The following is a 125,983-nucleotide window of genomic DNA, read 5'->3' on the forward strand; positions in this document are numbered from 1 at the left end:
TTTGCGGACGACACTACAGTGGTAGGCTTGATTACCAACAACGACGAGACGGCCTACAGGGAGGGGGGTGAGGGCCCTCGGAGTGTGGTGTCAGGAAAATAACCTCACACTCAACGTCAACAAAACAATGGAGATGATTGTGGACTTCAGGAAACAGCAGAGGGAGCACCCCCCTATCCACATCGACGGGACAGTAGTGGAGAGGGTAGTAAGTTTTAAGTTCCTCGGTGTACACATCACGGACAAACTGAATTGGTCCACCCACACAGACAGCGTTGTGAAGAAGGCACAGCAGCGCCTCTTCAACCTCAGGAGGCTGAAGAAATTCGGCTTGTCACCAAAAGCACTCACAAACTTCTACAGATGCACAATCGAGAGCATCCTGTCGGGCTGTATCACCGCCTGGTACGGCAACTGCTCCGCCCACAACCGTAAGGCTCTCCAGAGGGTAGTGAGGTCTGCACAAAGCATCACCGGGGGCAAACTACCTGCCCTCCAGGACACCTACACCACCCGATGTCACAGGAAGGCCATAAAGATCATCAAGGACAACAGCCACCCGAGCCACTGCCGGTTCACCCCGCTATCATCCAGAAGGCGAGGTCAGTACAGGTGCATCAAAGCAGGGACCGAGAGACTGAAAAACAGCTTCTATCTCAAGGCCACCAGACTGTTAAACAGCCACAACTAACATTTAGTGGCTGCTGCCAACATACTGACTCAACTCCAGCCACTTTAATAATGGGAATTGATGGAAATTTATGTAAAAATGTATCACTAGCCACTTTAAACAATGCCACTTAATATAATGTTTACATACCCTACATTACTCATCTCATATGTATATGTATATACTGTACTCTATATCATCTACTGCATCTTGCCATCTTTATGTAATACATGTATCACTAGCCACTTTACACTATGCCACTATGTTTATATACCCTACATTACTCATCTCATATGTATATACTGTACTCTATACCATCTACTGCATCTTGCCTATGCCGTTCTGTACCATCACTCATTCATATATCTTTATGTACATATTCTTTATCCCTTTTCACTTGTGTGTATAAGGTAGTAGTTGTGGAATTGTTAGGTTAGATTACTCGTTGGTTATTACTGCATAGTCAGAACTAGAAGCACAAGCATTTCACTACACTCGCATTAACATCTGCTAACCATGTGTATGTGACAAATAACATTTGCTTTGATTTGATTTGGAATATTGGGAAAAATGCACTTTTCAATCTTAGAAAGTGTTAAACAAATCAAAATATATTTTAGATGTTAGATTCTTTAAAGTAGCCACCCTTTGCCTTGATGACAGCTTTGCACACTCTTGGCATTCTCTCAACCAGCTTCACCTGGAATGCTTTTCCAGTCTTTAAGGAGTTCCCAGATATGAATTGGGTTGAAGTTGGGAGACTGTGGAGGTCAGGTCATCTGATGCAGCACTCCATCACTCTCCTTCTTGGTCAAATAGCCCTTCCTCGGCCTGGAGGTGTGTTGGGTCATTGCCCTGTTGAAAAACAAATGGTAGTCCCACTAAGTGCAAACCAGACGGGATGGCGTATTGCTGCAGAATCTAAATAAATCACTGACAGTGTCACCAGCAAAGCACCCCCACACTATCACACCTCCTCCTCCATGCATCACGGTGGGAACCACACATGCAGAGATCATCCGTTCATCTACTCTGCGTCTCACAAAGACACGGCGGTTGGAACCAAAAATCTAAAATTTGGACTCGTCAAACTAAAGGACAGATTTCCACCTGTCTAATGTCCATTGCTTGTGTTTCTTGGCCCAAGCAAGTCTCTTCTTCTTATTGGTGTCCTTTAGTAGTGGTTTCTTTGCAGCAATTCAACCATGAAACCCTGATTCATGCAGTCTCCTCTGAACTGTTGATGTTGAGATGTGTCTTTTACTTGAACTCTGTGAAGCATTTATTTGGGCAGCAATTTCTGAGGCTGGTAACTCTTATGAACTTAGCCTCTGCAGCAGAGGTAACTCTGGGTCTTCCTTTCCTGTGGCGGTCCTCATGAGAGCCAGTTTCATCATAGCGCTTGATGGTTCTTGCGACTGCACTTGAAGAAACGTTCAATGTTCTTGATATGTTCCGTATTGACCGACCTTCATGTCTAAAAGTAATGATGGACTGTCATTTCTCTTTGCTTATTTGAGCTGTTCTTGCCATAATATGGACTATCTTCTGTATACCACCCCTACCTTGTCACAACACAACTGGTTGGCTCAAGCGCATTAAGAAGGAAAGAATTTCCACAAATGAACTTTTAACAAGGCACACCTGTTAATTGAAATGCATTCCAGGTGACTACCTCTTGAAGCTGGTTGAGGAAATGTCAAGAGTCAGCAAAGCAAAGGGTGGCTACTTTGAAGAATATCAAATATAAAATATATGTTGATTTGTTTAACGCTTTTTTGGGTACTACATGATTCCACATGTGTTGTTTCATAGTTTTGACTTCTTCACTATTATTCTACAATGTAGAAAATAGTAAAAATAAAGAAAAACCTTGGAATGAGTAGGTGTATCCAAACTTTTGACTGGTACTGTATATTATATATTTGGAAAGCCGTAGTCAATCAATTAACAAGATAATAATTGTCTTATCAAAAATATTGATATTTAATTTATAATCTGTGGATACTATGAGATTAGAAAAGTTCAGAATTCATGTAAAACATCACAGCACAGTTGAAAAATATATGGCACAAGAAAATCAAGAAAGGGTGGTCCATGGGATGGGCTACGGAGATAGGTGGGATGGGCTACGGAGATAGGTGGGATGGGCTACGGAGATAGGTGGGATGGGCTATGGAGATAGGTGGGATGGGCTACGGAGATAGGTGGGATGGGCTACGGAGATAGGTGGGATGGGCTACGGAGATAGGTGGGATGGGCTACGGAGATAGGTGGGATGGGCTATGGAGATAGGTGGGATGGGCTACGGAGATAGGTGGGATGGGCTACGGAGATAGGTGGGATGGGCTGAGATAGAGTGACTGAGGGCTGGGATTTAAAGATCATGATCTGTAATAGTTAGGACCAAAAACACATACATACATATATCATGTATTCTGGATATGTCTGAGTACCGTTTTATGTGTCATGTAATACTGTATATAGAAGTACCATGTATGTGAAAGGTATTAATAATGTACATGTAGCAAAATACTTGTAAAAAACAAAAATGTAAAACAAAGTTAATTTTGTCCACCAAAGAGAGAGGGTGGGCCAATAATACGAACAATATTAAGAACACCTCTTCTTTCCAGGACATAGACTGACCATGTGAATCCAGCTGAAAGCTTTGATCCCTTATAGATGTCACTTGTTAAATGCACTTCAGTGTAGATTAAAATATATATTTCACCTTTATTTAACCAGGTAGGCCTGTTGAGAACAAGTTCTCATTTACAACTGCGACCTGGCCAAGATAAAGCAAAACAGTGCGACTAAAACAACAACACAGAGTTACACATAAACAAACGTACAGTCAATAACCCAACAGAAAAATGTACAGTGTGTGCAAATGTAGAAGAGTAGGGAGGTAAGGCAATAAATAGGCCATAGAGGCAAAATAATTACAATTGAGCATTAACACTGGAGTGATAGATGTGCAGATGATGATGTGCAAGTAGAGATACTTGGGTGCAAAAGAGCAAGAAGATAAATAACAATATGGGGATGAGGTAGTTGGGTGTGCTATTTACAGATTGGCTGTGTACAGGTACAGTGATCGGTAAGCTGCTCTAACAGTTGATGAAGATGAAGGGGAGCAGGTTAAAGAAGGATTTTTAAGCCTTGAAACAATTGAGACATGGATTGTGTATGTGTGCCATTCAGAGACAAAAGATTTAACTGCCTTTGAATGAGGTGGTTTGTGTCAAGAACTGCAACGCTGCTGGGTTTTTCACGCTCAACAATTTTCTGTGTGTATCAAGAATGGTCCACCACCCAAAAGACATCCAGCCAACTTGACACAACTGAGGGAAGCATTGGAGTCGACATGGGCTAGCATCCCTGTGGAACGCTTTCAACACCTTGTAGTCCAAGCCCTGACGAATTGAGGCTGGTCTGAGGGCAAAACAGGGGGTGCAACTCAATAGTAGGAAGGTGTTTTTAATGTTTAGTACATTTTAAATGCCTTTGGAAATAATTTATTCAAGTATTGGGGTGGCAGGTAGCCTAGTGGTTAGAGTGTTGGGCCAATAACCAAGAGGTTGCTGGATCGAATCCCAGAGCTGAAAAGGTAAAAAAACATTTTTTCTGCCCATGAACAAGGCACTTATCCCACTGTTCCCCGGTAGGCTGTCATTGTAAATAAGAATTTATTCTTAACTGACTTGCCTTGTTAAATAAAATTAATCAGACCCCTTGAATTTTTCCATATTTTGTTACATCACAGCCTTATTCTAAAATTGATTAAATAGTTTTTCCTCATAAATATACACACACAAGACCCCATAATGATAAAGCAAAAATGTTTTTAGAAATTGTTGCTAATTTATTAAAAATAAACTGAAATATCACATTTACGTAAGTATTCAAACCCCTTACTCAGAACTTTGTTGAAGCACATTTGGCAGCAATTTCAGCATCAATTCTTCTTGAGTATGATGCTACAAGCTTGGCACACCTGTATTTGGGGTGTTTCTCCCATTCTTCTCTGCAGATCCTCTCAAGCTCTGTCAGGTTGGATGGGGAGCGTCGCTGCACAGCTATTTTCAGGTCTCTCCAGAGATTTTCGATCGAGTTCAAGTCCAGGCTCTGGCTGGGCACTCAAGGACATTCAGAGACTTGTCCTGAAGCCACTCCTGCATTGTCTTGGCTGTGTGCTTAGGGTCATTGTTCTGTTAGAAGATGAACCTTCGCCCCAGTCTGAGATCCTGAGCACTTTTGGAGCAGGTTTTCATCAAGGATCTCTCTGTACTTTGCTCCGTTCATCTTTGCCTCAATCCTGACAAGTCTCGCACTCCCCGCCACTGAACAAAATCCCTACAGCATGATGCTGCCTCCACCATGCTTCACCGTAGGGATGGTGCCAGGTTTCCTCCAGATGTGACGCTTGGCATTCAGGCCAAAGAGTTCAATCTTGGTTTCATCAGAGCAGAGAATCTTGTTTCTCGTGGTCTGAGAGTCTTTAGGTGCCTTTTGGCAAACTCCAAGCGGGCTGTTATACGCCTTTTACCTGAGGAGTGCCTTCTGTCTGGCCACTCTACCATAAAGGCCTGATTGGTGCTGCAGAGATGGTGGTCCTTCTGGAAGGTTTTCCCATCTCCACAGAGGAACTCTAGAGATCTGTCAGAGTGACCTTCAGGTTCTTGATCACCTCCCTGACCAAGGTCCTTCTCCCCCGATTGCTCAGTTTGGCTGTTCGGCCAGCTCTAGGAAGAGTCTTGGTGGTTCCAAACTTCTTCCACATAAGAATGATGGAGGCCGCTGTGTTCTTGGGGACCTTCACTGCTAAAGACATTTTTTGGTACCATTCCCCAGATCTGTGCATCAACACAATCCTGTCTCGGAGCTCTACGGACAATTCCTTTGTCCTAATGGCTTGGTTTTTGCTCTGACATGCACTGTCAACTGTGGGACATTACATAGAAAAGGTGTGTGCCTTTCCAAATCATGTCCAATCAATTGAATTTACCACAGGTGAACTCCAATCAAGTTGTAGAAACATTTTTAGGATGATCAATGGAAATAGGATGCACCTGAGCTCAATTTATAGTCTCATTGCAAAGGGTCTGAATATTTCTGTAAATAAGGTATTTCTGTTTTTAATTTCCAGTAAGTTTGCAAACATTTCTCCCAAAAATGTTTTGCTTCGTCATTATGGAGTATTGTGTGTAGATTGCTGAGGATTAAAAAAAGATCTATTTTAGAATAAGGCTGTAATGTAACAAAATATGGAAAAAGTCAAGGGGTCTGAATACTTTCCCAAGGCACCGTATATTATCATTGACCTTTTTGTTTGATAGCTGTTACTTTGTATTCTAAATCCTGATGTAATTTATACTGTATAGTTGTTTGTGTGCTGGTTATTGGTTAGGGGTCCTTTTTAAAATAGATTTCCATCTCCATGGGACTACTGTACATGGATGAATAAAGATGAACATGTTGTCAGAGATGTAGTTACATAAGACCTAAGAACTGATAAATAATCGTTGTAAAGTCCTCATGGTTACAGTTAGTAATTGATAGGGTATCATCTAGTACTGAAACTATTAAAAGCGCTCCTTGATTACCTTGATATGGAAAATGTATAGATTCGATTTGTCATCTTTCCATAGGCCATTGTTTTTCTCCATTTCTGAAGACTCAGGGTGTGTTGGTTTCATCAATATCCCTAGTGGCACCCTCTACACAATGGAATTGTTTCAATACACAGAGCGGCTTTGACCTTGTTTATGTCTAATCCCAAGAAGCCCTTTCTGTAAAAATATGTCTCTACATCCCAATAGAATCATAGAATCAAAAATCAGGACACATTGTAGTGTCCCAGTCAAGATATGAACACAGCACGGAATGCGAAAATACATCTCCTTAGCGTTTTTCTTTAGGCCATGATGGTCGCAAAGAGCAGTCAACTAGAATAAGTGCTGTTTTGATGCAGAGAGCATTGTGGCATTAAAAGAACAGCAGACTGCCAGCAACAACAGACGCTTCTACAAGTCTTCGTGTCGCAGTGTGTATCCTGGCCTTCACCTGTATCATCGTCATTTTTACAGCAGCCGTCTGCAGGAGACTCGACCATTAAAGCACCACTCACAGAAGCCTGGGCGACACCATTCCTTTAAATAGAGACTCAACCATTAAAGCACCACTCACAGAAGCCTGGGCGACACCATTCCTTTAAATAGAGACTCGACCATTAAAGCACCACTCACAGAAGCCTGGGCTACACCATTCCTTTAAATAGAGACTCGACCATTAAAGCACCACTCACAGAAGCCTGGGCGACACCATTCCTTTAAATAGAGACTCGACCATTAAAGCACCACTCACAGAAGCCTGGGCGACACCATTCCTTTAAATAGAGACTCAACCATTAAAGCACCACTCACAGAAGCCTGGGCGACACCATTCCTTTAAATAGAGACTCAACCATTAAAACACCACTCACAGAAGCCTGGGCGACACCATTCCTTTAAATAGAGACTCAACCATTAAAGCACCACTCACAGAAGCCTGGGCGACACCATTCCTTTAAATAGAGACTCAACCATTAAAGCACCACTCACAGAAGCCTGGGCGACACCATTCCTTTAAATAGAGACTCAACCATTAAAGCACCACTCACAGAAGCCCGGGCGACACCGTTCCATTAAACAGAGAGTCAGCTCGTTTCATTACTTTGGTGGACTGGTCTTCTTCATTGTTTTTCTTCTTTCATTTTGTTTACCTTTGGCCAGAGAGAGTCATGTTAAGTAGTTTTAGGAATAGGAACAGAAAACAAAAGGAAAATAACAGGAACATTGTTATATGTAGGATTGTAATGTAGGATAACAACAATGCTTCAACAGATCTTGAGAATATGTAGAACATAAAAACATACAATGTTTAAAACATTTTCATCCCATCAAACTAAACTGATAACCCTGAATTGTGTGTTTATTTCACAACATTTGAACAATTGAAATTGAACTCACTGTACCCTTCAATGTATTATTTTTGTAATTTATTGTTCTTTGTCTCACTAATTAATGTTAATAAAACACCAGCAGATCTATATTGAAATGACCTGTATTGTGAATTTGTTTTCATTAGCACGTTCATAAACGTAGGAAAAACGCCCTTTAAATGTCCAATGAAGCTGTTTTTATCTCAACATCATATAATTTCTGGGTCACAATTATGTACCTTACTGTGATTGTTTTCAATTAAAATTGTATCATTATTTTTATGGATATGTACAAAGAAATGTCAATAGAAAAACAGGTCAAACTAAATGAAATGCAGCTACTTTGCTGTTAGTCTAGCTGCATGGTTTGACGTGACTGTGTTAGCCGTGGTTGGCTAGCTAGCAAGGGACAAGAGCGTTGCCAGCCAGCATATGGCAATGGAACGTTTAGAACGAACGACTGGGTCACGTCCACAGATACAGAGCAAAAAGACTTCACGACTGGGTCTCATCTCTGGCAACCTCACCGATTGAATGAAAGGACTCTGAAAGGATCTTTTCTCAACCAATCAAAATCATGAATCAGCATCATTTTTATGGATATATACAAAGAAATGTCAATAGAAGAACAGGTCAAATGGCATGAAATGTAGCTAGTTTGCTGTCTTAGTTTGAAGGGACTGCGTTTGCTGTGTAGTTGGCTAGCTCCTATGAACAGTGTCCTGACGAGAGAGCACGTTTTCTATTCCAGGCAAAATTGCCACCATTAGCTCATTGTTATGGATGTATCCCAAACAGCTTAAACAAACGCAAATGCAGCTGCTTTGCTGTTATTCTAGCTGCACTGTTTTACCTGACTATGTAAGCCAGCAAGGCAACTGAACATTTAGAACGAACAACTGGGTCACGTTCATAGACATAGAACAAAAACACGTAACAACTGGGTCGCGTCTCTGGCAACCTAACCGATAGAATGAACGGCCAGCAGGCTTGGCTAGCAACCATAGATGTGTCAGGACTAGGCCTATATTTTAGTTGAGGGATGAAATAGTAGCCTATGGATCGATTTATAACGTTTTTTATTTAATTAGTAATGTCCTCATACCTATGACCGCAGCACAGCCGTGCTAAAAAAAAGTAGTTTAGCATGCCCTCTCTTGTACAACTACTTCATAAACTCATTTACCATCTGGTGATGTCACCAGGCAGGCCAAAAGTCCATCCCACCAAAACAGGCAGAAACATCAGGTGATCTTTTCAAACAGCTCTTACACCAAAAAGGCATTATGATCATTTTCACAATTTCATAGTATTATTCCCACCTAGTGTGGAAATAAATATAAACATAGGAACATCTCGTTTTTGACTGCACTGGGCCTTTAAATTCAGTAAAACATTTAAAAGTCAGAAAGCTATACTTAGACTTGGGGAAATGTTTGCCTGACATGTAATACTTCACTTATCCAACACATTTAGTTCAATGTGAGCTGAATTAAAATAATGTTGTGTGAACTAATGCTGACCCTTAGCTTTGCAAAAACTTTAAATATTGTGCTGCCAAGAGTTGATAGACATATTTCCATTAATCAATTAATGGATAAGAGCATCTGCAACTGCAACATCTGCAACATCTGTATTATTGTATTATTTATTAAATGTAAGTCTTATGCATTTGACTAGCTTTGGCAGTTAGTTGATTTATCTCTTGGGATTGTTGTGCCAGTTTATGTAGTCTGTAATTAATCACATTGAAGTTGCTCCTACACACTATTAGGTCCAAATCTTGGATCATGAATTACAAAAACCATAAAAATACATATTTTTTTGTATACTTTAAATGTGTAATGTTTTTGTGGATTAGTTATTCATGTCACACATCATAATCATAGTTATATGGTTACACATTCCCACCCCCATATGCACACACACACACCTGAAACAACTTGTAACAAATGTAATGTATTTGTATTTATTAAGCATCACCATTAGCTGCTGCCTCGGCAGCTAAATCTCGCCGCCATTGGATTCTGGAGCAGTGGAAACACATTTTTGGAGTGATCAATCCTGTTTCACCATCTGGCAGTCTGACAGAAAATCTGGGTTAGGTGGATGCCAGGATAACGCTACCTGCCCCAATGCATAGTGCCATCTGTAAAGTTTGGTTTGGTATAATGGTCCGGGGCTCTTTTTTCATGTTTCGGGCTAGGCCCCTTAGTTCCTGTGAAGGTAAATCTTAACGCTACAGCATACAATGACATTCTAGATGATTCAGTGCTTCCAACTTTGTGGCAACAGTTTGGGGAAGGCCCTTTCCTGTTTCAGCATGACAATTCCCCCATGCAAAAAGCGAGGTCCATACAGAAATGGTTTGTCGAGATCGGTGTGGAAGAACTTGACTGGCCTCCATAGAGCCCTGACCTCAACCCCATTGGACACCTTTGGGATGAATTGCAATGCCGACTGCGAGCCAGGCCTAATCGACTAGCATTAGTGCCAGACCTCACTAATGCTCTTGTGGCTGAATGGAAGCAAGTCCCCGCAGCAATGTTCCAACATCTAGTGAAAAGCCTTCCCAGAAGAGTGGAGGCTGTTGTAGCAGCAAAGGGGCCGACCAACTCCATGTTAATGCCCATGATTTTGGAATAAGATGTTCGACAAGCAGGTGTCCACATACTTTTGGGTGTGTCTGTGCCTGTGTGTGTCTCTCTCTTCACAGTCCCTGCTGTTCCATAAGGTGTATTTTATTTTGTACTTTTTTTTTATTCTACTGCTTGCATCAGTTACCTGATGTGGAATGGAGTTCCATGTAGTCATGGCTCTATGTAGCCTCCCATAGTCTGTTCTGTACTTGGGGAATGTGAAGTGAAATCTGGTGACATGTCTTGTGGGGTATGCACGGGTGTCTGAGCTGTGTGCTAGTAGTTTAAACAACAGCTCAGTGCATTCAACATGTCAATACTAAGCATGTCAGTAATAAGTTACATTTAATAACAACATTTCATCAAATTATTAAACAAATTAGCAATGTAGCAATTTAGCGGCAGCTCAATTGGGCATTTGAGCAAATTCTTACAACCAATTTTAAATGAAATTAAACATGGATTTTGTTTGGCATATTTGATCATCTCAACCAATGCAATTTAGCAAAATGTTCATGTGGTTTTCATTATGAGAATCCTGCATTTTTTTAAACAGACATTCAAAGATGGTTGAAAACCAGGAAGTGAACATTAGCAAAACCAAACCTAATTAATCACACATTATCAGTACAAATGTAAAATGTTGTTGACCTTTAAAACATAATTTTGGAATTATTAAATTAATAAAATGTTGTTGCTTTATAATTTTAGACATTCTTGAATAATATGCTTTAGCATGTGGATGAGTTGCCCATGAAAGGAATTCCATTTAATTGAAGTTAGCTATAATGGACAATTAATAAATATTGTTCTGGGATTTTTTTGTCTGTGCAAATAGAAACATATTTTTATATTCATATCAGTATTTACTGTCTGCCTGTTATCTTCAATCTGTTTCACAATATTACTCAGTACATGTCATTTTACAGTTATTATGAGCATATAAACAGTAAACACATGCATTTATATATATTAGAATATTCATAATTTGACACACAAATGTATCATATTTTATTCATATTTGATATCAGTCCTCCATTTTAAGTAACTGAAGCAGACATAATGTTAATTAATGTATTTTTTTTTTTATTATTTAAAAAGTCTATGCAAATTCTAATACAAAATTAGTTAACCCTAATTGGGCAACTCAACTGGCTAGTTGAGATGTTTGTGATGCATTATCTATCAAATTATAGCACCCACCTGGTCTAGTCTACTCTTGTGATCTTTGCCAGTGTGGCTAATACTCACATTTTGCCTACTTCTGTGGTGATTTAAGGACAATGCAGTCACTTATAATATTTTCTGCAGTACAGTACATGTGGGTAAATGACATAAATAAATACATGTAGTTTGTTGCCCTGGATGTATTATGTTGGTGTTAGAAGTGGGCTAGAGGGCCTTAAATTTGGAATGTATTGTCTACTCTAAACAATACAGATGTCTGATGGATATTTACTTTAAACTATGTATATCATTTTAATTAATACATAAAATACCCATTGTGAGCAAGATGACCTCTGTTATGTTATGAGTGTGGACATATTGTGGATTGACATGAAAAATGATGTCTTAATGTTAAAATCATAGGAATGTGGTAGTGAATACAAATTCTGGACTCAGGCCATTTTGATATAGATCGGCAGGTGGCAATATTTTTATTAGGATAAAGAAGTTAGATCAATTGAATAAATAACAAAAACAATACTTTGAAGGGTACTGTTAGTTCACTTTAGAAATACTCCACACAAAGTCTGGTCTCTGAATACATTTTAACATTTTGTGACAAACAGACAATTAATTTCAGGATTATACTTTTCTGAGATGGCATTGTTCTAAAATCCTTAAAACACCTTGTTCTCCAGATCTTATCAAGGGATTTATGCATTCTGTTATCCTATCTACATACTACTAGTTTGTTTCTTTAACCTTTTTTAATTATAAAGCGCATGTATGCATTTGCAAAACTAAAGCACTAATAAACGAGCTAAGCATGTGATAAACTGTCAAAGTCCCTTCACATCAACTTTTCCAAAATAGACATTTTATCCCTAAATGTTTTAAGTACACTGTAAAAAAAATATCCTGATGTTTTTGCTAGTTACCTGTAAGTTACTGTAAAAAAAGGTACAGTATGGTACAGTAAACTCCAAAGAAACTTTGGTTTAAAAGTACATTACTGTAAACTGACTGCCAGTAAGTTACCATAAAAACAACAGGATTTATTTACAGTGTATGTACACAAAATAATTGCTGATGTCTGGCAGATATTATTCTAAAGTACATCTACAAAACAAAGTTTCTGCTCTTGGCCAAAAGTAAACAAATCTGAATAAGTCAGTCCTCCACCGGAGTTGTGAGACAAGCAGACGGAAGCACTACTGTGAGCTGGTGCAAGCAGAGCAGTCTCCCCTTTAATGGTTGAGCCTCTTGTAGAAGACCGCTGCTATCACAATGGCGATGATGCAGGCGAAGGCCAGGAAGCCCACTGTCACCGCAAGACCTGAAGTGGAGTTAGAGTTGTTGCTGCCCATGAGTTGTTCTTTTGAAGCTACAATGCTCTCTGCTTTAGTGGTAATGGGAGGGGAGGTGAGGGTTTTGTACTCTGTCACTCCATCTTCGGTAGCAGGAACAACACCCCTTCTCCTCCTGCTGTTACATTGCATGAAGCTACTGCAGCTGCTCTTCTCACAGAGACGGGTGATGCAGTGGAGGAAGTAGGTGGACACGGTCTCATTCTGCTGCTCGATGAAGCGGAAGGCCGGGAAGGAGAAGCGGGCATTATGACTATTCCCGTTCTCATGCATGGTGGTCATCTGTTCCTTGTTGCAAGGGACAAACAGGTTGAAGAAAGTGGAGTTAGTGGGTAGAGGAGAAATGGAGGCGTAGCATCGGTCCAGGAGCACATTGTACTGGGTGGTCAGGTTGGTGGCCTTGACTTGCGCATAGACTTTGGTTCTCAGCTCAAGACCCAGTCTTGGAATGACCATGGGAGTAGTGTAGTTGACATCACTGAAGAGTTCAAGTCTCAAAGTGCTGATGAAACTACCATTATTGTCCTTCACTGCAATGGAGGATGCTGACACATCAATTAGGGTGTTGTTGATCAGGTACTCTAGGGGATAGGCACAGGAGTAAAAATACTTCAACTCAGTGTTGTAAGTGACTGTCCCTGTGGTGGGATCATATGATCGGACCACACCGCTGATGTTGACTGTCTGGATGTTGGAGAAGTCAGAAAATATCCCTGTGCCTGGAGCGCTGGTTGTCCTGAAGAGGCTGCCACAAGAATTGGTCGTGTTGAGGGGTAATTCAAACCTCAAGACCGGTGGAGTCACATTTCTATCCACGGTTCCCTTGCAGGCTGGGTCATTCATGATGTTGTTGAGGATAAGCAGGGACTCGTTGTAGCCAGTATAAATGGCAGGGCAGATGAGGATAGCCAGGCCAATAGATTTGGTGCCGCAAGTTACTGAGATATCAGTGTATGCTGGGCGTCTTAAATTCAATCCACAGTCACTTAATTGTAGTTGACTGCTCTTTGCGACCATCATCGCCAAAACGAAAAAGCTGAGAAGCTGCATTTTTGCAATCCTTGCTGTGTTCATATCTTGACTGGGACATTAAAATGTGTCCTTTGCTGTTTGTCTCCTGCTTTTTGATTCTATTGAGATGTATGGAGTTGCTTTTATAGCCATGCAGGTCTTCTTGGGATTGGAGAGAAACAAGGTCAAAGCCGCTCTGTGTATTGAAATAATTGCATTGTTTTGATGGTTACACCTTGTGGCAATTCATGAAACACAAGACACCTTAAGTCTTCAGAAATCAAACAGACAATGGCCTAGTTCCTTTGTGGCTTTGCTTTAATAGATAGGTTCCCTTGACATGCTAATATGATATTTCATGAAGTAAGCGACGAAACTCAGACAATACTTTGATGGCCAAATTTTGTTTTTGTCTCAACAATACCCTTCTGACCTTTACGTTCTTATGACGCAAATGTGCTCATACAGTACGAGATCACAATGCACTGACCTACAGGATTATTTCATCAATGTTCATGTACAGTGCCTTCAGAACCAGGTCAGCTGGTCTAATTACACTACCATTTTGGAGGAGAGAAAATTGTAAAGAATGAAACAAACGACTACTCAATTAATACGGCCTCATGAGAGAACACACTGACTCATGTGTATGCACATGGGACTGGCTCTCTTTATCAGCCTTGTTTCTTTTGTTTAAAGTGTGGCCGCCCAGGGGAAGGAGCAGGTGAAAGGGAAGCTGACATTTTGTTTTGAAGCTGCGGCAGAGCCTTTCTGGAAGCCTTGGTTTTGCTATTAGAAGTATTACTTAGATTAAATGATGACTTGCGTTAAGGTTATAATTATTTACCTCCACTTAAAACAGTTTTTGCTTGATGGAATTGTTGTTTGACTTTTGTAATTGTTTTGTGTTATTGCATCCATACATTTTTTTGGTGCTGAGCCAACTCTAACTTAATTTACGGAAACGTTAATTGTGAGTAAAATCAAATGAACTGGGAATTGTGTTGACTACAGATGTAAGATATTCATTTGATCACTATTTTATTGCAGAGACAGTAAAATTAGGTAGTCCTATGTTTTCTGAGGGTAGTTACAGTGCATTCAGAAAGTATTCATACCTCTTGACATTCCGCATTTCTTTGTGTTACAGCCTAAATTCAAATGTATTAAATATATTTTATTTCCACACATCTACACACAATACCCCATAATGACAAAGTGAAAATATGTTTTTAGAAATGTTTGCTAATTTATTGAAAATGAAATACAGAAATATCTCAAAGTATTCACACCCCTGAGCCAATACATATTATAATCACATTTGGCAGTGATTACAGCTGTAAGTCTTTCTGGGTAGGTCTCAAAGAGTTTGCACATCTGGATTGTACAATATTTGCATATTATTCTTGAAAAATATCTTCAAACTCTATCAAGTTGGTTGTTGATAATTTCTAGACAGCCATTTTCAAGTCTTGCCATTTCAAGACGATTTAAGTCCAAATGTAACTAGGCCACTCAGGAACATTCAATGTCGTCTTGGTAAGCCCTGTGTTTAAGGTTATTGTTCTGCCGAAAGGTGAATTTTTCTCCCAGTTTCTGTTGGAGGGCAGACTAAACCAGGTTTTCCTCTAGCATTTTGCCAATGCTTAGCTCTATGCTGTTTCTTTTTATCTTTAAAAAAAACTCCCTAGTCCTTGCCGATGACAAGCATACCCATAAAATGATGCAGCCATCACTATGCTTGAAAATATGAAGAGTGGTACTCAGTGATGTCTTGTGTTGTGTTGGATTTGCCCCAAACATTAAGCTTTGTTTTCAGGACATAAAGTTAATTTCTTCGCCACATTTTTTGCATTTTTACTTTGTGCCTTATTGCAAACATTATGTATTTTGGGGGGAATATTTGTATTCTATACAAGCTTCCTTATTTTCACTCTGCCATTTAGGTTAGTATTGTGGCATAACTACAATGTTGTTCATCCATCCTCAGTTTTCTCCTATCACAGCCATTTAACCCTGTAACTGTTTAAAAGTCACCATTGGCCTCGTGAAATCCCTGAGCGGTTTCCTTTTTCTCAGGTAACTTTTCCGGTAACTGAGTTAAGAAGGACCTCAGTCACTACAAAGATACATGCGTCCTTCTTAACTCAGTCACCGGAGAAGAAGGACGCCTGTATCTTTGTAGTGACTGAGTGTATTGATACACCATCCAAAGTGTAATTAATAACTTCACCATACACAAAGCGATATTCAGTGTCTGCTTTTTTATCCAAGCTGTGCCCTTCTATGCGCACCATTGGAAAACCTCCCTGGTCTTTGTGATTTGATCTGTGTTTGAAATTCACTGCTTGACTAAGGAACCTTACAGATACTTGTATGAGGTAGTCATTCAAAAATCATGTTAAACACTATTATTGCACACGGAGTGAGTCCATGCAACTTATTATGTGACTTGTTAAGCACATTTTTACTCCTGAACTTATCTAGGCTTGCCATAACAAAGGGGTTGAATACATTTCAGCTTTTAATTTTTTATTAATTAGTGAACATTTCTAAAAACGTCATTCGACTATGACAGTATGGGGTATGGTAGGCCAGTGACACAAAATCTCAATTTAAACCATTTTAAATTCAGGCTGTAACACAACAAAATTAGCAAAAAGTGAAGGGGTGTGAATACTCTGAAGGCTCTATATGTTACTTTGACATTAAACAGAAGGAAAAGTATGAACTTCTCTTGGGATTCATTCATGCTTTTTATTCAATGTATGTCCTTAATATTGCCACAACCTGGTCCTAGTAACATGAACACACCATCACCCTTCTCCACTGTCCGAGATGGAAGATGAGGAGGGGTCATTGTTGAAGCCGAAGAACCCCTTTCTGCAGTGAGGTGAGAGAAAAGAAGATACTCAAACCTAGAGCCACTTACTGTACAATATGTGAAAGTCCATTCAGCTAAGACTACCACCTACAATATAACATATTTTTGCAAGTAAATCCTTCATCAAAAGTAGCTGCTATCGGCAAACAATTAAATGTTGGAAGTTTTTGTGTGCACACATCACTTTGGGTCGTTTGTTCTTCTTTGTGTTATATCATATCAAATCAATTCCGACTCTTTGTTGTTGTTACTGTAGCTGTGCCAGCCGCTAGCTAACAGAGGTTCAGACTGACTGGTGAGAGGTAACGCCAAATGACCTCTGGCTTTTACAAATTGATATGCTTTGTCAGGCCTGTGGAATTAAAGGCTTCCTCTCACTTTCTCCCCCAAGCCAGAACAGGTTCCTTATCATCTCTAAACCCCAGACTCTGACTCGGCTCACTAAGATGTATCTTTGTCCGCCCAAAGAGGTTAATCTCTTTGCTGTTAAGATAAATCATTGACTGCTTAATTCTTTTGACAGTTATCTGGCTTGAAAGGCTTTTCAGGAGTGTATCAGTTCAGAAAGCCCAGTGGTGTTCACATTGTGTGGGAATTCAACACGGTTCTTAAATTCAAATGACTTACAGTTGGCTCTAATCTGGTCAGTCTGAATAACTACTTTGGCCAGATGTGTTAATATTTTCGGAATAAAGGGCTACCACAGCTAATGAAAATTAATTTGAATATGTTGCTTTTATTGATAAGGTGGAGTAATTACATTTTTATGGCAAATTAAGAATTTTATTTGGCTTGTTGCTCCATGTATTCTGGTAGGTATTATCCACATAAAAGAGTATAATGTTTTGGTCAACCATTGTTGTTGCGGCTTTATTCTGAGGTTGTATAAAAGGTGATGATACTTTGCATTGTAACATTATCTTCCTGGAGACAGGTAAGACAAAGATTCATACTTACCATAAAAGGGATCATAGAATAGGCTTTACTGATATACACAATATCACATGTCCTAGACAACTGAAACTGGCACAATATGTAATATGATAGCAGTCATCTTGAACTACATGTACAGTGCCTTCAGAAAGTATTCACACCCCTTGACTGAGGATGGATCAACAACATTGTAGTTACTTTACACAATACTATGTACCTACAGTATTATGTGCCTGTGCAGAATACAAATATTTCTAAACATGCATCCTGTTTGCAACAAGGCACTAGTAATACTGCAAAAAATGTGGCAAAGCAATTCACTTTTTGTCCTGAATACAAACTGTTATGTTTGGGGCAAATCCAATATAACACATTATTGAGTACCACTCTCTATAGGTGGCTGCATGTTATGGGTATGCTTGTAATCATTAAGGAAAGGAGAATTTTTCAGGATCAAAAAGAAACGTAAGGGAGCTAAGCACAGGCAAAATCCTAGGGGAAAACCTGGTTCAGTCTGCTTTCCACCTGTCACGTTCCTGACCTGTTTTCTGTTATTTTTGTATGTGTTTAGTTGGTCAGGGCGTGAGTTGGGGTGGGCATTCTATGTTTTGTGTTTCTATGTTTAGGTCATTTGTAATTAGCCTTATATGGTTCTCAATCAGAGACAGGTGTTTGACTTTCCTCTGATTGAGAACCATATGCTGTTCACACTGTTTGTTTGTGGGTGGTTGTCTCCTGTGTCCGTATATGTTACCACACGGGACTGTATCGTTTGTTTGTAGTCTGTACCTGTTCGTGCGTTCTTTGTTATATGTAAGTTCACATGTTTTAGGTCAGTCTACGTTCGTTTGTTATTATGTAGTTTGTTGAAGTGTTTTCGGTTTTTCGTCTTTACTTTAATAAACTTCATTATGTCAAATTATCACGATGCGCTTTGGTCCAATCCCTACTCCTCCTCTTCATCCGAAGAGGAGGAGGACGACCGTTACACCACCAGACACTGGAGATTAATTAACTTTTCAGCAGGACAATAACCTAAAACACAAGGCCAAATCTACACTGGAGTTGCTTACCAAGAAGACAGTGAATGTTCCTGAGTGGCCTAGTTACAGTTTTGACTTAAATCTACTTGAAAATCAATTGCAAGACCTGAAAATGGTTGTCTAGCAATGATCAACAACAAATTTGACAGAACTTAAAGAATTTTGAAAAGAATAATGGGCAAATGTTGCACAATCCAGGTGTGGAAAGCTCTTGGAGTCTTACCCAGAAAAACTCACCACTGTAACCGCTGGCAAAGGTGCTTCTTTGCTTCTAAACTCAGGGGTTTTGAATAATTCTGAAAATTATACATTACTAAAAACATGTTTTTACTTTGTCATTATGGTGTATTGCGTGTAGATGGGTGAGAGAAAAAAATCAATTTAATCAATTTTGAATTCAGGCTGTAACAAAATGTGAAAGTGAAGGGGTATGAATACTTTCTCAAGGCACTGTAACTACCCTCTTAGAAAAAATAGGACTATCTAATTTTACTTTGTAAAATGTTAACACAAATCTATAATTATGTTAATCTATATTTTCAGATTCCAGACTCCAGACTGTAGGCTCTTAAATGTACCTGTATTGTTGCATCAAAATAATCCCAATGCAACAGGATTTGAACATTTAGTCCATAATCAAATAAAATCTAATTTTATTGGTCATATACACATGGTTAGCAGATATTATTGTCACGTTCTGACCTTAGTTCTTTTGTTATTTCTTTGTTTTAGTATGGTCAGGGCATGAGTTGGGTGGGTTATCTATGTTCGTTTTTCTATGTTGGTTTTTTCGTTTGGCCTGGTATGATTCTCAATCAGAGGCAGGTGTCGTTAGTTGTCTCTGATCGAGAATTATACTTAGGTAGCCTTTTTTCACCTGGGTTTCGTGGGTGGTTGTCTTCCGTGTCTGTGTGTTCCACACGGAACTGTTTCGGTTTTAGTTCGTTCACTTTATTGTTTTGTATTTCAGTGTTCAGTTTTGTTCCATTAAATATTCATCATGAACACTTACCTCGCTGCGCTTTGGTCCTCCTCTCTTTCTCCCAACGAAGGTTGTTACAGAACCACCCACCACCCAAAGGACCAAGCAGCGTGGTATCGGGCAGCAGCGAGATCTGGACTATATGACAACATGGGACGAAAAAGAAAGGTCGGTCGACCCTGGGAGAGTGCCGGAGCCCGCCTGGGATTCTCTGAAGTAGTGCGAGGAGGGTTACAAGAGAATGGAGTTGGCGACAAGCACATGGCAGCGCAACAGGCACGAGAGGCAGCCCCAAAAATGTCTTGGGGGGGGCACACGGGTAGTGTAGCTAAGTCAGGTAGGAGACCTGAGCCAGCTCCCCGTGCTTACCGCGGAGAGAGAGGTACCGGGCAGGCACCGTTTATGCCATGAGGCGCACGGTGTCCCCGGTGAGCAGGCATAGCCCGGTGCGGTACATAGCAGCGCCTCGTATCGGCCGGGCTAGAGTGGCATCGAGCCAGGTGCCATGAAGCCGGCTCAATGCATCTGTTCTCCAGTGCGTCTCCTCGGGCCGGGGTACATGGCACCAGCCCTACGCATGGTGTCCCCGGTTCGCCAGCACAGCCCAGTGCGGCCTATTCCACCTCGCCACACTGGCTTGGCTACGCGGAGCATTCAGCCAGGTAGGGTTGGGCAGGCTCGGTGCTCGAGACCTGTAGTGCGCCTTCACGGTCCGGTCTATCCGGTGCCACGTCCTCGCACCAGCCCTCCGGTGGCAGCCCCCCGCACCAGGCTGTCTCTCCGTCTCCGTACTACAGGTGCTCCCGCCTGCTCAGCGCTGCCAGAGTCTTCCTCCTGTCCAGCGCCACCAGAGTCTCTCTTCTGTCCAGCGCCGCCTGAGTCTCCCTCCTGTCTAGCGCCGCCTGAGTCTCCCTCCTGTCCAGCGCCGCCTGAGTCTCCCTCCTGTCCAGCGCCGCCTGAGTCTCCCTCCTGTCCAGCGCCGCCTGAGCCGTCCGTCTGTCCAGCGCCGCCAGAGCCGTCCGTCTGTCCTGAGCCGCCAGAGCCGCCCGTCTGTCCTGAGCCGCCAGAGCCGTTCGTCAGTCAGGAGCCGCCAGAGCCGTCCGTCAGTCAGGAGGCGCCAGAGCCGTCCGTCAGTCAGGAGCCGCCAGAGCCGCCCGCCAGTCAGGAGCCACCAGAGCCGCCCGCCAGTCAGGAGCCGCCAGAGCCGCCCGCCAGTCAGGAGCCGCCAGAGCCGCCCGCCAGTCAGGAGCCGCCAGAGCCACCCGCCAGTCAGGAGCTGCCAGAGCCACCGGCCAGTCCGAAACTGCCCTTCAGTCCGGAGCTGCCCTTCAGTCCGGAGCTGCCCTTCAGTCCGGAGCTGCCCCTCAGTCCTGAGCTGCCCCTCAGTCCTGAGCTGCCCCTCAGTCCGGAGCTGCCCCTCAGTCCTGAGCTGCCCCTCAGTCCTGAGCTACCCCTCAGTTCTGAGCTGCCCCTCAGTCATGAGCTGCCCCTCAGTCCGGAGCTGCCCCTCAGTCCAGAGGCGCCCCTCAGTCCAGAGGCGCTCCTCAGTCCAGTGGGGTCCTTTAGTAGGGTTGCCAGGCAAAGGTCGGCGGCGAGGGTCGCCGCTCAAAGGACGCCACTAAAGAGGACTAAGACTATGGTGGACTGGGGTCCACGTCCAGCGCCAGAGCCGCCACCGCGGACAAATGCCCACCCAGACCCTCCCCTATAGGTTCAGGTTTTGCGGTCCAAGTCCGCACCGTGGGGGGGGGGGGGGGGGGGGGGGGGTGTACTGTCACGTTCTGACCTTAGTTCTTTTGTTATTTCTTTGTTTTAGTATGGTCAGGGCGTGAGTTGGGTGGGTTATCTATGTTCGTTTTTCTATGTTGGTTTTTTCGTTTGGCCTGGTATGATTCTCAATCAGAGGCAGGTGTCGTTAGTTGTCTCTGATTGAGAATTATACTTAGGTAGCCTTTTTTCACCTGGGTTTCGTGGGTGGTTGTCTTCCGTGTCTGTGTGTTCCACACGGAACTGTTTTGGTTTTAGTTCGTTCACTTTATTGTTTTGTATTTCAGTGTTCAGTTTTTTCCATTAAATATTCATCATGAACACTTACCACGCTGCGCTTTGGTCCTCCTCTCTTTCTCCCAATGAAGATCGTTACAATTATTGCAAGTGTAGCGAAATGCTTGTGCTTCTAGTTCCGACAGTGAAGCAATATCTAACAAATAATATCTAACATTTCCACAACAAAAACCTAATACACACACATCAAAGTAAAGCAATGGAATAAGAATGTATAAATATATGAATGAGCATTGTCAGAGTGGCATAGGCTAAGATGCAATAGATAGTATAGAATACAGAAAATACGTATGAGATGAGTAATGCAAGATATGTAAACATTGTTAAATTGGCATTATTAAAGTGACTAGTGTTCCATTCATTAAAGTGGCTAATGATTTCAAGTCTGTATATAGGCAGCAGCCCCTCTGTGCTAGTGATGGCTGTTTAACAGTCTGATGGCCTTGAGATAGCAGCTGTTTTCAGTCTCTAGGTCCCAGCTTTGATGCACCTGAACTGACAGCGCCTTCTGGATGATAGTGAGGTGAACAGGCAGTGGCTCGGGTGGTTGTCCTTGATGATCTTTTTGGCCTTCCTGTGACACTGGGTTCCTGGAGGTTCCTGGAGGGCAGATAGTTTGCCCCAGATTATGCGTTGTGCAGAGCGCACCACCCTCTGGAGAGCCCTGCGGTTGTGGGCGGTGCAGTTGCCGTAGCAGGCGGTGATACAGCCCGACAGGATGCTCTCAATTGTGCATCTGTAAAAGTTTGTGAGGGTTTCAGGTGACAAGCCAAATTTCTTCAGCCTCCTTATGTTGTAGAGGCGCTGTTGCGCATTCTTCACCACACTGTCTGTGTGGGTGGACCATTTCAGTTTGTCAGTGATATGTACGCAGAGGAACTTAAAACTTTCCACCTTCTCCACTCCTGTCCCGTCGATGTGGATAAGGGGGTGCTCCCTCTGCTGTTTCCTGAAGTTGACAATCATCTCCTTTGTTTTGTTGGCGTTGAGTGAGAGGTTATTTTCCTGACACTGCACTCCGAGAGCCCTCACCTCTTCCCTGTAGGCTGTCTCGTCGTTGTTGGTAATCAAGCCTACTACTGTTGTGGTGTCTGCAAATTTGATGTTTGAGTTGGAGACCTGCATAGCCACACAGTAATAGGTGATCAGGGAGTACAGGAGGAAGCTGAGCAAGCACCCTTGTGGGGCCCCAGTGTTGAGGATCAGTGAAGTGGAGATGTTGTTTTCTACCTTCACCACCTGGGGGCGGCCCGTCAGGAAGTCCAGGACCCAATTGCACAGGGCGGGGTTGAGACCCTTGGCCTCTAGCTTAATGATGAGTTTGGAGGGTACTATGTTGTTGAATTCTGAGCTATAGTTAATGATCAGCATTCTTACATAGGTATTCCTCTTGTCCAGATGGGATAGCGCAGTGTTCAGTGTGATGGCGATTGCATCGTCTGTGGACCTATTGGGGCGGTAAGCAAATTGGAGTGGGTCTAGGGTGACAGGTAAGGTGGAGGTGATATGATCCTTGACTAGTCTCTCAAAGCACTTCATGATGACAGAAGTGAGTGCTACGGGGCGATAGTCATTTAGTTCAGATACCTTTGTTCCTGTACCCAAGAATGCAATGGTGGCCATATTGAAGCATGCGGGGACAGCAGACTTGGATAGGGAGAGATTGAATATGTTCGTAAACACACCAGCCAGCTGGTCTGCGTATGCTCTGAGGACGCAGCTAGGGATGCCGTCTGGGCCGGCAGCCTTGCGAGGGTTAACACGTACTCAAGATTTTCTGGGCTAACAATGTAATAAATAACACATTAAAAAAACAAAATACTGCAAAGTTTCCTAAGTACTAGAAGCGAGGCAGCCCTCTGGTGGCACCATTTTGTATGTTGCTTGTTTGGTGGTTTGTGTGTGTTTGTGTGTGTGTTTGTGTGTGTGTGTGTGTGTGTGTGTGTGTGTGTGCGTGTGTGTGTGTGTGTGTGTGTGTGTGTGTGTGTGTGTGTGTGTGTGTGTGTGTGTGTGTGTGTGTGTGTGTGTGTGTGTGTTTGCGTCTGCAAAGGTTTGTGTGTGTATTTTAGGTGTGTGTGTCACCATTTTTAGGCACACTGCTGTGTACACTTACATGCCTCCTGTCTGAATTTGTGTGTGTGCGTGTGTGCGTGTGTGTGTGTCTCTGTGTCTGTGCGTGCACGTGCTGTGTGTTTGTATGTGTGTGCTCGGGGGGACCCCTGTGTGAGTGTGTGAGTGCCGGTCTCTCTGGGCCGGGCCATAACTGTGATGGATGGGCCGTGTGTGGAGGCGGTTATTATTTGTTATGTGAGCGGGTGTGTGTGACAGCCAGGCGTAGTAGGCCATACACCTGCTGCGCGCCTAGAGAGCCCGGCCGAACAGCTGTACGCATTTATTTAGCAGCTCACTCCATGGGCTGCAGGAACATATCAACCAACAGCTAATAAAACCTGCCTTTATGATGTCTACTCTGTTTGCCCCAACAACTGGCTAGCGGCATCATGTGTTTTTCTTACACCCGCCACCATACAAAATGTAATCCTGGACTAAGGTGTCACTTCTGGACTGTGTGGCCAGTTTCATACCTGGTCTTAGTGCTGGGGTAATCAACGTTGCATGGTGTGTGAGTGAGTGTTTTGTGTGCATGCGTGCGTGTGTGTTGTCATATGTTTCTCTACATAATGTTATTTTTCAAGTTTTACACATCAGTTTTAGCACCTAGCTGTTAATACTTGAATACATGCGTTTGCTTGCTTTGTGCTAAAAGCTGTGAAACGAACTGCATGTATAAGGGTGAGTGAATCTCACCTAGTGGAGTAGCACAGTTTCGCAGGGCCCCCAGCAAGGTCCGAGCAAGGCAGTTTTAAAACGAATTGCCTGTAATTCTAAAAAAAGTATTCATGGCTTATGACTTGTTCATATGCTATCTGGGGGGCCCGACCTCAGGGGGGGACCCCAACCCCCCAAAACACTTGTGGGCCCCCCTGCCTTGCAGGGGCTGCGTGGGTGTGTGGTACGCCAGTGACCTCACCGTGTGTGTTTCTATGACATAACTGACGGGTGAGTGTCTATCTCAGTCCCGTGTGTCTTAGTGCAGCTGTGTTGTGTCTCTGTGGACAGAGAGAGAACAGTGGCAACATTGTGTTGTAGTTGTGAGGTTTGGCCTGGTAGAGAAAGAGAAGGAAATATAGAGAGAGAGAGAAAGAATGGCAGAGGAAGCGATACGGAGGAAGATGCAGAGCTAAATAACCATTTGGCATCGCACCTGTTGCAGAGGGAAGAGCTTATGTCTTGCACATGACGTCGTTTAGCGGCTCTCTGAATGGATATTTATCCCATTATCTCCGTTCCTGTACATCTGTTCTGCCTTTAGCTCAACAAGACTAGACCCATGAAGCAACTAATAAGAAAACACACACGCACACACAGAACACACACACACACAGTGTAATGTGGTGCCAATTGTTCCCCCTGGTCTATCCATACAATATCTAGGGTCTAGTGACAACTGTTGAAAACTAAGGGGTGTGATGTTGTCGTAGTTGCAGCAGCTAGGAGAGCCATGCTCCCACACCTGCTGAATACACAGGCCAGGCGCTATGTTATCGTAGAAGCTGTAATGTTAAATACACAAGGTGCCATGGTGTCACTTGGGCTGCTGTGTTAAATGGACCAGGGTGTGATGCTGTGACAGTCACTGTAACAATGTTAAACAGTGTTGCACTCTGACACTAGCAGTGTGATGTTGTGATGTTGAGAGGCTGATGAAAGAAGACAGGCTGATTGTGCTGGCCCGCCCAGCTAGCTGGGGTTAGTTAGTTATTGATGGCAGTGTCTTACATTCCTGGGTCCTGCTATAAATATTCCAAGAACTGAGGAAAGATAAGTGTGAATTATGAACAAGTGCATCCATCCATGGTTCCCAAAATATGTATAGTCATGTGTCAGCTTCTTACACGCTCAACAACATTTTAGCCAGTGGTAATAAAATGTGTTTAAAGGATTTGAGTAAAATGGTGAAGCTGAGGGATTGTCTTTGACAGCACAGTCTCACTAACTTTGGTTCTCTGCTATATCGATATCTGTGTGTGTGTGTGCACGTGTGTGCGCGTGTGCGCGCCCATGCTTGTGCGTGTGCATCAGCGTGCGCGCATATCAGTGTGTATGCCATTATCTGTTGCCTATACTACAGAAATCCTTAGCTCAGACAGGAAGAGCTACACAGCTGAAGTGTGAAGCTACAACGTTCCAGCATTGTTATTCCTCCTTCTAATAAAATTACTGGTCCATTTCACAGTGATTGGGGGAAATGGGAGAGGACATGATTAGAGCTTTTTCTCTCTGTGTCCCACCTCCACGTGGATGTGATCTTCCTCATAAAACACTCCTCAGCCTCAGGCTCTGGTAGCTTCCAGGACTGGCCTTGGCCAGAACCAAGCTACCACAGATACACTGAACCAGAGCCATGCCACTGTTCTGGACCGACCCATGGAGTCTGTACTGTATTTATTTAATGGTGTACTTAGCAGTATGGTGGAAGTATGGAGGCCGTGTGTGGGTTCCCGAGTGGGTTCCTGACTGGGTTCCCGAGTGGCGCAGCGGTCTAAGGCACTGCACCTCAGTGCTAGAGGTGTCACTACATGCCCTGGTTTAATCCCAGGCTGTATCACAACTGGCTGTGATTGGGAGTCCCATAGGGCGGCGCGCAATTGGCCCAGTGTTGTCTGGGTTAGGGTTTGGCTGGGGTTGGCTGTCAATGTAAATAAGAATTTGTTCTTAACTGACTTACCTAGTTAAATTAATAAATAAAAAATGTTCAACATTGCAGAGTGTAGAATGTTAAAATTGCTGATTTAGTTATTCTGATACACTTTGATGTATGTTATAACTGTACATACAGTTCACTTTATATAGTATGGATTCCGGAATTCAGACATGGCATGCATGTCTGAGGACACACTGTGCTATGACCTTTGACACTGAGGGGTTAAGGTCAAACAGTCCACGCTGTTCTATAAGAAAAGGCATCTCATAACCTTTTACAAGGTACAGTTGAAGTAGGAAGTTTACATACACTTAGGTTGGAGTCATTAAAACTCGTTTTTCAACCACTCCACAAATTTCTGTTGACAAACTATAGTTTTGGCAAGTCTGTTAGGACATCGACTGTGTGCATGACACAAGTCATTTTTCCAACAATTGTTTACAGACAGATTATTTCACTTAGAATTCACTCTATCACAAGTCCAGTGGGTCAGAAGTTTACATACACTAAGTTGACTGTGCCTTTAAACAGCTTGTAAAATTCCAGAAAATTATGTCATGGCTTTAGAAGCTTCTGATAGGCTAATTGACATGATTTGAGTCAATTGGAGGTGTACCTGTGGATGTATTTCAAGGCCTACCTTCAAACTCAGTGCTTCTTTGATTCACATCATTGGAAAATCAAAAGAAATCAGCCAAGACCTCAGAAAAAAAATTGTAGACCTCCACAAGTCTGGTTCCTCCTTGGGAGCAATTGACCAAACGCCTGAAGGTACCACGTTCATCTGTACAAACAATAGTATGCAAGTATAAACACCATGGGACCACTCAGCCGCCATACCACTCAGGAAGGAGACGTGTTCTGTCTCCTAGAGATGAACGTACTTTGGTAGGAAAAGTGCAAATCAATCCCAGAACAACAGCAAAGGACCCTGAGAAGATGCTGGAGGAAACAGGTACAATATTATCTATATCCACAGTAAAAGGAGTCCTATATCGAAATAACCTGAAAGGCCGCTCAGCAAGGAAGAAGCCACTGCTCCAAAACTGCCATAAAAAGCCAGACTACTGTTTGCAACTGCACATGGGGACAAAGATCGTACTTTTTGGAGAAATGTCCTCTGGTCTGTTTGGCCATAGTGACCATCGTTATGTTTGGAGGAAAAAGTGGGAGGCTTGCAACCTGAAGAACACCATCCCAACCATGAAGCACGGGGGTGGTAGCATCATGTTGTGGGGGTGCTTTGCTGCAGGAGGGACTGGTGCACTTCACAAAATAGATGGCATCATGAGGGAGGAAAATGATGTGGATATATTGAAGCAACATCTCAAGACATCAGTCAGGAAATTAAAGCTTGGTTGCAAATGGGTCTTCCAAATGGACAATGACCCCAAGCATACTTCCTGAGTTATGGCAAAATGGCTTAAGGACAACAAAGTTAAGGTATTGGAGTGGCCATCACAAAGCCCTGACCTCAATCCCGTAGAAAATGTGTGGGCAAAACTGAAAAAGCGTGTGCGAGCAAGGAGGCCTACAAACCTGACTCTACACCAGCTCTGTCAGGAGGAATGTGCCAAAATTCACCCAACCTATTGTGGGAAGCTTGTGGAAGGCTACCCGAAAAGTTTGACCCAAGTTAAACAATTTAAAGGCAATGCTACCAAATATTAATTGAGTGTATGTAAACTTCTGACCTGCTGGGAATGTGATGAAAGAAATAAAAGCTGAAATAAATCATTCTCTGTACTAGACATTTCACATTCTTAAAATAAAGTAATCCTAACTGACACTAGACACTGCATTTTTACTCGGATTAAATGTCAGGAATTGTGAAAAGCTGAGTTTAAATGTATTTGGCTGAGGTGTATGTAAACTTCCGACTTCAACTGTATGTGTGAGGCAGGAGAATGAGAGCGAGAGAGACTCTCTACACACTCACACCACCTCCTCTGTTAACACATGTTCTTCTAAACACTAAATAACACTTAGCCACAGGTCTTTTAGCTCTGTTAATGAACAATACATACATATACAGCTACTGTTGATTTTGTACTTTCCAAATGTATTTCAAATACCATCTATACAGAAGATAAATATAAATGCAACATGCAACAATTTCAATGATTTTACTGAGTTGTAGTTCATATAAGGAAACCAATCAATTAAAATTAATTCATTAGGCCCCAATCTATGGATTTCACATGACTGGGCAGGGGAGCAGCCATGGGGGGGCCTGGGAGGGCATAGGCCCACCTCACACGGGACCAAGACTCACACACTGGGGAGCCAGGCCCAGCCAATCTGAAGGAGTTTTTCCCCACAAAAGGGCTTTATTACAGACAGAAAAAACTATTCAGTTTCATCAGCTGTCCGTGTGGCTGGTCTCAGACGATCCCACAGGTGAAGAAGCCGGATGTGGAGTTCCTGGGCTGGTGTGGTTGCACGTGGTCTGCACATCTCCCTCAAAACTTGAGACATTTTTTTGCATTGTGTTGTGTGACAAAACTGCACATTTTAGAGTGGCCTTTTATTGTCCCAAGCACAAGGTGCTCCTGTGTGATGATCATGCTGTTTAATCAGCTTCTTGATATGCCACACCTGTCAGGTGGATGGATTATCTTGGCAAAGAAGAAATGCTCACTAACAGGGATGTAAACAAATTTGTACACAAAATTTGATAGAAATAAGCTTTTTTTGCATATGGAAAATGTCTGGGAATCTTGTATTTCAGCTCATGAAACATGGGACCAACACTTTACATGTTGCAGTTATATTTCTGTTCAGTAGAGTAGAGTATTTGGTTTTACAAGCAGGCATGTAAACACTTCAAATATAGGTTGTTTTTTGGTATGCTGTATTTTCACATTCATATTATTTAATCATGTATTTCAACCTCGGTCTGGCATGGACCCATATGGAGGGATATATGTAGAGTTAAAAGTCTTTCCATCTGAAACAAGTGGTAATATAGGTGCTGTACGCACAGAGAGAGAGGTCAGTGCTACACATACATGTTAAACACAGAGATAGGTCAGTAGTAGGTGTACATGTTAAACACAGAGAGAGAGTTCAGTGCTACACTTCAGTGCTACACTGGTGGTTCTGTAACGGCTTTCTTCCTGGGATGAAGGAGAGGACCAAAACGCAGCGCGGCTAGTGTTCAACATGTTTAATAAAGAGAATAACGTGAACACTACAAACTACAAAACAATACATGTGAAAACCGAAACAGTCCTATCTGGTGCAGAACACAAAGACAGAAGACAACCACCCACAATCCCCAACACAAAACAAGCCACCTAAATATGGTTCCCAATCAGAGACAATGACAAACACCTGCCTCTGATTGAGAACCATATCAGGCATACATAGAAATGGACAAACTAGACACACAACATAGAATGCCCACCCAGCTCACGTCCTGACCAACACTAAAACAAGTAAAACACACAAGAACTATGGTCAGAACGTGACAGTACCCCCCTCCTGAGGTGCGGACTCCGAACGCACAACCTAAACCTATAGGGGAGGGTCTGGGTGGGCATCTGTTCGCGGTGGCGGCTCTGGCGCTGGACGAGGACCCCACTCCACCATTGTCTTTGTTCCCCTCCTTAGTGTCCTTTGAGTGGCGACCCTCGCCGCCGACCTTGGCCTAGGAACCCTAACCACGGGCCCCACTAGACTGAGGAAACTCCTCTGGACTGAGGGACAGCTCCGGACCGAGAGGCAGCTCATGACCGAGGGGTAGCGCATGACAGAGAGGTAGCTTATGACAGAGAGGTAGCTCAAGACAGAGAGGTAGCTCAAGACAGAGCGGTAGCTCAAGACAGAGAGGTAGCTCAAGACAGAGGGGCAGCTCAAGACAGAGGGGCAGCTCAAGACAGAGGGGCAGCTCCGGACTGAAGGGCAGCTCCGAACTGAAGGGCAGCTTCGGACTGAAGGGAAGCTCCGGACTAATGGCAGCTCCGGACTGAATGGCAGCTCCGGACTAAATGGCAACTCCGGACTAAATGGCAGCTCCGGACTGGAGGGCGGCTCATGACTGGAGGGCGGCTCATGACTGGAGGGCGGCTCATGACTGGAGGGCGGCTCATGACTGGAGAGCGGCTCATGACTGGCGGGCGGCTCATGACTGGCAGACGGCTCATGACTGGCGGGCGGCTCATGACTGGCGGGCGGCTCTGGCGGCTCCGGACAGACGGGCGGCTCAGATGGCGCTGGACAGACGGGCGGCTCAGATGGCGCTGGGCAGACGGGCGGCTCAGATGGCGCTGGGCAGACAGACGGCTCAGACGGCGCTGGGCAGACGGACAGCTCAGACGGCGCTGGGCAGACGGGCAGCGCAGACGGCGCTGGGCAGACGGACAGCACAGACGGCGCTGGGCAGACGGGCAGCGCAGGCAACGCTGGGCAGACGGGCAGCACAGGCGGCGCTGGGCAGACGGCAGACTCTGACCTGCTGAGGCGCACATTAGGCCTGGTGCGTGGTGCCGGAACTGGTGGTACCGGTTTGTAGACACGCACCTCAAAGCTAGTGCGGGGAGCAGGAACAGGGCACACTGGACTCTCGAGGCGCACTATAAGCCTGGTGCGTGGTACCGGCACTGATGGTACCGGGCTGAAGGCACGCACCTCAGGGCGAGTGCGGGGAGAAGGAACAGTGCGTGCAGGGCTCTGGAGACGCACAGTAGGCCTGGTGCGTGGTGCCGGAACTGGTGGTACTGGGCTGGGGCGAGGAGGTGGCACCGGATATACCGGACCGTGAAGGCGTACTGGAGCTCTTGAACACCGAGCCTGCCCAACCATACCTGGTTGAATGCTCCCCGTAGCCAGGCCAGTGCGGGGAGGTGGAAGAACCCGCACTGGGCTGTGCTGGCGAACCGGGGACACCATGCGTAAGGCTGGTGCCATGTACACCGGCCCGAGGAGACGCATTGGAGACCAGATGCGTTGAGCCGGCTTCATGGCACCTGGTTCGATGCCCACTCTAGCCCGGCCGATACGTGGAGCTGGGAGTTACCGCACTGCGCTATACACACGTACAGGAGACACCGTGCGCTCTTCCGCATAACACGGTGTCTGCCAGTACTCCCGCTCTCCACGGTAATCACACACCTCAGGGCGAGTGTATAACATGCCAAACCAACAGCTCTCTCTCTTCGGCCTCCTACAATTTTACCAACAACTCATCGAATGTCTCATAATCTCCCATCTTTTCACTTTCCTCCAATCTGTCCAATAACTCCTCCACATTCTCCGACTTGTACCTCAATTTCGCCAACTGCTCCTTATGGTAAGCACGGGGAACTGGCTCAAGTCTCCTACTTGACCCAGCCACACTCCCCGTGTGCCCCCCCCAATACATTTTTGGGGGAGCCTCTCGGGCTTCCAGCCACTCTGCCTTGCTAGCTCCTGCTGCTGCCGCTGCTGCCGCTGCTTCCCGTTACCACACTGCTTGGTCTGAGTTTGGTGGGTGGTTCTGTAACGGCTTTCTTCCTGGGATGAAGGAGAGGACCAAAACGCAGCGCGGCTAGTGTTCAACATGTTTAATAAAGAGAATAACGTGAACACTACAAACTACAAAACAATACATGTGAAAACCGAAACAGTCCTATCTGGTGCAGAACACAAAGACAGAAGACAACCACCCACAAACCCTAACTCAAAACAAGCCACCTAAATATGGTTCCCAATCAGAGACAATGACAAACACCTGCCTCTGATTGAGAACCATATCAGGCATACATAGAAATGAACAAACTAGACACACAACATAGAATGCCCACCCAGCTCACGTCCTGACCAACACTAAAACAAGTAAAACACACAAGAACTATGGTCAGAACGTGACATACACATACATGTTAAACGTAGAGATAGGTCAGTGGTAGGTGTACATGTTAAACACAGAGAGAGAGTTCAGTGCTTAGACATAGATGTTAAACACAGAGAGAAGTCAGTGGTACATGTAAGTGTACATGTTCAACATGTTCTCCCAGTGTTTGAGCAGGGCTCAGTCAAGGTAATTCATTCACCCGCCCACAGCGCTCCAGGAACAGCCACTAAATTATCCAGAGGGGAAAGGCCTGCCAGACCAGAAATTAAGGAGGAAAAAACTTTTCAACGTGAATTATTCGTTGGACATGACTGCGGTGCCCCAGACATCCCTTTACAGCTCAGACTCCCAGCTCTAGAATGGGTTTCCATCCCATTTTTCCAACGTCAGGGAATTGTTTACACTCCTCCTTCCCAAAACACACATACACATACACGATCGCCTCCACAGTTTCATTATCGCTCAGAGATGTCAACAAAGCCAGTTCTCAGCCCCCGATTCACTGCAGAATTCTCACCGCAGAGTTTTGGGATGCTTGCTGGCCACCGTAAATGACACGCTCACATCGAGGCCTGGGGTTGCAGGAGCTGACATTTGTAAAAGTCATCAGGGCCACTTTACGAGTCTGACCTTCACGTGTCTACATGCTGTAAATATCCCCCTGGCCCCTTAGTGAACGAGCTCAGGGCACAGTAACTTAGAGAGAAGGAGAGAGAGAGAGAATGAGAGAGAGAGAGAGAGAGAGAGAGAGAGAGAGAGAGAGAGAGAGAGAGAGAGAGAGAGAGAGAGAGAGAGAGAGAGAGAGTTTGCTCTCCAACCCAGGCCCTGTTTATCAATCTTCCTCTTTCTTTCACCTTCTTTCCCCCACTCCACCTCTAGTCTAGAATCGTGATTTTACTTTAGAAAAGTTATGCCCCGGAATGTTCCATTTGTGATGACAGGGTTGCTAGGTTCACAAAGTGTTAATGTGGGGTGTTAGCTACCTGCTTCATGGGTCAGTAAGATCTGTGTGTTAGAGGAGAGTTAGCTGACCGATACCCCCACCTCTCCTGTCACACTCCGTCGGAAGGACAGATATTTTCAGTATTTGAAGAAGGACTTTTTGGTGTGAAGAAGTTGACTATCCATGCACACACATACACTTTCCCTTACATACACACCCTCACTTTCATTACTCACATGTCTGCATGTATGCGATGTGTGTGTGTGCGACGTGTGTGTGTGTGTGTGTTTGTGTGTGCGTGCGTGTTTGTGTGTGCGTGTGTATCTTCATAAGTGTGTGTGTGTGTGTGTGTGTGTGTGTGTGTGTGTGTGTGTGTGTGTGTGTGTGTGTGTGTGTGTGTGTGTGTGTGTGTGTGTGTGTGTGTGTGTGTGTGTGTGTGTGTGTGTGTGTGTGTGTGTGTGACAGCCATGTTCCTGTCAGGGCCCATGTTACTCCTCAGATGGCAGAGCGGTGCATTTGTCCAGAGCTCAGGTTGTGAAGCCATCCCTCAACAGAACATCTGGACCACAGCAGTCCTGTGTTCACGGTCAGACCACAACACACATCACAACACACCACACGGCTACAGGTCGGTTAGAGCGTTGGGCCAGTAACTGAAAGGTTGCTAGTTTGAATCCCTGAGCCTACATAGTGAAAAATCTGTCGATGTGCCCTTGAGCAAGGCACTTAACCCTAATGTAGTTGATAATAGTAGTTAATAATGGCAAACCATGGCCATGACCCCACTCTCTGAGGGTGTCTCAAAACATTTTCCAATTCACACATGTGTTAATACAAATTTGTACATGTGTGAAATAGGACAAATATAAGCACCCACACAGCCATTATTATTACTACAACACACTATTCATACATGAGCTCCTACTCATCCAGGATCACTAAGGATACCAAAAGAAGATATTCTAAGATTCAACTAATTTGTTTTCTAAACTAATGGCTTACTACTTATAACTCCTGTAATTACATATTAATACATTTATCCTGTATGCACAATTTACTTGAAAAGTTTTTAGAGCATATCAAAAAACATATTTTTATATTTCAATTGTTATACATTTCTAAATGTATGGTGTTTAACTAAGATAACTATATGTGTTTCCTTAGTTGTTCTACAGATGACAAGCGGATGAATCCAATTTGACAAAATAACGTGTTATTACTTGAACATGCATAAAGCACTTGTTTTTTTCAACTTTAATGGGTTTGAACAGATTTGACCTCTGACTTCAGAGACGTGTCCTCGTGTCATGGAGTATTTATATACGGAGGCTGACAGAAAACAAATGTCTCTTTGCTCTATGAAAATATAAATCATGTAAAGCTGACGAAAGCTATGTGCTTGTGGGTAAAGGAATGTATTCTGGAATGCTGGTCCTAGAGCAGCGCCTCTGTCGGGGTTTTAACCCAAACCAAAAACATGTGGGATAAAACAATGTCTCAATTAAGAAAGAAAAAAATCTTTATATTTCAAAACTTTACTTTTTCTCAACAGGGGACAATAATAGGAAAAAGAAAATGGCTCTCAGTCTATCAGTCTATCAGATGTGGATATATCAAATAAAATAAAAAATCTAATCAAATTTCATTTGTCCCATGCGCGAATACAACAGCTGTAGACCTTCCAGTGAAATGCTTACTTACAAGCCCTTAACCAACAATGCAGTTTTTAAGAAAAATAAGTGTTATTAAGAAAGAAGAAAATGTAAAAATAACAAATCATTAAAGAGCAACTTATAAAATAACAGTAATGAGGCTACATACAGGGTGTACCGGTACAATGTGCTGGGGGAATAGGTTAGTCGAGGTAATGTAGGTAAAGTAACTATGCATAGATAATAAACAGAGAGTAGCAGCAGCGTAAAAATGGGGGTGGGGGGAGGGGGGGGGGGGGTCAATGCAGATAGTCCCGGTAGCCATTAGATTAGCTGTTCAGGAGTCTTGGGGGTAGAAGCTGTTTAAAAGCCTTTTGGACCTAGACCGGTACCGCTTGCCGTGTGGTAGCAGAGAAAACAGTCTATGACTAGGGTGGCTGGAGTCTTTGGCAATTTTTAGAGTCTTCCTCTGACACCGCCTGGTATAGAGGTCCTGGATGGCAGGAAGCTTGGCCCCAGTGATGTACTGGGCCATTCGCACTACCCTCTGTAGTGCCTTGCGGTCGGAGGCCGAACAGTTGCCATACCAGGTGGTGATGCAACCAGTCAGGATGATCTCGATGGTGCAGCTGTAGAATTTTTTGAGGATCTGAGGGGGAATAGGCTTTGTTGTGCCCTCTTTACGACTGTCTTGGTGTGTTTGAACCATGATAGTTTGTTAGTGATGTGGACACCAAGGAAATTGAAGCTCTCAACCTGCTCCACTACAGCCCCATTGATGAGAATGGGGGCGTGCTCGGTCCTCCTTTTTCTGTAGTCCACGATCATCTCCTTTGTCTTGATCACGTTGAGGGAGAGGTTGTTATCCTGGCACCACACTGCCAGGTTTCTGACTTTCTTCCTATAGGCTGTCTCATCGTTGTCGGTGATCAGGCCTCCCACTGTTGTGTCGTCGGCAAACTTAATGATGGTGTTAGAGTTGTGCTTGGCCATGCAGTCATTGGTGAACAGGGAGTACAGGAGGGGACTGAGCACGCATCCCTGAGGGGCCCCCGTGTTGAGGATCAGCGCGGCAGATGTGTTATTACCTACCCTTACCACCTAGGTGTGGCCCGTCAGGAATCCAGGATCCAGTTGCAGAGGGAGGTGTTTAGTCCCAGGGTCCTTAGCTTAGTGATGAGCTTTGAGGTCACCATGGTATTGAACACTCAGCTGTAGTCAAGGAATAGCATTCTCACATATGTGTTTCTTTTGTCCAGGTGGGAAAGGGAAGTGTGGAGTGCAATAGAGATTGCGTCATCTGTGGCTCTGTTGGGGCGGTATGCAAATTGGGGTGGGTCTAGGGTTTCTGGGATAATGGTGTTGATGTGAGCATTGACCAGCCTTTCAAAGCACTTCATGGCTACAGATGGGAGTGCTAAGGGTCAGCAGTCATTTAGGCTGTCACGTCTGCTCCCGCTCTTCCCCTCCCCCTGGCGCTTGAGGGCACCAGAATGCCTTGCATCACTCACTCCTGCCCTCCATCACGTACACCTGCCTTTCCTCGTCACGCGCATCAGCGTTATTGGACTCACCTGGACTCTCTTATCACCTGTTCATTTCCTCCCCTATATGTGTCAGTTCCCCAGCTCTGTTCCCCGCTTCTGCATTGATTGTTTTTCTGTTTGCTAAGCTGTTTATGTCTCGTTCCATGTCCGTTATTTATTAAATGTTACTCCCCGTACCTGCTTCGGCTCTCCAGCGTCATCCTTGTGATAGATCGTGACAGAATGCAGAAGCCAGCCCGTCGAGCTTTCATGCCCTGGCTGGCTCGAGAGGTTTCATTGCCTCGGTTGGCTCGGTGGCTTCCCATCACACGTCACAATCCACCGGATCATCGGGTTTCCTCAGCGGGATCGACAGGCGTCTGGACTCAGCCGGATCGTCAGGCTCCCATGCCTCAGCCGGCTCGCCAGGCTCTCACGCTCCAGCCGGTTCGTCGGGCTTCCACGCCTCAACCGGCTTGCCCAGCGCCCATGTCTCGGCCGGTTTGCCCAGGTGGGACGCCGGGTGGCGCCCCTAGTGGGGGGGTACTGCCACGTCTGCTCCCGCTCTTCCCCTCCCCCTGGCGCTTGAGGGCGCCAGAATGCCTTGCATCACTCACTCCTGCCATCCATCACGTACACCTGCCTTTCCTCGTCACGCGCATCAGCGTTATTGGACTCACCTGGACTCTCTTATCACCTGTTCATTTTCTCCCCTATATGTGTCAGTTCCCCAGCTCTGTTCCCCGCTTCTGCATTGATTGTTTTTCTGTTTGCTAAGCTGTTTATGTCTCGTTCCATGTCCGTTATTTATTAAATGTTACTCCCCGTACCTGCTTCGGCTCTCCAGCGTCATCCTTGTGATAGATCGTGACATAGGCAGGTTCCCTTGGTGTTCTTGGGTACAGGAACTTAGGTGGTCTGCTTGAAACATGTTGGTATTACAGAGAGCGCCTTGTTTTTTGTAAACAGAAGCAGCAGAGGAGGACCAACCCAGCAACCTACCATCTCCACTCCCGGCTGTCACAAACCGTCCAGGCAGTGGCAGGAAGATTGGGTTTAGATGGAGTTGGTTTAAAACGTTAAAGGTTACTGAGGTGGAACCTGTCGAGGAGAGGGGGTATCAGGATAAAAACAACAGAGCTGGGATGTACTGAGCAGGTGGAGGATATTGTTGAAAGTGGGAGGTGGAGGATAGAGGGGGGTCTGGATTTAACGGATAGATTTACACAGTGAATCACTTACCAGGGCGATGGGAGGGAAGCTATAAATTGACTGGCCATGCTGACAGTTGGGCTCTTAAGTTTCCCTTTCTGAGGAGAATGATGCTGCCCAGCGCTGAACCTCCACTTATCTCCTCTAATCTGTTGGTTGGAAACACACTCACCATCACGCGCTGTTAACATTCATCATCCCCAAAAACATTTCAGCCTGCACGCAACAAATAACAGCTCTGTTACAGCAGAGAGAGAGAAAGAGAGAGCGAGAGAGAGAGAGTAGCGATATGTTTTCCTGTCAAAAAACACCTACACCCCCCCCCCCTGTCCTGCACCCGCTAACATTTAGATTCTGTCCGTCTTTGTCAGAGAGGATGATCTGTCAGGCTGGCGGGCCTGTGGACATCCCTGGGTGTGACATGAACTTTCTGATAAGCTGTGAACAATGTTGTTGCACGTTAATGATCCCCCCCCTCAGAAACATGATGTATTACCCCTCTAATCCCTCCTCCGTCCCCTCCACCTCCGTCCGAGCCTCTCCCAACAGAATGGAATCATCTCATTGGCTATTAACAGATCCCTCTCTTGCCTGTTGTCTCTGTCTGTAACGTTGGGCTGTAGTTTGAAAAAAAAATGTTTACCCGGAGAAATGTATTGTACACTCTCCTTCCTCAATGATAAAGTGTGTCTGTTTGTCTGAACACACTCAACATTGAAATACAGTACCAGTCAAAAGTTTGGGCACACCTACTCATTCAAGGGTTGTTCTTTATTTTTTACTATTTTCTACATTGTAGGATAATAGTGTAACGATCGTCCTGGAAATAAGGTGACCAAAACGCAGCATTGTAAGTGTTCATTGTAATTTAATAAATAACCTGAACACTGAAACAACAAAAACAACAAAGAGAGTGAACGAAATGAAACAGTTCTGTCTGGTGCAACAATACAAAACAAAACAACAACCCACAACACACAGGTGGAAAAAGGTTACCTAAGTATGGTTCTCAATCAGAGACTCTGGAGCGGGGACCCTTGCCGCCGACCCCGGACTGGGGACCCTTGAAGTGGACCCCGGACAGGAGGGAGATTCTGGCAGCTCCGGGCAGGAGGGCTCTTGCTGGCAAGGGAATGCCTGACAGCTTAAAATACGTTTTGGACACTACAGTGACAATGGTTAGCTTTGTTAAAGCAAGGCCCCTGAACTCTCGTGTATATTCTGCACTATGCAATGATATGGGCAGCGACCATGTAATGCTTTTACACCATACAGAAGTGCGCTGGTTATCAAGGGGCAAAGTATTGACACGTTTTTTTTAATTGAGAGAGAAGCTTAAAGTTTTCTTTACTGACCATAATTTTCACTTGTCTGACCACTTGCATGATGACGAGTTTCTCACACGACTGGCCTATCTAGGTGATGTTTTTTCTCACCTGAATGATCTGAATCTAGGATTACAGGGACTCTCCGCAAATATACTCAATGTGCGTGACAAAATTGAGGCTATGATTAAGTAGTTGGACGCCTAGCCCTAAGAAGTTAAGAAGTTGCAGCTCTTCTCTGTCTGCATTAACAAGGACAACACACAGGTATTTCCATTTTTCGTGTGCAAATAAACTCAAGCTTACGGACAATGTCAAATGTGATATAGCGAAGCACCTGAGTGAGTTGGGTGCACAATTACGCAGGTACTTTCCCAAAATGGATGACACAAACAACTGGATTCGTTATCCTTTCATGCCCTGCCTCCAGTCCACTTACCGATATCTGAACAGGAGAGCCTCAACGAAATTGCAACAAGCGGTTCTGTCAAAATTGAATTTAGTCAGAAGCCACTGCCAGATTTCTGGATTGGGCTGCGCTCAGAGTATCCTGTCTTGGCAAATCGCGCTGTTAAGACACTGATGCCCTTTGCAACCACGTACCTATGTGAGAGTGGATTCTCAGCCCTCACTAGCATGTAAACTAAATACAGGCACAGACTGTGTGTGGAAAATGATTTAAGACTGAGACTCTCCAATACAACCCAACATTACAGAGTTATGTGCATCCTTTCAAGCACACACGTCTCATTAACCTGTGGTGAGTTATTTACAATTTTCGATGAACAAATCATGTTTAAAATGTAAGATGGTTAAATAAAGAGCAAAATTATTGATTATTATTATATTATTATTTCTGCCCTGGTCCTATAAGAGCTCTTTGTCACTACCCACGAGCCGGAATGTGACAAAAACTCACACTCATTCTTATGTTTAATAAATGTATTGTATAGTGTGTGTGGCAGGCTTACAGTGATGGCAAAAAACAACATTTGAAAGTACGCTGACCTTGGTGCTACGCAGCTGGAGGTTGAATGTCTGAAGGGGTACGGGACTATAAAAAGTTTGGGAACCTCTGCTTTAGACGTGTGTGTGTGTGTGTGTGTGTGTGTGTGTGTGTGTGTGTGTGTGTGTGTGTGTGTGTGTGTGTGTGTGTGTGTGTGTGTGTGTGTGTGTGTGTGTGTGTGTGTGTGTGTGTGTGAAAGAGAGAGAAATAACTCCTCCAAAAGATTTGATTGATTGATTACATGTGTATATACAGTACCAGTCAAAAGTTTGGACACATGTACTCATTCCAGGGTTTTTCTTTATTTTTTACTATTTTCTACATTGTAGTCAGAGCTGCCCTGTGTGTGTGTGTGTGTGTGAACGAGAGAGAAATAACTCCTCCAGTAAGATATAATTGAGTTAAGCACGTGCGTAAATAGAACGTAATTCACTTTTTATGCATTTTTCTCTCTATGAGTATTCTGACCTTGAACTTAAGCATGAGAATAGCATGCTATTCACCTACTTTTTGATTTATACTGACGTCAAAAATACATCTTTCTTTTCTTCTTTTTTTTTAAGGGTGGATCAGATTAATATTGCGGAAAGATTGTTGCTTCCATCAATGTAATTGTCTGCATCATTGCCAATCCCCCACATCTTTTTTTGGTAAATATATATGTCCATATACATAAACATAAGCATACATATACACATATATACATACACATACCTATTGTATATAGATATACATTAAAAATATATATTTTTTTCCATTTCTTTTCAAAAATACATCTTAAATGGATTACAAAAATACGCATTTTTTGGACATCGAAGAGACATCTTGTATGGACATTGAAAATCTATGGAATTTCACAAGTTTGGACAGCACAGTACAGTAGAGCACAGCAGAGTACAGTACACTGTACAGCAAAGAAAGTAGAGTATAGTACAGTACAGTACAGTTTAGTTCAGAACAGTAGAGTACAGTAGAGTAAAGTAGGTTACAATACAGTACACTATACTTTTCTTTACTTTAATGTACTCTACTATGCTGTATTGTATTTTACTGTACTGTACTACACTGTATTTAAAGTGATGGGTTTAGATAAATGTACTGAAAACCCGATTGAATGAAAACTCTACATGTGCAAGGGAGCCACGCCTGCAAAACACGTTATGCACCTGCTTAAGGTAATGTCAGAAATCCCTCTAGCAAAGAAACAACGGAGCACCATACATTTTCAATGAAGGGATGCAAAGTCGGCGGGGGACTGCTGGGCAAAGGAGCATGAACAGGGTGGGACCAAAGTTGGGGAAAACAACAGAGGAAGATGCGAAGCGAGAGGCTTAACTCTCGCCAACATCTGTCCAAAATAAGTCCAATGTGTTTCTATGCTAAGCTTATCGCCTGCCTTCCCACCTTTGGGACAACGACTCTCATTGTTAGGGTGGAAACATGAGCATTTGTTCATTATATATAGATCTCTGAGAAAGCTGAACTTTTGTTGCGTACTCTGTGACATTGCGTTGCTATTGACCAATCGAAGCTCACTATAGTTTCCAGCCCCTACTGGATTGGCTGTTGATACCTAGCCTGCTTGCTAGCACCGACATGAGGGCGAAGCTAGCGTGGCTTTCCATATAGTGGATTACTGCTTTAAGTCTGAATACCAGCTACTGAGAAGTGCGTATCGTAAGAAAGGTGTGCATAAGAAAGGCGTACATTCCCTAAGTCTGAATCGGCCCCTATGTGAGGACTCCCTCAACCATGTCACTAAACACTATGTGGTCTGGAAAAACTCCTGACTTGAATCCGAAATTCAGATGTACAGATAAATCATGCGTATGTCAAAAACATATTTGCATGTAAATTTGGTTTGGATTAATCTCTACGTGAACTGAACGTTTGATTAACACCTAATTGATAATAACTGCTTTACCCTCTACAGATCATGTAGCATCTATGGTGCATAGTTTGGAGGCTGTGTGTCTTGCCTTGCCTGGGTGGTTGTGTGTATTGCTTTGCCTGGGTGGCTATGTGTATTGCCTTGCCTGGGTGGTTGTGTGTATTGCCTTGCCTGGGTGGCTGTGTGTATTGCCTTGCCTGGGTGGCTGTGTGTATTGCCTTGCCTGGGTGGCTGTGTGTATTGCTTTGCCTGGGTGGCTATGTGTATTGCCTTGCCTGGGTGGCTGTGTGTATTGCTTTGCCTGGGTGGCTATGTGTATTGCCTTGCCTGGGTGGCTGTGTGTATTGCCTTGCCTGGGTGGCTGTGTGTATTGCCTTGCCTGGGTGGCTGTGTGTATTGCCTTGCCTGAGTGGCTATGTGTATTGCCTTGCCTGGGTGGCTGTGTGTATTGCCTTGCCTGGGTGGTTGTGTTTATTGCCTTGCCTGGGTTGTTGTGTGTATTGCCTTGCCTGGGTGGCTGTGTGTATTGCTTTGCCTGGGTGGCTGTGTGTATTGCCTTGCCTGGGTGGTTGTGTGTATTGCCTGGGTGGCTGCTGGGTTGAGAGGGTTTGTTATCCCAGCTGTTTGGAGGGAAAGCCCGCTCCCATGTGACACGTGTTTCTCCAGCTGTTCCTGGATCAGCACCCCTAGCGCCCTCTGCTCCGCTATGCCAGGACGGCCCGCTGGGCCTTAAGGCGTCATGATGCTCAGTTCGGCTGGCAACTAGCAGAAATCATCTAGCCGAACTGAATGTGTGCATATTCCCTTAAAAGACTTTCGCTTGAAAAACGAGAAAAAACGGCAATAGTACTGTTTATCCATTTTGAGACGCCATAGTCAGTATACACCAGTGGTGGTCAGTGCCGTTTAAGAGGAGGGAGGACGTTTATTTTTTTCTTCATGAGCATGTCCTTATTTCTATTACAGCATATTGTATGACTGTCATTCATATTCCATTCACCCTGTTCAATGTAACAGTGATAGGTTTAAGCTACTACATGATACAAAAATGTTCCCTATATCCATCATGAGTTTGTTACAACCTAGCATATGAATGAACGTTTACAACGTAGATGCACACATTCCACACCGCCTTGCACACTCTTACCTGCATCTAGCTAATATAGGGTGTAATCATTAGTCCAACAGCTGCAAAAGAGAGTTTCTAGTTGGACATTCAGGTATGTTATCCCCGTTTTGGTCCGTTTGATTCCGTTTAAGACATATTTTTCAACAGAAACGAGGAAATACACCCCGAATCACGCGTAAACTCAGTTCACTTTCATAGCAGCCACATTGTATTCCTTCTCCCATCTATGCACTCTCCTACTATCACCTCTTCCCTTCGCTTGTGGACTTCAATGCACAACACATCAGCTGTATGTGACCAGGCAAAAAAACTTTCCTAGCCAAATCGCTACACACAGCCTGCATCATTGTCACCATATTAGCTAAAGTAAAGTCATAGTCAGCATAGCTAATAGAACTAACGCTTTAGTAAACCCGCTACAATCATACAGTAAAGTTACAGTGTACAGTCAGTAAGCAGTTACACGAGCAGGCCCCGGTTGCAATAATTTAGTAAAACTCAAAGCTTACCTTGACTTCGAAGAGTGTTCTGTTGGAAAGTCATCGCCAGCTAGCTAACATAGCATCCCTCTGTTTGAGCAGGGTGTTTCAGTAGGTAAACTAGCTACAGTAGCTGCATTTGCTAGCTAAGTAAGTGAAACTGAAAGTGAAAAGAAATTGAACACTCTATTTCTCTCTTGCTTCTTCCTCATTTTGGAGCAAATTAATTTGTTTTAAACTGTTCAACTATTGTCTTTCTCTCTCTTTGAGTCAACTACTCACTACATTTTATGCACTGTAGTGCTAGCTAGCTGTAGCTTATGCTTTCAGTACTAGATTCATTCTCTGATACTTTGATTGGGTGGACAGCATGTCAGTTCATGCTACAAGAGCTCTGATAGGTTGGAGGATGTCCTCTGGAAGTTGTCATAATTACTGTGTAAGTCTATGGAAGGGGGTGAGAACCATGAGCCTCCTAGGTTTGTATTGAAGTCAATGTACCCAGAGGAGGACGGAAGCTAGCTGTCCTCCGGCTACTCCATGGTGCTACTCTACAGAGTGCTGTTGAGGCTACTGTAGACCTTCTTTGCAAAATAATGTGTTTAATTAAATTATTTGGTGACGTGATTATATTTAGTATAGTTTTATCTAAAAAGGATAACTTTTTAAATGTTTTACAATTTAAAAAAAATGAAATTCACTGAGGAGGATGGTCCTCCCATTCCTCCTCTGAGGAGCCTCTACTGGTATACACTTCCTCAAAATAGATAACTTAAGAAATCTGTCATTAACTTTGATGTTTTTGCCGAAGAGATCTAAGATGTTCAGGGCAGTATTTTTCAATGACATATGTGCATGAAAACATGTCGTCTCTCGTTGAATGACAACAAAGATTTTATTGAAGAATCCCCACTGTTGACTAATCACCGATGAAGTGGCATAGACTTGAAGCGGCTTGCCTCCAGAAAAAAATGTGTGTGCCCGAACAACCGAAAAAGCCCTCACCATCACAACATGTCTTCATAATATATGCACAAACTCTGCCAAATCGTTTCGACTCGGAAGCATCTGGACGCCTTCAGACTACACTACACAACACTACTACAGCCTGTTATTGTCACGTTCCTGACCTATTTTTATGTTATTTTGATTATGTTTAGTTGGTCAGGGCGTGAGTTGGGGTGGGCATTGTATGTTGTGTGTGTTTGGTTAGTCCATGGGTGTTGTATGTGTATGGGATAGTGTTTGTTAGGTTGTCTAGTTATGTCTATGGCTGCCTAGATTGGGTCTCAATCAGAGACAGCTGTCATTCATTTGTCTCTGATTGGGAGCCAGATTTAAGGTAGCCATAGGCAGTAGGCTTTTGTGGGTGTTTGTTCCTGTGTCCTCACAGGACAGTTGAAGGTTAGTCTCATTTTGTTGTTTTGTAGTTTTGTAGTGTCTTGTTTGCTGTTTTTATTAAAAGATGGCTTATTTCCCTCAATCCGCATCTTGGTCCTATCCATGCTCCTCCTCGTTTGAGGAGGAGAACAGCATTGACTGCCGTCACAGAAACACCCACCATAACAGGACCAAGCGGATTGAGGAGAGAGAAAAGGAATTAAAGCACTGGACACAGGAGGAATGGACTTGGGAGGAGATCCTGGACGGCAAAGGACCCTGGACTCAGCCAGGGGAATATCGCCGTCCCAAAGCGGAGCTGGAGGCAGCGAAAGCGGAGAGGCGGTTTTATGAGGCAAGGGCAAGGCAGAGTGGCTGGAAGCCCGAGAGGCTCACCCAAAAATTTCTTGGGGGGGGGGGGCTAAAGGGGAGTGTGGCGAAGCCGGGTTGGATACCTGAGCCAACTCCCCGGGCTTGCCGTGGAGTAAGAGGGCGTCGTACTGGTCAGACACCGTGTTATGCGGTAAAGCGCACGGTGTCCCCAGTACGCGTGCTTAGCCCAGTGCGGGCTATTCCACCTTGCCGCACTGGGAGGGCTAGGTTGGGCATCGAGCCGAGTGCCATGAAGCCGGCCCAACGTATCTGGTCTCCAGTACGTCTCCTCGGGCCGGCGTACATGGCACCAGCCTTACAGGTGGTGTCCCCGGTTCGCCTGCATAGGCCAGTGCGGGCTATTCCACCTCGCCGCACTGGCAGGGCTACGGGGACCATTCAACCTGGTAGGGTTGGGGAGGCTCGGTGCTCAAGAGCACGTGTCCTCCTTCACGGTCCGGTATATCCGGCGCCACCTTCCCACCCCAGCTCAGTACCACCAGTGCCTACACCACGCACCAGGCTTCCAGTGCATCTCCAGAGCCCTGTTCCTCTTCCACGCACTCTCCCTATGGTGCGGGTCTCCAGCCCGGTGCCTCCAGTTCCGGTACCACGCACCAGGCCTGGAGTGCGCCACGAGAGTCCAGTGTGCCCAGTTCCTGTTCCCCGCACTCGCTCTGAGGTGCGTGCCCACGGCCCGGTGCCTCCAGTTCCGGTACCACGCACCAGGCCTATAGTGCGTCTCAGCCGGCCAGAGTCTGCCGTCTGCCTAGCGCCAGAGCCGTCCTGCCATGACCAGCCAGAGCCGTCCTGCCATGACCAGCCAGAGCCGTCCTGCCATGACCAGCCAGAGCCGTCCTGCCATGACCAGCCAGAGCCGTCCTGCCATGACCAGCCAGAGCCGTCCTGCCATGACCAGCCAGAGCCGTCCTGCCATGACCTGCCAGAGCCGTCCTGCCATGACCTGCCAGAGCCGTCCAGCCAGGACCCGCCAGAGCCGTCCAGCCAGGACCCGCCAGAGCCGTCCAGCCAGGACCCGCCAGAGCCGTCCAGCCAGGACCCGCCAGAGCCGTCCAGCCAGGACCTGCCGGAGTCCGTCAGCCAGGACCTGCCGGAGTCCCTCAGCCAGGACCTGCCGGAGTCCCTCAGCCAGGACCGGTCGGAGTCCCTCAGCCCGGACCTGCCGGAGTCCCTCAGCCCGGACCTGCCGGAGTCCCTCAACCCGGACCTGCCGGAGTCCCTCAACCCGGACCTGCCGGAGTCCCTCAGCCAGGACCTGCCGGAGTCCCTCAGCCAGGACCTGCCGGAGTCCCTCAGCCAGGACCTGCCGGAGTCCCTCAGCCAGGACCTGCCGGAGTCCCTCAGCCAGGACCTGCCGGAGTCCCTCAGCCAGGACCTGCCGGAGTCCCTCAGCCAGGACCTGCCGGAGTCCCTCAGCCAGGACCTGCCGGAGTCCCTCAGCCAGGACCTGCCGGAGTCCCTCAGCCAGGACCTGCCGGAGTCCCTCAGCCAGGACCTGCCGGAGTCCCTCAGCCAGGACCTGCCGGAGTCCCTCAGCCAGGACCTGCCGGAGTCCCTCAGCCAGGACCTGCCGGAGTCCCTCAGCCAGGACCTGCCGCCCCTTGTCCCGGTGCCGCCCCTTGTCCCGGTGCCGCCCCTTGTCCCGGTGCCGCCCCTTGTCCCGGTGCCGCCCCTTGTCCCGGTGCCGCCCCTTGTCCCGGTGCCGCCCCTTGTCCCGGTGCCGCCCCTTGTCCCGGTGCCGCCCCTTGTCCCGGTGCCGCCCCTTGTCCCGGTGCCGCCCCTTGTCCCGGTGCCGCCCCTTGTCCCGGTGCCGCCCCTTGTCCCGGTGCTGCCCCTTATCCCGGTGCTGCCCCTTATCCCGGTGCTGCCCCTTATCCCGGTGCTGCCCCTTATCCCGATGCTGCCCATTCAGTTAGGTGGGTTTAGTTGGAGGGTGGTCATTGGGTGGGGGATACGGAAGCGGGGAGTGACTATGGTGGTGTGGGGACAGCGTCCAGAGCCGGAGCCACCACCGTGGACAGATGCCCACCCAGACCCTCCCCTAGACTTTTGGTGGTGCGTTCGGAGTACGCACCTTGAGGGGGGGGTTATGTCACGTTCCTGACCTATTTTTATGTTATTTTGATTATGTTTAGTTGGTCAGGGCGTGAGTTGGGGTGGGCATTGTATGTTGTGTGTGTTTGGTTAGTCCATGGGTGTTGTATGTGTATGGGATAGTGTTTGTTAGGTTGTCTAGTTATGTCTATGGCTGCCTAGATTGGGTCTCAATCAGAGACAGCTGTCATTCATTTGTCTCTGATTGGGAGCCAGATTTAAGGTAGCCATAGGCAGTAGGCTTTTGTGGGTGTTTGTTCCTGTGTCCTCACAGGACAGTTGAAGGTTAGTCTCATTTTGTTGTTTTGTAGTTTTGTAGTGTCTTGTTTGCTGTTTTTATTAAAAGATGGCTTATTTCCCTCAATCCGCATCTTGGTCCTATCCATGCTCCTCCTCGTTTGAGGAGGAGAACAACATTGACTGCCGTCACAGTTATACTGAGCCTGGAGCACCAGGCCTGACTACACTACTACAGCCTGTTATACTGAGCCTGGAGCACCAGGCCTGACTACACTACTACAGCCTGTTATACTGAGCCTGGAGCACCAGGCCTGACTACACTACTACAGCCTGTTAAACTGAGCCTGGAGCACCAGGCCTGACTACACTACTACAGCCTGTTAAACTGAGCCTGGAACACCAGGCCTGACTACACTACTACAGCCTGTTATACTGAGCCTGGAGCACCAGGCCTGACTACACTACTGCAGCCTGTTATACTGAGCCTGGAACACCAGGCCTGACTACACTACTACAGCCTGTTATACTGAGCCTGGAGCACCAGGCCTGACTACACTACTACAGCCTGTTATACTGAGCCTGGAGCACCAGGCCTGACTACACTACTACAGCCTGTTATACTGAGCCTGGAGCACCAGGCCTGACTACACTACTACAGCCTGTTAAACTGAGCCTGGAACACCAGGCCTGACTACACTACTACAGCCTGTTAAACTGAGCCTGGAACACCAGGCCTGACTACACTACTACAGCCTGTTAAACTGAGCCTGGAGCACCAGTCCTGACTACACTACTACAGCCTGTTATACTGAGCCTGGAGCACCAGGCCTGACTACACTACTACAGCCTGTTATACTGAGCCTGGAGCACCAGGCCTGACAACACTACTGCAGCCTGTTATACTGAGCCTGGAGCACCAGGCCTGACAACACTACTGCAGCCTGTTATACTGAGCCTGGAGCACCAAGCCTGACTATACTACTGCAGCCTGTTATACTGAGCCTGGAGCACCAGTCCTGACTACACTACTGCAGCCTGTTATACTGAGCCTGGAGCTCACAGTTCACACAGCCAGGTTACCCCTGAGGAGAGCCACACCATGCCCAGGAAAGGGAAGAGGAACAGGAAGAGGAGACAGACTCCAGATTTCAACAGGGAGCAAAATGTGTTTTGACTCCGACCACCAGATGTGGCGATGACACAGGTCTTCTCCACACACATCACACATACTGCGGGACACCAAGCCCATTACCCCCCATGTCCTCTCACATTAGTAATGAGGACATCAGGTTACAGCACATTGTTTCGCTAGATTAATTGGTATATGTGCATCATGTGGGAGGGGTTCACTTTGATTTGCCAGAGACGTGTCCAATGGCAAGAGCTCTGACTGTCAACAGCCAGGTGTCATGAGTTAAGTGGAATTTAGCGCATGGGCGCGACCGAATTAGACACTGGTCTTACAAGGTATGAGACACCAGTCAGACATTCAGCTATATTCTGGACAAACTGTTTTGTCCGAGTAAATACCCTCCCATGAGCCCATGTGTGTCCAAATGCCAGAGTGTAATTAAAACGTTATTGGACCAGACACCCTTATCATATTCAACAATACCAATCCTTATTTTCTTGCCTTTATTTACTGGGGCACGAGGGTCTCTATTTACTTTGAGTGTGTGTGTATATAAGGGTGTCTGTGTATGTATGTGTGAGGGTCCTGTTGTACTCAGGGGTTAAACTCTGTCCCAGCTGGTCCAACGTGTCTGTCAGCAGAGGTATTACAATCCCCCCCTGAAGGGGGAAGGAGGGGGCGAGACATGGGCCTGTGACTTTGAAACCAGCGCTGAACATTATCCTCACCCCCCCCCACCTATTTTGTGTGTGTCTATATAAATTGATTGTCTTATCCAAGATAGCCAGGAGAACATATTTTTCATACAGGTCGCCATTTCAGCCAAAGTAGCATTAGCACCTTGGCCTACAGTACATTAAGAAAATCAGTGTGTTGCCGTGGCGATCCGTATTGGAGGACAACGTGCTAATGCTACAAAGGGACTCTAACGAGCGAGAGTCAGTGTTAATTTCTCTGTTTGACAAAGAGTCTCTGTGATCAGCCAGTGTGTCAGCGGTTAGCAGCTAGGGCCTGTGTGCTGTAGCAGCTGTGTCCTCCACACTTCCTCAATGCTGAGACATACGGCATGTGTCAGCTCAAAGACAGCATGGGGGTCCGTGGCTGTGGAGGGGGCCGGGGGAGGACGGGAGGTCAGGGGGTGGGAGGGGTCCTGCTGGGGTTATTTGTATCGGGAACAGAGTTGACAGCCTGAATGACAGATCATTTACATCTCCCTGCGTAACTCTGTGGTCCTGACATCAGAAGCTCCTTATTTTTCCTCTGTGCCCCTCTCTGGGCTGAGGCCTGAGGATGATGGTCACCTGTCAAGGATTTGGCTGAGTAACCCAGTGGAAAGAAGAAGAGAGAAGAGAGAGGGATAGTGAGAAAATAAGTTAGAAAGGGAGAAAAGAGAAACAGTGTGAAGGCTCGAAGAAGAGTGAGGGGAACAGGCTTAGAAAGGAGTGAAGAAGAAGAGACAGTTGAGAAAAGAACAGGAGAAGAAAGAGCAGAGGTGCTTGTGACAGGTCTGATGGCCTCAGGTACTCACACTCCTTCAGTCCCAGGGTTACCTTTAAACCCAGGGACTGGGTGTGCACTTCGAGATATGTCACTGGGAGCTCAGCCTGGGCTTGAAAAAGTGATGAGGTCCCAGGACTGCTCTACCAGGCTACCGGTTGGTCTGAAACAGAGAAAACAGAGCACTACTGTCCATCAGAGAGATTTGGTATCTCACCCCCACCAGGCCCACTGATCAAGACACCATGACAGCAGACTCCTAGTGGACCTCAGACCATCCCATAAGAGGATTAAGCCCTCCATACATCCCCCTACTGAACCATCTCAAGTGGCACATACGTAAATCACATAGTGTACACACTGACTGGCTGGCAAGCGGTACCGGACAAAAAGGACAAAAAGGCTTCTCAACAGTTTTTACCCCCAAGCCGTAAGACTCCTGAACAGGTAATCAAATGGCTACCCAGACTATTTGCATTGTGTGTCCCCCCCCCAACCCCTCCTTTACACTGCTGCTACTCTCTGTCTATCATATATGCATAGTCACTTTATCTATACATTCCTGTTTTTTCTGCCTTTACCTCCCTTATCTCCCCTCATTTGCTCACATTGTATATAGACTTATTTTTCTACTGTATTATTGACTGTATGCTTGTTTTACTCCATGTGTAACTCTGTGTTGCTGTATGTGTCGAACTGCTTTGCTTTATCTTGACCAGGTTGCAATTGTAAATGAGAACTTGTTCTCAACTTGCCTACCTGGTTAAATAAAGGTGAAATAAATAAAATAAAATAAATGTACATACTACCTCAATTGGCCCGACCAACCAGTGCCCCCGCACATTGGCTAACTGGGCTATCTGCACTGTGTCCCGCCACCCACCACCCGCCAACCCCTCTTTTACGCTACTGCTACTCTGTATATCATATATGCATAGTCGCTTTAACCATATCTACATATACATACTACCTCACTCAGCCTGACTAACTGGTGCCTGTATATAGCCTCGCTACTGTTATTGCCTCACTACTGTATATAGCCTCGCATGATGTTATTTTTCACTGTCTTTTTTACTGTTGTTTTTATTTCTTTACCTATTGTTCACCTAATACATTTTTTGCACTGTTGGTTAGAGCCTGTAAGTAAGCATTTCACTGTAAGGTCTACACCTGTTGCACATGACAAATAAACTTTGATTTGATTTTGGCTGGGTGACTGGGTGGCTGGGTGACTGGGTGACTGGGTGGGTGACTGGGGGGCAGGGTGACTGGGTGACTGGGTGACTGGGTGACTGGGTAACTGGGAGGCTGGATGGATTGGTGGATGGGTGGCTGGGTCCCTCTATCGCCATTTAGTGGGTGTTCAGGAGAATGTTGGAGAGTATTGGGCTTCTCAAAGTGCGACTGTAAGGCTAATGACTCAGCAGTCACCGTCTCATTAGAATTTATAAAGATTGGTACAGCTTCTACCCCCAGACCATCCGGCTGCAAATTCTATCCCCATATCCCCCCCCCCTCCCCCCAACCAACATTTACCCTGCCCCCACCCCAATGGACATTTATTATTGCACAATTATTAATATGTATACATTATTACTTATATTGTATTAATATAAATAAATATATAGCATTGTTGGAGCTAGGAGCTCAATAATTTCACTGTAAGAGATTTAAATGTTAATAACCATTTGTTGCATATTATTAGCCATTTGTTACATGTCATTTCAATTATTAATTCCAAGTAAGCCCAGCCCATGCAGAGATACTTATAGCCGGAGTGGAGGGTAAACCTTTCCAAAGTAGAGAACAGTACGAGCTGATGCAGCAGGGCACTCAAGGTCTCTGGAGGGAATATACTTTGCCAAGGTCAAGTTCTGTTACCTCTGTTTCTCCAATTAGAGCCTCCAGTTGGATAGAAAGCCCCCTAAAGTATCTAACTCAATCGACTTCCTGTAAAGTACAGGAACAATTTGTTACTTACAGTGCCTTCTGAAAGTATTCATACCCCTTGACCAATTCCACATTTTGTTGTGTTACAGCCTGAATTCAACATTTATTAAATAGATATTTTAGTAACATTTTGCTTGACACCCAACGTCATAACGCGTTATGACACGGTCGTAACCATGTCCTAATGTCATAACAGATGACATAACTTGTTATATCCTGTCATAATATGGTCATAACACTGTCATGACCCATTTATTTACACCTGTTGTGACATATATTCCGTTATTTTATGGCTGGTTGGTTATGACACCTACATAAGAGTGTCAAAACCCACATTTATTCAAATGTATTTTTTCCCTGCCAAGAAGTTTCCTTTCATTTTATAGTGTGTTTCTTAAGTCCCTTGTTGTTGTTGTAACAAATTCTTTACAGTCATGTTTTTTTCATCATTATTTTAAATAACTTGTCATAAAGCATTAAGACCATCCTGTATGACTTTTCTTGGACTAAGAAAATGCTCTTTATGACACTGTCAAGAAGCATTATGACCATCCTGTGTCACTTTACTTGGACAAAGAAAATACACTTTATGACACTGTTAAGAAGCATTATGACCATCATAATCATTTAAGCCAGATAGGACTATCACGTACATGCCCTCATGTCAGTCATCAGTCAAAAAGAGGGTTTCTTGTCCTGCTCCTGAAATCCACTCCTGCAGTCATCCCAGTCATCAGAAACAGAGCATTGGAGTAGGTGGATATCTGACATCAATGTGTGTGCAATTACAATGATCATTTAATATGGTACATTTCAAAAAAGTTATATAACATAAACATACTGTTGACGTTTATTTACCTAGGCAAGTCGAACAAATTCTTATTTTCAATGACGGCCTAGGAACAGTGCCTTGTTCAGGGGCAGAGCAACATTTTTTTTTTTACCTTGTCAGCTTGGGGATTCGAACTTGCAACCTTCCGGTAACTAGTCAAACACGCTAACCACTATGCTACCTGCCGCCCCATATGTCTAAATATATGTGTCATTCCAGGGTGTCGTTTTCTCTCACCCATCTACACACAATACCCCATAATGACAATGAGAAAACATGTTTTAATTCTGCTAAATTAGCATTTCTGCTAATTTATTGAAAATTAAATACAGGAATATCTCATTTACATAAGTATTCACACCTTTGAGTCAATACTATGTAGATGCACCTTTGGCGGTGAGCTTTGCACACCTGGATTGTACAATATCTGCACATTATTATTTTTAAAAAATCTTCAAGCTCAGTCAAGTTGATCATCAGTCTTGTCATAGATTTTCATGTCGTTTTAAGTCAAAACTCGAACTAGGCCACTAAGGAACATTCAATGTCACCTTGGTAGGCAACTAAGTTATTGTCCTGGTGAAAGGGGAATTCGTCTCCCAGTGACTGTTGGAACGCAGACTGAACCAGGTTTTCCTCTAGGATTTTGTGCTTATAGCTGTATCCGTTTCTTTTTATCCTAAAAAACTCCCTAGTCCTTGCCGATGACAAGCATACCCATAACATGATGCAGCCACCACCATGCCTGAAAATATGAAGAGTGGTACTCAGTTATATGTTTTGTGTTGTTTTACCACATTTTTTGCAGTATTACTTAAGTGCCTTGTTGCAAACAGAATGCATGTTTTGGAATATTTTGTATTCTGTACAGGCTTCCTTCTTTTCACTGTGTCATTTAAATTACTATTGTGGAGTAACTACAATGTTGTTGATCCATCCTCATATCACAACCATTAAACTCTGTAACTGTTTTAATATCACCATTAGCCTCATGGTGAAATCCCTGAGCAGTTTCCTTCATCTCTGAGTTAGGAAGGATGCCTGGGTGTATTGAGTGACTGGGTGTATTGATATACTATCCAAAGCCAAATATACACATCTACCAATCGGTGTCTTTCTTTGCGAGGTATTGAAAAACCTCCCTGGTCTTTGTGGTTGAATCTGTGCTTGAAATTCACTACTTGATTGAGGGACCTTGCAGATAATTGTATCTAAAAGGGGTACAGAGTTGGGTAATCATAAATAAATTATGTTAACCACTATTATTCAACACGAAATGAGTCCATGCAACATATTATGCGATTTGTTAAGCACATTTTTACTCCGTAACTTATTTAGGTTTGCCATAACATAGGGGTTGAATACTTATTGACTTATGACATTTCAGCTTTTCATTTTGTATTCATATCTAAAATGTTCTACAAACAAAATTCTACTTTGACATTATGAAGTACTGTGTGTAGATCAGTGACACAACATCTTGATTGAATCCATTTTAAATTCAGGCTGTAAAACAACAAAATATGGAAAAACTTAAGGGGTGTGAATACTTGAAGGATGTATTTGTTCTCACCAACAGCACTATAGGGCCACTTTGGAGAATCAGGGTGTCACATTGTGATGTCATCGTTCCTTCCTGCCAAAGGATGGTTGATTTCACAGTGTGATCTGGGGTTAGTTCAGTTGGCCTCCTGGCTTTGGGGCCCTGGCTGGTTGAGCTCTGGACGGTGGCTACCAGGTCGTAAAAGTGGCTCAGTTGGGGATCCAGAGAGGAACATGTCACACCCAGTCTGGTGGCTTCTGGGTAGTAAAAAACAGCTCAGGAATGATCCCATTTGTGAGTTCAGCGGGCCCCAGTTAGTCAGCCTCTTGATCAAGTCAAAATAAAATAAAATTGTATTGGTCTTCATCACATATTCTGCAGATGTTATCGCAGGTGCAGCAAAATGCTTATGTTTCTAGCTCCAACAGAGGAGTAATACTTAACAATACATACAAATCCCACAAATGCACACAAAATTAAAATGAAGACATTAAGAAGCCCAGCGATGACTACCTCATCATTAAAGTGACATTGTGATTTGTGCACATCCAAAACACCAACTGGAACAGGAAGAGAAACACAGCGTGAACCACCTCACTTCTACACATGCCACTTCACCCTCCTTTTATACCTGCCATAGCACCATCCTTTTCACATCAAATAAAGGTTTACAGAAATGCACTTGCATCTATTCCAGGGTATTGGTTCTGGGTGTGAAAACGTTCTGTTGTTGTAACACGCAAGTTGTGGGAAGCAAATTAATTGAAACATATCTAAAATGAGTTGGCTAATTTTCACACTGCTATCGGATAGCCAAGTGTGATCTGTACCATGTTACGTCTGGTGTGGATTAGAGATTAGTCCGCAGCTGTCCAGTGAACCTTATCGTGCCTAGATCTCCCAGTTTCTCAGAGAACGGGGTAACCTTTCAGTCCCTTGAGGGCGAGGGTGAGCGGCTGGGACCACCTGACACCGGATCGCCTCCCTGGAATTTGGGGAGCGGCGATGTCCGTTCACAGAACCCACCCCATGAGGAATGTGGCATCCCTGAATTGTGTTTATTTGTTGGTTGCCTGTCATAAAAACCTTACCATCAACTGCATATTAATCTTGTCAGTGAATTTCCAAGGCTTTTTTTCTCTCTTGTCTTCAAAACCAGTCCACCACATCATAACCTCTGTGAATTTATGACCCTCGCCTCATTTCTCCAGTCCTCCCTGTCCTCCTCCCTCTCTCACCAACTGTCTCTCCTGTCTCTCTTCTCTCCTCCATGCTCCTCTCTCCTTGCCCACATACTCCTCAGCGTTCCTTTGCCCTCGGTACACACACACACACACCTTACATACCCACACATAAACGCGTAGCCCTGTTCTTTGGTGACACGTCGGCCTGGCAGGCAGCGCAGGACACTAAAAAGCTCCAGTGATGAGAAACCTCCCAGTCCTGCTGAGAACCCATCTTCTATTTCACACCATTGTAAATTTATGCACTCAGCGCTGGGCACTTAGAAGGCTGCCCATTCTCCCTCAGAGGGATGAAGGGATGAAATGAGGGAGAGAGAGTAATGGCAGAATGAGGTCTCCTTTACTCTTTTTCCCTCTGTGTACCTCTGTCTTGCCCTGCCAACTCAACAGTGGCGGTGGGCCTCGATTCACATTCCTACACTTCTTTGTTGCTTCCCTCTGAATTATAAGGTGCTAAATATGTGTGTTTTACAGGTTTGGGCTGAACACGTGTGCTGGGAATCGGGTTGCTGGAGTCTTGGAGTCAGAGAAACAAGCTCTAACAGTATCACATCAGAATTTGACGTTCGTCCATGTTTCTCAAACGTCAAATTCCGAAGTGTTTAAGGTTACGTTTCGAAATTAACTACGAAATCTTAAGGTTAGGCATTAACTCAGAGTGGTTAGGGGCCGAGGTTAACATTCGGAATTTCTGTTGCCAGATTCAAACATGCAACCTTTGGCACCAGAGGCAGATGCTTACACCCATTTTCCATCCCAGTCCACAACACCCGATCAAAACTGAAACCTACTTGAAGATAGGGGCAGCAGGCAGCCTAGTAGTTAGAGTGTTGAGCCAGTAACCAAAAGGTTGCTAGATCGAATCCCTGAGCTGACAAGGTAAAAATCTGCCCCTGAACAAGGCAGTTAACCCACTGTTCCTTGGCTGTCATTGTAAATAAGAATTTGTTCTTAACTGACTTGCCTAGTCAAATGAAGGTAACTGTGACCACTTCCCTTTTAATCTCTGGCCATCCTCAGAAATGGATGGACGTCAAATACTGACTTATATTACGGGGACTTGGCTGCTCAGGGATATATGCACACAGTGAGACCACAGCACAGCCAGCACTGTGGGTTCCACAGCCGCACACACACAGTATTGTACAGCAAACCTTGTGTAGACACACAATTCAGTCCCATTCAAAATCGTATTTTCCCTAACCCCTAACACTAATGCTAACCTTAACCTGTACTCTTACCCTAACCCTAACCTTAACCTTAACCCTAACCCTAACCCTCAAACTAACCCTAGCTCCTAACCCTAACCCTAAACCCAATTGTAACCCAAACACTAATTATAACCTTAACCCTAACCCCCTAGAAATATCATTTGACCTTGTAGGGACCAACAAAAAGTCCCCAGGTGGTCAAATTTTTGTTTGTTTACGTCTGGGGACTTCTGGTCCCCACAAGAATAGTTAAACATGTCCACACACACACGCACTCACGCGCACACACACACACACACACACACACACACACACACATATTTTGCACCACATAGCAACTGCAAAACATTACACAGTAAGTACACTGAGAGATTAGACTCACATTGAGGATCTGAACAGCCGAGAATAATACCGACAGTAGTCAACAGTAGTCATGGCATTACTGAGCTTATCTACTTGGGTGATGAGATCAATATTTCTGGGGAAATTTAGAAGGCTGTCTTGTTCCGAGCCACGTTGACATGTTGACAACTCATGGAAAAAGTCTCTGAAACAAAATATCCAACACTTATCGGAGGCTTGTGAATGTGGGTGGCAAAACAAAGTTCAAAAAGACACACAGGCAACTTATCAGTCAAAGCTGAAATGACTGACTGACTATTCAACTCCTCGCGTCAACTGAAATGCAGAATCACACCTTGTGATGAGAGCAAGACTCAGAGGGGTCCTCTGCCACTGAAAACCCATATGCCAGCCAAGGGCCAGCCGGGGTCATCCGGTCTCCTCTCTCCCCCTGTCCTCCCTCACCCCATCTCTTCTCTCCCCCTGTCCTCCCTCACCCCATCTCCTCTCTCCCCCTGTCCTCCCTCACCCCATCTCTTCTCTCCCCCTGTCCTCCCTCACCCCATCTCCTCTCTCCCCCTGTCCTCCCTCACCCCATCTCCTCTCTCCCCCTGTCCTCCCTCACCCCATCTCTTCTCTCCCCCTGTCCTCCCTCACCCCATCTCCTCTCTCCCCCTGTCCTCCCTCACGCCATCTCCTCTCTCCCCCTGTCCTCCCTCACCCCATCTCCTCTCTCCCCCTGTCCTCCCTCACCCCATCTCCTCTCTCCCCCTGTCCTCCCTCACCCCATCTCTTCTCTCCCCCTGTCCTCCCTCACCCCATCTCCTCTCTCCCCCTGTCCTCCCTCACCCCATCTCCTCTCCCCCTGTCCTCCCTCACCCCATCTCCTCTCTCCCCCTGTCCTCCCTCACCCCATCTCCTCTCCCCCTGTCCTCCCTCACCCCATCTCCTCTCTCCCCCTGTCCTCCCTCACCCCATCTCCTCTCTCCCCCTGTCCTCCCTCACCCCATCTCTTCTCTCCCCCTGTCCTCCCTCACCCCATCTCCTCTCTCCTCCTGTTCTCCCTCACCCCATCTCTTCTCTCCCCCTGTCCTCCCTCACCCCATCTCCTCTCTCCCCCTGTCCTCCCTCACCCCATCTCCTCTCTCCCCCTGTCCTCCCTCACCCCATATCTTCTCTCCCCCTGTCCTCCCTCACCCCATCTCTTCTCTCCCCCTGTCCTCCCTCACCCCATCTCCTCTCTCCCCCTGTCCTCCCTCACCCCATCTCCTCTCTCCCCCTGTCCTCCCTCACCCCATCTCTTCTCTCCCCCTGTCCTCCCTCACCCCATCTCTTCTCTCCCCCTGTCCTCCCTCACCCCATCTCTTCTCTCCCCCTGTCCTCCCTCACCCCATCTCCTCTCTCCCCCTGTCCTCCCTCACCCCATCTCTTCTCTCCCCCTGTCCTCCCTCACCCCATCTCTTCTCTCCCCCTGTCCTCCCTCACCCATCTCCTCTCTCCCCCTGTCCTCCCTCACCCCATCTCTTCTCTCCCCCTGTCCTCCCTCACCCCATCTCTTCTCTCCCCCTGTCCTCCCTCACCCCATCTCTTCTCTCCCCCTGTCCTCCCTCACCCCATCTCTTCTCTCCCCCTGTCCTCCCTCACCCCATCTCTTCTCTCCCCCTGTCCTCCCTCACCCCATCTCTTCTCTCCCCCATCTCCTCCCACCCTGATCCCTTCCCCCCTTCTCCTCCCATCATTACCCTTTCTCCCCCCCTCCATCGAGTACTCGGCTGCATGGGCAGGCATAGATAACAAAGACAATGATCGTGGTTATAATTCTGGTCCAGACGCATCAAGTTGTCCACGCAGGCCTTACGTAGGGTGTCAGGCAAGGTAATAAATCGTAACCCAGCTCTGACATGAGTTACTGTCGCATATTACAGCTGGCCAACCTGTCTCCTACTCCCTCTCTCTTTCTCTCTTACTATTTCTCTCTATGTCTCTCTCCCTCCGTCTCTCTCATTGGGGTGACTGGTGGATGGATGTATCCATTGCTAGAGTCTCCGGGGGTTAAAACATACTCTTACCCAATGTCGTACGTGATACAAGTGTGCAGTGAGAGGTAGCAAAAGCAGCGGTGGTGTTACACACACTTTCTTTTTACAATTCGGACACAGGGCGCTCTCATATGATATGGGCGGTTAATCACCTCTGGTGTAATTCATATTCTATTCAGGCAGTGTGTCAGGCAGCTTCAGAATGAGGCCCCCCACAGCTTAGTGGCACTCTGCCCAGGCCAGACCTCTCCACCCTTACTTCACCAGCTCTCTGAAAACCTCACCAGAGAGAGAGCAGTCCTTAACACGCTCGACACCCCAGATCAACACTATTTAAGACCTGTCTTATCTACGATCACCTCGTTTCCAACATTTGATTTAACCTTTGCTAAAAAGAAGGGAAATATAACCTTCAAGGGTGGTTATGTGTTCAAAATTCTTCTTACCTTCTCGGCTAAACCCAGATGAAATCCGGACAGCTTAAATCAACATAGACTTCCAACGGACTATAGAGCAGTAGTAGTGCGTGATGAATGAAAGATTTCTATCGTTTTACAGATTTCTTTTGTCACAGTAGTTTGGGAATTAAATAAAAAGTGCTGCAAAATCGGTGTAATGGAAGCGTGGGAGTCACTGTGTGCTTTAGATTGATTTATGGCTCTGTCGCAAGTTAGCCAGCTAAAATGTTACTTGAGAGCAGCTGAAAATGTAGCTAAAATAAACAGAGGAAGAAAGAGAAGGAGAAAAACAGAAAACAGAAAAATACATCTTAGAGACCAGGAAAACACATATCTAATAATCTTACACATGGTGCTTATCTTCCGAACAGCTGAAAATACCCTCTTTTCTAGACCATTGATAAAACAACCAAAGGGAGAGAACTTTTAAAGATATTTCCTTCCCTCCCCTCCATTCCTACATCTCTTTACAGCCAGCACAAGCCTCTGGAGAGCAGGCCTGACTCTGTTTAGCCGGCCGGCGTTAAAAAAGGTTATCTGTAATGTTTGAAGGTGCTAAGCAGAGATCTGTCAGTGTGAGCACGCCAGGGGGCTACTCAGGGATTTAGGGAGGGATGGAGAGTGAGGTTAGAGAGGAGGAGGAGAGGAAAGAGAGAGGGATTGAGCCACTTAATGGTTCTATTGGATGAATCACGAGTGAGAGATCAGCTGTGGCCAGAGACGACCACAGGGCCCTAGCAGTGTAGGTGTAGCTGTAGCTTTAGCTGTAGCGGTGATCCCAGCCCATAGGAATGCCAGCTCAGACCCATGAAAGAATAGATGACTTCAATTGGGTTATTGGTCTGTGGAGAGACCAGCGCGGCAGAGAGAGGAGATGTCTTTGAACTTAATTAAACACTAATATGAAGCAGTCAGCAACTCTCCCTTTGTTCTGGAGGGGCTTTGGGAAGAGATGGGTGGAAATCCTCTCCTCTGTGAATCCTGGTGTCCTGCGTGGGGTGTGGGGGTGTGGGGGGGGGGGGGTGGTGCAGTAGAGGTGTTATTAGTGAGTGAGACGAGGATTAAACAGTATGTTTTGGTGGTATGTGTGAGTGTGTGCGTGTGTGCTCAAGCTGGTGTTGGCTACCCTGTCCAGCTAGAGGGCTGGCCACTGACAGAGGGATTACCCTGAGCTCAAAGCCCAAGCCTGCCTGCTGACAGATGACTGGGGCCTCAGAGTCAAGACACACCCTGGGGACACACACCCTGCACACTCATCTGACCTCTATGTATGAGTGTGTCTGTGTGTGCATCATGTATGCGTGTTTGTTCGGATCAGCGATCGTAGTGAGCAGGCAATAATCCAACAGGCTAGCAGCCAGTCTAACTGTACAGGAGGATAAATATTAGCTACTCAGCTCTAAAATATGGCAAGAGTGAATATACTAGATTTATTGTTCCCTCTATGCGCAATCTGCCTACATTAACCATTTCTGACACTAGGCCTACTATAGCAGGGCTCTCCAGCCCTATACCTGGAGAGCTAGCCTCCTGTAGGTTTTCACTCCAACCCCTGTTGTAACTAACCTGATTCAGCTTATCAACCAGCTAATTATTAGAATAAGGTGCGCTAGATTAGGGTTGGAGCGAAAACCTACAGGACGGTAGCTCTCCAACAACAGGGTTGGAGAGAGAGTGTGAATCTATAACGTAAGACAGATGAAGAACAACTGTGGCCGGGTTTCTCCATTTTATCGGTCTTATGGATGCATTGTTAGTAGAGTGCTTTAATACAAAGTGGCTCATATGAGTCTCACTAGCTCATGAAAATATCTGTTAACTTTACCCAATATTAAAATAATACATTGATATTCACAGATAATTACTATACTATTACTATATTGTATTTATCAGTGTCGAGATGGTAATAAAAGACTATAGAGCATGTTAATTCCTGGTTGATTGACAGTTTGACCCTCTTTCTGGGTGGTCTGGGGGGTTCTTTGACAGGCGGTCCTGACCTTTCTTTCAGACAAATAAAACATATTTAAAGGGAATAGCCGTGCCCACATCAAGCTTAAATTTCTCAATCTCTAAATTCTGTCCTGTCATGTTAGACACAGATTCCACGTTCCCCTTTAAAAGAGACACTCTTCCCCTTCTCCCTCTTGGGGTATTTTGACACATTTTGATATGGTTCATGCTGCACTCATTACAGACCCAGGGACTGACTTGGGGTTCTGGATGTTGTTATTTTTTCCACCCACAAGACTTCACAGGCGTTTTTGGAATAGCTTCTGATTCCGCCTGATTATTCAATGTTTCCTAGACTTTGGAGCTAGTTTTGATACCTTGATTCAATGGTAGGTCAAACAGAGACATGCCCACTGCAAAAGAGCATCCATGTGGTCTCACTCTTCCCTACAGGATGTTTGGGTTGGACTTCCTCTTTGTGTGTTAATTGGCTGTGTGGCTAGGGGTAGACTCAGATAATTGGCTGTGCTGGTTTTAATTGGCTGGTCTACTGTGTCGACTCAGAGTAGACCAGCTGAAATGGCTTTGGATCCTTGGACATATCAAAGACTGGAACACCAATTATCTCTCCAGTCCTCCTATGCTGCTAAAATAAACTGATATGGGTAGTTATCTTCTCCTTAGTCCATGGTCCACACATCTGCAGATAAATAAGATGCCTTATAACTTAAAACATAAATTGTCCAAATAAAGGCAAGGGAAGAACTACGTACATGTATTGTATATAGAAACAACCCACTATTCAGCCTGACTCATTCATGCAGCTCAAAATGAAGCTTTAGACCCACCAGGTAAGGTCAGCAAAGTGTACTGTGTTTGTGAGTCTGTACACTACAATATTTATGCTGTGGGTACAGGTATTTGGGATTCTTTAATGTTTTTTTACATTTCATAACCTTTATTTAACTAGGCAAGTCAGTTAAAAACAAATTCTAATTTACAATGACGGCCTACACCAGCCAAACCCAGACAATGCTGGGCCAATTGTGCGCCGCCCTATGGGACTCGCAGTCACAGCTGTGATACAGTCTGGATTCAAACCAGGGTGTCTGTAGGGATGTCTCTAGCACTGATATGCAGTGCCTTAGACCACTACGCTACTCGAGAGCCCACATAAAGTAACTCTACATAAACCTATACAGTATGTCATCGGTGCTATGGATTTGGGTTATTCTCCTGTATGTATTGGTTTCTGTGTTCCTGGCGTGCAGCGTTTATAGATCCAGTAAGGCTTTTATAAGACAGGAAATTGTCTGTCTGTCTGGGGGATTGTGGGCCCTCCGTCCCGCCTTGTATGTGATCACTCCCATGGAGACTGTAGGAACTTCATCACAATGACAGACTCTACTCTCCACTCCCCAGCAAAACATCCCCCAAATTTGTTGCAGCGTTTTTAGAGCTTAGATTGGTCATTTGTGTAAAAATTCTGTCATTTCTAGCACAGGAAATTGTTAGCTTTATTTTCTACATAGTTCTAAGTAGAAAATACATAGTTTGTTGTGACCATTTACTTTTAAATTAGTATAATTTCTGTGAAATATGTGCCCTCCAAATGTTTGCTCTAATGATGCTCTTTGCAATACATGCTTTGTGTATTTAGGCCACTTCATGGTCTGTAGCATAACACGGTCTACTATATACTTGTATTCAGTTGACTAAGATATTGTGCTCAGTAGCTACTTTGTGAAAGTGTTTGTATTAGTTTCCACAGGTTTTTTTCATTTCACAGACTGTCGTCATTGCTTGTGTGTAGTCCAGATTTATGTCACAGTATATTTAGATAATAACATAGATTAAACCTTCGACAACAAATCTCCCTCCATGTCATTTCGTCCGTCAGTCCTGCTGCTTTCAAACATACTCCATAAATCCTCAGGCAGAGTGCCGTTGTTCAAGTGTTTTTGGAACAAATCTGACCAGAGCGAGTCTAATAGATTTGTATTTATTTTCAGTGTTTAATTGGACAAATGAATAGCATTCCAGCAGGGACCTATAGTGTCATTATTGTTCTAGAGAATAAACACTGAGAGGTTCTGCATGGACTATAAAACCTTAGGATAAACATGGCTCTCAAAGGAAAGTATTGAATGTCTGTTTATGGGTAGTAATATGAAGTGCAGGGCTCAAAAATTACTAATTACATCAGCTGCGTGGATTTCTGGGGAAAGCTCTTAAAAGAGGAAAGTAAGCAGTTTGTGTGTTGGTGTGTGTGTGTGTCTGTGTGTGTGTGTGTGTGTGTGTGTGTGTGTTGCTTCATAAGGGCCCAGGAAGGGTTGACCCCAGTGCGGGGCAGGGGGGAGAAATGGTTTCCTCTCTCCTGATCTCTCCAGACTCGCGTTATTAAAACATGTTCCTCTCTTCCGCCCAGATGAGTGGAGGCGTGCTGCTGACCCACTCAACATGTGTGACTGACTGACGCTGTGGAGGGAGCACCACCACTTTCAGCTCCTGGGGCTGCAGTACAACAGCCATGACTCTTGATGGAACACACTGCTGGAATGGATAATGAGGAAATTAGAATGCTTCTATCTACTTTTAGTAATGTTGAAAGTTGAGATGAGAATGAAGGGATAGCCTATAAATAATGACATGAAAATAAAAATCATGGTTTATCCTCACGACTGCTGTAGCTTTATGAATGTGGTGGGAGGTATTGCAGAAATAAGCAGGGAATACTAACCATATTCACATAAATAATGCCACAGTGAATTTAAAATTCAAATATGCAAGAAGGAAAGAAAAGAAGAAGGTTAGACAGACAGAGTTGAAAGGCAGATGCAGATAAAGGGAGCGTTCACATGGTAACTACTCCAGAGAGAGGTGGTCAGCTCTGGGCATGACTGAGTGTTCTGTCACCTCATCACTCAGACCCTGACTGGAAGACCACCAATCTCTAGCCGTCTCTTGCCCCATTCTCATAGCAGCCAGGTTACGACTCAGGGTCTTCTCAGACCGATCCGCCATATCTTACTCAGGTAGTTACAGGCTTATTTACTCTGAGTGGCGCAGTGGTCTAAGACACTGCATCTCAGTGCAAGAGGCGTCATTGCAGTACCTGGTTTGAATCCAGGCTGCATCCCATCTGGCTGTGATTGGGAGTCCCATAGGACGGTGCATAATTGGCTCAGCGTTGTCTAGGTTTGGCCGGGGTAGGCCGTCATTGTAAATAAGAATTTGTTCTTAACTGATTTGACTAGTTAAATAAAGGTTACATTTAAAAGTTTAAAAAATAGAGTGCTGGATGCAGATTTAACCTAACACATGGCCCACTGAAAGAATGACTGGTGGACTGACTCACTGACTAATTGTTAACTTCCTGTTTATTTGTTCACGTTTTCAAGTTTCAATCCGTTCGGAAAGTTGAAAATAATTTGTTTGGAAAGTCCTCTAGTCCAGCAAGAATGACTTGTGGACCGATTTACTCACTGACTAACTAACTGACTCACTGACTAATTGTTAATTTACTGTTTACTGTCTACTTTTAGCAGGTGTTGCTCATCCCTCATCTGAACAACGTCTCAGACTTATTTGCAGTTGTTTGTGATTGCTAGGCAAAAGCCTCCCAAAAGAGCAAAATAAATACCACAATGACACTGTAATACAAGAAGTATTATTAATCTATGTGAAAGATATAGGTCATGAACTGTTTGAACTTGGAAATGATAGATAATGGATTATTTGCAGTGTCACCTCCATGCTGTGGTATGCCACTAATGTGATGGCGATTCTGTATTGATGGGCAGTTGGGATCAGTGGTCTGTCAGTGTCGGACTTGTTTCCACTTGCTTCCACAGCCACAAAGTCAGATCCCACAGCCACAAAGTCAAAAATGGCTAAAGAAATTAGCTTTTCGTCTTAATTTAATGTTAGGGTTAGGCATAAGGTTAGCAGTGTGGTTAAGGTTAGGGTTAAAAAAGAATGTAGGAAGATAAATTGTAGAAATGGTTGGGTTTATGACTTTGAGGATATAGAAGCTAGTGACGACCATGTTGGAGCCAGTCCTAACCTTAACCATTATGAGCTAAACAACGGAACAGGTGCTAGGGCTGTAATCTACTGACACAGGCTTGGATAGAGGGCTTTGGATTCACATGGACTCCGCAGGTGGCTACTGCCAAGAGTTTTGGGAAAGGTAAGACTGCAACCCAGTGGTCATGTTCAGTAGTGTACTGTCTAAGCCCCTTCTTTTTCTCTATCTCTTCAATCCTTCAGTGGGCCACAGCTGACTGTTTTGGAAAACACTCATATTCTCTATACAGATTCTTAAGACTTGTGTAGATATAGGAGAGGTCCTCTGCATGAATGGAGCAAATACAATAGATACATATCTGTTTTCTACCTGACCTGTGTGGTTGACCTACTTATTGATAGTCGTTCCATACTCTCGTGCTGCTGATCCAGTTTCTGCTGTTTTGCCTGTGCCTACGGAACCCTGACCTGTTCACCAGACATGTACTTCCTTGTCGTGCTTCTGCTCCAGTTTCAACTGTTCTGCCTGAGGCTATGGAACTCTGACCTATTCACCGAACGTGCTACCTTGTCCCAGACCTGCCGGTTTCAACCCTCTCTCTACCACACCTGCTGTTTCGACCTCTGAATGCTCGGCTTTGAAAAGCCAACTGACATTTACTCCTGAGGTGCTGACCAGTTGCACCCTCTACAACCACTGTGATTATTATTTGACCCTGCTGGTCATCTATGAACATTTGAACATCTTGAAGAACAATCTGGCCTTAATGGTCATGTACTCTTATGATCTCCACCCGGCTACCCCTCAGAGCCTGGTTCCTTTCTAGATTTCTTCCTAGGTTCCTGCCTTTTCGAGAGAGTTTTTCCTAGCCACCATGCTTCTGCATCTGCATTGCTTGCTGTTTGGGGTTTTAGTCTGGGTTTCTGAATAAGCACTTTGTGACATCTGCTGATGTAAAAATGTATTTATAAATACATTTGATTGATTTGATTATAACACTGTCTGTATAGTCTTGAAACAGGGCACATGAGATTCATGTCAATTCATTGAAATCTATCCAGTTACACCCACATATAACTACTACGGATAAGCGCTTATTCTACAATTCTCTCTGTTTATTCATCTGAAGAGCCAAGAGTCAGTATGAGAAAGCAGTGGGTCATTTTTCTGGATCAGTCACAGCTATGGAACCAACCATTGAGCCCCATTTTTCCTCCCAGGTACGCTGGCCTGTTGTATGTGAAAAGCCATAAAGCTAAAATTAATAATAAACTTGGGGTCCTTGTGTAGCTGTAGCAACAATACATATGACTGAGATGGAGGTAGGAAACTTCAAACATTTCACTCACACTCTGTGTGCCATGGCTGTTATGAGTGTTCTGTAACAGTGCAGAATATAACAGGTTGACAAAAACATCAGGAAAAAAATCTCTCACTTTTAGATATTGTTTGGGGCAGAGAACGAGATTACCCATGTAAAACTGTAAAAGTGTGCTATATTGAATAAGACAAGATTAAAGGGCAACTGCACTTCCTGATTTGGACTTGTTTTAGATTTGGTTCTTTAAGAAATGCTAGCAGCCATGGCTGAATTCAAACGCAAGTTGGTTTCAGTGTCCTGGTTTGATGTGGGTGTCTTGTGTGTGTTCGCAGGTGGGAAGAGTTAGCCAAATTATTTCACCAATTAGCTTCACTGGCTGGTCTGCCAATGTGGCAAAATGTATTTAACTTTGGATAGCCTAGCTCAGGGGCTAGTTAGGGGCCGTCAATAAATTACACAATTTAAATTAGACAATATTTTCATGTGGCGCACCTTTTCAATTTCTCATTAAATTCCCCAAAATGTATTTCTACAATTTATAGATGGTTTGACATTTTTAAGTCATTGAAATTTTTTGTTATAGGAATTTTAACATATTTTCCCATTTACATTGTGTAATTTACCGATGGTCCCTAACTAACTCCATAGGGATAACCAAAGTCAACAAAAATGTACCACAGGCATTACGATTGGGTCCCATGCAGTTGTGTTCCAAACTGATGATTACTTGTGTGTTGCCAGCTGTGGACAGGATTGAAACAAACTCAACATTCATTTCTGTTGTGATACAGTCACGAACACAAGTCTCACAAAACAATGCCACGTAAGTAGTTTTCTAAATGAGAAGTTCGTTTTTAGGGGCAGCTGCTTTTTAAATTCAGTTCATAGTTTTACTGAAAGGTAACTTAAATGTTGGGGGTAATATTCAGGTCAAACTTTGTTTGCTACATAGGCTATCTGAAAATGTTTCATACTGTTTTGAAAATAAATTATGCATTGTAATACCATTTTGAGTTGAGATTAGTCTAATTCATTGCTGGTGTGTTGTAACTTGTGTGTGTGTGTTTCAGTTTTTTTCTGAAGAATTTTTAATTTAGGTAGATGTGACATTTTTAGCTTAAAGAGCCAAATTCAGCATCATGAAGAGTTTCTGGCCCTTTTTACAGCCTTAGAAATACAGAGTTAATTTGATTTGTCTGCTGCAAGATTAAAAAGCGAACAGAGGGAAAAGGTGTTTTAAGGTGTTCATTTCATTAATTCACAGCGCCCTGCGGTCAGGATATAAACACACTTGTGGAACATTACGTGTTTGATGTGGGTGAAACATTGCCAATGTTAAATGATTAAAGTTCAGGGTTGTGGAAAAAATGAAAGCAGTCCACATTTCAGCAAAATATGGTACTGAAAACTGAGATGGGAGAGATGTGGGTCCTATACTCTACTCTTGCGTGAAATATGTTGTCAACATACACAATGTATAGTCACCAAAAATTCAGCCTGGGTTACAAGAGCAGTAAAATCAAGCTGAATCTGCCTCCCACTGGTCGCAGTAAAGAATAACTGTGGTGAGAGGAGGGCAACCTGGTCTCAGAGCATTTCATATTATTCTGTACGTAAATCTGAGACGCTACATTTTGTATATGTTACGTTTCGTATGGTATGTATTCATTTGTGAATGTCCATCACCCATTCATATGACATGTTACGAATTTGCAAAACAGAAGATATGCTACGAATTCTAGCTAGGTGGCTAACGTTAGCTAGCTAGTTGAAGGGTTAGCTAAAAGGGTTAAGGTTTGGGGAAGGCTTAGCTAACATGCTAAGTAGTTTCAAAGTAGCTAAAAAGTAGTAAGTAGTTGAAAAGCTGGTAATTAGCAAAAATTCTGAAGTTGTCTGTGATGAGATTCAAACTCACAACCTTTGGGTTACTAGATGTTTGCATTAGACGCCCACCCATCCACTCCAACCAACTACACTACTTTTGTTTTTGCATTAAGTAATCATCGGTCTTATCTAACTGTAACAAACGTATCATTGTAATTTGAGTGTGCTGGATTTATACTATGTTACATCTAGTCTATGAGACCAGGCTGGGGAGGTAGGAGGGATCTGGTTCTGTATTGTGAGCTCTTTGGGAGTGGCAGTCTTGGTGGTCTGAGAGACTGGTGGTCTGTGACAAATCGGACACCGCTTTCTATCCCCCTGAAGCCCACTTCAATCCGGTTTGGCCCTGATCCAGCCCTGAATCACTCCCCTAAGCTGTGATACAGGAAAACCCAGAGAAACAGGCCTAAATCATACCTGTCAAACCCCCATGTGACGGGAAGCTAAGACCGACCAGGGAGGGAAAAGTCCAACATGAATTGTATCTATTTAAGATGGAGTTATGTGTTTTATACGTTTTATACGAGACTGTGGTTGCATAGGGATCTGCTGTGCATACATACACTACTTCCTTTTGACTTGAGTTAGGGCACAGTGGATTTATTAATTCACAGGCGTTCTGTAAAACCTGAGGAAGCGAGGCTTGACATGAGTAACTCAGACACAGTTTATTTGGGAAATGAAGCATGTCATTGAACAACAGTGTTATGTCCTATCAGGTTCCTATAACAGTTGAAATCTAAAACTAACAGTGTAAATCTCTGCTAAAGGCCTTGCCTGCAGTAGCCTACTAGTCATGATGTGGGGTAGATATCAGAAGAAACTGGTGCAAGGAGCTATAGCAGGACAGGCTCATTGTCATGGTTGGAATGGAATAAACGGAACGGTATCAAACAAGCATATGGAAATTACATGTTTGACTCCGTTCCATTAATTCCATTCTAGCAGTTACAATGAGCTCGTCCTCCTAGGTCCTCCCACCAGCCCAGAGAGAGTGATTCAGGCAATGGTGAGTATAGCTCTCTTCTCTCTCTCGCTTCTCATCGAGGCGGCGTCGGCAAAGAACATGATGTCCTCTTTGCTCTCGACCTCCCTCTGGAGAAACTGGAGACCAGCACTGTTGAACCACAGAACATCCAGGAGCAGAAGGCGAGATAAGTTTAACTTTGATAAGACTTGTGGATCACCGGCCTTTAGAGTAAATGTTTCTATATACTTTGATTGGACTTACCCTGAACTCTCAGACTTTAGAGATGGTGTTGCTTCTTAACTCGTATGTGACGGTTGGCAGCATGTGGTTACTGGAGATCTGGCCAAAGTGGACCCTGGAAAGATAAGGACCAACCAGCACAGTGAGGACAGACACAGACAGACATGAGGCTCATCTACTCGCAAGTGCCACAGAGACACCAGACACACACACACCTGTGTGACATGGAACCCAAACCGGCTGCGCGCGTGCGCCATCGTGCATAAATGTATTTTGCCCCCCCACACAACGCGATCACAACACGCAGGTTAAAATATCAAAACAAACTCTGAACCAATGACATTGATTTGGGGACAGTTCGAAAAGCATTAAACATGTATGGCAATTTAGCTAGTTAGCTTGCACTTGCTAGCCAATTTGTCCGATTTAGCTAGCTTGCTGTTGTTAGCTAATTTGTCCTGGGATATAAACAGTGAGTTGTTATTTTACCTGAACTGCACAAGGTCCTCTACTCCGACAAATTAATCCACACATAAAACGGCCAACCGAATAGTTTCTAGTCATCTCTCCTCCTTTCAGGCTTTTACATCGTTGAATTTATATGGTGATCCATCTAAACTTGCATAGTATTACCACGACAACCGGCAAAACAGTTCGTCTTTCAATCACCCACGTGGGTATAACCAATGAGGAGATGGCACGTGGGTACATGCATCTATAAACCAATGAGGAGATGGGAGAGGTAGGACTTTCAGCACAATCTGCATCAGAAATAGGAATGGCTTCTATTTTAGCCCTTGGTAACGCAGACGCTCGCGAGCAGTGTGGGTGCAATAATTGAATAACATGTACTTCAAAATTTATTTTGCGACGCACGTGACGTGTCTGGTCAGCATGTGAGGTTATTTGCATATCGTTGTGTCTGATGTAAACCTCTTATCTCCACAACAGAAACTTTTCAGGAAATTGAACAAATTACCATATTCTCCACATTAACAAACATACAATTATGAAACTTTAGAAGCTATTGTGAATACATTTTCTTGGTCTTAGTCATGAAATGTTCAGAGTACATAGCTTTATATATATATATATATATATATATATATATATGAAAAAATAGGAATATTAGCAAAAATGGAGTTAAGGTTTATCACAAATTGTGAGAAATGCAAACAACTGACTGACAAACACTTATGATTAGTGTAATGTTGTTTTTTAGCATGTCCATCGCCTCGAGAGGTCATCCTTCCAAATATAGTGTCATTGACTCGACTAGTGGAAGTCTGGAAAACTATAGTATTAGATTGTGCGTTTCAATGGAAGCGCCGGCTGTTAACATTCGCATTTTATTGGCCGTAAGTAGAAATGTAATTTTCCTTCAGGAGAGGCATTTCCTTGTTTTGTCCGTGCCTCTTTTCCTACTGTGTGCCGGACAACGTTTTAGTAGCTTCTGCAGCATTATCTTATCATACCTAGCTTGTTTCAAGTCAGAATTCTTCTTCGGAAACACCACCTCTGTTTGGAGCTCCACCCATGCAAAATAGCAACACATAACTAGTTTGAATCTAGACTCCACCCCTTTATATAATCATCCTAAAGGGAGAACTTCCCCAGGTTATCGCACCACTTGAGAAGCCTGCGTTGGAGGCTAGCATACCTGAGCAGAAAGAAGCGGCACACTAGCTCGACCTCCAGGCCATCCTGGACATAGCTGTTGAAGAGAGACAGCAGGTATGGGAAAAGCAGGACCAGCAGAGACACCTCCAGCTCACTGGAATGGGCATTCTTCATCACGTCCATGACATAGCGAGAGGGCTGCAAGGGAGGCAGAAGAGGATGTAGTTACAATGGTTACATGATCGATTAGTAAGGAACGGAACTAGTACCCTGGGCTATGCACGTATCATAATTTCAGGTGGAATTAAAAACTTACAGAAACGTTTCCAAAGCCACAAGGATAAGATTGACTTTAGGTGGAGGGAACTGTTTGGCGGCTGACTGGCAGGCTGATGCTCCTCCATTTTCCTTTTCTCTGATCTGTACAGCTCCAGAGCCTCCATGACAAGCTCAGCCTGAAGAGAGAGACATACGCACACAAGACAGAGACACACACACCATTATAAACTACACACATACAACCTCTCCATCGCTGCAGTCTAGTTACTTGACGTGGAGACTCACAGCTGTCATGACTGTCCTGTGAGGATCACAATGGGTCAGATCAGCTTGGAAATGGCTGACAATAACCAGACCTTCTCTCACCCGCAGAGTGGAGGAGGGATCTGGTGTGGGGGTTTTGACACCTCCACACCCTGTCGTAAATTTGAGGAGAAGACTTTCTTTATTCCCCTCCAGTATGAACAAAGGAATCTCTGTTTCACAGACTTTTCCCAACAAAACTCTAACTCGGTCAAACGTGAATACTGGAACAATATTTGTAACATAATGTGGCGTGGGGAGTGGTCAGCTATGGAAAACTAATGTAATATTGCTTTTCATTTTGTGATGTCATTAAAACCTGTATGGACAAAATACTGTAACTTGGAAAGTATATCCCCTTTATCTGTCAAGTTTCCATCCAATACATTGTGCATGTAGTATGAAAAATGTTTAAATTATTGTTGTTAAGATAGGAATGTGATTTTAGGAGGTATAAGAGAATCTATCTCCTATAAACTGTGCATAAGTAGATAGCCATGCCCCGAGTGAGGTCGGAGAGCGTGTCAGACAGACGGAGCTGTCCCCTTCGAGCCTTGGTAACGAAATGAACATTAGACCAGGAAACGTGAGGCGGGTAGCTACACGTTTGAAATGGTTGGTACTTTGAACCTCAACACGAGGTGAAGAAATAACCTCACCTTCCTTTAGACCAGAGAGACGGCAAGCTGCAGCTCATGTTCATCGTGGGTCAAATCCTGACTATCAACACGAGGAGGAAGAGGAAAACAAACCCTCTCAGACAATCACTAGTACAGCTGATTAGCTGTCCTGAGTAAAATATCTTGAACTCTTCAAACCATCCTACTACCCTTGTCAAATCATTGTAGTACGCTACTCTCATCACCTGACTGGAACCATCGGCACGGCTGGCTTATCTTCAAATAAGCAGCTTCAAGATCGAATGGAACAGAGTGAACTCTGAGGTTCTGTTCAGGACTACACGCCGGACAAAGACACCCACATGTAAATACATCCATGATTTCTTATTCCAAACGGGCGGCGGTTCGTGTGCAAACTATATGATTAATGTGAGAAGTCCTGAAATGTATCGACGATGAGTGTATTTTTCTCTCTCTCCATGTCGTTGGATAAAAAGCCATATTGTGAAAGTCCGCTAGGGACTTTTGTCTCATGTAGTAAGTGTGTATGTTTCTTCTGTGTTATTTTTTAGTTAGCTAGTAAATAAATAATTAAACCAATTTGTGTAGCACTGAATCATGAGCAAGGCTGGGGTTTTTGCAAATGCTTGAGTTTACAACTGTTCAGAATGATGATATGAGGTAATGATTAATAAGATGACTGTTTATAGATGTAATAGATATATACCTTAGAGTTTAATTCGGGAGATGGTAACTCTTTAAACAACCTCTTCCGTGGTGCCCCAAATCCTAATTAGTTAATTGTTACATGATTAATTTAAATTGGGTAACAATTAAACACAGTTAGATGATTTAAATAACAATAATCAGATTAATGAAAGTAAAGTCATGACACAGCTTTGACTGTATCTATGTTCTTCTTCGCCACTTGTGCTGCTTTTTGTCCCTACAGGAACCTGTGAGACACACGAGATATCAGTGAGAGTGAAACGGCACAGCGAAAACACACCTTTATACTTCCACTGTTTGAAATAAATAATAATAAATTAAGTCACTCCGATGGGAAAGGGCGCATTTAGGTCACATAATTGCTTGCCAATCATCAATATTCAACACATTTTTAATAATGGAACTCTAGGCCTCATCTCCATATAGGAAATGTAACAGCATGGGAGTGAATGTCACCTCTAGAGTCTGGATGTGCTCAAACTTGACTGCATCCCATTGTTTTATCTTATTTTCCTTCCCCGCTGTGAAGAACAGATGGTTTTGGGAACAAACTGAAGGTACATGACGCTGAGAAAAGAAAGAAGGAGAAGGAAAGCAGATGAGAAATGACAAAATGGCGACATGAAAGAGCAGATGGGGTGATGTCATCGGTCAGAGGTGGCTAACTAGGACAGTGTTTCTGAAACTAGAGATTAAATTAAATATTTTACTGGAAATGGGGAGAGTGAAGTCAACGTATATTAAATGATATCATTTGAGACCATTGGTAAAGCGTCCACATTAAGCTATTTACACTGACCATATGTCTGACGGCTTAGGACGATGTGTTCTGGCAGTATATTATATATTCATATTAACATTAGGATATACATTTTCTGTACCTGTCATCGTGGGCAAACATAGATCGGTGACAGTCCCCAAAATCCAGACCCCAGATCTTGACGTTTCTGTCTGCAGAACTGGTTGCTATCATGGCACTGTCCTGAGAGGTGGAGAAGAAGTAACATTCAGAGTCAAGACAGATTAGACACACATAACACAACTTTAACCATGCACATTCTATATTCATCTACCGTCACACATTACATTCGTTTTTAGTTGAGATTGGTTAGCAGATTGAGTACTGGTACTCACATGAGAGATGTCCAGGCACAGCACAGGGAGCTTGTGTCCATACAGAGAGAAGAAGAACTTGAGTGTGTCAGTGTAGAAGACCTTGCCGGTACAGTCCAGCAGGGAGACAGCCAATAATCTCTGATCAGGAGAATATTTCACACACGCAACACATCCTCATCCAGCTGCAGTGTACGCATGTGTTTCACCGTCAGCCTCCTGCAACACACACACACAAACACTTAGATCAGGGTCAACACAAACTCCAGTCAAGGGCTCACTCCATAGAAGCTCACCTCAATAACACCATGCAGCCTGGGATCACTAGTACCTGCCTGGACAACAGAACTTCTTTGCCTCTAGTATAAAACAGCATTATTGTGTTATTAACAGTATGTGAAACAAAAGGAATAAAGCTTGGCTTACTTCTGTGCAGCCTCTCCATCCTTAATCAGCTGAAACTCTGCCGTCACTATCCCCCTCTGAGGAAATAACATAATTACAGTCAAATAAACAGTCAGAGCAAATGGGAATGATTGTATTGTATGGGGGCAATTCCACGGTAAAGTAGTGATGCTGAGACTTTAAAATGTATGTCAAACAAAGTGCAGATGCCAAGTTTGGTAATGTAATTTTATTACCAAACTTTGCATCTGCAAACTGTTCTTCAAGTAAATGTGCTTTTGTAAAAAAAAAAAAAAAAATGTGGAAATTGTTCAAAGTAATCATTGTGCATAGAGTTGTATGGTTTGTTTAACTTTTAAATCATTGGTTTTTGTTTGACATACTGTACATTTTAAAGTAAGTCTCAGCATCACTCTGTAAATGTGGACTTGTCCATGGGCTTTTGTCTACAGATAAGGGGACCTTTGGAGTTGTAATGGAGATTGGCACTTTAGAAGATGAGATCCATGAACGCTCTACATGTATTGTGGATGATGTTGAACATGGACAGGCAGATCCTGACAGACAGACAGTACCTGATCAGGAGACGGACAGATGGTCTACAGAGCTCTGTTATGGGCATCGACAGTCTCCAGGAGGGTTCCTGATGCCAAGTCAAAGATCTGAATCTTACCACTTTGACAGGAGAGGAGAGAGACAGACTAGGTTAGCCCATAGACATTACATCTGTCCCACTATGGCGTCTGTGAGAGCATGGGCAGCGCCAACATGGCAAAAGTCCTCAATGGCACTGCTCATAATAAAACAGGCTTGGGCACTAGAGTCCTCTCTCGGTAAGCCTGAGTTCCACACAATAGTCCAATACTGGATAATGCACATCTGCAGTAGTTTGGTGTATGTTAGTGTGTGCATGCATGTGTGTTACCTTGGTTCCTAGGATGATCTGCATGTCTCCAGGGACGAACAGGGAGCAGAGGGCGTACTCACACGCCATGGTGCGGATCACCTGCAGGGTAGACCTGCGGCAGAGAGGAACTTCCTGTTACGACACCCAATCAGAATGAAGAAAACTTATGTGTCTAGGTGTCATAATATATGTAAACTTTTAAAGATGCTGGAAAGCCTAAAGCTTTAATGAACTAGATTTAACTTATACAGTGAAACCCCATGGTCAGGTCAATCCTAGCGCTGTGTGACCTGATGTTTCCACCTGTTCCGGACTTTGACAGTGTCCCCGGAGAGGCGGAAAGGACAGCAATGTTGTCTGAGCTGAAGGCCAATGTGCGGGCACCCTGGTCCCCCAGAGCGAGCCTGGAGGTCTTAGTGCCTGTGGGGTTCTTGTCACACGTCTTGAGGCTGTAAGTCTCCACTGTGTTGTTCTGGAGCAGCATGGCTACCTTCAACTCCCCACCCGCACACAGCAGGCAGTCCACCCATCTAGGATGTAAAGTGACACAAAATGTTGGTTGGTTGATTGAGTGTGTGAGAGTATGCATGCGTGTGTGTGTGTACCTAATCTTGGCCTTGATGGCCTTGATGTTGGTCAGTCTCACAATCTCATTTGCCAGTTTCCTCTCCACCACAGGCTCTGGGGCGTCCACCTCTGCACCCTGCACATCCCTACACGAGGGGGCAGCAGCACCTCATCTTTATATATCACAAATGTAATCAACATAACTGTATATATAAACATTTGAAGTATTTAGTTTGATTGGAATTAGATTCCACAGATATTTGACGAATGTCCCAACTTGAACTACATCTGCAGACTGGTTTTTGCCGTGGCTGTAGTGACAGCGTGATCTTTACTCTGTCTGCGACTTACCTGTCTTTCTTCTTGGCTCTCTTCAGCTTCTTGGCCATCACCCTCTCCACCTTGTCCTCCGGCAGCACACTGAACACCTCCAGCACCGCGTCAGAGCCCTGACGAAAGAGAGGGATTGGGAAAAGTAGGAAAGATCAGAGAAGGGAAGAATACACATCATGTTAGCGATCCGAGAAATGTATGACAATAAACCAAACACCGACCTCTATTGGACATTGTACTTACAAAGATTTTGTAAATATAATTTCACCTAATTGGTAGTTTAGCAGGTAGAATAGGGAACAATGAAACATTCAGGGACGTGAAGGTAATGAGGTCGAATACTGTTGAAGGCACTCTATTTAAAAGAAATGTATGTGAAACCACACTTTCTGCACTGTTGTTCAAATAAATCGTTTTATTTAGTATAGTATCGCTTATGCCTTAAGCATCCGAAATAATGCCATAGATTCGGTTTTAGAAAAATAGTAATCCTGAAAGCAAAACATGGAAGCATTATGTAAACCTGCTGGTGTTCCAACTGGCCCTATTAAAGTCAACGATTTACCGCTGAACCACGGAGTTTTGCTGAAAACAGTAAAGAGAAAAATGTATATTTGATAATCATTGGCTGCTGTATATTGTTGACCAGCAGATGTCCCTAATGTGCACTGTGAACCGATTATGAAGCGCCAAGGAATTAACCGTTTTTTAGCACAATTTTGTGAAAGCTCTGAAGTCTTCAGAAAGCTTAACGCTAACCTTAAATTAAGACCAAAAAGCTTATTTTTGTTTTCATTAATTTTTACGATATAGCCATATATATTTTTTGGGCTATGGTAACTAGTGGAAACCCGTTTTCTGTCTTCTGGGCACACGAGGAAGACCCTACTAATCAAACACATATGTAGTCGAACACAAACTATAGATTGATTATTTTTTTAAATACAGAAACAGATAGACACAGAGGCAGAAAATACGTATATTAAATATTTTGTTATGATTATTGTACTCTTGTTCAATTGCAATTGAACTATCGATCAGTCACATTAACTAGCTTTTGTATTTATTACATTCGTCTGTTTTATGGGGTTGCTTCTTGTGTTGTTGTTTATTTTATTACAAAATATCTCTGCTCTATGCCCTATATTTGACCGTATATCTAAATGCATACATTTACCTTCAATATAGAAAATGCTCTCGAGGATTTACTTACCGGTAGCTACAATTCTAATAGGTCCTCTGAGTGCTGTACTATGCGTTTTACACAAATGTTGGGATTTCTTGTACGTCCCTGGGCATTATTCCGGAAGGGATTGTTATGCGTGTTTGGGTTCTTTGTAGTGAATCAGCTGATCAGGAACTCACCAAAATATAGTAAACGTGACTGCGCGATGGGAATTGGCTTGATCAAATCAAGTTTTGCCATGTTTGTGATCATAACAAAATCATGAAGACTCACTGCATTCGATGCTCTTTGTAATTCAGTCCTGCTCGGAGTAGACAACATATTCGTGGACGAAGGAAAACGGGTAGGTTTAAATGTTTATTTTGATTACCCAACGTTAGCTAGATAAATATTTGATTTCCTTCCCCTTTTCGACATGCTACTATTTGCTGCCGTGCTAGCAGGTTATTTGCGAATCAAAGTGAAACGAAAGCAAATGCTGCACTGGTAATGTATGTGTGATGGTCAGCTGAGCTCGAGCTCCATGGTTGGTGATGACGACACATTTTATGTTCTCATTTGATGTTTTCCCTATAAATAGGGCCTATTTAACCGTTCAAATGGTAATAACATAATATGAGTAATGGAACACGCAAAAACACTAGAAAATGTTTGGCCATGCTTCAGTAAACACAAATATACTTTTTTTTTTAAGTTATGAAAATTAGCTAGTATATCTTTATCTTCATTCTGCATTTCATCGAGCCCTTATGGTCCATTCAAATTCCTAGTCAGACCTTGCTTGACATATTCACCAAATTTGCTCTAACTGCCACCTAACCTCCCAAAAATGCAATCAGAATATTCCAAAAATAATAAAATGTCTACTGACAAATTTGGCTTCTGCTATTTAGGTGATAGGCTTTATTTGGCAGGTTGTAGACTAGAAGTTACAGAAGTCCTGAAAACTGGTTAATGTATTACTGTCTAGAACTACAGTGAACAAAAATGTAAACGCAACACGTAAAGTGTTGGTTCCATGAACTGAAATAAAAGATCCAGCAACTTAACACAGCCATTAAAGAGGAGTGGGACAACATTCCACAGGCCACAATCAACAGCCTGATAAACACCATGCGAAGGAGATGTCGTGCGGCATGAGGCAAATGGTGATCACATCAGATACTGACTGGTTTTCTGATACATGCCTAGGGTTGCAAAGGGTCAGAAACTTTCCAGTAAATTAAGTTACGCCCTGGAATTTGGGGAATTTAGCTTAAATTCATTAAAAAAAGTTAGCTTATAACAGTTAACCTTTTTTTGTGGGATACACGTAAGGCAATTCTAGGTCTTGTGGCATATTTTGGTTAAACTATCCCCAATTCAATGGAATTGCAACCCTCTGCATGCACAGTGCATTCTTCCATCACATGTACAGCTGATTCTGAAGATCTTGCACTCTAATGAGATGCTATTGAGCCCACACTACTACACTGTCTGAGCCAAAGACTACATGCTTTCTGTTAAGTTTTGATTATAATACTGGGTGGGGTGAATATATTTTATATGACATACATGATTTTTTGTTAACTAGTGTGAAGGGTTGCGTCAATCGAATCTGGTATCAGGATAAAATGTGATTCAAAGTCACCGAATATACTTTAAGTAGTTTTATTTAACATAAGTGATAAATGGTAAATGCAATTTTCGTATATACGGGTTCACTGTATCACCACGCAGGGTAAAGCAGAGAACTGACAGAAATTGTACAGACATCTTCTTTTATACTGTGACAGATGTAGTTCCAACTTTAGAGTTGGCCTGTCACAGTAGAGACTTAGCGTGGTTTAAACTTGCTAGCCTATTGGTGGTGCCCAAGCTTGTCCCAGCCTCACAGCACACAGGATCCAGATATCCGGAAGTGTTTGTTTTGAAGTTTGAGCTGAGTTGTCGGTGACTACACTGCTCAGTTCCTGTTTTCTTGTTATTCAGCAATCACACTATGTTTTGTGATTAACATGTCCTATTTCTATAAGGCATATATTTTTGTTAAAAAGAGAACAAAACCATCCTTTACACTAGTAAATAGTAGCCTACAGCAAAGTGTGTTTAAATAATTTCTAACTTGTTAACAATTTCTGCTAGTTAGTTTTTGCTACCATGTGGGTTTTAGCTTGCTTGAGCCTGCTAATTGAGGAGTGTTAATTCACCTGTTGCCATACATGTTTCATTTTGAAACATTCTTCTTACAAAGGAGTTGTTTTATCTAACTGCTTAACTATTTATCTGTACTTGGAATTTTATTTTTTATGACATTTTTTACTCTGTTTTTTTCTAATCTTTACAGGGAAATACAACGGGCGCTATCTGATGTGTGCAGACATTTCACTGCAGCTAATGTAGAAGGAAAAGCTGTGTACATTTGCAAATACTGTGCCAAATGTTTTTATTTATTTTACCTTTATTTAACTAGGCAAGTCAGTTAACTTCTCTGCGCTACGGATCCCTTTAGCGGGATCATTTTCCTAAACAACCGCTGAATTGCAGGGAGCAAAATATTACTAACAATATTTATAATCATGCAATCACAAGTGAAATATACCAAAACACAGCTTAGCTTGTTGTTAATCCACCTATCGTGTCAGATTTTGAAAATATGCTTTGCAGCGAAAGCAATCCAAGCTTTTGTGAGTGTATCAATCAATGCTACAACAGCTAGCCTCAAATTAGCATGGTCCTTTGATAATCTTCGGATGTTTGCACTCACGAGACTCCCAGTTACACAACAAATGTTCTTTTGTTCGATAAATATTACTTTTATAACAAAAAAACACCATTTGGGTTGCGCGTTATGTTCAGAAAACCAAAGCCTCGTTCCGTTCGACGAAAATTCCAAAAAGTATCCATAATGGTCGTAGAAACATGTCAAATGTTTTTTATAATCAATCCTCAGGTTGTTTTTAACAAACATAATCGATAATATTTCAACCGGACCGTAACCTATTCAATAAAAGAGAAAAGAAAATGGAGAGCTACCCCTCTCGCGCGCAGGAACTAATCAGAGGACACCTGACTAGTTTTGAAAAATCTCGCTCATTTTTCAAAATAAAAGCCTGAAACTATGTCTAATGCCTGGTCACAGCCTGAGGAAGCCATTGGAAAGGAATCTGGTTGATACACCTTTAAATGGAAGAAAGACGGGCCAGGAAACACAGATAAATTAAATAAAAAAATAAAAAAATAGTAATACTTTTTTTTTTAAATCACTTCCAGGTTAGATTTTCTCAGGTTTTCGCCTGCAGAATCAGTTTTGTTATACTCACAGACAATATTTTGACAGTTTTGGAAACTTTGGAGTGTTTTCTATCCCAATCTGTAAATTATATGCATATTCTACGATCTGGACCTGAGAAATAGTCTGTTTACCTTGGGAACGTTATTTAAAAAAATAAATAATAATCTGACCCCTAGCGTCAAGAGGTTAAGAACAAATTCTTATTTTCAATGACGGCCTAGGAACATTGGGTTAACTGCCTTGTTCACGGGCAGAACGATAGATTTTTAACTTGTCCGCTCAGGGATTCGATCTTGCAACCTTTCATTTACTAGTCCAACGCTCTAACCACTAGACTACCTGCTGCCCCGGCAGAGATGCAGAATCATCTGGCCAAGTGCATAAAGTTCCCTCAGCGCTCACAACAAGCATCTTCTGACAAAAGTCGCTCTACTTCTATTCGAGGTGAAAATGATGTATAAGACACCTTATCGATAGCAACAGCTCATGGTCCTCCTGGAATCAGAAGGTTTTTTGACTCCATGGAGGAACGTAGTCAGAGAAATGCTGATGAATGTCTTGCTCGAGCTGCGTATGCAACTGCTTCACCGCTGATGCTCACAGGCAATCAAATCAAATGTATTTATATAGCCCTTCTTAGATCAGCTGATATCTCAAAGTGCTGTACAGAAACCCAGCCTAAAACCCCAAACAGCAAGCAATACAGGTGTAGACGCATGGTGGCTAGGAAAAACTCCCTAGAAAGGCCAAAACCTACGAAGAAACCTAGAGAGGAACCAGGCTATGAGGGGTGGCCAAGTCCTCTTCTAGCTGTGCCGGGTGAAGATTATAACAGAACATGGCCAAGATGTTCAAATGTTCATAAATGATCAGCATGGTCAAATAATAATAATCACAGTAGTTGCCGAGGGTGCAACAGGTCAGCACTGCAGGAGTAAATGTCAGTTGGCTTTTCATAGCCGATTATTGAGAGTATCTCTACTGCTCCTGCTGTCTCTAGAGAGTTGAAAACAGCAGGTCTGGGACAGGTAGCACGTCCGGTGAACAGGGTTCCATAGCCGCAGGCAGAACAGTTGAAACTGGAGCAGCAGCACGGCCAGGTGGACTGGACAACAAGGAGTCATCATGCCAGGTATTCCTGAGGCATGGTCCTAGGGATCAGGTCCTCCGAGAGAGCGAAAGACAGAAAGAGAGAATTAGAGAGAGCATACTTAAATCCACACAGGACACCGGATAAGACAGGAGAAATACTCCAGATATAACAGACTGACCCTAGCCCCCCGACACAAACTACTGCAGCATAAATGCTGGAGCCTGAGACAGGAGGGGTCAGGAGACACTGTGGCCCCATCTGATGATGCCCCCGGACAGGGCCAAACAGGCAGGATATAACCCCACCCACTTTGCCAAAGCACAGCCCCCACACCACTAGAGGGATACCTTCAACCACCAACTTACCATCCTGAGACAAGGCCGAGTATAGCCCACAAAGATCTCCGCCACGGCACAACCCAAGGGGGGGCGCCAACCCAGACAGGAAGACCACGTCAGTGACTCAACCCACTCAAGTGACGCACCCCTCCTAGGGACGGTATGGAAGAGTACCAGTAAGCCAGTGACTCAGCCCCTGTAATAGGGTTAGAGGCAGAGAATCCCAGTGGAGAGAGGGGAACCGGCCAGGCAGAGACAGCAAGGGCGGTTTGCTGCTCCAGTGCCTTTCCATTCACTTTCACACTCCTGGGCAGACTACACTCAATCATAGGACCTACTGAAGATTTGAGTCTTCAATAAAGACTTAAAGGTTGAGACCGAGTCTGCGTCTCTCACATGGGTAGGCAGACCATTCCATAAAAATGGAGCTCTGTAGGAGAAAGCCCTGCCTCCAGCTGTTTGCTTAGAAATTCTAGGGACAACCTAGGAAGCCTGCGTCTTGTGACCGTAGCATATGTGTAGGTATGTACAGCAGGACCAAATCGGAAAGATGGGTAGGAGCGAGCCCATGTAATGCTTTGTAGGTTAGCAGTAAAACCTTGAAATCAGCCCTTGCCTTAACAGGAAGCCAGTGTAGGGAGGCTAGCACTGGAGTAATATGATCAAATTTTTTGGTTCTAGTCAGGATTCTAGCAGCCGTATTTAGCACTAACTGAAGTTTATTTAGTGCTTAATCCGGGTAGCTGGAAAGTAGAGCATTGCAGTAGTCTAACCTAGAAGTAACAAAAGCATGGATTAATTTTTCTGCATAATTTTTGGACAGAGAATTTCTGATTTTTGCAATGTTACGTAGATGTCCTTGAAACAGTTTTGATATGTTCGTCAAAAGAGAGATCCGGGTCCAGAGTAACGCCGAGGTCCTTCACAGTTTTAGTTGAGACGACTGTACAACCATCAAGATTAATTGTCAGATTCAGCAGTGAAAGTTAACATTTATGTTTTCGAATGACATCCCCAAGAGGTAAAATATATGTTCTTCACCCAGCATACACCCTTCCAACCAGACATGCTTTATCTACTCATTTGCTGGATGCAGAGTTCAACAGAGTTCAAGTGAAGGTCAAGCAAATCATAGAGAAAGCAGACTGTATTGTAATCCTCTCTGATGGGTGGTCAAATGTTTGTGGGCAAGGAATAATTAACTACATCATCTCCACCCCTCAACCAGTATTCTACAAGAGCACAGACACAAGGACCTTGGACCACAGAAGGTATTTGCACTGGTGACAGACAATGCTGCGAACATGAAGACTGCTTGGTCTAAAGTGGAGGAGTCCTACCCTCACATCACACCCATTGGCTGTGCTGCTCATGCATTGAATCTGCTCCTCAAGGACATCGTGGCACTGAACAATGGATACACTCTACAAGAGAGCCAAGGAAATGGTTAGGTATGTGAAGGGTCATCAAGTTACAGCAGCAATCTACCTCACCAAGCAAAGTGAGAAGAATAAGAGCACCACATTGAAGCTGCCCAGCAACACCTGTTGGGGTGGTGTTGTCATCATATTTGACAGTCTCCTGGGGGGGAAGAAGTCTCTCCAAGAAATGGCTGTATCACAGTCTGCTGATATGGACAGCCCCATCAAGAGGATCCTCCTGGATGACGTATTTTGGGAGAGAGTGGTAAGCAGCCTGAAACCCCTGAAACCTATAGCAGTAGCCATTGCACGGATTGAGGGAGACAATGCCATCCTGTCTGACGTTCAGACTCTGCTTGCAGATGTAAGATAAGAAATCCGTACTGCCCTGCCCACTTCACTGTTGCTCCAAGCAGTTCTGAAATGTATCAAAAAGCGTGAAGACTTCTTCCTGAAGCCCATACATGTCGCAGCGTACATGTTGGACCCCAAGTATGCTGGCAAGAGCATCCTGTCTGGTGCAGAGATCAACAAGGTCTATGGTGTCATCACTACCGTGTCTCGCCACCTTGGCCTGGATGAGGGTGAGGTTTTTGGCAGTCTGGTGAAGTACATTTCCAAGCAAGGGCTTTGGGATGGAGATGCAATATGGCAGTCGTGCCAACATATCTCATCAGCCACCTGGTGGAAGGGACTTTGTGGATCTAAGAATCTTTCCCCTGTTGCCTCCATCATCCTCCAAATCCCAGCAACATCAGCCGCCTCTGAGCGCAACTGGCCCTTGTTTGGGAACACACACACCAAAGCACACAACAGGCTGACCAATACAAGGGTTGAAAAATTGGTGGCCATCCGGGCAAATTTTAAGCTTTTTGAGCCTAACAACGAGCCATCCTCAACAAGGTTGGAAAGTGACAGTGAAGATGAGGCCTCAGTCTGATGTGCAAGAGGTGGACATTAAAGAGGTCCAGGGAGAAGACATAGAAGCCTGAGAGGAAGACAACCAATTTCAAGTCGAAACTAAATCGTTTTATTTATTGATTTTGGAAGGATTTAATCATTTGCAATTATGTCTACTTATAAGGTAAACGGTTTATGTTTCTGTCTCCATATGATATGGTAATATATTCAATGCTAAAAACATTTACATTTAAAAGGTATTAATATTAATTCTGATATATTCCTGTGGAAAGTTTCCACCTCTGAATATTCCCCAAAATGTGCAACCCTACCCACGCCCCTACTTTTGTGACCAACAGACGCATAACCCATAACTATATTCCCAGTCATGTGAAATCCATAGATTAGAGCCTAATGAATTTATTGAAATAAACTGATTTCCGTATATGATCTGTAAAAATCTTTGAAAATGTTGCATTTTATTTTTGTTCGGTGTATTTTTAATCTGTCAGAACAAAGCCTTTCTTTCATTGTGTTAAAAGGCTTTTGCTCTACAAAATGGGTTGTTATTGCTGCTTTTAACCTACTGAATGATGAACACTGAAACCACCAGACCATTTGTAAACACAAATGTATTCACCACTTGCGACTGTCTGCTAGTCTTTGTCATAACTGCTCCTATTTGGCTCCTGGACAGTGGACACTGATATATGCACTTTAATGTCTTTCTCTGGCTTTGTTTGCAGTGGGGAGCATTGAGGTGTAGGCCAGCGAAGTGCAGGAATGGATCCTCTGGGAGCACGCTCTCAGTTTGTGGAGGTACAGACTCTGTCCACCTGGGAGCGGCAGCCAGACCCTGAGGGAGAAGAGACAGAGAAGGAGTACACCGACAGCCTGGTCAGCCAGGAGGCCTTCCCCTCCCCTTTTCCCTACAGAGAGGACATCAACAGGAAGATAGTGCTTTAGTGAGTACGCACACTGACTGGACCTCTATCTCTAATACCACTTCGCTATCATTTGGTATATTTTGCTCTCTCGCATTCTTTTATTTCTTTCTATCTCGGGGGTCTCTCATTTTCTCATACATTCATAATCGTCAAACTCTTATCAAATGCCTTTGTTGACAGCAATAAGGTCTCTCAAGTTGAATCCCTGGCTTCTTGTGCCTTGTGATTCTGTTATTGCTCCATGCACTACTCTCTCTCTCTCCACATGGGCATTCTAGACCCTACCTCATAAATCCTCTTTGTGGAGCGAGGCTGAGCACATGATGTGTCCAGAGGTTCCACTAGTAGGAGTCTCTCAGTAAGACCTTTGTACCCAGGTGGCCTCAAGCCCTCTTCACATTCCTGCTGTTGTTAAAGGAACAGACTGGACTGAACTAAGGCCTTTTTACACAGGTCTTAGGAAAATCACTTTTCTGTTCCTGATTTGTCAGCATTTTCAGGACTTGACACAGTGTCTTGATTGACTTGCACTCCCTTTGCACAAGGATCAACAATGATCACCCCAAGTGCAGGGGTAAAAGTTCTCAGTCACTGCGATGGATTTTCGTCATATGGATTTTTTGTGAAGATTTTTGTTTTTAGGATCTATGTATTTTTTGAATTGAAAAGGACTGGGATTGGGCAAACTCTGTTTAATACATATACAAAATGATCCTTTTTCCCTAAAGATATGATGGTCATTACTTTTTTTACATGAAAGGGGTGCTTAACTTGGCCCCGCAGACAATCGATCTGAGCTCGACTTAAGTTTCATTCATGGGGTTTATTTTTGCTTTAACCCCTGCAGGTGTGTACAACAAGGCCTACACTGTACAACAAGGCCACTTAGCTTGTTCACAGCCAACCTTTTTGAGGTCGTACTGCTGTGATTATGCCGATGTAGTGAGGAATAAATCATTATGACTTGTCCATTGGCTGTTTGCTAGCTCCAGCATTTAAGTGAAGTGAAACATCACTGTAAACCTGATCATATTTCTTTGCTGTTTCAGTAGCTCGGCTGTCTACTGATCTGCACTCCAGTGGCAAGGTTGTCATAGGCTTATTTCTCAATGACTGAAGACTAAGGATGTCATGACTCAGTACCAACTTAACTGCTTGAGTAGTTCCCCTTTTAGACTTTGACAAAGCAGGGCTCTACGCTGACCTTTTTTACAAGGAGCATGTGTGCGCCTAAGTTGAAAAATGTAAGCGCACACAAAGCAATTTAGGAGCAAAGTGACAAATATTTGAGGTGTTACAGATAGAATCCTTAATTTTTCTAGGCACACTGGTGCTCCTAAATACAAATTCCAGGTCGCACAGTAAAATATTTAGCCGCATAAGCGAGTAAAATGGTCGCACTGTAGAGCCCTGCAAAGCCCTGTGGGAAGGATCTTAAATCGGTAAACACACCTGTAGTCAAACTTAAACTGTTGTGTAAATCATCCATAAATGTCAAAGGGAGATACGCAAGCTCCAACCTCATACTGTACGACCAATACAGAGTTAAAATATCTAACCCTCTCTTTCTACTGTCTCCTCTCAAGTAATGGCGACGTGGCCCTGCTGAACTGCACAGCGATTGTCAACACGAGTAACGAGACTCTGACGGACAAAAACCCCATCTCTGAGAGCATCCTCTTACACGCTGGGCCTGAGCTTCGAGATGAGCTGCTCAAACTGAACGGTAGGGGGCACCACTGAGTTATCAGGTCAAGGACAACATGTCTGGATTGCACTTAGTCGGCAAAAAACAAGAGAAAATATTTTCACATGGATGAGGTACTATATCAACTTGATCAATCAGAATGCTTATTTTCGTTGTCCAACTTCTCCTATTGGTTTGTGTCTACTGAACATGACCTTGTGTTATGCTGTCAAAATTAATGTAATGTGTTAACATCATGTGAGCACTGGAGACAAATGCATTACTGCCAGCTTTTTATACCACTTGCTAATATTCAAACGGGGGGAAAAAGTGTTAGATTGGGTCTTGTTGCTATGTGTGTTGCTATGCTAATCCCTTTCAAGGCTGTGTTCATGGTGAAGAATGTTATATTTGTGTGTTCTGTGTGGGATATACTCTTGTATTACCTGTATGTGTGTATGTGTTTATCCACAGGATGTCGGACAGGCGAGGCGAAAATGACCAAAGGCTTTAACCTGGCGGCACGCTTTATTATCCACACGGTGGGCCCCAAGTACAAAGCCAAGTACAGGACGGCTGCTGAGAGCTCACTGTACAGCTGCTATAGGAACGTAATGCAGCTCGCCAAGTAAGACATTAACTCATCATTAGTCTACATGAAGTTGACTGTATTGCATAAGTACAACACAGTGTTCTATGTGTTCCACCTCGTGTTCATTTGGCTAGCTGCTTTCCGCTAGGTGTGACTGGAACAGCAGGCCTGTTGATTACATCACAGCTTGTTCACACACACACACACACACACACACACACACACACACACACACACACACACACACACACACACACACACGTGTTTACTCCCCACATAACACGTCTGTGTGGAGCGCGAGGTGCTCCCTTACTGCCCATTAACCTCATGTTTTTTGTAAAAACAATTTACTGTGTTTGTGGTGTGTACTGTACTGTCAATTGAATGGGGTTTGTGGTGTGTACTGTACTGTCAATTGAATGGGGTTTGTGGTGTGTACTGTACTGTCAATTGAATGGGGTTTGTGGTGTGTACTGTACTGTCAATTGAATGGGGTTTGTGGTGTGTACTGTACTGTCAATTGAATGGGGTTTGTGGTGTGTACTGTACTGTCAATTGAATGGGGTTTGTGGTGTGTACTGTACTGTCAATTGAATGGGGTTTGTGGTGTGTACTGTACTGTCAATTGAATGGGGTTTGTGGTGTGTACTGTACTGTCAATTGAATGGGGTTTGTGGTGTGTACTGTACTGTCAATTGAATGGGGTTTGTGGTGTGTACTGTTAGTATGTGGAGTTGTGTGAGAGCTGATGTTTGTGTCTCTGCAGAGAGCAGGCCATGGCATCTGTGGCCTTCTGTGTGGTAAGCACAACTAAGAGAGGATACGCACTAGAGGACGCCACACACATCGCCTTCAGTAAGACACACACACTGCACACATTCACTAATAATGATCTCTCATACAGTAGCGTACAGTTCACCATGTCACATCATTTTAAGTAGCTCATATGTGGCTGTCAACTTTTTTTTTGTTGTTGAAATTTTGCAGGATGAAATCTCTTGAGATGCATCTCGTTTTCAAGAGTATCCAAATTAAATAGACTAAAACAAACAAACAATACTTAGAAAAAATAATATGGCAACTACTAACAATAACAATTAACTAATAAAATTTTATTAAACTTACATTAACAGAAAATTAAAAGTTGTAGATCTACAAATACAACTAATAAAAACAACTGCTACCAATATCAATTCAACTACCTATACAACTAATACAACTACCAATACAACTACTGCTACAACTACCAATACAACCCCCCCAAGGGGTGTAGAGAACATTTTGCATTTTTATAACACATTTCATGCAATTCTACTCATTTTGCCATGGGGTGGAGAGAAAAATATACTGGGTATATATATTTATTTTTTGTCTTTGGAAATTGGCTGCCAGTTTCCCATCCCTGACATGTATATATGCATGCATGCATACAAATACTGAACAAAAATATAAACGCAACATGTAAAGTGTTGGTCCCATAATTCATGAGCTGAAGTAAAAGATCCCATAAATGTTCCGTATGCACAAAAAGTTTATTTCTCTCAAATGTTGTGCACAAATTTGTTTACATCCCTGTTAGTGAGCATTTCTCTTTTGCCAAGATACTCCATCCACCTGACAGGTGTGGCATATCAAGAATCTGATTAAACAGCATGATCATCACACAGGTGCACCTTGTGCTGGGGACAATAAAAAGGCCACTCTAAAATGTGCAGTTTTGTCACACAACACAATGCAACAGCTGTCTCACGTTTTGAGTGTGTGTGCAATTGGCATGCTGACTGCAAGAATGTCCACCAGAGCTGTTGCCAGAGAATTTAATGTTCATTTCTCTACCATAAGCCGCCTCCAACATCGTTTTTAAGAGAATTTGGCATTACGTCCAACCGGCTCACAACCGCAGACCACATGTAACCACGCCAGCCCAGGACCTCCACATCGTCTGATACCAGCCTCCCGGACAGCTAATGAAACTGAGGAGTATTTCTGTTTATTTAAATAGACTGATTTCCTTATATGAACTCGTTGAAAAAATTGTTGCGTTATGTATTTTTGTTCTGTGTGTGTGTGTGTGTATATATATATATATATATAAAAAGTATTTAGTCAGCCACCAATTGTGCAAATTCTCCCACTTAAAAAGATGAGAGAGGCCTGTAATTTTCATCATAGGTACACTTCAACTATGTTCAGACAAAATGAGGAGAAAAAATCCAGAAAATCACATTGTAGGATTTTAAATTAATTTATTTGCAAATTATGGTGGAAAATAAGTATTTGGTCACCTACAAACAAGCAAGATTTCTGGCTCTCACAGACCTGTAACTTCTTCTTTAAGAAGCTCCTCTGTCCTCCACTCGTTACCTGTATTAATGGCACCTGTTTGAACTTGTTATCAGTATAAAAGACACCTGTCCACAACCTCAAACAGTCACACTCCAAACTCCACTATGGCCAAGACCAAAGAGCTGTCAAAGGGCACCAGAAACAAAATTGTAGACCTGCACTAGGCTGGGAAGACTGAATCTGCAATAGGTAAGCACCTTGGTTTGAAGAAATCAACTTTGGGAGCAATTATTAGGAAATGGAAGACATACAAGACCACTGATAATCTCCCTCGATCTGGGGCTCCACGCAAGATCTCACCCCGTGGGCTCAAAATGATCACAAGAACAGCAACAGCCCCAAAATATCACTGCTCTAGAGGAGATCTGCATGGAGGAATGGGCCAAAATACCAGCAACAGTGTGTGAAAACCTTGTGAAGACTTACAGAAGACGTTTGACCTCTGTCATTGCCAACAAAGGGTATATAACAAAGTATTGAGAAACTTTTGTTATTGACCAAATACTTATTTTCCACCATAATTTGCAAATTAATTAATTAAAAATCCTCAATGTGATTTTCTGGATTTTATTTTCTCATTTTGTCTGTCATAGTTGAAGTGTACCTATGATGAAAATTACAGGCCTCTCTCATCTTTTTAAGTGGGAAAACTTGCACAATTGGTGGTTGACTAAATACTTTTTGCCCCACTGTGTATACATATAAATCTCCACATGGTGATGTTTTTGTTAGTTAAAAACAGTTTGTTCTTCACATTTAAAAAAGGGTACTGATTTCTATAGGTAAATGATTCCTGTCAGTTTGTATCTGAAAGATCTTATGTCAATCTCATGAAGTACCGTTAGCATTTGTAAATGCTGCTGTTGTCGAAAGCAGTACTGTGAGTCTTGTATCGTTAGGTGTTCCTTAATATATAAACAGGGACATTTTTTAAGTTGATACATTTCAAAATAAATTGGTACCAATGCAGTTGTCTTCTGCTTGAATAAGTGATTCATACATTGTTTAATGATGTGTCTTACAATTGCATCCAATAATGAATCGGCAAAGATTTGTTATTTATTAATTAATTTATCTAATTCACAAAGTAAGGTTTTGGTAGATGATGTCACCATAGTCTATGATAGGATGCAGTATTCAGGTTACTAAGGTCTTTTAAATGGATATAGTAAAACAATTATTAGATCTGTATAGTATACAAAGCTTATAGTTAACTGTTTTTCCCAATATAATCAATATGCTTTCCAAAAGATTCATAATCAGTACTTAATCCCAGATATTTCAAACGATCAACACTTTCCAGCCTTGCAACTATTCATACTGGCATGATGTTTCATAACTCATCCATGACCCCTGACCTATGTGAAACATATGACTGTGTTATTGTTTGTTTGTTTGTTGTAGGAACGGTCCGCAGGTTTCTCGAGAACCATGGAAAGAGCATAGAGATGGTGGTGTTCGCTGTGACGGATATGGAAGAGGTGTGTTCTTATATTCTTCTCTGCACATACCTTCGCTGTTTTACACATTCCTAGGTTTATGTGCACATAAATGTACTGGCTTATTCTTAGGGCAACCAACATTTTCTGTAGTGTAACTGAACTCAAGGTAATGTTTGGAGCTGTGTTTCGAAGGTCATGTTTCCATGGTTTATTGTGATTATCCACTCCATTTGTTATTCGTAGAGAACGTAAAATATTTCAAAGAGAACATTAGTGTTCCAGTATGAGGTAATTATTCATGTCAAAAGAAGGCAGAGCAACTATTTTATTGATAAGGAGAGTACGTTTTTTATTTTTATGTCAGTCTGGGGAAACTGAGGGTTTTTGTGTTAGAAAGCATGTGCGGGTGTGTGGCATTATTTTATATATGTGTGTTTAACATCTGTTTTTGTATGTGTGTCTTAGCCTACATACAGGAAGCTGCTTCCTCTCTACTACCCTCGTTCTGATGAAGAGGAGCGCGCCAGCCTGCCCCTAATCCCTGCTGACATTGGCAACTCAGAGGGTGAGCCTGTAGTCCCAGAGAGACAGATCCGCATCGCTGAGAAACCAGGCAGCCTGGAAGGTAAGACTACATTTCCCACAACCCACTAGGTGCGACTCATCTCCTAGCTGTAAAGCTGAACATGGTTTCAATATGTTTATCATAGTACATAGTAACAACTTCCATTCCATGTACAGTACCAGTCAAAAGTTTGGACACCTACTTATTCAAGGATTTTTCTTTATTTTACTATTTTCTACATTGTAGAATAATAGTGAAGACATCAAAACTATGAAATAACACATGGAATCATGTAGTTACCAGAAAAGTGTTGCTGAGCACTTGTTGCTGAGCACTTGCTTTTCCTTCACTCTGCGGTCCACCTCATCCCAAACCATCTCAATTGGGTTGAGGTCGGGTGATTGTGGAGTCCAGGTCATCTGATGCAGCACTCCATCACTCTCCTTCTTGGTCAAATAGCCCTTGCACAGCCTGGTGGTGTGTTGGGTCATTGTCCTGTTGGAAAAACAAATGATTGTCCCACTAAGAGCAAACCATATGGAAGGCGTATCGTTGCAGAATGCTGTGGTAGCCATGCTGATTAAGTGTGCCTTGAATTCTAAATAAATCACTGACAGTGTCACCAGCAAAGCACTCCCACAAATCACAACTCCTCCTCCATGCTTCACGGTGTGAACCACACATGTGGAGATCATCTGTTCACCTACTCTGCGTCTCACAAAGACATGGCGGTTGGAACATAAAATCTCCAATTTGGACTCATCAGACCAAAGGACAGATTTCCACCGGTGTAATGTCTATTGCTCGTGTTTCTTGGCCCAAGCAAGTCTCTTCTTCTTATTGGTGTCCTTTTAGTATTGGTTTCTTTGCAGGAATTCGACCATGAAGGCCTGATTCACGCAGCCTCTGAACAGTTGATGTTGAGATGTGTCTGTTACTTGAACTCTGAAACATTTTATTTGGGGCTGGTAACTCTAAGGAACTTATCCTCTGCAGCAGAGGTAATTCTGGGTCTTCCTGTCCTATGGCGGTCCTGATGAGACCCAGTTTCATCATAGTGCTTGATTATTTTTGCGACTGCACTTGAACAAACGTTCAAAGTTCTTGACATTTTCTGGATTGACTGACCTTCATGTCTTAACGTAATGATGGGCTGTCGTTTCTTTTTGCTTGTTTTTTGCTTGTTTTACCAAATAGGGCTATCTTCTGTATACCCCCCTACCTTGTCACAGCACAACTGATTGGCTCAAATGCATTAGGAAGGAAAGAAATTCCACAAATTAACTTTTAACAAGGCACACCTGTTAATTGAAATGCATTCTATGAAGCTGGTTGAGAGAATTCAAAGCTGCTATCAAGGTAAAGGGTGGTTACTTTAAAGAATCTCAAATATAAAATGGTGATAATAGACCTGCTGCCACCAGCAGTCCTGTGCAGCAGCTGTAGTTCCTGGTGTCTGAACAGAACTAGCTAGTGCTGCCTAGTTTAGGTTCTGTGTCCATGGAGAAACACTCAGTGGACATAGGAGAATAATGCAGGATGATCTGTCATAGTCGAGTCAGTGGAACATCTCAGTCATATCCTCAACGCGCACGAGCACACACAACACATACCGAGTGAGGGATCTTACGTCAGATTGGAAGACATTAGAAGCCATCTAATTGTTAAATTAAGCATGTCTTGCTGTTGATTAATATTTTCCAATGAGCAGGTGCAGTAACTGCAGAAAGGAGCACATACAGTGCCTTCGGAATGTATTCAGACCCCTTGACTTTTTCCACATTGTTACAGCCTTATTCTAAAATGCATTAAATACATTTTCCTCTGCAATATACACACACTACCCCATAATGACAAAGTGAAAACAGGTTGTTAGAAATGTTATCAAATGTATTCAAAATAAAAATCTGAAATACCTTATGTAAATAAGTATTCAGACCCTTTGCTATGAGACTCAAAGTTGAGCTCAGGTGAATCCTGTTTTCGTTGATCATCCTTGAGATGTTTCTATAACTTGATTGGAATCCACCTGTGGTAAATTCAATTGATTGGACATGATTTGGAAAGGCACACACCTGTCTATATAAGGTCCCACAGTTGACAGTGCATGTCAGAGCAAAAACCAAGCCATGAGGTCGAAGGAATTGTCCATAGAGCTCCGAGACAGGATTTCGTCGAGGCAGAGATCTGGGGAAGGGTATGAAAACATTTCTGCAGCATTGAAGGTCCCGAAGAACATAGTGGCCTCCATCATTCATAAATGGAAGAAGTTTGGAACCACCAAGACTCTTCCTAGAGCTGGCCGTCCGGCCAAACTGAGCAATTGGGGGAGAAGGTTCTTGGTCAGGGAGGTGACAAAGATTCCGATGGTCACTCTGACAGAGCTCCAAAGTTGCTGTGGAGATGGGAGAACCTTCCAGAAGGACAACCATCTCTGCAGAACTCCACCAATCAGGACTTTATGGTAGGGTGGCCAGACAGAAGCCAAAGGGCACCTTAAAACAAGATTCTCTGGTCTGATGAAACCAAGATTGAACTCTTTGGCCTGAATGCCAAGCATCACATCTGGAGGAAACCTGGCACCATCCCTACGGTGAAGCATGGTGGTGGCAGCATTATGCTGTGGGGATGTTTTCCAACGGCAGGGACTGGGAGACTAGTCAGGGTCAAGGGAAAGATAAACGCAGCAAAGTACAGAGAGATCCTTGATGAAAACCTGCTCCAGAGTGCTCAGGACCTCAGACTGGGAGCGAAGGTTCACCCTCCAACAAGACAACGACCATAAGCACACAGCCAAGACAACACAGGAGTGGCTTCGGAACAAGTCTCTGAATGCCCTTGAGCGGCCCAGCCAGAGCCTGGACTTGAACTCGAACGAACATATCTGGAGAGTAGAGGTCGACCGATTTATGATTTTTCAACGACAATACCGATTTATTGGAGGACCAAAAAAAGCCAATACCGATTAATTGTGCGATTTTTAATTTTAATTTTTTTTAAATGTATTTGTAATAATGACAATTACAACAATACTGAATGAACAATGAACACTTATTTTAACTTAATATAATACATCAATCAAATCAATTTAGCCTCAAGTAAATAATGAAACATGTTCAATTTGGTTTAAATAATGCAAAAACAAAGTGTTGGAGAAGAAAGTAAAAGCGCAATATGTGCCATGTAAAAAAGCTAATGTTTAAGTTCCTTGCTCAGAACATGAGAACATATGAAAGCTGGTGGTTCCTTTTAACATGAGTCTTCAATATTCCCAGGTAAGAAGTTTTAGGTTGAGGTTATTATAGGAATTATAGGACTATTTCTCTCTCTACCATTTTGTTTTTCATATTCCTTTGACTATTGCCAGTGTAGCAGTATAGCTTCCGTCCCTCTCCTCGCCCCTTCCTGGGCTCGAACCAGGAACACATCGACAACAGCCACCCTCGAAGCATCATTACCCATCGCTCCACAAAAGCCGCGGCCCTTGCAGAGCAAGGGGAACAACTACTCCAAGTCTCAGAGCGAGTGACGTTTGAAACTTTATTAGCGTGCACCCCGCTAACTAGCTAGCCATTTTACATCGGTTACACCAGCCTAATCTCGGGAGTTGATAGGCTTGAAGTCATAAACAGCTCAATGCTTGAAGCAAAGCAAAGAGCTGCTGGCAAATGCACGAAAGTGCTGTTTGAATGAATGCTTACAAGCCTGCTGCTGCCTACCACCGCTCAGTCAGACTGCTTTATCAAATCATAGACTTAATTATAACACAATAACACACAGAAATATGAGCCTTTGGTCATTAATTTGGTCGAATCTGGAAACTAATTTTGAAAACTAAATGTTTATTCTTTCAGTGAAATACGGAACCGTTCCGTATTTTATCTAACGGATGGCATCCCTAAGTCTAAATATTGCTGTTACATTTTACAACCTTCAATGTTATGTCATAATTATGTACAATTCTGGCAAATTAATTACGGTCTTTGTTAGGAATAAATGGACTTTACACAGTTTGCAACGAGCCAGGCGGCCCAAACTGCTGCATATACCCTGACTGCTTGCAAGGAACGCAAGAGAAGTGACACAATTTCCCTTGTTATAAGAAATTCATGTTAGCAGGCAATATGAACTAAATATGCAGCTTTAAAAATATATACTTGTGTTTTGATTTTAAAGAAAGGCATTGATGTTTATGGTTAGGTACACATTGGTGTAACGACAGTGCTTTTTCCGCGAATGCGCTTGTCAAATCATCACCCGTTTGGCGAAGTAGGCTGTGATTCGATGAGAAATTAACAGGCACCGCATCGATTATATGCAACGCAGGACACACTAGATAACTACACATGGTTGATGATATTACTAGTTTAACTAGTGATTATGTTAAGATTGATTGTTTTTTATAAGGTACGTTTAATGCTAGCAGGCTCCTTGTGGAGTGCAATGTAAGGCAGGTGGTTAGAGCGTTGGACTAGTAACCGGAAGGTTGCAAAAACGAATCCCCGAGCTGACAAGGTAAAAATCTGTCGTTCTGCCCCTGAACAAGGCAGTTAACCCACCATTCCTAGGCCGTCATTGAAAATAAGAATGTGTTCTTAATAACCTCTTTGGGATAAGGGGCAGTATTTTCACGTCCGGATGAAAAGCGTGCTCAAAGTAAACTGCCTGCTACTCAGGCCCAGAAGCTAGGAAATGCATATAATTTGGATAGAAAACATTCTAAAGTTTCTAAAACTGTTAAAATAATGTCTGTGAGTATAACAGAACTTATTTGGCAGGCGAAACCCTGAGGACAAACCATCCTGGGGGGAAAAAATTGAGGTCACCGAGTTTTCTATTGGGTTTCTATGGGAAACTAGATTTGAGGCACCTGGTTGCAGTTCCTATGGCTTCCACTAGATGTCAACAGTCTTTAGGAATTGGTTGATGTTTTTCCTTTGAGAAATGAAGAAGTATGGCTGTACTTTCTAAGTGTCAAGCCAATTGGACTCTTTTGTTTGGTGCGCGCGACCTGGAGCTCGCTCCACTTTGATTTTATCCGCTATTTAACACAGTATATTCTGTCTTAAATGTTATCGATTATTTACGTTTTAGGATCCCTAAAGTTGGATTAGGAAAGTTGTTTGAAATGTTTGGACCAAGTTTACAGGTAACTTATTAGATAATTTGTAGTCATGTTGGGCGAGTTGGAACCGGTGCATTTTTTTATCAAATGCGCCAAATAAATGGACATTTTGGGGACATAAAGAAGGAATTTATTGAACAAAATTACCATTTGTGTTGTTTCTGGGACATATTGGAGTGCCAACAGAAGAAGATCCTCAAAGGTAAGGCATGAATTATACCGTTATTTCTGACTTTCGTGTTGCACCTGCTTGGTTGAAATATGATTTTCATGTGTTTGTATGATGGGGCGCTGTCCTCAGATAATCGCATGGTTTGCTTTCACCGTAAAGCTTTTTTGAAATCTGACATGGTGGCTGGATTAACAAGAAGTTAAGCTTTATTCTGGTGTATTGCACTTGTGATTTTATGAAAGTTAAATATTTCAAATAATTTAATTTGAATTTCGCGCTCTGCAATTTCACTGGATGTTGTCGAGCAGAACGTCTAGCCGTAACAGGTTTTAACTGACTTGCCAAGTTAAATAAAGGTGTAAAAAAAAAATATATATTTTTTTTAAATCAGCCACAAAATACCGATTTTTCCAATTGTTATGAAAACGCGAAATCGGCCCTAATTAATCGGCCATTCCGATTAATCGGTCGACCTCTACTGGAGAGACCTGAAAATAGCTGTGCAGCAACGCTCTCCATCCAACCTGAAAGAGCTTGAGAGGATCTGCAGAGATGGGAAAAACTCCACAAATACAGGTGCATATACATTTAGCAAAAATGTCTAAACTGTTTTTGGCTTTGTCATTATGGGGTATTGTGTGTAGATTGATGAGGGGGAAAAAACAATACATTTTAGAATAAGGCTGGAACATAACAAAAGGCACTGTATGTCTTCAATAAAGGAATCCAAGATGGCCTCCCTCTTGTTTTTTGGGGTGTTGAATATGTTTCTCTTTCGGTAAGGGTGTTTTTTTTAGTTTTGTTTAAATGTGTTTGTGTACTGAACTGTAGTGCTGAACTGGTGTACTTTAGCCACTTGTGTTCATTTTAGCCATGTGTATGTTTGTGTTCGTATCAAGATTGTGTGTGTGTACCTCTTTTTTGATGACTCTTGTCCATATGGGGCTCCAGACCCAGAGGTGTTGATCCAAGACAAACAGGCTGTGTGTGAGTTAGGCCCAATGACAAACACTGGAATCAATACACACACACACACACACACACACACACATATATATTCTGCCTAATCCAGAGGGGCCATGGATGAGCTGCTTCTCTTGCCTTGGGCTGAATGGCTCAGGTCTGGGAGGACAGCCCAAGGTCTAGACACTAGACAATTTAAATAAACATACCGGAGAGACCGGCCCAGTTTCACCACCAGTGAACATGTGAAGTGTGATGTTTCATGCTTATTTTGTGTGTTTGTGTGGCTTTTCACAGCAGTGCTTTGAAAGATTATATTTGTTGATACAACATTGAGGGAAAGTATTTTAGAGTTGGAAGTAGTTTTCATAGAATGATGTGTCTGTGTGTACTGGGTAGATGACTGTGAGGAGGAGACTCTGGACTCAGACCTGGGCCAGGTGGGGAATCATGCGTTTGCCCGGATGGAGGGAGATGTGGACAAACAGCGCAAACTCATCCTGCAGGGCCAGCTGTCTGACGCAACCATCCACAAACAGCACCAGAGAAAGTGAGTCTAACACAACTTGTAAACAGAGATGGGCAGTATTTCTGTTACATGTATTTGAAATACGTATTTGAAATACTTCTGAGTGTTTTGTATGTTGTATTTCACTGAGCTGAACTACACTCCAATGTATTATGTAACAAGATACTTTCGAAAGCTGTAATTTGTATTTTCAAAATACAATTCTATTCCATTTATTTTATAGCGGTTCACAATTGTATGGCCCCCTTTCACCCTACATTGGTATCAAAAGTCTGATGGCACTGGAGTAATACGAGTGTCTGCTAAATTACAAAATGTATATGTAAAAATGAAAAGTATGCTGAGGAGAATTCTAATGAGCTACCCTCGAAACAAGGCCAATGGCAATACCCAGTGTGCTTTGCAGTTGTTCATTTTCACATGTACATTTTGGTCATTTAGCAGACACTCTTATCCAGAGTGACAGTGCATTCAACGAAGGTAGAGGAACAACAACATATCACAGTCATAGCAAGTAAGACGTTTTTGTAACTGTTACTGAGAATGTTGTTTCTGTTCAGCCAGCTACTTGAAATACTTGCAAATGTATTTTAAAATAGAAAACACATGTATTTTAATTAAATACAATACTTTGAAAAAGTATCTTATTTTATTTTGATACATTGGTCTTTAGGGTATGCATCCTATACCCTAGATTTACCAACATTTACAGTACACCCTAAGCCAGTACAATACTGAGTGTTGACATAATGTGTTATAACCTCTCCTGTTGTCGCAGTTATAACCGCTGGTTATGTCGAGCCAGGGCAGAGGACTTGTCTGACATAGCAGCACTGAAAGCCTTATATCAAACTGGTGAGTTGGGAGAGTGTGTGTTTGTGCGTGTTTTTTCTGTATGTGTTTGATCTCTAGTGTGTTGGAGATGGAAATCTTTTTCCCAGCTCATCAAGGGGAGATAATACGTTTTCTAATTTTTTGTTATCAGGATTAAAAATGGCCAGTAATGAAATGGCCTCCGTGGTCATGGCAGGATGTCTTACTTTCTCTCTCCCTCTCCTTTTTATATTTATTTTATTGAGCCTTTATTTAACTCGGCAAGTCAGTTCAGAACAAATTCTTATTTACAATGACGGCCTACCCCGGCCAAACCCGGATGGCACTGGGCCAATTGTGCGCCGCTGTATGGCACTCCCAATCTCGGCCGGTTGTGATACAGCCTAGGATTGAACCAGGGTCTGTAGTGACACCTCTAGCACTGATGTATATATTTTTTTTACCGTTATTTTACCAGAAAAGTTGACTGAGAACACGTTCTCATTTACAGCAACGACCTGGGGAATAGTTACAGGGGATGAATGAGCCAATCGTAAGCTGGGGATGATTATTTGACCGTGATGGTATGAAGGACAGCTTGGGAATTTAGCCAGGACACGGAAGTTAACACCCCTACTCTTACGATAAGTGCTATGGGATCTTTAATGACCTCAGTCAGGACACCCGTTTAACGTCCCATCTGAAAGACGGCACCCTACACAGGACAGTGTCCCCAATCACTGCCCTGGGGCATTGGGATATTTTTTAGACCAGAGGAAAGAGTGCCTCCTACTGGCCCTCCAACACCACTTCCAGCAGCATCTGGTCTCCCATCCAGGGACTTACCAGGACCAGCCCTATGCAGTTCCTTAGACCACTGTGCCACTCAGGATCTCCTGCTCTCCCTCTTTCACTTACGCTGTCTCTTGCCTCATTCTCTTTGTTCCCACGCTTTCATTTGGTTTCATTTAGTTCTTTGGTTCATTCGTTTGTGTTTATTTTTCAGCGATGGCAATTTATTAAGTGGGGCTCATAACACCCTCCTGTTTCAGTGAGTGTAATTGTCCCATGTCTCCTCTAGGAGGCAGTGTAGTAACACTGGCAGGCCACTGGGCCATGTGTGTGAGTGTGTGTGTGTGTTCCCACAGGTGTTGACGTGTGTGTGTGTGTGTTCCCACAGGTGTTGACGTGTGTGTGTGTGTGTTCCCACAGGTGTTGACGTGTGTGTGTGTTCCCACAGGTGTTGACGTGTGTGTGTGTGTGTTCCCACAGGTGTTGACGTGTGTGTGTGTGTGTTCCCACAGGTGTTGACGTGTGTGTGTGTGTGTTCCCACAGGTGTTGACGTGTGTGTGTGTGTGTTCCCACAGGTGTTGACGTGTGTGTGTGTGTGTTCCCACAGGTGTTGACGTGTGTGTGTGTGTGTTCCCACAGGTGTTGACGTGTGTGTGTGTGTGTTCCCACAGGTGTTGACGTGTGTGTGTGTTCCCACAGGTGTTGGTGTGTGTGTTCCCACAGGTGTTGGTGTGTGTGTTCCCACAGGTGTTGGTGTGTGTGTTCCCACAGGTGTTGGTGTGTGTGTTCCCACAGGTGTTGGTGTGTGTGTTCCCACAGGTGTTGGTGTGTGTGTTCCCACAGGTGTTGGTGTGTGTGTTCCCACAGGTGTTGGTGTGTGTGTTCCCACAGGTGTTGACGTGTGTGTGTGTGTGTTCCCACAGGTGTTGACGTGTGTGTGTGTGTGTTCCCACAGGTGTTGACGTGTGTGTGTGTGTGTTCCCACAGGTGTTGACGTGTGTGTGTGTGTGTTCCCACAGGTGTTGACGTGTGTGTGTGTGTTCCCACAGGTGTTGACGTGTGTGTGTGTGTGTTCCCACAGGTGTTGACGTGTGTGTTCCCACAGGTGTTGACGTGTGTGTTCCCACAGGTGTTGACGTGTGTGTTCCCACAGGTGTTGACGTGTGTGTTCCCACAGGTGTTGACGTGTGTGTGTGTTCCCACAGGTGTTGACGTGTGTGTGTGTTCCCACAGGTGTTGACGTGTGTGTGTGTTCCCACAGGTGTTGACGTGTGTGTGTGTGTGTGCGTTCCCACAGGTGTTGACGTGTGTGTGTGTGTGTGCGTTCCCACAGGTGTTGACGTGTGTGTGTGTGTGTGCGTTCCCACAGGTGTTGACGTGTGTGTGTGTGTGCGTTCCCACAGGTGTTGACGTGTGTGTGTGTGTGTGTGTGTGTGCGTTCCCACAGGTGTTGACGTGTGTGTGTGTGTTCCCACAGGTGTTGACGTGTGTGTGTGTGTGTTCCCACAGGTGTTGACGTGTGTGTGTGTGTGTTCCCACAGGTGTTGACGTGTGTGTGTGTTCCCACAGGTGTTGACGTGTGTGTGTGTGTGTGTGTTCCCACAGGTGTTGACGTGTGTGTGTGTGTGTGTGTGTGTGTGTGTGCGTTCCCACAGGTGTTGACGTGTGTGTGTGTGTGTGTGCGTTCCCACAGGTGTTGACGTGTGTGTGTGTGTGTGTGCGTTCCCACAGGTGTTGACGTGTGTGTGTGTGTGTGTGCGTTCCCACAGGTGTTGACGTGTGTGTGTGCGTTCCCACAGGTGTTGACGTGTGTGTGTGTTCCCACAGGTGTTGACGTGTGTGTGTGTTCCCACAGGTGTTGACGTGTGTGTGTGTTCCCACAGGTGTTGACGTGTGTGTCTGTGTGTTCCCACAGGTGTTGACGTGTGTGTGTGTGTGTTCCCACAGGTGTTGACGTGTGTGTGTGTGTGTGTTCCCACAGGTGTTGACGTGTGTGTCTGTGTGTTCCCACAGGTGTTGACGTGTGTGTCTGTGTGTTCCCACAGGTGTTGACGTGTGTGTCTGTGTGTTCCCACAGGTGTTGACGTGTGTGTCTGTGTGTTCCCACAGGTGTTGACGTGTGTGTCTGTGTGTTCCCACAGGTGTTGACGTGTGTGTCTGTGTGTTCCCACAGGTGTTGACGTGTGTGTCTGTGTGTTCCCACAGGTGTTGACGTGTGTGTCTGTGTGTTCCCACAGGTGTTGACGTGTGTGTCTGTGTGTTCCCACAGGTGTTGACGTGTGTGTCTGTGTGTTCCCACAGGTGTTGACGTGTGTGTCTGTGTGTTCCCACAGGTGTTGACGTGTGTGTCTGTGTGTTCCCACAGGTGTTGACGTGTGTGTCTGTGTGTTCCCACAGGTGTTGACGTGTGTGTCTGTGTGTTCCCACAGGTGTTGACGTGTGTGTCTGTGTGTTCCCACAGGTGTTGACGTGTGTGTCTGTGTGTTCCCACAGGTGTTGACGTGTGTGTCTGTGTGTTCCCACAGGTGTTGACGTGTGTGTCTGTGTGTTCCCACAGGTGTTGACGTGTGTGTCTGTGTGTTCCCACAGGTGTTGACGTGTGTGTCTGTGTGTTCCCACAGGTGTTGACGTGTGTGTCTGTGTGTTCCCACAGGTGTTGACGTGTGTGTCTGTGTGTTCCCACAGGTGTTGACGTGTGTGTCTGTGTGTTCCCACAGGTGTTGACGTGTGTGTCTGTGTGTTCCCACAGGTGTTGACGTGTGTGTCTGTGTGTTCCCACAGGTGTTGACGTGTGTGTCTGTGTGTTCCCACAGGTGTTGACGTGTGTGTCTGTGTGTTCCCACAGGTGTTGACGTGTGTGTCTGTGTGTTCCCACAGGTGTTGACGTGTGTGTCTGTGTGTTCCCACAGGTGTTGACGTGTGTGTCTGTGTGTTCCCACAGGTGTTGACGTGTGTGTCTGTGTGTTCCCACAGGTGTTGACGTGTGTGTCTGTGTGTTCCCACAGGTGTTGACGTGTGTGTCTGTGTGTTCCCACAGGTGTTGACGTGTGTGTCTGTGTGTTCCCACAGGTGTTGACGTGTGTGTCTGTGTGTTCCCACAGGTGTTGACGTGTGTGTCTGTGTGTTCCCACAGGTGTTGACGTGTGTGTCTGTGTGTTCCCACAGGTGTTGACGTGTGTGTCTGTGTGTTCCCACAGGTGTTGACGTGTGTGTCTGTGTGTTCCCACAGGTGTTGACGTGTGTGTCTGTGTGTTCCCACAGGTGTTGACGTGTGTGTCTGTGTGTTCCCACAGGTGTTGACGTGTGTGTCTGTGTGTTCCCACAGGTGTTGACGTGTGTGTCTGTGTGTTCCCACAGGTGTTGACGTGTGTGTCTGTGTGTTCCCACAGGTGTTGACGTGTGTGTCTGTGTGTTCCCACAGGTGTTGACGTGTGTGTGTGTGTGTGTGTTCCCACAGGTGTTGACGTGTGTGTGTGTGTTCCCACAGGTGTTGACGTGTGTGTGTGTGTGTGTGTTCCCACAGGTGTTGACGTGTGTGTGTTCCCACAGGTGTTGACGTGTGTGTGTGTTCCCACAGGTGTTGACGTGTGTGTGTGTGTGTGTGTTCCCACAGGTGTTGACGTGTGTGTGTGTGTGTTCCCACAGGTGTTGACGTGTGTGTGTGTGTGTTCCCACAGGTGTTGACGTGTGTGTCTGTGTGTTCCCACAGGTGTTGACGTGTGTGTCTGTGTGTTCCCACAGGTGTTGACGTGTGTGTCTGTGTGTTCCCACAGGTGTTGACGTGTGTGTCTGTGTGTTCCCACAGGTGTTGACGTGTGTGTGTGTGTTCCCACAGGTGTTGACGTGTGTGTGTGTGTTCCCACAGGTGTTGACGTGTGTGTGTGTGTTCCCACAGGTGTTTGTGTGTGTGTGTGTTCCCACAGGTGTTTGTGTGTGTGTGTGTTCCCACAGGTGTTTGTGTGTGTGTGTGTTCCCACAGGTGTTTGTGTGTGTGTGTGTTCCCACAGGTGTTTGTGTGTGTGTGTGTTCCCACAGGTGTTGACGTGTGTGTGTGTGTGTGTGTTCCCACAGGTGTTGACGTGTGTGTGTGTGTTCCCACAGGTGTTGACGTGTGTGTGTGTGTTCCCACAGGTGTTGACGTGTGTGTGTGTGTTCCCACAGGTGTTGACGTGTGTGTGTTCCCACAGGTGTTGACGTGTGTGTGTTCCCACAGGTGTTGACGTGTGTGTGTTCCCACAGGTGTTGACGTGTGTGTGTTCCCACAGGTGTTGACGTGTGTGTGTTCCCACAGGTGTTGACGTGTGTGTGTTCCCACAGGTGTTGACGTGTGTGTGTTCCCACAGGTGTTGACGTGTGTGTGTGTGTTCCCACAGGTGTTGACGTGTGTGTGTGTGTTCCCACAGGTGTTGACGTGTGTGTGTGTGTTCCCACAGGTGTTGACGTGTGTGTGTGTGTGTGTGTTCCCACAGGTGTTGACGTGTGTGTGTGTGTGTGTGTTCCCACAGGTGTTGACGTGTGTGTGTGTGTGTGTTCCCACAGGTGTTGACGTGTGTGTGTGTGTGTGTTCCCACAGGTGTTGACGTGTGTGTGTGTGTGTTCCCACAGGTGTTGACGTGTGTGTGTGTGTGTTCCCACAGGTGTTGACGTGTGTGTGTGTGTGTTCCCACAGGTGTTGACGTGTGTGTGTGTGTGTGTTCCCACAGGTGTTGACGTGTGTGTGTGTGTGTGTTCCCACAGGTGTTGACGTGTGTGTGTGTGTGTTCCCACAGGTGTTGACGTGTGTGTGTGTGTGTTCCCACAGGTGTTGACGTGTGTGTGTGTGTGTTCCCACAGGTGTTGACGTGTGTGTGTGTGTGTTCCCACAGGTGTTGACGTGTGTGTGTGTGTGTTCCCACAGGTGTTGACGTGTGTGTGTGTTCCCACAGGTGTTGACGTGTGTGTGTGTTCCCACAGGTGTTGACGTGTGTGTGTGTTCCCACAGGTGTTGACGTGTGTGTGTGTTCCCACAGGTGTTGACGTGTGTGTGTGTTCCCACAGGTGTTGACGTGTGTGTGTGTTCCCACAGGTGTTGACGTGTGTGTGTGTTCCCACAGGTGTTGACGTGTGTGTGTGTTCCCACAGGTGTTGACGTGTGTGTGTGTTCCCACAGGTGTTGACGTGTGTGTGTGTTCCCACAGGTGTTGACGTGTGTGTGTGTTCCCACAGGTGTTGACGTGTGTGTGTGTTCCCACAGGTGTTGACGTGTGTGTGTGTTCCCACAGGTGTTGACGTGTGTGTGTGTGTTCCCACAGGTGTTGACGTGTGTGTGTTCCCACAGGTGTTGACGTGTGTGTGTTCCCACAGGTGTTGACGTGTGTGTGTTCCCACAGGTGTTGACGTGTGTGTGTTCCCACAGGTGTTGACGTGTGTGTGTTCCCACAGGTGTTGACGTGTGTGTGTTCCCACAGGTGTTGACGTGTGTGTGTTCCCACAGGTGTTGACGTGTGTGTGTGTGTTCCCACAGGTGTTGACGTGTGTGTGTGTGTTCCCACAGGTGTTGACGTGTGTGTGTGTGTTCCCACAGGTGTTGACGTGTGTGTGTGTGTGTGTTCCCACAGGTGTTGACGTGTGTGTGTGTGTGTGTGTTCCCACAGGTGTTGACGTGTGTGTGTGTGTGTGTTCCCACAGGTGTTGACGTGTGTGTGTGTGTGTGTTCCCACAGGTGTTGACGTGTGTGTGTGTGTGTTCCCACAGGTGTTGACGTGTGTGTGTGTGTGTTCCCACAGGTGTTGACGTGTGTGTGTGTGTGTTCCCACAGGTGTTGACGTGTGTGTGTGTGTGTGTTCCCACAGGTGTTGACGTGTGTGTGTGTGTGTGTTCCCACAGGTGTTGACGTGTGTGTGTGTGTGTTCCCACAGGTGTTGACGTGTGTGTGTGTGTGTTCCCACAGGTGTTGACGTGTGTGTGTGTGTGTTCCCACAGGTGTTGACGTGTGTGTGTGTGTGTTCCCACAGGTGTTGACGTGTGTGTGTGTGTGTTCCCACAGGTGTTGACGTGTGTGTGTGTTCCCACAGGTGTTGACGTGTGTGTGTGTTCCCACAGGTGTTGACGTGTGTGTGTGTTCCCACAGGTGTTGACGTGTGTGTGTGTTCCCACAGGTGTTGACGTGTGTGTGTGTTCCCACAGGTGTTGACGTGTGTGTGTGTTCCCACAGGTGTTGACGTGTGTGTGTGTTCCCACAGGTGTTGACGTGTGTGTGTGTTCCCACAGGTGTTGACGTGTGTGTGTGTTCCCACAGGTGTTGACGTGTGTGTGTGTTCCCACAGGTGTTGACGTGTGTGTGTGTTCCCACAGGTGTTGACGTGTGTGTGTGTTCCCACAGGTGTTGACGTGTGTGTGTGTTCCCACAGGTGTTGACGTGTGTGTGTGTTCCCACAGGTGTTGACGTGTGTGTGTGTTCCCACAGGTGTTGACGTGTGTGTGTGTTCCCACAGGTGTTGACGTGTGTGTGTGTTCCCACAGGTGTTGACGTGTGTGTGTGTTCCCACAGGTGTTGACGTGTGTGTGTGTTCCCACAGGTGTTGACGTGTGTGTGTGTTCCCACAGGTGTTGACGTGTGTGTGTGTTCCCACAGGTGTTGACGTGTGTGTGTGTTCCCACAGGTGTTGACGTGTGTGTGTGTTCCCACAGGTGTTGACGTGTGTGTGTGTTCCCACAGGTGTTGACGTGTGTGTGTGTGTTCCCACAGGTGTTGACGTGTGTGTGTGTGTTCCCACAGGTGTTGACGTGTGTGTGTGTGTTCCCACAGGTGTTGACGTGTGTGTGTGTGTTCCCACAGGTGTTGACGTGTGTGTGTGTGTTCCCACAGGTGTTGACGTGTGTGTGTGTGTTCCCACAGGTGTTGACGTGTGTGTGTGTGTTCCCACAGGTGTTGACGTGTGTGTGTGTGTTCCCACAGGTGTTGACGTGTGTGTGTGTGTTCCCACAGGTGTTGACGTGTGTGTGTGTGTTCCCACAGGTGTTGACGTGTGTGTGTGTGTGTGTTCCCACAGGTGTTGACGTGTGTGTGTGTGTGTGTTCCCACAGGTGTTGACGTGTGTGTGTGTGTGTGTTCCCACAGGTGTTGACGTGTGTGTGTGTGTGTGTTCCCACAGGTGTTGACGTGTGTGTGTGTGTGTGTTCCCACAGGTGTTGACGTGTGTGTGTGTGTGTGTTCCCACAGGTGTTGACGTGTGTGTGTGTGTGTGTTCCCACAGGTGTTGACGTGTGTGTGTGTGTGTGTTCCCACAGGTGTTGACGTGTGTGTGTGTTCCCACAGGTGTTGACGTGTGTGTGTGTGTGTGTTCCCACAGGTGTTGACGTGTGTGTGTGTGTGTGTTCCCACAGGTGTTGACGTGTGTGTGTGTGTGTGTTCCCACAGGTGTTGACGTGTGTGTGTGTGTGTGTTCCCACAGGTGTTGACGTGTGTGTGTGTGTGTGTTCCCACAGGTGTTGACGTGTGTGTGTGTGTGTGTTCCCACAGGTGTTGACGTGTGTGTGTGTGTGTGTTCCCACAGGTGTTGACGTGTGTGTGTGTGTTCCCACAGGTGTTGACGTGTGTGTGTGTGTTCCCACAGGTGTTGACGTGTGTGTGTGTGTTCCCACAGGTGTTGACATGTGTGGCAGGACGGTGATGGTTCTTGTTGGCAGAAATATTCCTGTGACCCTCATCGACATGGAAAAGGTACCAGGCCTCATTCGCAGGCAAGATCATGAACGTTACAGTTTTAGTGGTGCAATAGAATACAGATGAATGTTGTTGCTCTTTGTGAAAGCCTTGACCGCTCCTCCATGTGTGTCTCCACTGCAGGCCCTGCTGTACTTCATCCATGTCATGGACCACATCACAGTGAAGGAGTATGTGATGGTTTACTTCCACACTCTGACTGGAGAACACAACCGTCTGGACTCTGAATTCCTTAAGAAGCTCAACGAGATTGTAGATGCCAAGTAAGACACATACACCATGCGTTTTATTGGTTTAGTGAGGCGAGAGAGAGCTAGATTAACTGAAGTCTATAGAGACAATTACACTGTTTGTTACCAGATACGATGTGCGACTCAAATCTGAACGCGTAAGATGAAACTGGTCTTCAGCAAGTCCTTTCCATGAATGAGGTTTTACCATGAAATTGTTATTGGCTCTATGAGCTGTCAGTTGTAGTTTGTTCTTTAGAGAGTACAGTTGGCTCATCCTCCAGTAAGACCGCAGTTTCGTTTCATTGACCAGTGCTGGTTTATCACCTTTTTGTATAGCATCCAAATATATTGTTCACACTGCCAAGGAGCTCGGAGAAGGTTCCCAGAAAGCATTGGCAGTGAGGCGCCTCAAATCAGAGACGCTAACATTACGAAAGCATTACCATTTCCTGCCAGCGCTACAACCTTCACTGAACAAACAGCCTGTTGCAGACAACAATCAGCCATGAGTGAACTTCATGTGCAATTGAAGAAAACGGCATCAGGCTCTGTGTGACTTAAAATAAATCTCGCTTCCTCTGTGTCAAGACTAAGAAAAGCACCATACACTGAGCACTATGTCAACACTACACAACACTATACAACTCTGACCTTGCGTGCCTCTATTTGAGTCAACCACGGAAAAAAATTCTTTGTCTACTCACACCATCACACTGGACTGGAGCTGAAAACCACATACTGCCAATGAATACCAGATGGCTTCTCACCCTCAACCCTATAGCCGTAGATAAGGCAGCACCACTCACACCCACACTATCTCCTCAGCAGTGGGCAGTTTCACCCAGTCATTCTGAGAAATCTAGAGGGAGATATTGACTGTCAGCCTCTGGACATACCACATAACTTCTTCTTTTGTGACAACGGAGATTAGTCTTTGAAGCTAGTTTTTGTAGTCATTGAAAAATCTGTTGGGGGTTTTATCTAGTGTTCCTATGATCTAACGGAAAGTCATCTCACTTATTAGTAGATCAACTGAGTTTACACCAATAATAACATGTTTGTTAGCTCTTGGCACCGCTGACTTCTTTTCCCAAGCATTGTGATGAGCAAGCTGTGATCCCCATGAGAGAATCCCTGCGGCCCCCGTAAGAGAATGCTCTAGACCAGGGTTTCCCAAACTTTGTCCTGGGGCCCCCTCTGGGTGCAAGTTTTTTGGTTTTGTCCTAGCATTACACAGCTGATTGAAATATTTGAAGCTTGATGATGAGTTGGTCATTTGAATCAGCTGTGTAGTGTTAGGGCAAAAAACTAAATGTGCACCCAGAGGGGGCCCCAGAACCGAGTTTGGGAAACCCTGCTCTAGACCAATAAAAAGGACAGACTACATTAGGAACTCTGTTTTGGTCATCTCTTTAGAGTTGGCTTTTGGACTTAGCAGAGATCTGTTTTGGAAATGACTATTCTTTCCCTAGGTCTAGACCCAAGAAGAGACCCTCAAGAACCTGTCTGGCAGGGGAGATGAGGGAGTGAAAGGCTGTTCCACTATGGAGACAGATGGGTCAGAATTTGGCCTTTAAGGATTGTCCCAGGCCCAAACAAGGCCATATTCTACCTTCCTGTGGTGTCTTCTAGGTCTCCTGTGGTGTCTTCTAGGTCTCCTGTGGTGTCTTCTAGGTCTCCTGTGGTGTCTTCTAGGTCTCCTGTGGTGTCTTCTAGGTCTCCTGTGGTGTCTTCTAGGTCTCCTGTGGTGTCTTCTAGGTCTCCTGTGGTGTCTTCTAGGTCTCCTGTGGTGTCTTCTAGGTCTCCTGTGGTGTCTTCTAGGTCTCCTGTGGTGTCTTCTAGGTCTCCTGTGGTGTCTTCTAGGTCTCCTGTGGTGTCTTCTAGGTCTCCTGTGGTGTCTTCTAGGTCTCCTGTGGTGTCTTCTAGGTCTCCTGTGGTGTCTTCTAGGTCTCCTGTGGTGTCTTCTAGGTCTCCTGTGGTGTCTTCTAGGTCTCCTGTGGTGTCTTCTAGGTCTCCTGTGGTGTCTTCTAGGTCTCCTGTGGTGTCTTCTAGGTCTCCTGTGGTGTCTTCTAGGTCTCCTGTGGTGTCTTCTAGGTCACTGATGAAACTGGTTAAATGGTTATTTGCTTGGTGCGGTTTTCTCAAGTGCCCTATAAGCCTGCACTGGCTGTGGGTGGTTACTGTGAACACAATGTACTTCCAAAAGATGATGGGTTTGTTCCACATTATATGAAATGGGACTAAAACCATGTAATTACATGGTAGTTTACATAGGCAGGTTTAGGGTATTGCTATTGCAAATACATCGGTAGTCCATGGCGTGGGAAAGGGTAGAGGGTTGTGTGTTTCTGTGTGTGCAGGTTTCTGTGCTCTTGGATGCCTTGGGGCAAAAAAAAAATTTGTGGAGGGGGGGCAGTACCATGTGCCTTGGTCTGAGAAAACTGCTACATTTGGAGCAGTTTCATGGACGTTTGTCTGTTTTGTAAAAATGCACTCTTATTTCCAGACATATTTACATGTTTTATGTTGCTGTTTTTTTTCTCAATAAGCACAAATATAAGTCATCGTTAGAATAATAATGACGACTATGTAACATGCTAGCCAATGGTGATGTGTCAGTGAATTCATTCTGTAGTTCCGGGCAGCCTCCGAGAATAACATCAATTTATACGCTGATTCGGTGAGTGAGTTTATAAGGAAGTGCATTGGATATGTGGTACCCACTGTGACTATTAAAACCTACCCGAACCAGAAACAGTGGATAGATGGTGGCATTCGCGCAAAACTGAAAGTGCGAACCACTGCATTTAACCATGGGAAGATGACTAGGAATATGGCTGAATATAAACAGTGTAGTTATTCCCTCCACAAGGCAATCAAACAAGCAACATTTCGGTATAGGGACAAAGTGGAGTCGCAATTCAAGGGCTCAGACACAATATGTATGTGACAGGGTCTACAGACAATTAAGGATTACAAAAAGAACACCAGCCACGTCACAGACACCGATGTCTTGCTTCCAGACAAACTAAACACCTTCTTTGCCCGCTTTGAGGATAATACAGTGCCACCAACATGGCCGCTACCAAGGACTGTGGGCCCTCTCTCTCCTTCTCCATGGCCGACCTGAGTAAGACATTTAAAAGTGTTAACCCTCGCAAGGCTGCTGGCCCAGACGGCATCCCTAGCTGCGTCCTCAGATCATGCGCAGACCAACTGGCTGGTGTGTTTACGGACAAATTCAATCTCTCCCTATCCCAGTCTGCTGTCCCCACATGCTTCAAGATGGCCACCATTGTTTCTGCACCCAAGAAGGCAAAGCTAACTGAACTAAATGACTATCGCCCCAAAGCACTCACTTCTGTCATCATGAAGTGCTTTGAAAGACTAATCGAGGATCATATCACCTCCACCTTACCTGCCACCCAATGTTCATCGACTACAGGTCAGCATTCAACACCATTGTACCCTCCAAGCTCATCATTAAGCTTGAGGACCTGGGTCTCAACCCCGCCCTGTGCATTTGGGTTCTGAACTTTCTGACTGGTGGCCGCCAGGTGGTGAAGGTAGGAAACATCACCTCCACTTCACTGATCCTCAACACTGGGGCCCCACAAGGGTGTGTGTTCAGCCCCCTCCTGTACTCCCTGTTCACCCATGACTGCATGGCCATGCACACCTCCAACTCAATCATCAAGTTTACAGGTGACACAACAGTAGTGGGCTTGATTACCATCAACGACGACGAGACAACCAACGAGGATGAGGTGAGAGCACTCTGAGTGTGGTGTCAGGAAAACAACCTCTCGCTCCTCAATGTCAACAAAACAAAGGAGATGACCGTGGACTTCAGGAAACAGCAGAGGGAGCACCCCCCTGTCCACATCGACGGGACAGTAGTGGAGAAGGTGGAAAGTTTTTATTTTATTTTTTAAGTTCCTCGGCATACACATCACTGACAAACTGAAATGGTCCACCCACACAGACAGTGTGGTGAAGAATGCGCAACAGCGCCTCTTCAATCTCAGGAGGCTAAAGAAATTTGGCTTGTCACCTGATATCCTCACAAACTTTTTCAGATGCACAATTGAGAGCATCCTTTGTGCTGCAATACCACCTGGTATGACAACTGCACCACCCAGAGGGTGCGGTCTGCACAACGCATCACCGTGGGCGAACTACCTGCCCTCCAGGACATTTACAGCATCCGATGTCACAGGAAGGCCAAAAAGAACAACATCCACCCAAGCCACTGCCTGTTCACCACGCTACCATCCAGAAGGCGAGGTCAGTGCAGGTGCATCAAAGCTGGGACCTAGAGATAGAAGCTGTTTTTCAATCTCAAAGCCATCAGACTGTTAAACAGCCATCACTAGCACAGAGGGGCTTCTGCCTACATACAAACTCAAAGTCATTGGCCACTTTATTAAATGGATCACTAGTCACTTTAATAATGCCACTTTAATAATGTTTACATATCTTGCATTACTCATCTCATATGTATATACTTTATTCTGTTGCATCTTGCCCTATGCCCATCGGTCGTCGCTCATCCATATATTTATATGTTCATATTCTTACTCCATCCCTTTACTTAGATTTGTGTGTGTTAGGTATTTGTTGTGGAATTGTTAGATATTACTTCACTGTCGGAACTAGACGCACAAGCATTTTGCTACACTCGCATTACATCTGCTAACCATGTGTATGTGAAAAATAAAATTGTATTTTATGTCGTTGATGTTTTTTGCTTTGTTTTATATTCTAGGTTTAAGAAGAACTTGAGGGCTTTCTACTTTGTACACCCCTCATTTCGCTCCAAGGTAAAGTACAGTACCTGCCTTTTTCTGCTTCCCCCAAACTCTGTTGTATGTATTTATACTACTGTGTGTATAAAAGGCATTGCTGTAAAATTATTTACAGTGCATTCGGAAAGTATTCAGACCCTTTGACTTTTTCCACATTTTGTTACGTTACAGCCTTATTTTAAAATGTATTAAATCGTTTTTTTCCCTCATCAATCTACACACAATGTCACATAATGACAAAGCATAATAGGTTTTTAGACATTTTTGCTAATGTATAAAAAGTTTAACTGAAATATCACATTTGCTTAAGTATTCAGACCCTATACTCAGTACTTTGTTGAAGCACCGTTGGCAGTGATTACAGCCTCAAGTATTTTTGGGTATGACACTACAAGCTTGGCAGACCTGTATTTGGGGAGTTTCTCCCATTCTCTGCTGATCCTCTCAAGCTCTGTCAGGTTAGATGGGGTGAGTCACTGTACCGTTATTTTCAGGTCTCCAGAGATGTTCGATCGGGTTCAAGTCCGGGCTTTGGCTGGGCCACTCAAGGACATTCAGAGACTTGTCCCGAAGTAACTCCTGCGTTGTCTTGGCTGTGTGCTTAGGGTCGTTGTCCTGTTGGGAAGTGAACCTTCGCCCCATTCTGAGGTCCTGAGCACTCTGGAGCAGGTTTTCATCACGGATCTCTCTGTATTTTGCTCTTTTCATCTTTCCCTCGATCCTGACTGGTCTCCCAGTCCCTGCCACTGAAAACATCCCCACAGCATGATGCTGCCACCGCCGTGCTTCATCGTCGGGATGGTGCCAGGTTTCTTCCAGATGTGACGCATGGCATTGAGGCCAAAGAGTTCAATCTTGGTTTCATCAGAGCAGAGAATCTTGCTTCTCATTGTCTGAGAGTCCTTTAAGGTGCCTTTTGGCAAACTCCAAGCGGGCTGTCATGTGCCCTACTGAGGAGTGGCTTCCGTCTGGCCACTCTACCATAAAGGCCTGATTGGTGAAGTGCTGCAGAGATGGTTGTCCTTCTGGAAGGTTCTCCCGTCTTCACAGAGGAACTCTGGAACTCTGTCAGAGTGACCATCGGGTTCGTGGTCACCTTCCTGACCAAGGCCCTTCTCCAATTTCTCCGTTTGGCCGGGCGACCAGCTCTTGGAAGAGTCTTGGTGGTTCCAAACTTCTTCCATTTAAGAATGAGGGAGGCCACAGTGTTCTTGGGGACCTTCAATGCTGCAGAAATGTTTTGGTACTCTTCCCCAGATCTGTGCCTCGACACGATCCTGTCTCGGAGCTCTACAGACAATTCCTTCGACCTCATGGCTTGGTTATTGCTCTGACATGCACTATCAACTGTGGGACCTTATATAGACAGGTGCGTGTCTTTTCAAATCATGTCCAGTCATTTGAATTTACAGGTAGATTCCAATCAACTTGTAGAAACATCTCAAAGATGATCAATGGAAACAGGACGCACCTGAGCTCAATTTCGAGTCTCATAGCAAAGGGTCTGAATACTTATGTAAATAAGGTATTTATGTTAAACCAGTTTTCGCTTTGTCATTATGGGTTATTGTGTGTAGATGTATTTTATTTTTGAATCCATTTTAGAATAAGGCTGTAACGTAGCAAAATGTGGAAATAATCAAGGGGTCTGAATAGTTTCTGAATGCACTGTATACTACATTGTCTACAAGGCATTGTTGGGATATGTACATGTACTAGGGTTGGGGTCAATTCCATTTCAATTCAGGAAAGACACTGAAATTCCAATTCTCTTCAATCACTTTAAATAAGGAAAAAAATTGAATTTGGTTTACTTTCTGAATTGACTGGAATTTAAATGAAATTGACCCCAACCCCTGTATATACTTTACAAATACCTTGTACATACAGTATATGTATTCAGTGTATGTACAATGCAACAATCTCTTTGGCTGCTTTGACACCACTGTGTTTTCAAAGCTCTGTCTAGTTCACAACCTTTTCTGACCTAGAACTGCAGGACTCCACACACACAGGCGCCCACAGCCCTTTAGGTGGGACAAGGCTCACAGTGTAGCAATATTATAATTGGTCGACTTTAAGGATCCATGATCTTAGAGGAGTTGTGTGTATGCCTGATGGGGCTAGGCATTGTGGTAAATGGGTTTAAATGGTTTGGAATGGGAAGCAGAGCTACTAAAGAGCGGAGTGGAAGTCTATTGGCAATATTCAATCAAACCTAATAAGTGGACTTTAGGGAGATGTAAATTAGTTTCAATAAAATACCACTTAAACACAGGAATGCTTCAGCCAAAACGCATCCATGCTTGGTAAACAAACCAGTATTACAATTGAGCCTTTAGGGCAGGTTTCCCAATCCGGACACAGGATTAACAAAGACCACACACACATTGTTGTTGCTATTTCCAGTATTACCAGTGTTTCCCGATGTATCTAATCTTATCATGTTAATTTCTCTGTGTGTCAGGTGTCCACCTGGTTCTTCACAAGATTCAGTGTGTCAGGGATGAAAGAGAAGGTCCATCATGTAGAGACCCTCCAGCAGCTCTTCACCTGTATTCTGCCTGAACAGATAGACATCCCCCCCTTCGTCCTGGAGTACGACGCACGGGTGAGGGCCTACAAACACCACTCTGTCTCTGTCTAGTTTACTAGCCTAATTGACTTACATCTGCAGGGCTCCACGCACTCACACACACGCACACAGGTGGAAGCATTCAGAATTGTGGGCACAATGCATTTGGGAAAGTATTCAGACCCCTTCACTTTTTCCACATCTTATTCTAAAATTAATTAATACATTTTTGGGCCTCATCAATCTACACACAATACCCCATAATGACAAAGTGAAAATAGGTTTTTAGAAATCTTTGCAAATGTATAAATAAAAAAAACGTTTAAAACACGACTTATTTACATGAGTATTCAGACACTCCGCTATGAGACTCGACTTGTTTCTACAACTTGATTGGAGTCCACCTGTGGTAAGTTCAATTGATTGGACATGATTTGGAAAGGCACACACCTGTCTATATAAGGTCCCACAGTTGATAGTGCATGTCAGAGCAAAAACCAAGCCATGAGGTCGAAGGAATTGTCCATTGGCACAGATCCGGGGAAGGGTACCAAAACATTTCTGCAGCATTGAAAGTCCCCAAGAACACAGTGGCTGCCAACATTCTTAAATGGAAGAAGTTTGGAACCACCAAGGCTGTAAGTAAACATTTTGTTACAAAAGTGAACGGGTCTGAATACCTTCCGAATGCACTGTATATTCCCACGTTGTATCAGATCCTAAGTGCTGCACTTGTGTGTTATGATTTAAAATGTAAGTTTATCTTCTTCAGACTATTTTTGTCAGGTTCAAAAGACCCAATTGTCTGCAAAAAGAATCAGCAAACTGTTCTGCAAATACTTTTGAGTAAACCCAAGATGTCTAAAGAACTTAATGGTGATGGCAGTTTGGTCAATTTGTTGTAATGGGTGTGATCCATCACTGGAAATGAAACAGGAATTGTTATTTAGTTTAATGTTAATTTAAGGATTTATCCTGGGTTATTCCAAGGTTAAAAATGTCATTAAATGGTTTCTAAATGTAGGTTTTTGTTTCTTAAAAAAGCATTGAGGGTGGTTGAAAAGCGATAGGGCCTGCTCACTAAAAATAGTTCCTGAGAACATGAGGTGGGAAACACGGCTCTTTGGGAATTACCATGGGAAACAATACAGTTGGTTAATTCTACTGCAGGAGCGAGAGGTAGAGCAAAAGAGGTAGACCAAACAACAGTGAGACAATGAAGTACAGCACTATGACAAATGACCAAAAGGACATTGCCAGGACTATGTGGAGGACCTCTCTCATACCTTATCTAATGTCAAAGTTTTAATGCATGAAGTGGATTCCCCTAAACAACACATTGCCAGGACTGTGATGTTGTAGTAGTTTGTTGCTTAGGGGCATTCAACTGTGTTCTATGGTTATATCCTTGACCGGAGTAATATGTATGCTATCATCTGGGCTGTTTTTACAATAGCCTGTAAACTGCATACCCTTAGATAATATATTGTACTGTGTTTAAAATGAAGCCTTACAACAACACTAAGTAGCTTGTTTATTTTGTCTTTCTCGCTACGTGGATATTATTGTACCCATTGTTTTCCAGATGTTTTATTGAGACACAACACCCACTCTGACCTGCCATGTATCCATATAAGATGGATGTAAACACTTGATATTCCTGTTAGTATATTTACACAGGTCTGTGTGTTCTACTCAATTTGTCATCCAGAGTTATCAACCTTAATCAGATGGAAAGCAGAACTGAAAAGGAATGAGAGTATCACAATGGCTCTTATTTGATCTTGTGTTGACATAAGCCAGAGAGAGGGGAAACGATGCAATCATTCCTTTTGTTGTATTTTTTGGTTGTTGTTTAATTTGTAAGCTAGAGTGCTTGATTATGCTGATCTTTCTCTTGTCCTTGTTTTGCCTGGGTCGGTTGGGTTAGATTGTCCTTGTTTTGCTTGGGTCTGTGTTGGATTATATTTAGGAGGGAATGTCTTTGAAGTGGAGGCTCCATTATGGATCTATCCGACTGTAGATTATTTGAGTTGATGTTGCACGGTGTTGCACTTCTTCTGGCTCTTAATGCTAACTATGGTAACTACCTCAGTCTCTCCTCTCACTACCCTGGCCTATGAGTGCATCAATATCTGCGTTCAACTGCAGCGTGGCTGGCGTTAGCCCTTCAAATGATCCAAATGTTGGTCCCATTTGGATTTAGCCACAAGGCTGTGGACAGAGTATTATTATTGTGCACCAGCCTGTTTACCACTTTCTAGGGGAGAAAAACGGGAACAGTGAGATGTCCACCGTTACAATAATGTACCAGAAAAACACTGTCATTAAATGACTTTATATCAGTGCAGGCTCCTCAGTGGAAGGGGAGGACCTAAAAATAGTGAAACATTAAAGTTATTGTTTTTAGATAAAACTACTGATTTATACAAAACATAAAGAACACCTGGGCTTTCCAGGTGAAAGCTATGTAAGGGATAGTCAACCAGGGGCTATGCGTTCTATGGGAAAAAATGAATGACGTGGAAGTTGCATTATTTTCCAGAGAACGCATGGAGCCCCGAGTTGATTATCCCTTTTATACCATGGCTATAATTTAACACATTTGCCACTAGAAATGTGTTCAGCATCCACTGGAGTATCTAGCAAGTTTACTAGCTGGCTAAACTATCCAACACTGCAACTCTTCCAAGTCAAGGTTCGCTTTCAGTTTTATTCATTTATTGCCACCGGGGCCCGACTGTGCAACTGCTTGCTGTACACTGTACTGTGTGATTGTACACATGGATTGGATAGTGGGTTTACTAATGTGTTAATTCCAGTTTGTTGACTTTTAATGTTAATATGGTGACAACGATGTCGGCTGTGTAGCGATTAACGTTTATGGTATGAAGGTTTTGCTTGGAGAGGTTTTTGTGCCTGGTTACAGACAGCTGTTCTGTTGTGTACTGAAGTCCACAAGCGATGAGAGGAGGAGAGTGCATAGATGTGAGAAGGAATTATACAATGAGCAGAGTGATAAATGCTGTATGTGGCTGCTATGAAAGTGAACTGTGGGTGATCAGGGGTGTATTCATTCTGCTGATTCTGTTGGAAAAAAATGTCTTAAATGGAAGCAAATGAAACGAGGGACCTACCTGAATTTGTCCAAAAAAACTATTGTTTTGTTTGGACTAAAGATTACACACCAGGTCATCTAGATGCAGGCAAGAGTGTGCAAGGCGGTATTGAATGTTTGTCACCTTGATTACTCCAATTTGTCTCGATCTGTGCACCTACGTTATAAACTTTCATTTGTAGGCTAGGTTGTAGCAACCTCATGATGGGTATAGGGCAAATTCAAGTATCATGCAGTAGCCTAAACCTATCACTGTTACATTGAACAGGATGAATGGAATATGAATGACAGTTATCCAATATGCTGTAATAGAAATAAGGCCATGCTCATAAAATAAAAATCCTCCCTAATGTTGAACGGCACCAACCGCCACTGCTTTATATAGAAGGGTTGTTTACTCAGTAGTCATTCCTATCCAGAGACATTTAGTTGGCATGTGCCAGTTGTATATTTATTCAGGTTTGTGTTCTACTCAAAAGTCAATTTGTCACTGGAGTTATCTAACTAAATCAGAGGCAAACCAGGCCTACAAATGAATGAGAAAATTATACTATGGCTCTTTTAATATCTTTCATTATGCTTTCATTGCCTTTTTTGGTAATATCTTTGGATTTTCCAGTCAAAATGCTTTCGGCTGACTACTGCACACACACAGTGCTGTGTGTAACCTGATAGAAAAACGCCTAACCTCATTATAATGACAATACCCTGTACTGTATGTGTTGTCCCTGTGTATTTTAGGTGAATGGGGCTTACCACCCCGCCCACTCGCCCAGCCTATGAATGGACCAATCAGAACTCTGACTGAGATCAAAGGCCAAGGACTATTTTAGACTCACTTCATCTAGTCACATAACTGGCTCCACTTCCTGGTTCTGACCAGCAGGAACTCTGTGGTTTAGCTCCTTTACCAGATTATAAGCCACCCAGGGCCTCAGTGGGCCTAGGTGGACTTTGAGTTGATTTTGCTCTGCCTGGGACCTCACAAGGACAATATGATGGACGATGACACTCTCTGAAAAGCCTGGATACTAATGAACCTAGGATTATGTTTTTTATTAGCAGTGCGATACAATCAGATGACAGACAGATTGACGGACAGACGAATGGGTCTCTCTGTGACGGAGCCTGTGTGAACTCGCCAACCTATCCCAGGACACACTGGTGGCCTGTCTTAAAATCCTGCCCGTGTGTGTGAGAACGCGGAGAGACATCACTCATGTTTCAAATGTTTTATTTTTGCACAACTTCACCAAATGGTAGGTTGAAGGTTATGTGATCACAATCACAAGCTGCTTAATTGTGAAGCTGTTTTTAGGTGTCCCATAACCTAGTGTCCACACTATCCCTTTCCATCTACTCTGTTTCTTATTTAACGCACACAGTTGAAATCATTTATCAAGTTTATGGAAACTAGAATGTGCCTCACATGAAACACAATGATACCGTAAACATAATTATACTACATTCAAACCTACTGCTTTTCTCTGAATACCAAATCAACTTTGTTAGACATGCAGTCAGATTCTTCATATGTACGTTAACTTGATTTCTCCTTTGTTATCTACTCTGTTATATTGTGCTATTATTTCAATGTATACCAGCTTTGCTCTTCTGTCATTGAACGCACACGCTTTCCTGAGACATGTTAGTGAATAAAAGACTGTATTGAGAGCCACACATTGTATAGGCTATACAGTAATTCATGGTTGAGTATCAGCTGAAGTTAGTCTTGTTTAGTGGTCCATAGAGAAAGGATGCAGTCATCTGAGATTTGAGCTGCGTCTCAATTACATTCTGTCTCAATACATTCTTAGCCAAGATGTAGTTTTTAATTTTAAGGTAAAGATGTGAAAATAAACAGTCGTACCATTCTGATTTATGCTGTCCTTGTTGCATGTTTTGAAGTTTGATCTGCTGTAGATCCATATTGTGAGGGGTTGTGCGCTTTTGGGAAATACACCCATACATTGTTTTTGTGCACTTTGATTGGACTGTTGTTGAGCCTGTTCCTTCTGATATAAAGCCAAGGGTCAGTTATGTCCCCCATGTCTCACCCTAACCTGTCAGCCCAATAACGTCTCATTCATCACAACAAGGAACATCAAAAATACTTTGTCAAGATTTGTGTTCAGTGTAGGATTGTTGGGTCTAGTAATTCAGTTTGAGAACATGTATGAACATACTATACTTCAATATCTGACTAACAGTTATTCAAGTCCATGCTGAAAAATAAGTTCTATCAAACTGTGTTATGGAAAACTTATGTGCTGGGGCCCCACAACCCTGTAAGAACGGGATAAATGGAGAGAGAAGGTCGACATATAAGCAGTGGCGGGATAAACAGCAGGTGTTTCACACAGAATCACTTTTTCTACTTCTGTCTTCCACAGAAAAGAGCTGTCTCTTCCAGGAAGCTGTGACGTGGTCTCTCCTCCACTCTTCTCACCCTGTCCTTTTACCTGCCCTCTCCATAACCCTCCATCCATCCTTCACCACATCCCTCCTTTATCATGTATCTTTTTTTATCCATTTATTAATCAAAGCCGAATTATAGCTTTGGATGGAGAGAGGAAGGGAGGGATGGGATGATGAGAAGAGAGGGGGTAAATCCATCATCCACAGACCTCCCTCTGTGATCGAGGGATTAGTTGGCTGCAGTGGTGTGGTGGACATAGCGACACACACACACCCCTGGCCATCTTTCGCTCTGCTCTCCACAGTGGAGTGGGTTAGCGAGAGGTCAGGCAGCAGGATCTACAGTGTTACACTAAGAGAGAGACACGCTGTTTTAGTTTCTGTTCACAGAAAGTGTGTTCTATTTATGGCTTTCAATTTAACTGATTTCTGCCATACTGGAGGATGAAGAAGGCTAAGGTCCGAAGCACGTCCTTTGGAGTGCTGCCCATTCCATTCTCTATGTAGCTGTTGATGACCACTGAGTAAAGAACTTCAGACCCAATGGACGCTCTGTTATGTGGATGCAATCAGGATTGTCAATGATCACCATGTGCCTGAGTCCATTACATCTTACTGTCTTTGATGTTGGATTTATACAGACTCCACTGAATAGACCAAACCTGACTTCACAATGACCCCATATACACAATGTCCATATCAGTAATTACTTACTTATACATGCTCAGGAGAATAGCCTTTGAACAGATCACCATCAAACCACAATTCTGTAGTACACAGAGTGGATGAGACCTACAAGTGACCGTGGCCTTGATTGTAAAGCATGTAGTCAAAGGCTCGCCATTGCACATTTCTGTCCATGAGCGCAGCCAAGAATTACTCCTCTGAAATATCTGCACTGTTTCATGTTGGAGACGCACACAAACACTGACTAATGTTACTTTAACGACCCATTCATCAAAGATTGTCTGCTATAGAAAGAAAGAGGGCCAGAGAGAGAGAACTACCCAGGACAGAATCAACCCTTTTTGAATGGAATCTCCTGGAATTGGCCTCTCTGGAAGCAGCACAGCAAATGCCTACATAATTAATTCAATCTCCTAAAATAATTATACTGTTAAGTCGACAACCGTATTGGTCAAGTCAACCAGTATTTAAAAGAAATGACATATGGCTGTGAACTTATCTTTTAAAGCAGTACCAGGTTACTTTCAGAAGAACTTTGTCGTAGAGTAAAACAGAGAACACCTTAGCTAGTTGGCCAAACCGTTCGATGGTACTGACGTTTTAGAAGTCTGTCTCCTGGTCTGTCAAACAGCGCTGTAGCTCTGACACTTTCCACCACCGGTGCAAAAGGCTGACATAGGCGGATGCAGTGGACATGCAAAAAAACTGGAAAAACAGCAGATGTGTCTAGCTTAAACGGATTAATTTGGATGGGTATTTTATTATGTTACGGGTGCGTATATGCTCTTAAGGATTTAACACACAGTCAGTACAGGGTAAAGGACAGAAGAATATGAGGGTTGTCACAGTACCAAGAATTAAGCCTGCGTTATCTCACATCCATCCATTAGGCCTGTTCTTTAATCTAGCATCACTCTGTGGCTCTGGTTGATGCTGGAGAAATATGTTTGTCTAAGGCAGAGAAAGAGAAATAACATATTTCTTATTTTCCTGGAAGAGCATCAAACGTGTTGATAGGAGCCTGTTTCAAACTCCTATCCAAGAGGTAATGGGAACAGGATGTTGGAGAATGAACAGTATGGTGGGCCACGCTCATATCCAACATCACATGCCCTCGCAGAGGGATATAGATAGACACACACACAGTCAAACGTTTGGACACACCTACTCATTCAAGGGTTTTTCTTTATTTTTACTATTTTCTACATTGTAGAATAATAGTGAAGACATTAAAACGATCAGAATCGCTCCTCTTTCACCCCAGCTGCCAAACTAACCCTGATTCAGATGACCATCTTACCCATGCTAGATTACGGAGACATCATTTATAGATCAACAGGTAAGGGTGCTCTCGAGCGGCTAGATGTTCTTTACCGTTTGGCCATCAGATTTGCCACCAATGCTCCTTATAGGACACATCACTGCACTCTATACTCCTCTGTAAACTGGTCATCTCTGTATACCCGTCACAAGACCCACTGGTTGATGCTTATTCATAAAACCCTCTTAGGCCTCACTCCCCCCTATCTGAGATATCTACTGCAGCCCTCATCCTGCACTTACAACACCTGTTCTGCCAGTCACATTCTGTTAAAGGTCCCCAAAGCGCACACATCCCTGGGTCACTCCTCTTTTCAGTTCGCTGCAGATAGCGACTGGAACGAACTGCAACAAACACTCAAACTGGACAGTTTTATCTCAATCTCTTCATTCAAAGACTCAGTTATGGACACTCTTACTGACAGTTGTGGCTGCTTTGCGTGATGTATTGTTGTCTCTACCTTCTTGCCCGTGTGCTGTTGTCTGTGCCCAATAATGTTTGCACCATGTTTTGTGCTGCTACCATGTGTTGCTACCATGTTGTTGTCATGTTGTGTTGCTACCATGCTGTGTTGTCATGTGTTGTCTTAGCTCTGTCTTTATGTAGTGTTGTGTTGTCTCTTGTCGTTATGTGTTTTGTCCTATATATTTTTTCTTTTTAAATAATCCAAGCCCCCGTCCGCGCAGGAGGTCTTTTGCCTTTTGGTAGACCGTCATTGTAAATAAGAATTTGTTCTAAACTGACTTGCCGAGTTAAATAAAAATAAATAAATGATATTTTAGATTCTTCGAAGTAGCCACTCTTTGCCTTGATGACAGCTTTGCACACTCTTGGCATTTTCTCAACCAGATTCACCTGAAATGCTTTTCCAACAGTTACCACATATGCTGAGCACTTGTTACTGCTGCTATTCCTTCACTCTGTGGTCCAATTCATCCCAAACCATCTCAATAGGGTTGAGGTCGGGTGATTGTGGAGGCCAGGTCATCTGATGCAGCACTCCATCACTCTCCTTCTTGAGTCATTGTCCTGTTGAAAAACAAATGATAGCCCCATGCAAACCAGATGGGAGAGCGTATTGCTGCAGAATTCTGTGGTAGCCATGCTGGTTAAGCGTGCCTTAAATTCTAAATAAATCACAGTGTCACCAGCAAAGCACCCCCACACCATCACACCTCCTCCATGCTTCACGGTGGGAACCACACACGCGGAGATCATTTGAGGCTGGTAACTTTAATGAACATATCCTCTGCAGCAGAGGTAACTCTCGGTCTTCCTTTCCTGTGGCAGTCCTCATGAGAGCCAGTTTCATCATAGTGCCTGATGGTTTTTGCGACTGCGCTTGATAAAACTTGACATTTTCCGTATTGACTCACCTTCATGTCTTAAAGTAATGATGGACTGATGTTTCTCTTTGCTTATTTGAGCTGTTATTGCCATTATATGGACTTAGCCATATTTTGGAAAAATACCATCTTCTGTATATCCCCCCTACCTTGTCACAACACAACTGATTGGCTCAAACTCATTAAGAAGGAAAGAAATTCCACAAATTAACTTAACAAGGCACACCTGTTAATTGAAATGCATTCCAGGTGACTACCTCATGAAGCTGGTTGAGAGAATGCCATGAGTGTGGCTACTTTGAAGAATCTCAAATATATTTGGATTTGTTTAACACTTTTTTGGTTACTACATGATTCCATATGTTATTTCATCATGTATTCTACAATGTAGGAAATAGTAAAATTAAAGAAAAACCCTTGAGTGAGTAGGTGTGTCCAAACTTTTGAC

At 44.1% G+C, this 125,983-nt stretch overlaps 2 protein-coding genes and 1 pseudogene across 2 annotated transcripts; 1 reads left to right on the plus strand and 2 right to left on the minus strand.

The window, feature by feature from the left end:
• Positions 1-12,347: 12,347 nt before the first annotated feature.
• On the minus strand, positions 12,348-13,686 carry LOC129821521 (zona pellucida-like domain-containing protein 1). The gene has a single exon (XM_055879193.1). It carries the CDS (start codon positions 13,669-13,671, stop codon positions 12,709-12,711), a length of 963 nt encoding a protein of 320 aa, XP_055735168.1. The 5' UTR covers positions 13,672-13,686; the 3' UTR covers positions 12,348-12,708.
• Positions 13,687-69,705: 56,019 nt separating this feature from the next.
• LOC129821587 (WD repeat-containing protein 3-like) lies at positions 69,706-78,437 on the minus strand (annotated as a pseudogene).
• LOC129820986 (ganglioside-induced differentiation-associated protein 2-like) lies at positions 78,342-121,641 on the plus strand. The gene is made up of 14 exons (XM_055878172.1): positions 78,342-78,667; positions 86,097-86,315; positions 87,884-88,023; positions 88,459-88,612; positions 89,343-89,431; positions 92,327-92,403; positions 92,830-92,989; positions 99,589-99,739; positions 100,497-100,573; positions 108,950-109,026; positions 109,153-109,292; positions 114,031-114,085; positions 116,538-116,681; positions 120,505-121,641. Exons 2-14 carry the CDS (start codon positions 86,134-86,136, stop codon positions 120,544-120,546), a joined length of 1,488 nt encoding a protein of 495 aa, XP_055734147.1. The 5' UTR covers positions 78,342-78,667; positions 86,097-86,133; the 3' UTR covers positions 120,547-121,641.
• Positions 121,642-125,983: the final 4,342 nt, after the last annotated feature.

The sequence above is a fragment of the Salvelinus fontinalis genome, chromosome 23, assembly GCF_029448725.1.
Source record: "Salvelinus fontinalis isolate EN_2023a chromosome 23, ASM2944872v1, whole genome shotgun sequence".
Lineage (NCBI taxonomy): Eukaryota > Metazoa > Chordata > Actinopteri > Salmoniformes > Salmonidae > Salvelinus > Salvelinus fontinalis.

Excerpts from the sequence above, each read along its gene's own strand:
- LOC129821521 (XM_055879193.1), bottom strand. The coding sequence starts at position 13,671 with ATGAATGACCCAGCCTGCAAGGGAACCGTGGATAGAAATGTGACTCCA.
- LOC129820986 (XM_055878172.1), top strand. The coding sequence starts at position 86,134 with ATGGATCCTCTGGGAGCACGCTCTCAGTTTGTGGAGGTACAGACTCTG. Across the intron at positions 92,404-92,829 it reads CTGTGACGGATATGGAAGAG|CCTACATACAGGAAGCTGCT; the intron begins GTGTGTTCTTAT and ends TGTGTGTCTTAG. Across the intron at positions 100,574-108,949 it reads GAAAGCCTTATATCAAACTG|GTGTTGACATGTGTGGCAGG; the intron begins GTGAGTTGGGAG and ends GTGTTCCCACAG.